Source organism: Lithobates pipiens, unplaced genomic scaffold, assembly GCF_037356315.1.
Source record: "Lithobates pipiens isolate NorthernLeopardFrog02 unplaced genomic scaffold, aLitPip1_a1.2 Scaffold_35, whole genome shotgun sequence".
Taxonomy (NCBI): domain Eukaryota; kingdom Metazoa; phylum Chordata; class Amphibia; order Anura; family Ranidae; genus Lithobates; species Lithobates pipiens.
Window position 1 is genome coordinate 27,802,105 of NW_027507811.1, and position 144,179 is coordinate 27,946,283.

At 47.3% G+C, this 144,179-nt stretch overlaps 11 protein-coding genes across 11 annotated transcripts; 6 read left to right on the forward strand and 5 right to left on the reverse strand.

Moving 5' to 3' along the window:
• Positions 1-37,793: 37,793 nt before the first annotated feature.
• Positions 37,794-38,275, reverse strand: LOC143955268 (histone H2A.J). The gene has a single exon (XM_077465347.1). It carries the CDS (start codon positions 38,258-38,260, stop codon positions 37,865-37,867), a length of 396 nt encoding a protein of 131 aa, XP_077321473.1. The 5' UTR covers positions 38,261-38,275; the 3' UTR covers positions 37,794-37,864.
• A 251-nt stretch (positions 38,276-38,526) lies between these two features.
• Positions 38,527-39,742, forward strand: LOC143955269 (histone H2B 1.1). The gene has a single exon (XM_077465348.1). The coding sequence runs from the start codon at positions 38,582-38,584 to the stop codon at positions 38,960-38,962; it is 381 nt and encodes a 126-aa protein (XP_077321474.1). The 5' UTR covers positions 38,527-38,581; the 3' UTR covers positions 38,963-39,742.
• Positions 39,743-40,966: 1,224 nt separating this feature from the next.
• Positions 40,967-41,761, forward strand: LOC143955267 (histone H3). Its single transcript, XM_077465346.1, has one exon. The coding sequence runs from the start codon at positions 41,017-41,019 to the stop codon at positions 41,425-41,427; it is 411 nt and encodes a 136-aa protein (XP_077321472.1). The 5' UTR covers positions 40,967-41,016; the 3' UTR covers positions 41,428-41,761.
• An 18,192-nt stretch (positions 41,762-59,953) lies between these two features.
• Positions 59,954-61,457, reverse strand: LOC143955272 (histone H2A.J). The gene has a single exon (XM_077465352.1). It carries the CDS (start codon positions 61,344-61,346, stop codon positions 60,951-60,953), a length of 396 nt encoding a protein of 131 aa, XP_077321478.1. The 5' UTR covers positions 61,347-61,457; the 3' UTR covers positions 59,954-60,950.
• Positions 61,458-61,612: 155 nt separating this feature from the next.
• Positions 61,613-62,494, forward strand: LOC143955273 (histone H2B 1.1). Its single transcript, XM_077465353.1, has one exon. The coding sequence runs from the start codon at positions 61,668-61,670 to the stop codon at positions 62,046-62,048; it is 381 nt and encodes a 126-aa protein (XP_077321479.1). The 5' UTR covers positions 61,613-61,667; the 3' UTR covers positions 62,049-62,494.
• A 1,552-nt stretch (positions 62,495-64,046) lies between these two features.
• Positions 64,047-64,799, forward strand: LOC143955271 (histone H3). Its single transcript, XM_077465351.1, has one exon. The coding sequence runs from the start codon at positions 64,095-64,097 to the stop codon at positions 64,503-64,505; it is 411 nt and encodes a 136-aa protein (XP_077321477.1). The 5' UTR covers positions 64,047-64,094; the 3' UTR covers positions 64,506-64,799.
• A 470-nt stretch (positions 64,800-65,269) lies between these two features.
• Positions 65,270-66,332, reverse strand: LOC143955270 (uncharacterized). Its single transcript, XM_077465350.1, has one exon. The coding sequence runs from the start codon at positions 66,314-66,316 to the stop codon at positions 65,657-65,659; it is 660 nt and encodes a 219-aa protein (XP_077321476.1). The 5' UTR covers positions 66,317-66,332; the 3' UTR covers positions 65,270-65,656.
• Positions 66,333-129,110: 62,778 nt separating this feature from the next.
• LOC143955277 (histone H2A.J) lies at positions 129,111-130,608 on the reverse strand. The gene has a single exon (XM_077465356.1). The coding sequence runs from the start codon at positions 130,500-130,502 to the stop codon at positions 130,107-130,109; it is 396 nt and encodes a 131-aa protein (XP_077321482.1). The 5' UTR covers positions 130,503-130,608; the 3' UTR covers positions 129,111-130,106.
• A 187-nt stretch (positions 130,609-130,795) lies between these two features.
• Positions 130,796-131,266, forward strand: LOC143955278 (histone H2B 1.1). Its single transcript, XM_077465357.1, has one exon. It carries the CDS (start codon positions 130,824-130,826, stop codon positions 131,202-131,204), a length of 381 nt encoding a protein of 126 aa, XP_077321483.1. The 5' UTR covers positions 130,796-130,823; the 3' UTR covers positions 131,205-131,266.
• A 1,965-nt stretch (positions 131,267-133,231) lies between these two features.
• LOC143955276 (histone H3) lies at positions 133,232-133,754 on the forward strand. The gene has a single exon (XM_077465355.1). It carries the CDS (start codon positions 133,278-133,280, stop codon positions 133,686-133,688), a length of 411 nt encoding a protein of 136 aa, XP_077321481.1. The 5' UTR covers positions 133,232-133,277; the 3' UTR covers positions 133,689-133,754.
• A 1,281-nt stretch (positions 133,755-135,035) lies between these two features.
• Positions 135,036-135,761, reverse strand: LOC143955275 (uncharacterized). The gene has a single exon (XM_077465354.1). The coding sequence runs from the start codon at positions 135,743-135,745 to the stop codon at positions 135,086-135,088; it is 660 nt and encodes a 219-aa protein (XP_077321480.1). The 5' UTR covers positions 135,746-135,761; the 3' UTR covers positions 135,036-135,085.
• Positions 135,762-144,179: the final 8,418 nt, after the last annotated feature.

A 144,179-nucleotide genomic window follows, 5' to 3' on the forward strand; every position in this document is an offset into this window, starting at 1 on the left:
CTGCTCCATACTGTGCTGGGGATTGATATCCCTTTGGATCCTAGGCATTATTTATTGGGCTTGCCGGTGGCAACACTATCTAAAAGCGCTAAGAAGCTGACAGCATATGTCCTTCTAGCTGCCAAGAGAGTGATTCCTGCGCTTTGGCTGTCCTCCTCCCCACCCAATCACTCGCAATTGATATCCGCGGTGGCAAACCTACGCAGAATGGAACATATGACTGCCTTGGCACAGGACTCCCTACCTAAATTTTTTTAAATATGGGATAGATGGGACAACTCCATACTGAACCCTGAGGCAACACCCTACTGTATGGATGTGAGCCCCCGAGTCAGCCTCCCTGAGGCTTCCCCCCGGGATCCTATCCCTGCATCACCTATATAGTTTACGGCATTTGGTTTACTTATGCATCTTTATTTGCAGACCTGTGGTGTATCCTTTTTCCTTTCCCCCCAATGTTTTATATCAAGATACCAACATTTGATATCCCGCCTGCGGCGGTTTTTGCTGTTATATTTGCAATGTTAATTTTGTCTGTATGTATTGAAAGCAATCTTATTTTTGTTCTGTAAATGAAAATTTTTTCTCAATAAATATACATAAAAAAAAAAAAAAAAAAAAAAAATGATCAGTGGAAATGCACACAGACTTTCCTGGCCTGCTTCAGGACATCCTGTAAGCTGGGGTACCTGCCCAAGAACCGCTGCACCACCAGGTTAAGGATGTGAGCTACACAGGGCACATGGGTCAGTTGTCCCTGTCGGAGGGCGGAGAGGAGGTTGGTGCCATTGTCACAAACCACCATGACTGGCTTAAGCTGGCGTGGCGTCAACCACCTCTCGGCCTGCCCCTGCAGAGCTGACAAAACATCTGCCCCAGTGTGGCTTCTATCCCCCAAACAAACCAGTGCAAGCACGACATGGCATCGTTTTGCCTGCGTACTTGCGTAGCCCCTGGAACGCCTACGGAGCACCGCTGGTTCTGAGGACAGAGCACTGGAAGAGGCCATGGAGGAAGAAGACGAGGAGGGGGTGGAGGAGAGAGGTGTGTCACAACCAATAGTAGCATTTTGGAGGTGTGGTGGCGGAACAACCTCCAACACTACTACACCTTGTCCTGCATCCTTCCCAGCTGCCAGAAGAGTGACCCAATGGGCCGTGAAAGACAGGTAACGTCCCTGTCCATGCCTGCTGGACCATGAGTCAGCGGTAATATGCACCTTACCGCTGACCGTCCTGTCCAGCGAGGCAAGGACATTGCCTTCCACATGCCGGCGTTTGGGGACCTGCCACTGAGGAACCGCACATTGTACAAACTCACGGAAGGGGGCCGAGTCTACCAACTGAAAAGGCAGCAGTTGAAGTGCTAGCAATTTAGCCAAGCTAGCATTCAACCGCTGGGCATGTGGATGGCTGGGAGTGAACTTCTTTCGCCGGTCCAGCAGCTGGGGCAGGGACATTTGCCTGCTATAATCGGACGTAAGTGTACTGCTAGCAGAGTGCCCGGAAGCACTTGGCTGTGACACACCTAATTCTGCACCTTCATTCCTCTCAGAGCAGGTTTCAGAGAGGACTGAAGGTCTAGTGGGGTTGGAGATGCCAGCTGATGAGGAGCAAGGAGAGGTCCGCTTTGTTCTTTGGTGTGGGTCTTTGAGGTATGCTTGCCAACAAGCTGCATGGCAGGTCAACATATGTCTGGTCAAGCATGTGGTGCCCAAGCGGCTGATGTTTTGGCCACGTGAGATACGTTTGAGACATATTTTGCAAATAGCAGCGGTGCGATCTGATGCACTCATCTCAAAAAAGGCCCACACCAAAGAACTTTTAGAATAACGCGCAGAGACAGCGCCCTGCACAGGCGGAGCTCTGCGGTGTGATTCAGTCGGTGTGCTGCCCCTAAGCTGGCCCCCGGAGGGCATCCTGCCTCGTTAGACATGTGCCTCCTCCTCCTCCTCTCTCCTACCAGGCACCCACGTGGAGTCAGTGCCCTCATCATCCCCTCCCTCTTCAGCGCTGTAGCAAACCTGGCAGTATGCTGCAGCTTGTGGAACATGACTGCCAGATTGCTGTCCTTCTTGAGCATCCCCTCTCTCTGCGCTCACGCTACTGCCTTCCTCTAGCTGAGTGTCATCGTCAGAGCCTACAAAACACTGGGCATCCTCCTGGAGCATGTACCCAACACTGTGCTCAAAGAGTTCAGGAGACTCCTCAGGAGGACGTGGTGGGTCTAGGGAAGGAGTCACTGATGATGACATTGAGAGGAGGGAAGACGATGTGTTGGCAGCTGCTTTGCTAGTACCCTGAGACTGGGTGAGAGAGGATGAGGAGGATGAAGAGGGGTTGGTCATCCACTCTACCAAGTCGTTGGCATGTTGCGGTTCAACATGTCCAGCTGCCGAAAAGAAGGACAAGCGTGTCCCATGGCCACGAGCTGATGACAATGCACCGCGTCCACGACCAGCACTGTTGTCTCTAGACACAGAGCCTGCTTGCCCTCTTTCATCGGCTCGCGCCTGTCTGCCTCTCCTTGCTGGCCTTCCAGACATGGTAATGGCCTGAAGGGAGTTGGGTAAAACAGCAGTTGGGTAGTGTATATTGTGCTGGAGGCACACAACACCCACTAACTCCTGCAGATGCCTTTATTATAGAACACCAGAGATAAAGGGGTATACTGCAATGGAGTCACAAAACACCCACTAAGCCCTGCAGATGGCTCTATTAGAGAACAGCAATAAACGGTAGATACAGGTGTATATTGTGCTGGAGGCACACAACACCCACTAACTCCTGCAGATGCCTTTAATATAGAACACCAGAGATAAAGGGGTATACTGTAATGGAGTCATACAACACCCACTAAGCCCTGCAGATGGCTCTATTAGAGAACAGCAATAGAGGGTAGATACAGGTGTATATTGTGCTGGAGGCACAAAACACCCACTAACTCCTGCAGATGCCTTTTTTATAGAACACCAGAGATAAAGGGTTATATACAGATGTATACTGTGCTGTGCTGGAGGCACACACAACTTCCAATAACTCCTGCAGATGGCAAGTGGGCTCAAATAGAGAAGAGCTATGTAGGTGGATATAGTGGTGTGTACTGGGTACAGAGCACACAGACAGCACGCACAAGCTCCTAACACTACTGACTGCAAGCTCTATATTGGCCGCCGCGGCCCAGCAACACGCCTCGGGGAGAGAGACTCACCCAGAGCTACGGCAGATAATCCCTCCAGCCTCTCTCACCTATACCCCACCTCATCAAAGTGGATGTGTACAACACCACACTCCATCTCCAGCCTCCACTGAATCTCTGCTCGGCAGAAACTTTAGTGATCCTCTATACTCCCCAGCAGGTCCAAACCTTAACCCATCACCAGGGGGATCCTCTCCATCTTTCTCCCTCTCTGAATCTGGCACCCATACAGATGACCTCTTGAAGATGTCAGCTCTCTTGGAAAGGGGCTTAGCATCTACTGCAGCTAAAATAACAGGGGACATAAAAACAGATTTCCAAAACCTGGATGCCAGGATGGAAGCTATAGAACACAAACTCGACATGACAGTCTCCGTAACAATCAAAATTCAGAACACATCCAGACTTGGATACCGCCAAGTGGATACCGCCATACTCAGAATTGATGAACTTGAAAACAGATCCAGACGCTATAATTTCCGGATTAGAGGACTACCAGAATCTATTTCTGATGTGTCACAAGCTACCCAAGACATCAATAAATCCTTGATCCCAAACATACCACAATATCGCTTGGAACTAGATAGGGTCCACGGGGACCTAGGACCCCCTAGAAAAGACGGATCCCCCAGAGACATCATTGCCAAGCCACACTTTTACCTGGTCAAGGAGGAGATCATGAAACAGTCCAGAGTGACAAAACAACTCTCTTATCAAGGCCATCCTATCCAGGTCTTGGCTGACCTCTCTCCCTCCACGATTCAAAGAAGAAGAGCCCTAAAACCCCTTCTGCTGGTGCTCGCACAAAAAGAAATAAAATACTGGTGGGCATTCCCTTTTGCCGTCAAATTCCAACATAAGGGCAAACTTTATTCCTTCTCCAGTTTCCAAGATGGAGAAAAGATCCTTCTATCCCTGAGGCTCATCACAACGGAAGCGGACATGGACACATCAAACCCGAATTACAACCCAGCTAAGCGTCCACCCCCAACTAGCCCGCTTACACCCCTGTGGAACAAGCAACTGTCAAAGAGAACAAAGGACCACACCCAGACCTGAGACTCAGTCCCTCCTACATTTTCTTGCCACTCTAACCCAACTTCTACTCCAGGATGGAGTGTAACCGGGGAGCTCCCCCCCACCTGATGGGAGCTCTGGCTCCACTGACCTTCCTTGAAGGTTCTTTCCACGGACTGTGTGATCCATCTCTAGTCCCCCCTCTGGCTAACCTACTCACCCGATGGACATTTCATGCCTAAAGGCAGGGGGCACGGACTGGACTTCACCAAGTTCCTGGTCTTCACAAGGTTTTTGTTTTCACCAGGCCGCACAGAACCTTTCCACAAGCCACATCTGTTCCACGATGGATTTTTTTTCTATTACAGCTGCCTGATCTCCAGCCCCCTCCCACCAGATTGCTGTTCCTCCCTCCCCTCCCCCCCACTTTTTTTTTGGGAAGGAAACTCATCAAAGCCTTTCCTAAGCAGATCTGTAACAATCCATGATCTACCTAGAGGTCAGCAGTGGGGCACTGGTCTCTCTAAAGTTTTTTTTTTTTTTTTTTATGTTTTTCCACAGTCTTGTTCTTTTTTTAATTTTTGTTTATTCAGCTTAGAAGAGTGTTAGACTCTATAATTTGCTTCAACTGTATCCTTAATGCGCTTGGTGCTTGTTATATAAATGTAATTTGTTTTACAGAAGTGCCGGAGCGCTGAATTCGGTACATGCGCCTCCACCTATCCCACGGACCTCCAATGTTCAGTGGGCTAGGATGTCTGCCCTTAGAGGAGCAGGCGTTTCAAGTAGGGGTAACTTCCGGGGGACGGTATGGTCTCCGGGGAAATTGCCCCGAAACACCCGAGGATGTCTTCTAAGGCCTCCTCCACTTCTTCTGTCTCTTCTTTCTTCCTTTCCTCAACCTTTAATCTTTTCACTATCCCTCTTGCTCTAACTCAAAGGTTCTCAGTGGTCACTCTCTATTTTCTCTCCCCCCAGGTCCACAAAGTTGTTTCTTCTAGCACAATGTTCCCGCTTGACGGCTCCCATCACAGGACGACAGGCCCCTGGGACTCTCTAGAGGTATGTGAAGCGGGTCTGGAAAGCATCCCCTCTCTTTGTTATCATGGCTGACCACCCAGGCTCCACACTCAGAATAGCTTTGCATAACGCTCAAGGCCCAAACTCAACAAAAGGAGAAAGCTTTTTATCAGTTACAAATCCCTAAAATTGGACGTGGTCCTGATTCAAGAAACCCACTTTCCTAATCGGTACAGCCCTAATTTCTTGCATCACCACAAACCCAGACATTAAAGGGGTACTCTGTGGGCCTCACAGCGGATTGTTCGCTGACGATTTGATACTCTTTATCACCTCCCCCCTTATTTCCCTACCAAATTTATGTAATACCCTGACCTCATTTGCAAAAGTTTCTGGCCTGGAAGTCAATTTCTCCAAATCCCAAGCCCTCAACGTCTCCCTTCCACCAGCACTGGTGGACCTACTCAAATTAAATTTCAGTTTCGATTGGAACGATCATGCCATTAAATACCTAGGCATAAACCTCACTCCCAAATTCGATACTCTTTATGAGATCTCTCAGGGGTACTGATCGAGCTCTACCAACAATCTCTCATAGTCGATCTTGGATAATATGGGGGGGGGGGGGGGGGTGACCGGGAGCTTCCGCTCTATGTGCAGGGGGCCCGCTCCCTGTGCAGTGTGATCCCGAGAGGGGCGCAGGGATAGGAGCTCCTCCTGTAGACGGCCTAGGTTGGGCCCAACCTGGGAATTTGAGACTCTACAGCTATGTTAAAGTGCATTTACACCTCAGTCTTGGCGGATTTTCCGGGTCACATCCCCCTCCTTATGATGAAGGGATGCTAGCTCATTTTCTTTAGAGCTGTTTCATTTCACATTTTTTTTTTTTTTTTTTTACAAGTTATCTTCGCACTCCAGGTGACAAGAAGGTTGACATTACTTCTACCATGACTTTTACCATCATATTGTTATTACTCAAGTACTACTTGTCAAGCATGTTGTTTCGGTTTCTCTGTATTCTGTTTCATGAAAATAAAATACTTTGAAAGAATACCTAGGGGCAAGGTTAGACTTGGACACCTTTCCCACCAAAAATCCTCTGGCTTTCTGGGTCTTTAGGATGGATCACCGGCCAGAGCTTGCACAGTATGCAATTGAGCTACTGGCCTGTCCTGCATCCAGCATTCTTTCGGAACGCACCTTCAGTGCTGCTGGTGGCTTTTTAACCGATCACAGGGTGTGCCTGTCCACCGACTTGGTTGATCGACTGACCTTCATAAAGATGAATCAGTCTTGGATCACCACCAGCTACCAAGCACCGGAAGCTGACTGCCCTGTTATGTTGACTGTCTATCCTCTTCCTCCTCCGCTGATATCTTGGAAGGACATTTTTGGTTCTGGGTGATGCCACCAGCCCAATTGTTCAGCCCATGTTTGACAGGGGCGTGTAATTACAGTGCAATGCTTTGCAGCAGGGCTCATTCCTGCACTCCAACTAGAGTATATGGGAGAGGTTGCAGTGTCGTGGCACCAGCAAGCAGTGCCTAATGCCCAATTTTCAGCCCCTGTTTAACAGGGGCATGTAATTACAATTCTTGATATAATTTTTCACAGCAGGGCCCATTCCTGCACCTACCGAGAGTAACTGTGAGGACGTATAGTGTTGTGGCACCAGCACCACCACCACAACCACCAAAGGCCCATTTTTTCTACCACTGTTCAACAATGGCATATAATTACAATTCTTTTTTTTTTTTTTTTTAAGTATGTATTGAGAAAAAAAAAAAAAAAATACAATTGCAATAGATACAGGCACAATATCGTAGGACCATCATCACAGATGAGGTACATAGAAAAAGAGATTGTACAAATACAATAAGCAGGAATTGATTATACCAAAACAGGGTAAGCTGAATGTTCAAGTTGGATAGACAGCAGTACCGTTGACAGAAAGAAAACAGTGTGATGTGCACAACGGAGTAATATTCTAAAAAAATACTAACTGGGTGGATCATGTAATAGGAGTTAGTTGCAATAGCAATATTTACATGGATATCAATATTTCCCGGGATTTATTGGATAACATATTATTAGATAGCAATAGCTGAAGGTGAAAAAAGGGAGGGGGGGGAGTGAGTCCTTAGAAAACAGTCCCTGAGAGAGGAAGGTCCAAGAAGGCGGTCCTTATAACAAGTAGGTTGCTGGTGGCAGGTCAGTCCATAGATGGGGTGTTGGAGGCCCCTAGGTCCGATTGGTGCGCACCGTGGTATAGGAAGGTGAAATGACCAATATGGGTTATGTCTTCCGGAGGAAGAGTGGAAGACATGAAGGGAAGCCACATCGCATAAAAGCGAGATTTCGATCTTTCGTCACAAAAGTTTGCGTTGCAGCGGTCCTTGTATAAGAGAGATAGGAGCTCTCTTTGAATTTGGGCGACAGTGGGGCAAAGAGATGAAGTCCAATTCTTTAGGATGGTTCTCCTGGCAATAAGTAAGCAATAGCAAAGACCATTCCGAGTGTGTAGGTCAGGCTTTCGGGTAGTTAGTGGGCACAGGGCTCGTGTTATGGGACCACGGAAGCAGTAGAGGGTCCCAATATCCAAAAATAAGGAGGAGGGGGTCCTTTGGTAGTTTTAGCAAAGTTATTTTGAAAATGTAGGATAGGAAATGGTCCCAAAATGTGGAGATATAGGAGCATGACCAAAAACGGTGGGTCAAGGAGGGTCTGTGTTGGAGACAATGGGGGCATTTGGCACTGTCCTGATCGGTGTTGGATGGTAGGAAGGGTAGATATGCCCTGTGGGCGATATTCAATTGCGTTTCTCTCCATACCTCATTTGGGGTTAGGCGTTGCACCTTGTTGAGACCTTGCAGAATCTTGTCAACTATGTCCGCATCAGGAAAGTCTTTACCCCAGTTAGCGACTGATGAGGATGTTAGTGGGGGGGAGGTTTTCTGGAGCAGAGGCTTGTAAATGTCCGAAATTTTGTATGAGTCATCCTTGAGTAGTTGATCTAGGAAGTTTGGAGTGAAGTGTTTATGTTCATCTCTACAGATGTCCCTTAAGTAGCTGATGCATTGTCTGTGATGGAAAGCGTATGCTGGTGGAAGGGAGAACCTTTCTGCTATGATTGGGAAGGGCTGCAGGTGGCCTGATTCCAGATCGCAGATTGTGGCAAAACTTGTAATTCCTTTCCCTTTCCAGACAGAGAATGGCTTGTGGAGTAGGCCAGGAGGAAAGTTGGGGTTTCCTTGAATCGGGAGGTGTCTGGAGATGAAAGGGGAAAGCTTAAGGCATTTCCTAGTTTCCCTCCATGCAATGGCAGTATCCCTCAGTAGGAGGTTGTGTTGGTACAGAGGCGGGGTCGATTTCCATCTACAGTGGAGGAGTGCTACCAGTGATAGTGGGGAAACCATGGCGGCTTCCATAGAGTAGTTTGAGTATGTTGAGGATTGGGAAATCCAGTCTAGGCTGGTTCTCAATAAACATGACAGGTTATAGATTATAACATTAGGGAGACTGATACCCCCCTCGCGTCTGGGAAGATATCATTTCTTCAAGGCTATACGTGGGCGTTTGCCCTGCCATAGGAAGGATGAGTTGGCGGATTCCAGAATTTTAACATCCTTATGATGAAGGAGCAAGGGGATGGTTTGTAGGGGGTATAATAATCTGGCAAAAGCTAACCATTTTCACCAAGTGGCATCTTCCCAGGAGCGAGAGGGGCAGATCCATCCAGTTTACCTGGCCAATGTGGATGCCATGTAAAGGGGCTTTTTGGATTAGATATCTGGAAAGGGGTTCTAGGGTGATGTTGAAGAGAAGCGGGGAAAGTGGGCAGCCCTGGCGGGTACCTTTATGTAAGCGAAAGTCTTCTGAGAGAAAGCCTGCTGCTACTAATTTAGCTTCCGGGGATGTGTACATAGCGTTGATAAGATGACAGAAGTGCCCGGAGAAACCCATTTTGGACATAGTCATGGAAAGCCACTCGAAGCTGACATTATCAAAGGCTTTCTCCGCGTCTAATGTTATGATGGCAAAATCACCCTCCGGGTTGTTTTTAGCATGTTGCAAAGCAAGCATGACCTTGCAGATATTCAAGGTGGCAGTTCTGCCTTTCACAAAGCCAGATTGGGCAGGGTGAATTAGGCAGGGGATAATAGCAGCTAGCCTTGTGGCAATGATTTTAGACAAAATTTTGGGTTGAGCAGGGAAATGGGTCTATAGGAGCCTGGGTCAAGAGGGTCTTTCCCTTTCTTGGAAAGTAGCTTTATAATGGCCTGGTTGCCGGAAGGCAGATATGGGCCACCAGACCAGATGCCATTATATACCTTGTGGAGAGTGGGTTTTGTGATGGAAGAGAGGGTTTTGTAAAATTCGCTTGTGAAACCGTCTGGGCCTGGGGCTTTGGACGGGGTTAATTTGTGTATGGTGGTGGAGATTTAAATAAGAGAAATGGGAGCATTGAGGGCTTCTAATTGTTCGGGGGTGAATCTAGGCCTGACCACGTCAGCTAGAAATGAATGGGCAGATGCGTTATCTATGGGGTCCGGGGCATAAAGTGCTGTATAGTATTTAAGCATCACCTTGTTAATCGCTTGCGGGGTGTTATGCATTTTACCTTCCGTGTTCCTGAGGGAAGTGATGTGTGTCGGGTGGAAGGGACCTTTGCAGAGTCTTGCTAAAAGTTTGCCCGCCTTATTTCCAAACTTGTGAAGCGTTGTGTCGAAGTGGGATCTTTTAGTTAGTTCAAGTGTGTCCGCCCACATGTCAAATGCTTTCATTATCAGAGAGGGATCTTTGGGCTAGATGTAGCCGCGCACTGGCCCGTTTATAATGTGACAAGGTGTTTCTTTTAAAAGAGGTGGCATAGGAGATGATTTGTCCTCGGTGGAACGCTTTTCCAGTATCCCAGAAGAGGTTTGGTGGAATCAGAGTGGGGGGAATTTTCCTCAGAGTATTCTAGCCAGGATTCTCCCATAAAGTGTTGGAAGTCAGGGTTATTGTGGAGGTATGAAGGGAAGCACCACAGTTTAGGGTGGGGGGGGGGGGGGGGTTAGGTCAAGATTGTCAAGTCGTAATGATATCGGTGCATAGTCGGAAATGGCTATGTCTAGTATGTCTGCTTCAGACATCATGGGAATGAGGTTGTCAGAGCCAAAAAAGTTGTCGATTCTCAAAAACACATTGTAGGGATGAGAGTAAAAAGTGAATTCCCTGTCCGCAGGGTGTGTAAGGTGCCAGAGATCGCGGAGGTGGAGAGTATCCATGGTGGAGGCAAAGTGGGTGGGAGCGAGGGGAACGCATCCTGACCTGTTGCGCCGTGTGGAAGATCTGTCGTCTGTGTGGGGTGTAGGATGTCATTGAAATCACCGCCAACTAAATGAGGGGCCTGGGTATGTTGAAGTAGCCATGAGGTCAGGTCTCCATAGAAAGATTTGCTAGGGCTGTTAGGAGCATAAACGTTCGTGATCACTAATTCTTTGGAGCCCAAACGGACATGCACCGAGAGGAGCCGGCCCTGGGAGTCTGAGTGCATGGACATTCCCTCGCATGGGAGGTTCTTGTGGATCAGCAGGAGGACACCCGCTTTATGACCAATGGCGTCCGATCCTAATACTTTGCCAACCCATAGTGGTCAGATGAGTTTCCTGTAGAAGGGTGATATCTGTTTTTAGTCTTTTAAGATGCCGGATGACCTTCATTCTCTTGTTAGGAGACCTAAGGCCTTTTACATTCCATGAGATTATTCTCATGTTAGGGGGGTCGGTAAAAGGAAGCGGGCCGGTTTTATAAATTTGTCGCCATATGGTGGGCTATGTGAAAGGGACTGTAGATCGAGTTGTAAGGACCTGGTGGAGCTGCGGGACAAAGTTAGCATGGTAGCTAGTGAGGGGACAGTATCCCCGATAAGGAGAAGGGGGCGGGGGGGGCAGGGGGGAGGAGAGGGAACCTGAAACAAGAACAGGAACATAAACAATCGAGCAAACTTCACTTTTTCCCCATGGAGTCACTGTGTAGGCCAGCCCCCAGTACACGACCCTGTGATAAGATACATAGGCGCCCGGGCGGGAAGTATCAATATGGGTTCGCCTGAGTGGATCATGTGCCAGGGTATAGCTACAGTTGTACACAGTGAGTCTAGGGGGAGCAGAATAAAGTCAGATATGCAATATAATAACATAGGCAGATGTACAATGAAAACATTAAAAAAGAGACCCATTGAAGTAGAACATTTAACATAGCCGGAATACGACGAGTTGCTCCTAGCCGAGGCCAGGGGGAAGAGCAGGGGAATGGGAATAAACGAAAACAATAATGTGTCTGCCAGGGAGGAGCAGACTAGGAGTTCGACCGAGGCAAGGAATGCCTGGGTGATCAACAAATATAACCGAAAAGAATCAACATAGAGTAAAACTCACAGATCAGTGCCAGACTTGCAGCCCTGGTAGGAGAGGCGTGCGGTGGGCCCTTTCAACTGTGCAGGGACCTGGGAGGCCCAGAGCTTCTGGGATACGCACAGTACACAAGTCAGTCAACGCGGAGGTTTGTAGCAATTCGGGGATACCTACGAATCACAGGTTGCTCCGTCTTGCTCTATTTTCCAAATCGTCGAGTTTCTGTAAGATGTACTGATTTGTCCTATCTTGAGATTGCTCCGTGGCTCGAGCCTGATAGAGCTCTTCTTCCATATTTGATAAGCAGTGCTCCGAGTCATTCAGTCGGGTAGTATGTTCCCCTATTTGGGCCTTACGTTGTTTCATGCCTGCATTCACAGCCTTTTCCACAGATGCAGTTATCATAGGTGACAAGAGAGCAGCCACAGCCTGCGCTATACGTTCCGTAGTGTTGTCCCCAGCTGGCTGTGTGGAGGCAGTGCCCTGTGTTGATGAGGCATGGTGTGAGGCTAAGGGTAGGGTTGCCACCTGTCCGGGATTCACCCGGACAGTACGGTTTTTGAAACTTGTGCCCGGGTCTCTGACCACCTGAGACCCGGGCACATTATTCACTTCAGACCCGCCAGTGTCATTAGTGCAGTGGCGGCCGTGTCTCCTCGATTTCGGGTCCGCCCGGGTGCAGCACTGCTTGACTTCTGCTAGTGCTCAGCTGTCTGAGTGCGGGACAGGAGTCGGGGATGCAGAGTCGGAGCCTCCATGGTGCTCTCCTCCAATCCCCTGGCTGGCTGCAGAAGGGACAAGGAGGTGGGCGGAGCCTCCCTATTCCCTGCTGCTCTGAAATGTGTGAAGAGATCACGCTGGGACTGCAGACAAGCTTGTAAGGTACGTTTTTTCCATGTCAGAATTACAAAGTAATCTAACCACCCCCTCCTTCCACCATACACTATACACCCCCCTCCCCCACCATACACTGTACACCCCCCCTCCCCCACCATACACCTTCCTCCCCCCACCATACACTATACACCCCCCTCCCCCCACCATACACCCCCCTCCCCCACCATACACCTTCCTCCCCCCCACCATACACTATACACCCCCCATCCCCCCACCATACACTATACACCCCCCATCCCCCCACCATACACCCCCATACACTATATATACACCCCCCTCCCCCCACTATACACCCCCTCCCCCCCACCATACACTATACACCCCCCATCCTCCCACCATACACTGTACACCCCCCCTCCCCCACCATACACCTTCCTCCCCCCACCATACACTATACACCCCCCTCCCCCCACCATACACCCCCCTCCCCCACCATACACCTTCCTCCCCCCAACCATACACCTTCCTCCCCCCCACCATACACCCACCATACACTATATATACACCCCCCCATCCCCCCACCATACACTATACACCCCCCCATCCCCCCACCATACACCCCCATACACTATATATACACCCCCCCTCCCCCCACTATACACCCCTCCCCCCCCACCATACACCCCTCCCCCCCACCATACACTATACACCCCCCATCCTCCCACCATACACTATACACCCCCTCCCCCACCATACACCCCCATACACTATATATACACCCCCTCCTCCCACCATACACTATACACCCCCTCCCCCACCATACACCCCCATACACTATATATAAACCCCCTCCTTCCACCATACACTATACACCCCCCTCCCCCACCATACACCTTCCTCCCCCCACCATACACTATACACCCCCCCTCCCCCCCACCATACACCCCCCTCCCCCACCATACACCTTCCTCCCCCCCACCATACACTATACACCCTCCATCCCCCACCATACACTATACACCCCCATCCCCCCACCATACACCCCCATACACTATATATACACCCCCTCCCCCACTATACACCCCCTCCCCCCCACCATACACCCCCTCCCCCCCACCATACACTATACACCCCCTCCCCCACCATACACCCCCATTCACTATATATACACCCCCTCCTTCCACCATACACTATACACCCCCTCCCCACCATACACTGTACACCCCCCCTCCCCCACCATACACCTTCCTCCCCCCACCATACACTATACACCCCCCCTCCCCCCCACCATACACCCCCCTCCCCCACCATACACCTTCCTCCCCCCCACCATACACTATACACCCCCCATCCCCCCACCATACACTATACACCCCCCATCCCCCCACCATACACCCCCATACACTATATATACACCCCCTCCCCCACTATACACCCCCTCCCCCCACCATACACCCCCCCCCCCCACCATACACTATACACCCCCCATCCTCCCACCATACACTATACACCCCCTCCCCCACCATACACCCCCATACACTATATATACACCCCCTCCTCCCACCATACACTAAATATACACCCCCCTCCCCCCACCATACACTATACACCCTTGTCTCCATACACTATATATACACCCCCTTCCCCCACCATACACCCCCCTCCCCCCACCATACACTATACACCCCCATCCCCCCACCATACACCCCCATACACTATATATACACCCCCTCCACCACCATACACTATACATACACCCCCATACACTATATATACACCCCCATCCCCCCACCATACACTATACACCCCCCTCCCCACCATACACCCCCATACACTATATATACACCCCTCCCCCCACCATACACTATACATACACCCCCATACATTATATATACACCCCCCTCCCCCACCATACACTGTACACCCCTCCCCCACCCATACACCTTCCTCCCCCACCATACACCCCCCTCCCCCACCATACACCTTCCCCCCCCCCCACCATACACTATACACCCCCCATCCCCCCACCATACACTATACACCCCCATCCCCCCACCATACACCCCCATACACTATATATACACCCCCTCCCTCCACTATACACCCCCTCCCTCCCACCATACACCCCCCCCCCACCATACACTATACACCCCCCATCCACCACCATACACTATACACCCCCCTCCCCCACCATACACCCCCATACACTATATATACACCCCCTCCTCCCACCATACACTATATATACACCCCCCTCCCCCCACCATACACTATACACCCTCCATACACTATATATACACCCCCCTCCCCCACCATACACCCCCCCCCCCCCACCATACACTATACACCCCCATCCCCCCACCATACACCCCCATACACTATATATACACCCCCTCCACCACCATACACTATACATACACCCCCATACACTATATATACACCCCCCATCCCCCCACCATACACTATACACCCCCCTCCCCACCATTCACCCCCATACACTATATATACACCCCTCCCCCCACCATACACTATACATACACCCCCATACATTATACATACACCCCCCTCCCCCACCATACACCCACCATACACTATATATACACCCCCCTCCCCCACCATACACTATACACCCCCCATCCCCCCACCATACACCCCCATACACTATATATACACCCCCTCCTCCCACCATACACTATACATACACCCCCATACACTATATATACACCCCCCACCATACACTATACACCCTCCATACACTATATATACACCCCCCCCTCCCCCACCATACACCCCCTCCCCCCACCATACACCCCCATACACTATATATACACCCCCTCCACCACCATACACTATACATACACCCCCATACACTATATATACTAACCCCCCATCCCCCCACCATACACTATACACCCCCCTCCCCACCATACACCCCCATACACTATATATACACCCCCTCCCCCCACCATACACTATACATACACCCCCATACACTATATATACACCCCTCCCCCCACCATACACTATACATACACCCTCATACACTATATATACACCCCCCTCCCCCACCATACACCCACCATACACTATATATACACCCCCCCCCCACCATACACCCCCTCCCCCCCACCATACTCTATACACCCCCTCCCCCACCATACACCTAACACCCCCCCTCCCCCACCATACTCCACCCTCCCCCCACCATACACTATACACCCCCCTCCCCCACCATACACCCCCATACACTATATATACACCCCCTCCCCCACCATACACTATACACCCCCCATCCCCCCACCATACACTATACACCCCCCATCCCCCTACACCATCCATATGTACAGTTCTCACCGGGTGACACTGTACACTGCCCTACCGACACCGTCCACTGCTCTACTGACACCGTCCACTTCTCTACTGACACCGTCCACTGCTCTACTGAACCGTTTACTGCTCCACTGACACCATCCACTGCTCTACTGACACCGTCCACTGCCCTACTGACGCCGTCCACTGCCCTACTGACGCCGTCCACTGCTCTACTGACACCGTCCACTGCTCTACTGACACCGTCCACTACCCCACAGACACCGTCCACTACCCCACAGACACCGTCCACTACCCCACAGACACCGTCCACTGCCCCACAGACACGGTCCACTGCCCCACTGACACCGTCCCCTGCTCTACTGACACCGTCCCCTGCTCTACTGACACCGTCCCCTGCTCTACTGACACCGTCCCCTGCTCTACTGACACCGTCCCCTGCTCTACTGACACCGTCCCCTACTCTACTGACACCGTCCCCTGCTCTACCGACACCGTCCCCTGCTCTACCGACACCGTCCACTGCCCTACCGACACCGTCCACTGCCCTACCGACACCGTCCACTGCCCTACCGACACCGTCCACTGCTCTACTTGCACCGTCCACTACCCCACAGACACCATCCCCTGCTCTTCTGACACAGTCCCCTGCTCCACTGACACTGTCCCCTGCCCTACTGACACCATCATCTGCTCTACTGACACCATATACTGCCCTACTGACACCATCCACTGCTCTATTGACTCTGTTCACTGCTCCACTGACTCCATTTACTGCCCTACTGACACCATCCACTGCCCTACTAACATTTGCTGCTCTACTGACACCGTCTGCTGCCCTACTGACACCGTCTGCTGCCCTACTGACACCGTCTGCTGCCCTACTGACACCGTCTGCTGCCTTACTGACACCATCATCTGCCCTACTGACACCATCATCTGCCCTACTGACACCATCATCTGCCCTACTGACACCATCATCTGCCCTACTGACACCATCCACTTCTCTACTGACACCATATACTGCCCTACTGACACCATCATCTGCCCTGCTGACACCATCATCTGCCCTGCTGACACCATCATCTGCCCTGCTGACACCATCATCTGCCCTACTGACACTGTCCAATGCTCTACTGACACCACCATCTGCTCTACTGACACTGTCCACTTCTCTACTGACAGCATATACTGCCCTACTGACTCCATATACTGCCCTACTGACACCGTCCACTGCCCTACTGACACCGTCCTCTGCCCTACTGACACCGTCCACTGCCCTACTGACCCCGTCCACTGCCCTACTGACACCGTCCACTGTCCTACTGACACCGTCCACTGCTCTACTAACACCGTCCTCTGCTCTACTAGCCGACAGTGTCCACTTTTAAGGTAGGCTATTTTCACTGACAGTTCTTTTATTAATCAAATCATATTTTATGTATACGCTAATGCTTTTGTTTTTTACCATGTCCCTTTAAGTCTTCTCCCCCACTGTTAATGCAATTTGGCTACAGCCACTGTTCACCATAGCATACCTTCTTACTACTCCTTTTGGGTAACGCAAGATATTTTACAATCCTATAGTGCAGGGGTAATCAACCCCTGGTTCGCGGCCCACTACCGGGCCGTAGCGTCTATGTAGCCGGACTGCGGCAGGCTGTAAGGCATCGGTGGATCAGAGAGGAAAGCGGGCGGGCGAATAAGAGAAGCGGGCTGGTGAGCAGAGATGACATCTCTCTCCGCCCACCTAGCATCCCTGCTCTTCCGCCCTCACAGCATACAGAATGTCAGAGGTGCGGCTGGGAGCAGAGAGATGACATCATCTCTCACTGTCCACCCCGCATCTCTGCTCTCCTGCCCTCATTTAAGAAAGACCACTGAACCAGTGTCACCAATGCAGTGACAATCCCCATCTGGTGGCACTGGCGGGTGATGTGGCAAGTGGCATTCCTCAACTGGTGACAGGCAGCCTGACAAGTGGCATTTCTAATCCGGTAGCAGGCGACATGGAAAGTGACACACTCAGGGCTCCCACTGATTCTGCATTATGGTGAGTTGAACTATTTCATTCATATTACAATTTAATATAAGAAATAAGGCGCTTCAGTCATTCTGACACCATACCAACCATGGTGCCATGATGATGGAAGTACCAACAGCCGAACACCAGCTATTGTCCGATAAATTGCCAGCAAAATTCGCTTACCCCCCCCACGCGTGTGCGTACATCACCCCCAGTCCCTCGCTGGGCCTTGGCACAATATTCTTCCACGCAGCCGGTCCCCAGTGCCAAAAAGGTTGGGGACCACTGCTATAGTGTGTACTACAAAAAAATTGCTGTGCACCGCAAAAATGTTCGGGTTTGGCTTGAAGAAAAGGTGGCAACCCTAGCTAAGGGTTGTGGAGGGAGAGGGGAGGCAGAGTCACTGCTTACCGCCATAGCCTGCCGCATTCGGTTCTGAGAAGGGAGCCGAGTAGGCCGAAGCCGGGGCCTCAATTTGAGGCTGGGCCGCGGACGGAGCCGTGTGCGTAGGAGGTACGGTTTTCTCCACAAACCGGTCCATGGCCAGGGCGGATGTCTCCCAGAGGAGTTTGTTCAGTGGCCCGGCCGCTCAGCGGGATTTATAAGCCGATATGTGGTCGTGCTGCGGGAGCTGAAGTGCGGTGCAGTCACTCCATGCGGCGCCAGAACCGGAAGTGTAAATTACAATTCTTCATATAATCGTTCACAGCAGGGCGCTCCAGCAAGAGTCACTTTCAGGGCTTACAATGTTGTGGCAACATCAACACCTTAGGCCCCCATTTCTGCAGAGTATATAGGGCAGGCCCATGCTTTCAAACTTCCAACTTACAAATGTCTCCTACTTGCAAACGGAAGGAGACACCAGGAAGTGAGATGAAAAAAAGATGGACGGCAAATAAAAAAAAAAGGAAAGCCGTGGGGCCCCCAGGCCCTACATACTCAGAACAGCAGTATACAGGCGGTGCAAACAAGACAGGAACTGTTTAGGTTTGTTGTGTTAAATATAACCTGTTTGTAATTTTGAACTGGTACATTTTTAAAGTGTAGCTCCAGTCAAAAAATCTATTCTTAAGCTTTTTGGAAAACATAGGGAAGGGTTATCACCCCTGTATCATTTTTTTGTCTGTCCATCTTTTTCATCTCATTTCCTGTTGTCTCCTTCCGTTTGCAAGTAGGAGACATTTGTAAGTTGGATGTTTGAAAGTAGGGGCCTACTCTATATGCTCTGCAGAAATGTGGGTCTAAGGTGTTGGTGTTGCCACAACACTGTAAGCCCTCAAAGTGACTTTTGGTGGGCGCTAGAGTGCCCTGCTGTGAACGATTATATCAAGAATTGCAATTGTGGTGGACGGTCGCATCCAAGAAGAGCTCCGCGGCTACCTCACTCCACCTGCCGCCATCTGCGCTCTGGACTTCTCCCAAAAGCTCCTAACCGGCCCATCCTTGCTGCTGGAGTCGCCCGCTATCAGCTGCGGACTTTTTGGCTCAGCCTCGGCACACCTGCGAGCTCCGGTTTGTCTGGAGACCGCTGACATTGCGGGAGGCCCATCGCCGCCATCTTGCGGCCTACCTCCGCTCCGGTGCTCCCGGACACCGCTGTAGCGTACATCGGCTGGCCGTTCGCCCATCGCACACACCAGCGGACATCCCCGCCTGGGGCCAGGAGACTGAGGCTGGTAGACCGCGAGCGGCTCGGTAATCGAGGCCTAGGGACCCGGGGTGTTCGCCGGCGGCCATCTTGGTACACCCTGGGCAGGCCGCAACACTCCTTCCCCGGATCTGGAGCCTGGATCTGCCTCCCACACGGCCATCCTGCCCAGGACCACATCCACAGACGCAGTGCAGCATCCCCGGATGTTGCTGGAGCAGCCAGAGCCCTTCCCGCAGTAGCCCATCGCCACGAGGCTCGGACTGACGACAGGCGCCATCTTGGGGCCCACAGCTGGTCTCCCGACGCCGCATCTTACCACCATCTGTGCAGCATCACAGGAGATCACCTCCCGAACTTGAGGTGGGCAGAATCCCTGGCCTGCGGTGTCGCTACGCAACCTCCTAGGCTCACAGTGAGTACAGCACTGCCCCCCCCCCTGTTGTCAACTGCTGCCTGGCACTCTGACCCCCACTGGGACATTCATCCTGGGGAGTGCTCCCCTCCACCCGGCACATTGGGTCCTGTAGCATTTACAATTCGGAACTAGTCTGTGGGACACCACATCCCAGCAAACCCACAGATAGACAACCAGCAGCCCTCTTGCTACACCTACCTCAACTCACCCCCCTCCACTGAGGCCGCATACGCGGCTAGGTACAGGATGGACGTTTGAGTCTCCAGATTAGCTCCGTTCGGGACTTCAGCTTATCCCCGAGGGTCATTAATCACCTCTTAACCCGCAGAACCTTGGTGCATGCCCGCGAAGAAAAAAAAAGCACGGAGCATCGCTCAAAAGACCCTCACACAGTATCTTCTCCTTTCCCAGGAACAATCCAGCATGGAGGGGGCTATTGGAGGGGGTCTCTCCCCGGGTCCCGCCACCTCTCCGCGTTCACCAGGTCCATCCTCACCTGCTCCATCGTTGAATAATGCGTGCCCTAGCGCACTCTCTAAAGCAGACCTAGAGGACAGTCTGGAATCCATGTACAACAGATTGGCGTCCAAATTCCAATCGGAACTACAAAAGACTTCACATGCACTTTCACAAGAAATCTCTGCCCTGGGCGCGAGGACGGAGAGATTAGAGACTAAGCATGATGAGTTGGCGATAGCTCATAACGACCTTAGCAGAGAACATGAAGCACTGTCCTCCACGGTCCAGCTACTACAGACTCAGATAGAAGACCTTGATAACAGAAACAGGCGCAATAATCTGCGCATCCGTGGAATTCCTGAGTCCGAATCTGAGCTCATTCCGGTGGTGATTAGGTTGTTTAAATCCTTGCTCCCTGACCATGAGGCCAACATGTTCAAATGTGATCGTATTCATAGGGCCCTTCGTCCCAAACCCCCGGAAGACAAGCCGCCCAGGGATGTCATCCTTTGCATGAAAGATTTTCTGGTCAAGGAGGAAATATTGAGAGCAGCCCGCAACAAACAGAGGATAACCCTTGACGACAGATTAATCCAGATTTTTCCAGATATTGCTCCGGCGACTTTGGAGAGGAGGAGAAACCTGAAGGAGATAACCACTGTCTTGCAATCAGCCCGTATCAGATACCAGTGGGGATTCCCGTTTCGTCTGGTGATCCCTCATAACGGCACGACGTACTCCGCCACCTCTGTCCTGGAGGGTCAGGAAATCCTGGTGAAACTTGGCTTATTGGAGGCCTCTATGATTCGCAGACTGCCCTCCACTCCCAGAGCTACACCTACTTGGCAAACACCCCCTACCAGGAGGGACAGACGTAGGATCCGGTACAGTGTTGGGGATCGGGTGGAAGATAGCCCTCGCTGATGGTACTTTACTCTGATTCACCTTGAGGTTCTGACTGCGGTTAGCTTTGACTCCCAGAGGACATACACACTATGCTTTTGTTTGCTGTTTCGAGGGTAGAAATTTTTTTGTTTTTTTATTTTCCTCTTTTTTCCCTCTCTCTCTACCCCTCCATTTTTTTCGGGGGGGTGGGGAGAGAGGGAGGAGGAGCATATGTTTTTCACGGTATTCTACCCGGTCCTCTGGAATTTTACAAGTCCCTAGGAGCTGTATTATGGCTCCCCTTTCCAGTGGTTGGTTGCTTCTCTGGTGGGTGCTCCCTACCATTGCGCAACCCTACTGGCCGCGAGACCTAGTAGTCTCGGTATCCGATTTTTCCTTCGGTGTGGGAACTCTCTCCCACACGCTACCACATTTAGCATTAATGTTGTTTCTCAGACCTATGTTAGAGGCTGGGATTGTTTTTTCAAATGTTAATTTTCTTTCTCTATATTTTTTTGGTTTTCTCCCATATTGGTCGATCATTTTTCAAATCCTATGATCCTTCATCAGCATATGTTTCTTTTATACTCAGGTTCTGTGTTCTCATTTCACTCTTGGCGTTACTGTATTGTACCTTATTTCCGAGGAGTCTAGGAGACGCTGTGAGGGTTCCCCTGATACTCTTGGACTTGATGGACGAGTGTTCCTTGGTGACTTCCCCCTCCCCCCCCTCCACCAGATTTGATCCCCTAATTATCGATGTTTTTTCTCATACACCATGGCAATAACATGTATCTCACATAACGTTAAAGGATTTAACTCCCCTTCCAAACGGCGCAAAGCCTTTACCTTTTATAAATAACTTGGAGCTAAGATCCTTCTTCTCCAAGAAACACATTTCTCCCACTCCTCCCATCCCAAATTTTTCAATACAGATTTCCCTCAAGCCTTTTACTCGCTCCACTCGTCCAAGACCAGGGGTGCCGCCATACTCCTCCACTCTTCCCTCCCGATGGAGGTTAAGCAAATATTCAGGGACCCTGAAAGTCGTTATATGATTGTGAAGGGCATTGTCCACAACAGGGAACTTACCATTGCCAGTATTTATGCACCCAATGAAGGCTCAGCTGCCTTTTTTGGGTTATTTTTTGAGAAATTGGCACAACATCACTCCCCTCATATGATCATATGTGGCGATTTTAACTCAGTAGCCAACGCCACTCTAGACCGCTCGTCGACTACGGTCGCTTCTAGAGCTTTCCCGAAATCTCTCACTGGAGGCCTTCGGGATCTGCAACTCACTGACACCTGGAGGGCGCATAACATAGGCTGCAGAGAGTACACCTTTTTCTCCCATCCTCATAACAGTTATGCAAGATTAGACTACATATACACCTCCCCAATTATACTTGCTAACTCTTTAGAGGCCTCCATCCACCCCTGTGTATGGTCAGACCATCAGGTTACCTCCTTCACTACAGGATTTATTAGGCTCGCCCCCACACCCCATTCTTGGAGATTGAATGAGTCCCTTCTCTCTGACGCAGCGGTGGATTCCCAAGTGGCTCAGTCTCTGGAAGAATATTTTTCTCTGAATGCTCGCCCAGATATGCAGCCGTCATCAGAGGGAAACTTATCAGTATTTCTGCTGCCCGTAACAAATCCAACAGACTCAGAATAGTAGAGTTAACCAATGAACTAGATCAATTATATAAAAATTCATCTTTGTTACACTTGGACTCTACCAGGCGTTCCATTGACCAGAAGCGCCTGGAACTAGACTCCTTGTTGTCATCCAAGGTAGAAAAGACGCTACGTTGGACCAAGGCCCGCAGTTTGTTATTCAATAACTCAGCATCGACTATGTTTGCTAGGAGATTGTCTAACTCAATTCGCCCTCCTCATTTATACCGGCTGTCTAATAGAGACAGTTTTGTGTCTTCACATCCCAAGGAGGTTCTCAAAATCTTTGAGCAATTCTATACCAAGCTCTTAGAGCCCCCCCACACTCTCCCCTCCCCCGGAGACCTGTCCTGGCTACATGACATCCCCCTCCCGACACTTTCCACCTCACAACTGGAAGTACTCAATGCCCCTATCACAGTCCCGGAACTCTTAGGGGTCCTCAAGTCACTGAAAATGGGTTCTGCCCCGGGCCCGGATGGCTTTTCGGCTCTTTATTACAAAAAATACTCCATGATCTTGGCCCCTAGAATGGTACACCTTTTCAACTCAATTTTGCTTGGCAATTGCTTCCCAGAGGAAATGTTGTTAGCTAACATGTCACTGATCCCTAAACCCAATAAGAATCATAATTTACCCCAAAATTTTAGGCCTATCTCGGTTATAAATAACGATATCAAAATATTTAGTAGAATTTTAGCTGATAGACTGGCAAAGTTTATTCCCTCCTTGATTTCCCCCTTCCAATCTGGATTTATCCCACATCGCTTCATCACAGACAACATCCGCCTAGCAACAGACGTTATCCAAGACGCCAACCTGTTTTCCCGCAAACTCCTCCTGTTAAGCCTAGACATACAGAAGGCGTTTGACAGTGTTACATGGAACTACTTAGACACACTTCTGCCACTCATGGGCTTTCACGGCAGCTTCCTGGTGGGTTTTAAAGCCCTCTATGATAACCCTATGTCCCGCATTAAGTTGCCTGGCTGTTGCTCCGAATTCTTCCCAATAGGTAGACAGGGGTGTCCCCTTTCCCCTTTAATCTTCACTTTAGCCCTAGAACCCCTCGCGATTGCCCTCCTGAGACATCCTGACATTGCTGGTTACACTAAGGGTAATGAAATGTACAAATTTTGCATGTATGCTGATGATGTTTTGATGTTTATAACAAACCCTCATGTCTCCCTCCCCAACCTTTTTCTAACACTGTCACACTTTGCGAGGGTCTCTGGTCTTTCCATTAATGTCTCCAAATCTGTAGCCCTCCCTATAGGCTTTGCTCCCAATGATTTGGCCCTTATTAAACAAAACTACTCCTTTACTTGGGCCACTTCCCACATTCCCTACTTGGGAGTAGGACTGCCCGGGAATTTCCGTGTTCTCTTTAGGGTCAATTACCCCCCATTGATTAGTAAACTTAAAAATACTATAAAAGGCTGGCTATCTTTACATATCCCCTTTATAGGAAGAATCACAGCGCTCAAAATGGTCATCCTCCCCAGGCTGTTGTATCTGTTTCGCTCTCTACCGGTTAAGCTCTCCAAATCTTTTCTCCTCAACCTTCAATCCCATTTCAACAGATTTATTTGGAATAATAGATCTCCCAGGTTTGCTAGGGGGGTCCTGTACAGCTCTATGAAAAATGGAGGTCTGGGGGTTCCTCAAATTTGGTTGTATTATCTTACCTGCAGATTTACGCAACAGGCACAGTGGTCGATCCCTAATTCCAGAGTCCCTTGGGTGAGGTTTGAGATTGACTCGATAACGCCCTTTTATCTCCCTGGCCTTATGTGGTCGACTCATCGACCTCACTCGACTTTATACACGCTTAATACTATAGTTGCGGACAGTCTCCTACTGTGGCACCGCTACAAACACAAATACAACCTCACCTTGGGGGGCTCTATGGGCGCCTCTTTCCTGGGTGATCCTATTTTCCCCCCAGCCTATCTCCATACTGAATCTTTCGGAATGTTGGTTCAATGTAAACTTACTCAATTGAGGGACTTTGTAACGGGTTCTGACTTTGTTCCCTTTTCGATACTGCAGACCCAGCACCAACTCCCGGACGTTGAACGTTTCAGATACTTACAAATCCGCCACTTCTTTCTCTCCCACTACGGGCTCCGGTCCCAGACCCAACTCAGTATCTTTGAGGATTTATGTTTTAACTTCCCACGCCAAAAAGGCCTGATCTCCCTGATCTACAGGGCTCTGGAAGGACATACTGTGGTTCAGACTCTGCGGTATAGATCACAATGGGAAAAGGAGTTGGCGCTGGAGACCGGTGTGGTAGACTGGGAGGAAGGATGGAATAATATGCGCAAATGCACCAGATCCCTAACAATTAGAGAAACGGCCATTAAAGTAATCACCAGATGGTACTGCACTCCGGTACGTTTGCACCAGATCTATGCCCATACATCCCCTAACTGTTTTAGAGGCTGCAATCACCCGGGCACCTTTGTTCACATTTTTTGGGACTGTAGTTTAATTCGTCCAGTCTGGCAGGAGGTTTTAAGGCTGATGGACGGGCTCGCTGGCCGGGCATTGTCCCTCACTTATCACCACTGTCTTCTCTTCCAGACCCCGCCTGACACCCCAAAACACTTTGTACAGCTAGTTCACTCCATATGTGTCTCTATGCTATGGACTATAGCACTTCACTGGAAATCCCCGTCGATCCCTTTGTCTCAAGTTCTCTCACGCATTGACCAAGTAATGCTGACTGAAAAGATTTTCCATACTCTGCAAGATACGACTCACATATATGACCTGAAGTGGAACCCATGGTTCCTATTTCGTTTGCTAAAGTGATCGCACCTTGGGTTTTTCGTTTTCTTTTCTATCTGCAATTTTTTCTCTTTTTTTTTTTTTTTTCTCTCTGAACTTTCCCCCTCTCTTTCTCGGTATGATCTTTTCTTATGCATTTTAGATATGTAGGTCAGCACATTGAAGGTTTTATCTTCTCTCTTCTCGCCCAGCTTTATAAGGTCTTGAGACGGGAATGTGAAGCGGAGGTACCAACTTTCATTAAAAAATGGGAAGAAGAGATAGGAGCACGGGGTGAAAACCAAAATATAGAAAAAATATTGAAGATGGTACACAGATCCACGGAAAATAGTAAGATGATAGAAACAAATTATAAAATTTTAGTAAGATGGTATAGGACCCCAGATATAATGGCAAAGTACCAGGAGGGACAATCTGGGAAATGTTGGAGGAATTGTGGACAAACGGGAAGTTTGGCCCATATATGGTGGGATTGTCCCAAGATTAAAGAATATTGGAGAGAAATAATAAGATATATAGAAGTAATAGCTAAAATACAGTTACCTGAGAACCCATGGTTATGCCTATTCCATGCAGTAGATACCCCAATTAAGGAGTATAGGAATTCCCTCACAAGCTCATTAATAAATGTGGCAAAAAGCCTGATTCCGAAAAAATGGAAAGAAATAGAAGCACCCAAAGTAAAGGAATGGCTAGGAAAAGTTGAGGAAATGTATAGTATTGAAGGGCTGGGAATGGAGGAAGAAAGAGAAAGAAAGAGATTCCATGTGAAATGGAAATACTGGAAAATCTTTAGACAATCTATGATTTTTAATGAGGTAATGGGTCGGTAGGGGTGGGGAGAGGGGTGGGAGGGAGATATTTTAGAAGAACTCGAGAAGTAAAGAAAGAAAACCAGGATAATGTGAAAAATTTAAGGGCATGAATGTATTTTGGTCCTATGGTTTTCTTTTATAATAATTGATTATGTTTTGTACGCAACTTAAATGAAAAATTTAAATAAAGAATAAAAAAAAAAAAAAGGAGTTTGTAACCTCCCAGTCTCTGGGAATGCATCACACAGACCTTTCTGCAAGGCCTCATCTTCTACTCCCTCTGCGATGGCAATATAAGGTCTGCAACCTTACCCTTGTACCGTGGATCAAAGAGAGTGGCCAGCCAGTAATGGTCCCTCTCCTTGATCCAAAGAATATGGGGATCCTTCCGCAGGCTTTGCAGGATCAGGGAGCCAATACAGCGTAGGTTAGCTGAGGCACTAGGTCCGGAGTCCTCTGGGTCACTAAGGACAACATGATCCGCAGCCACCTCCTCCCAGCCACGTACAAGTCCACAGGTTTCTTGGGACTGTAAATCATCCCTGAAAGACTGCTGCTGCTACTGATGCTGAGTGCCAGTCTCCACCTCCATGCTGACACAAGCCTTCTCCACCTCCTCCTCCTCGTCCTTTTCCTGTGTGATGGGTGGGACAGCAGGAACACTGTCTGGATAAAGGGGGCCTTGAGAGGCAAGGAAGTCCTCCTCTTCCTGCCTCTGTTCTGCCTCAAGTGCCCTGTCCATTATTCCATGCAGTGTGTGCTCCAACAGGTGGACAAGAGGTACAGTGTCACTGATGCATGCACTGTGACTGCGCACCATCCTCATGACCTCCTCAAATGGTGACAGGACAGTGCATGCATCCCTGAAAAAAAAACAAAAAAACAAATGAGCTTCCCTGACCCTTTCCTGGTGCCGTAGTCTCACAGGTACTCATTGATAGCCATTTTGCAGCGGCAGCACATGCAGCAGAGTGCTATTGTTGAGTTCCACCTGGTTAGCATGGCACATATAAGGAGGTTCTTGGGCAGGTTCAACTCCTTTTGGAGCTCAGCCAGCCGAGAACTGGCATTAAATGATCGGCGGACACAGACTTTCCTGGCCTTCCTCAGGACATCCTGTAAGCCCGGTTACCTGCCCAAGAACTGCTGCACCACCAGATTAAGGATGTGAGCCACATAGGGCACATGGGTCAGTTGTCCCTGTCGGAGGGCGGAGAGGAGGTTGGTGCCATTGTCGCAAACCACCATTCCTAGCTTAAGCTGGCGTGGGGTCAACCACCTCTCGGCCTGCCCCTGCAGAGCTGACAAAATACCTGCCCCAATGTGGCTCCTGTCCCCCAAACAAACCAGCGCAAGCACAGCATGGCATATTTTTGCCTGCATACTTGTGTAGCCCCTTGAACGCTTACGGAGCACCGCTGGTTCAGAAGACAAAGCACTGGAAGAGGCCATGGAGGAAGAAGAAGAGGAGGGGGTGGAGGAGAGAGGTGTGTCACAACCAGTAGTAGCATTTTGGAGGCGTGGTGGCGGAACAACCTCCAACACTACTGCACCTTGTCCTGCATCCTTCCCAGCTGCCAGAAGAGTGACCCAATGGGCTGTGACAGATAAGTAACGTCCCTGTCTATGCCTGCTGGACCATGAGTCAGCGGTAATACGCACCTTACCACTGACTGCCCTGTCCAGCAAGGCATGGACATGGCCTTCTACATGCCGGTAGAGAGCCGGAATCACCACCTGTGAGAAAAAGTGGCGTTTGGGGACCTGCCACTGAGGAACCGCACATTGCACAAACTCACGGAAGGGGGCCGAGTCTACCAACTGAAAAGGCAGTAGTTGAAGTGCTAGCAATTTAGCCAAGCTAGCATTCAACCGCTGGGCATGGAGATGGCTGGGAGTGAACTTCTTTCTACGGTCCAGTATCTGGGGCAGGGCAATTTGCCTGCTACAATTGGACGTGGGTGTACTGCTAGCAGAGTGCCCGCAAGTACTGTGACTGTGACACACCTAATTCTAAACCTTCATTCCTCTCAGTGCAGGTTTCAAAGAGGACGGAAGGTCTAGTAGGGTTGGAGATCCCATCTGATGAAGAACTAGGAGAGGTCCACTTTGTTCTTTGGTGTGGGTCTGTAAGGTATGCTTGCCAACGAGCTGCATGGCAGGTCAATATATGTCTGGTCAAGCATGTGGTGCCCAAGCAGCTGATGTTTTGGCCAACGCGAGATACGTCTGAGACATATGTTGCAAATAGCAGCTCTGCGATTTGATGCACTGGTCTCATTGATGCACTGGTCTCAAAAAAGGCCCACACCAAAGAACTTTTGGAATAACGCACAGAGGCTGCTCCCTGCACAGGCTGAGCTCTGCAGTGTTATTCAGTCGGTGTGCTGCCCCTAAGCTGGCCCCCAGAGGTGCCTCATTGGAGATGTGCCTCCTCCTCCTTCTCCTCCTCCTCCTCTCTCCTATCAGGCACCCACATGGAGTCAGTGACCTCATCATCCCCTCCCTCTTCATCACTGGAGCAAACCTGGCAGTATGCTGCAGCTGGTGGAACATGACTGCCAGATTGTTCTCCTTCTTGAGCATCCCCTCTGTCTGCACTAACGCTACTGCCTTCCTCTAGCTGGGTATCATCATCAGAGCCTTCAAAACACTGGGCATCCTCCTGGAGCATGTACCCAACACTGTGCTCAAACAGTTTGGGGGACTACTAGGAGGACATGGTGGGTCTAGGGAAGGAGTGACTGATGACATTGAGACAAGGGAAGAGGACACATTGTCAGCTTCTTTGTTTGTACCCTGAGACTGGGTGAGAGAGGATGAGGAGGGCTTGGTCATCCACTCTACCAAGTCTTCAGCATGATGCGGCTCAACATGTCCAGCTGCCAAAAATAAGGACAAGCATGTCCCATGGCCACGTGCTGATGACGATGCACCGCGTCCACGCCCAGCACTGTTGTCTCTAGACACAGAGCCTGCTTGCCCTCTTTTATTGGCTCGTGTCTGTTTGCTTTTCTTTGTTGGCCTTCCAGACATAGTAATGGCCTGCAGGGAGATGGGAAAACCAGGAACTAGGTAGCTTTAGGTGCACACTGAGCAGATGACACAGTGCACCGACTGTAATTACTGATGCTGCCTGTCTGTGTTAGAGAAACAGAACAACACCAGCATTAAGGGGTAACTTCAGGTGTATACTGTGCAGGAGGCACACAACACCCACTGCAAATGCTGCAGATACCTGTATTACAGAACACCAGCAATAAGAGGTATCTTCAGGTGTATACTGTGCTGGAGGCACACAACACCCACTTAAAGAGGAAGTAAACCCTGCTGGGTTTACTTCCTCTTTCATTCCCTGCAAAGGTAAAGCATAATGGACTACTATGCATCGCATAGTAGTCCATTAGGTGTCACTTACCTGACATAGGAGCCAGCGAAGTCACTGCTGTCCCCTGTAGTCCAGCGCATCCATCTTCTCGGTGGGTCTTGCTGCTCCGCAGCTGTCATTCGGCGAAGCCGCAATGACATCACTCCCGCGCATGTGCACGGGAGCCGCCACTCGAAGCACATCGCCGTTGACCGCGGCGTGCTCCTGTCTTTCAGCAAATATCTCCTAAACCGTGTAGGTTTAGGAGATATTTCTTGGACCTACAGGTAAGCCTTAATCTAGGCTTACTTGTAGGACAAAGCGTGTTGTAAGGGTTTACAACCACTTTAACTCCTGCAGATGCCTGTACTAGAGAACACCAGCAATAAAGGGTAGCTACAGGTGTATACTGTGCTGGAGGCACACAACACCCACTTTAACTGCTGCAGATTTACAGGAAAAGAACACACTGTCCCTGCCTATGCTGCTCTCTCACTGCATGCCGGAACACACTACACAAGGCCACCACGCTGGCAGCCTTATATAGTGTGGGGCATGTCCCAAACCCCCTGAGCTATATTTGGCCACAGGCATCCTGCCTGGGGCCAATTATGGCTCTCCTCGCTGCCGGCGCTGTGATTGGCCAAACATGCGGGGTCATAGTGCATGCTTGGCCAATCATGAGACAGGAATGCACTGCAATGGTGTAGTGCATTGTGGGCCATTTGCGCCACACGAATATGGTGTGAATGGCCCACAATGTTCTGATTTTGCCGAACAGACGAACGGCCGTTGTTCAAGTCGAACATGCGTTCGACTCAAACACCGAGCTCATCCCTACTGAATAACATGTCTGGCCTGCCTGCCTGAAAGTTTATTTGAATGCGTACACCAGGAATGGCCTGCAGTCAGATCTAGCTAAACTGGATACAGTGTATATGTAATGCCACTCTCTCTCCGCAAAGAACACACTACACAAGGCTGACGCAGGTGCCCTTATATAGTGTGAGGCATGGACTTAACCCCCTGAGCCATAATTGGCAAAAGGCACTCGATGTTTGAGTCAAACTTATGTTTTACCCGAACATTAAGCTCATCCCTAGCGTGCATACATCAACCAATCTCGTCCCATCATCAAACTGTATCGACCCATATGTTATTCTTTAATAATACCCCCTGGATTAGAGATCCCGCCTACTCAGCAGTCAGATATTATAACCAGACTTGTATAGGTAGAGGTGTACCGCTGTATAGACTGATGGATCAGTCCTTACACAGTGATCGTACATCCACATAAGATGTCACTTTCTATATATGTGCAGATAGTTTTGAACATTTATATGAATTTGCTATGAAAGGTTTGGTAGCGGTCCACTTATTATGGGGAATAGATTGAAAGGGGAATGTAAATACAACAATAGGTGATAAGATTGAATGCTGATCCACATGGAAAATCTAGAAATAATGATCACACCACTTCCAGGTCTGCCCGAAGCAGGGAGTGCAATGATGGGGGGACACAAAGGCAATCAGACAGACCTCTGTGGATTCCTGCTTCAGAATCCAACAAACCCAACAGAAAATATTCCCCACCAATACCTCCCAACAATTATAGGGGGGCCACACTAGCCTGGTGAAAGTTCTTAGCCTACCATTTTAGGCAAACTCCCATAGTTCCACTAAACATACCCTTACCAGCCCATCGATTGTTGCTACCAGATGTATGTCTCTTTTGTCTTTTGTACTTATGTACAAAGGATGTTGGCCGTAAATGTGTATTGCATACACACAATCAGACTTTTTAGGCAACAAACACAAACGTAGTGACGTTTCAATGTACTGATGAGTGACGACACCTCAAAAGAGGACATTCAATTACTCAGGTGCCACCCTTTGGTCAACTTCTGTATTGTTGTCTGATGTTTTTCACAAAAGTCTGATGGTTTTGTGTACACTTGATCAGACTTTGCTACATCGTTCTTATGTTGTCAAAAAGTTTGTCTGTTCGCACAGCCAACAAAAGTCCAATGAAAACCAAAATAGTTTGTTCGATGGAACGTACACACAGTTGCATGCTGCCTTAAAACAGCTAATTTGCATGTTTGTTGTCAAAAAGTGTGATTGTGTGTACGAGATTTAAGAGTCAATGCTGTCTCTACCAGTAAAGCATACATCCACTCCCAAAAAAAAAACATGGGTCCCATGCAGGGGCGGACTAACCATTGGGCCACTTGGGCACTGCCCGAGGGGCCCTGAGTCACTAGTGGCCCCATCAGGTTTGCCAGCTTCAGTAAAACCAGGAACAGTATGTAAAAATCTGTTTTTTACATCTGTCTCTGAAATGTCCCTTACCGACATCCATTTGGTCTAAAAATCCTCAGATTATAGCTGCCCCACCTCTCCAGTACCTTCTCAGCCATTAAAAACATGACTGTGTATACTGTGTGCTTGTATACTGTGTGCTTGTATAGTGTGTGTGTGTGTGTATACTGTGTGGCCCCATAATCTCCTATTGCCTGGGGGCCCCATGAGTTGTCAGTCCACCCCTGGTCCCATGGGCAACCTGGTACACACACTAATGCCTTTCTCATACAATATTATTTTCCAAATGACTCCTCTTGGTGCAATTTTCCTCCTTGCTTGACTGTATCCCTTGTATTTCCTTTTTCTTGCAATACTGTTATTCTAAGTATTTTTCAAGGCAAATTCAAGGTTTTACTTCATAGTATGCTCAATGTTAATTGCATATTATATGCTGGTACCAAATGTTTTATGTTGTGTGCTGATTGCACTGTTATAACACCATTACTCTGTATCTGCCATGTCATGTTACTGTATGGTATATGTTTCTTTAAAAAAAATGCAATACAATGCATTGAACTTGGTATTAAAACAAAACAAACAAAAAAAACATTCAGACGCTGCTAAATGATGATGGAAATTAAATTGTTTTCAGGTTTGGAGATCATGTGTAAGTTCATTATGGTGATAAACATTTCCATGTTAGAAAACATTTTCTCACTTCTATAAAGGACTGTGTGCTTCCCGAGGTGATATTGTGATCAGATTTGTATGTAGATGATACTTTGTATATATTTATGATGTTTATTATTATTGCTAATTAGAACTATAAGTACACAGAATGAGGTCAACCCCCACCCTGTGTGTACATTGATCTGCTGTTGATTGAAATAGATTCAAATGGACAAAGATGTGTCTGGGCTGATTGAGTAGATACAATGTTTCGTTTTTCTTGCTTCTTTCCTCCATTGTGTTGTGGTTTAAGAACGCCGCGATCTTCTCTTCTTGTGATTTCAGATAAAGTAACAATGTAAGGCGGGAGATTGTGGAGGATCTTTTATTGTAACAATGTTTGAGTGCGGCATAAGTGTTTATTCAGCTCTGCCACCTTGTGGTCATTCCTGGTAGAACACTGGTGTGTGTGTGCAATACAAGGAGGTGAATAGGGAATGTATACAGCTAGAAAGTGGAGATGATCTCCGCAATAAATCTAGAATTAGGATGGGAATAGAAGGGAGGTTTATTCACCCCCTCCCACTCTGACCGATCAGTATTATTATTATTTCAGCATTGCCTCACAAACATGCTCTACATAGCGCCGGACATTCCTGGTTTCTATTCCTATTCTCCAATTAAGTTCTATATTATTAATACTGTCAGGTAAAGTTCCCTGTAAAGACAAAGCCTTTGTCTTCTTATCACACTCAGACTTGTAATAGAGGTGAGGAGTAATGACAGGAAATGTGATCACAGTACATCATTCTCTCATCTCTTTTCATTCCAATCTTTCTATGCTGATCGTCTACTCACCGCTAAACCCTCCAACCAAAACCATCCACCCCTCCATACCCGTCCGTCCTGACAGCAATTCAGAGCTTCTATGATTTGTATCATTTATTAGAACGTATTTCATGTGAAGGAACGATGTGATCTCCTTACAGGGACTGCTTTTTATTGTCCTCCATCCTTTAATTCTGCTGAATAAACCTCCCCCAGCTGAAAGGAACACAGATCTCAGATCCTCCTTCACACTCCTTGGAAGGAAAATACGTTTTATTATCTGAAGAAATCGTCCAGATCTGTGATTGGTGCAAATATGAAATTCATTCATACAAATTTCCCGCCGGAATTCTATGGAACGTTCCAATGATCTCAGATAGAGACATCCGACACTAAAATCGGATATCTCTTCCTCCGGGAACATCGATCAACGCTCCTCTGAATTGTCGGGCAGTTTATCCAACCAAGAATAATACATCCGTTAGAAATATGAATGTCACATTTCTTCTCGTCTTTTCATTTTCTCCACCATACAGAACCCGCCCTGCTAGAGAATGTTTTCTATAGAGATCAATGAAAAGTCTACAGAACAAATATATTCTGGACTGAAACGGAGAAAGATCTCAGAATATATTTATTTTAAAATTATGAAAAGAAAGACATTACTGGCTGATGAAGGAAACGCCCACAGCTCTGATTGGCTCCGATTTCAAATTGCTACTTTCATATTTGCCCGCCTGAATAGCGAAGCACGTTACAGAGAAATAATCAGCCCAATTATACTGCCAAATCCGACACTGAGATCATCAGATGAGACATTTATCCCAGAGATATCATCAATGCTTTATTTCCATCGATTAATCCGGAATAAATAGAAATGGATTCTGAAGATTACTGAATAAAAAAATGTAAAACATTTCCATATGTTCTCTTTTATTCCAAGTCGGAATGTAGCATCCCCCCTACAACATGATAGTGAGATGCGCTTCTGATGAATCACATCCGTTTCCATTCAGCAAAATATCTAAAAGCTTCTAAATGAATGAAATTCTCTGCAGTGTAATAAAAGACCCCGCCCCTTATCGGCATGTTTCCCATCAGGTCCGCACTGCCTTACACCCAGGAAGGTGAGATGTCATAAAACAATGTGTTTCTTTGTTTCCTTTTCAATATAATGTTTTATAAATATGAAATTACTATGAATAATTGAAACTGCTGTTTGTTTTTCTGTTATGAAGTATTAAAGATTCATATTCTCCGTGTAATCTCCAGGTATAAATAGAAAATAAATAATTGAGAAGAAGGAATAAATTAATCTTCTGGACATGTAATTGCTGTTGCATTAATGTATCTGACTACAGGAATTACATTCTCTATTATTTTGTAATGGATGGGTGTGACTCCGCCTCTTTCCCCGGAAGGTTTCAATCAGGTCCGCCCAGGCTGTATATAAGGAGGGCAGGCAGACAGCGGAGCTCAGTTTCTGTTTGGGCAGAAAATCCTTCGTCATGTCTGGTCGCGGTAAAGGAGGGAAGGGTCTGGGGAAAGGAGGCGCCAAGCGGCACAGGAAGGTGCTCCGGGACAACATCCAGGGCATCACCAAACCCGCCATCCGACGTTTGGCCCGCAGAGGGGGTGTCAAGCGCATCTCCGGACTCATCTATGAGGAGACCCGCGGAGTGCTGAAGGTTTTCCTGGAGAATGTCATCCGCGATGCCGTCACCTACACCGAGCACGCCAAGAGGAAGACCGTCACCGCCATGGATGTCGTCTATGCTCTCAAACGCCAGGGGCGCACTCTCTACGGATTCGGAGGCTAAACCCTCATAGACACCTACCTACTTCATCTACACAAAGGTCCTTCTCAGGGCCACCCACCTTCTCATACAAAGAACTACATACCGCTATTTGTTATCAGTAGAAGTAAACGTGGAAAATGAATGACGCGTTGTACACATTTCTGTAGCGGGGGGTTTGTTCTCGGGATTGGACACGTGACATTCACCCTATGTAGGCGATCTAAGTGTGATCACACTGTATGAGGGGCGATTGATTCTAAACTTTAATGGGCCAATTAAAAACAGTAGTTTGGGTTTGTCAGGAAACGTCCAGAACTGGGATCGGATCAGCTTTATTTGAACATTTCTCTACTAGGTCTAAAGCCCCATATAACCCACTTTTCGATTTTCTGCAGATTTTTCAAAAACCATGTAGTGTAAGGGTCTGCCTGATTGTATTCACTGAAACTCTTAAGGTCTGACCTCCTATTATACGGCTTTGGTAACAAAATCGAATCACGTGTATGGGATCTTATGAACATTCCATCCAGAGAAGCAGATCTAGTGTAGCGCCAAATCTCAGCAGGGAATGGATGGAGGATTTCCGTACAATTATCGGATTCCTTCATTTGTTACTGGTGGAAGAAGTCAAGTTTTTATATTTCATCCTCCTGAGTGCAGATTGTAAAATTTTATAGATCAACTCTCTACCCAATTAGATACAACATTGGAGAAATCATTTTGTTGTGTTCTTAAGTCGCTTTAGTAAAGCAGATCGAACAGTGTATGGTCAGTTAGATATCACAAAGAACACACTTCATAACACAAACATCAGTTTCAATTTTTCATATTTATAAAGATTATTTTGAAAAGGAAACAAAGAAATGCATTTTTTTCCTACATCTCACCTTCCTGTGTAAAGATGAGCGGACCTGATGAGAAGGGGCGGGGTCTATTCATGTATTACACTGCAGAAAATGTCATTTATTTAGAAACGTTTAAATATTTTGCTGAATGGAAACGGATGTAATTCGTCAGAATCGCAATATTTTCTTTATTGATTCATAGTACATATTTGTATCTTTTTTTTTTTCCAGTTAGTTACATAATTCTAGGCAGATCTGATTATGTGTTTTATTGTACACACCGTTATGTATCTGGCAGTGTCATGATTTCTACCAGTCCATTCACGTATTTATTTATTAATATTCTAGTTGTAATATGGAGGAAATCCGTAACTGATAGAGGCCAGTCCCAGGATCCTATACAGATCTGATGACAAACCTCTTCTTCCAGTTCTTTTTCGGAGATTACACAAATCACCAGTTACTATTGTTAATAACAATTCCATATTTATAAAAGATTACTAAAGAAGGGGAAAAAAAAAATCGCATTTATGTTTCTAAGATAAAACCATTTAATACTCCTTTCACTTTTTATACATCTAATAACAGAGAACATCTTTCACATTATTCAACAATCTTTTGAATCGATTTCTATTCCGGATGAATCCGTTTCAAAATAAATCGCTGATATCTCTCGGATAAATGTCTCAGTGTCGGATTTGGCGGTATAATAGGGCTGATAATTTCTCTGTAACGTTCTAAAGAATTCTGGCGGGCAAATTCGAAAGTAGCAATTTGAAATATGAGCCAATTAGACCTGTGGGCGTTCCCTTCATGAGCCAATAATGTTTTTGATGAGGAATCCAAAGAAATGTCTTCTGAGATCTTATTCCGTTTTCAGCCCAGTAAATACTCGTTCTGTACTTTCCATTGATCTCTATAGAAAACATTCTCTATGATTCTGTATACAAACCCCTTGATATAATATAATATTTTAGCGCGTTTATAAGGTGCCTGGAATGTTCCCCGGAAGAACTGAAACTTTGTATCATTACATTTCTGTCAGATTAGCCGATCTGAGGTGATTGGGAAGGTTCCATGATAAATGAAGCCAATCCGTTCCATACCCCGCCCGCCATAATAGGGACATTCTGAGATCTGTGCTGCTGATCAGTCGGGGGTGATTGTTTTATTATATAATGAATGATTTCTGATCTGTAATAAATTCAACAGAACTAAAGTCTGAAGGACAATGACGATCAGTCCCTGTAAGATGACCGGATCCCCCAATAATGATTTCCAGGCTCTTTATATGTAGTAATTGTCCTCCCTGTACAGATCTCCTGTACTAGAAGTGTGAATAAATAAGAATGTATTTCCCGTGTAAAGCTATGCAGACAATTGAGGGCTGATTGCATGCGATGTGGTAGACACAATGAGGGGTGTGTGGGGGGGCTCTTTGTAGAGAGATGTGGGTGGCTCTGAGAAGAGCCTTTGTGTTGTAGAAATGAAAGGATTTGGGAGTAGAAAGGAGTTGTCGGGATTACTTGGATTTGGCGGCGGCCTTGTGGCTCTCGGTCTTCTTGGGCAGCAGCACGGCCTGGATGTTGGGCAGGACTCCTCCCTGGGCGATGGTGACGCCGCCCAGCAGCTTGTTGAGCTCCTCGTCGTTGCGGACGGCCAGCTGGAGGTGTCGGGGGATGATGCGGGTCTTCTTGTTGTCGCGGGCGGCGTTGCCGGCCAGCTCGAGGATCTCAGCCGTGAGATACTCGAGGACGGCGGCCAGATAGACGGGAGCTCCGGCCCCGACCCGCTCCGCATAGTTGCCCTTCCTGAGCAGACGGTGAACACGGCCGACTGGGAACTGCAGACCAGCCCGGGATGATCGGGTCTTGGCCTTAGCCCGAACCTTGCCTCCTTGCTTTCCACGACCAGACATTTTGAGATTCCTGTGTCGTTACACTGACAAAGATAACCACCTTCTAGGGTCTCCTTATATTTATACAGTCAATGCTGTGACATCAAACACTTTGATTGGCTACTTTTCAAGCTAGCCAATAGTGTTCTGAATTGTTTCTACACCAATCAGTAAACGAAGAAGGAAAGCAAAACACTCCTCCCCATCACATGACTGAATCCTCCAATAGAAGAGTGAGGAGGGGAGGAGACTCATTTGCATAGGACGCCTATAAAAGCAGCACATGAGGGCGGCTCCAGCACACATTTGCTTCAAACAGCAGAGATCACATTAACCCTTATCATGCCTGAACCAGCCAAGTCCGCCCCGGCGCCCAAGAAGGGCTCCAAGAAAGCCGTGACCAAGAGCCAGAAGAAGGACGGCAAGAAGCGGAGGAAGAGCAGGAAGGAGAGTTATGCCATCTACGTGTACAAGGTGCTCAAGCAGGTCCACCCCGACACCGGCATCTCGTCCAAGGCCATGGGCATCATGAACTCCTTCGTCAATGACATCTTCGAGCGCATCGCCGGCGAAGCTTCCCGCCTGGCTCATTACAACAAGCGCCGCACCATCACCTCCCGGGAGATCCAGACCGCCGTCCGCCTCCTCCTGCCCGGAGAGCTGGCCAAGCACGCCGTCTCCGAGGGCACCAAGGCCGTCACCAAGTACACCAGCGCCAAGTAATCCCCCATCCCCCCATCATCATCCCAACACAAGACACAAAGGCTCTTCTAAGAGCCACCCACCATTTCCATCAATGAGCTCTCATCACATTTTGTCGCAATTAGAGATTCTAAATGCATTCAATGAAGAATTAACCGATTATAACAATTGTACAATCTGATGAAGTTGGACATGTGAAGCTGTATTATAGTAAGAAATCCCTCCCAATACAAGCTGGTGTTGCAGATTCCCTTTATTTCGAATTTCCTGACATTTTATTTCCATCCAATTACATTGTATATCTTTCCAAATCTCCGTATAGAAGACCTGGATTTCATAACCACTAGGTGTCAGTGTTGCTCCACCTTAGAGAACACATGGGACCTTATTTTCCCGTAAATTGAAAGCGGATAGTTATGTATATAAGGATAACACTTCTATAATATAGTATATATCGTTTTCACCTACACGTTTACTTTCTGCTTTATGGCTTATGTAAGACTAATGTCTGCAGAGACACATATACAAGGGGATTCTTAATTTTACTAAATCGTTTAGGGATCATCTGCTTCGAAATATTACTTACACATCACATTGTGTTTGATTCAAATGTGTCATATAGCATCTATTTTCTTCATGGGAATCCAACTATTATACATAATCATCTACTCACCTTAGATGGGGGATTTAGATCATCAGCTGGGCACACGTTGGCTTTCCTGGTCTGTATCCCTCTATATATAAGTGTGTGTGTCTTTTCTCTAATTAAAAACAAAACAATATATATATATTTGGTAAATATCAGATGCCTCCGATTGCAATACATAGATTGGAAAGTGGGGGTTACAGGGAACATTTAACCCTCTGCCATCTAATTTGCTGAGATATGGGAAACATAATCCAATCTCAATGTTTCTAATTCTTACACTGAGAAGGAGGATTTCTAATCCTTCATTATAAAAACATTTCTTTGCATTGTAAACTCCATTAGCAGGGTCCTCATATTGCTTGTGTATTGAAATGTATTGTGATTGTACTGTCGCCATTTTTATTGTAAAGAGTTGTGTAAACGGCACAATATATATATTCTGTATTTTATTAATGTTATAATAATTAGTATCAAAGTCGAACACGCCAGCGCCAAGTAAATCCCCGACACCCCCCATCATCCCAGCAGGACACAAAGGCTCTTGTAGAAGCCACTCACATACACCATATCAGAGCTGCGATTTCATTGTAAAGTAAACATGATGAAGATATCGTGAGAAATATGGTTCAAATAATGTTTTTAGTGAATTTTCTGACAAAACCTTAATGCAAATTCATCAGATTAATTATGCAATCTAGAAGTCGCCCTGTGTTCATTCCCAAAGATTACGTTGTAATCACCTATTTTTCTTAGAAATTAGATTCGGAAAGAAAACAATGAAATCTGATTGTAGCACGTCCTAGATCCCCGCACAGAAGTCATTTCTCTTGTCACCAGCAGGTGTCAGTGTTGCTCCTCCATAGAGGATACATTGTAGCAGTTTAGTTGAATTGTATCCACATGGATCTGATAGAAACCAATGAGAACACCGACCGATCCCAGATGTGGCCGGAGCAGGGAGGACAATGCTGGCTGGCTGGGACACGATTCATTGTCTGCTCAGCGATCTGTCCCTCCATGTTAGTACAGAATTGTGCTGGATGGAACAAGCTGTACAAGTCACCTTTCTACTTGTTATTCACTAAGAACGGAATAATCCGATCAGTGAGATCGGAGGAGGATTTTCTGTCATCTCATTTATTATGGAGACAAGCAGTCCAATGTGAGAGCTCCTAATCCTTACACATTGTGTGATGTGGAGGAACTCCCCTCCCCCACCCCACAAAGAAGAGAACTCTACTAACACAGAGAACGGGCAGATCTTGGCGGGCATTTTAAAAATGCCGCTTTTTTTAAGCAAACCAATCATGAAAAGGGGTGTGTTTTAGCTGTCCAATCAGAAGGCAGTGATGTGTATAAATAGACGCCGCACAGCCCGAGTTCTCACACTTGTATTCCTTGTGGAGATTGGAAGCATTGATCAGCCATGGCAAGAACCAAGCAGACCGCTCGTAAGTCCACCGGAGGGAAAGCTCCCCGCAAGCAGCTGGCCACCAAAGCCGCCCGCAAGAGCGCCCCGGCCACCGGCGGAGTGAAGAAGCCTCACCGCTACAGGCCCGGCACCGTGGCTCTCCGAGAGATCCGCCGCTACCAGAAATCCACCGAGCTGCTCATCCGCAAGCTGCCCTTCCAGCGCCTCGTCCGAGAGATCGCCCAGGACTTCAAGACCGACCTGCGCTTCCAGAGCTCCGCCGTCATGGCTCTGCAGGAAGCCTCCGAGGCTTATCTCGTAGGACTCTTCGAGGACACCAACCTCTGCGCCATCCATGCCAAGAGGGTCACCATCATGCCCAAAGACATCCAGCTGGCACGCCGCATCCGCGGAGAGAGGGCCTAAGAAACCCCCCACCGACCTCCTCATCGCCACCCCCCACAACAACAAAGGCTCTTCTCAGAGCCACCACATCCTCCTCAGAGAGCTCCATACTATCTCATCTCCACTACATCATACAAATCCTTCCCACCACATCACTTCTTTCTTCTCATCCTTCTCTGCACTCGGAAGCTCCGTCTGTAAGCAAATCTGATCTGTAACATCATTTCCAATACAATCCCAGAGTAACAACACCTGCTCTATGTACCCAACACAATACAATGGGACGTTATAGAGTAAAATGAACATTCCTGTCAACAGATTTTACAATCTTTGTCTATTTGGACTCTTCACATTCTCTCACACAAGACACATCATTGCATTTTCTAGAAACCCGACAATTTCTTATTCCAGGCAACAAGAGTATTTTTGTCAAGTCTTTAGAGATCTGAAGATAAATCCGATTAGAACATATAATGGGAGGGGGTAAACCTTACACAGCCCACGTGGAGATGTCACTATGGGGGGGTCAGGGGTGTCCTCTACTACCTCATCCCATACTACAACCCTCATCATCGGAGATCAAACATCTCTGCTGGGGCGGCACACATTACAGGGAGGAATACATCCGCAATGGAGATCAGAAAAACAAAACAAATCTGGAAATTCATTATTCATTCATTATCGCCCACCTGGGGATTTACTGTTGCTGCAAATATGTTATGTCGGCGGCCAATTTATAAATCCAAATGAGCCGCTTTATCGAAGAGCCTTTAGAGGATCACACTATTAGTTACTGAGCCGTTAATACAGGTTTATTTTTATACACATATGATGAATGTAACTTATGTTTAGAAAACACTCCATTCTCCTCATAACACAGGAGTCTTGTTGCCGATCATTCTAACATGAGCGGAGGATGATGTGTCTCCCGATCATTAGAATGATTCTCCGCATAAATGTCATTATAGAATGAAATATTAATCAGCCGTTCTGCAGCCAATCAGCGCTCATATGTGATTTGTGTCTCCTCTATTGGAAATGACATGCGGAGCACTGTGTGTGCTATTAGCGATGTGGGTGTAGGTAGGTATGTGTAGGTAGATAGGTGTAGCTCGGATAGGAGGAGGTGGGTGGCTCTGAGAAGAGCCTTTGGGGGGTGGAGATGAGGGAGGTATTCTTATTTCTTCTTCGGAGCGGCCTTCTTGGGCTTGGCTGCTGTCTTGGCTTTAGCCGCCTTCTTAGCCGGACTCTTGGCGGCTTTTTTCGGCTTGGCTGCAGCTTTGGGCTTCTTGGGGCTCTTTGTCGCCTTCTTGGCGGGAGCAGCTGCAGCCTTTGCCGGTTTCTTGGCGGCCTTCTTGGGGCTCTTGGCTGCTTTGCTGGGGGCTTTCTTCTTGGGGGACTTGGCTGGCTTCTTGGCGGCCGCAGGTTTCTTGGGCTTGGCCGCAGCCGATGGCTTCTTCTTGATGGTGACTTTCTTGGCCTTGTCGCCCTCTTGCTGCTTCTTGTTGATCTTGAAGGATCCGGAGGCTCCTTTGAGCGAGCGGAACAAGTACAATAGACGTGGTAGAAGTGTCATTTTCACCGCATTAATCCTACCCATCCAGGAGATGCCACAACCAGACCAACGTACTAAATCCTCTCTGCATTTTTGCGCCATGTAGGGATAATTAGAGAGAATAGAGTGTGTATATCTGAAGTGAGTTTTATTCCCAAGTATGGGAGCTGAGATTGTGCCCAGGAGAAGGTAAAATTATTCGAAAGTTGAGCTAGCACATCAGTAGGGAGCGTAACATTCAGGGCTAAAGATTTCTCCATATTGACCCGGAGTCCCGAGATCTTACTAAAATCTAATAAAATCCGATTAATGATGGGCATAGAGGTCAGAGGCGATGTAACAAAAAGAAGAAGGTCATCCGCATAGAGGGCGCATTTATGTTCGCCAGACCCACACCTGACCCCCCTAATGTCGGGGTTAGAACGTAAGGCAATGGCTAAAGTTTCTATGGCTATGGCAAAAAGAAGTGGAGATAATGGGCACCCCTGTCTTGTCCCCCTACCGATACCAAACTTGTTAGAATATCTGCCCAACAGACGCACCTGAGCCGACGGATTAGAATACAGAGCCGATATGAGGTTAAGAAAGTATTTACCGCACCCCCACCTCTCCAAAATATCCGTAAGGTACCGCCAATCAATAGAGTCAAAGGCTTTATGAAGGTCAATGGACAGCAGGAACCCCTGTTGCGGGGATCCTCCGTCCCATTGTGCCTGTAGGAGTGAAATAACATCTACTGCGCGTCTAATCTGGTCTGGTCCTTGTCTCCCAGGGATGAACCCCACCTGATCTTTGTGGATATACCGGGAGATAAAGCTTGAAAGCCTATTCGCCAGTATTTTCGTCATTATCTTAATATCATTATTGATAAGCGATATAGGCCTAAAATTGCCTACCACGCTGGCATCTTTACCAGGTTTTGGAATCACCGATATAAATGCAGAGTTCATGTCCAGAGGCATGGCGGTACCATCCCTGAGAGAGTTAAACATTTTCACCAGATAAGGAGCCAGAGAAGGGCCAAACTTCTTATAATAACCGTTGGAGAATCCGTCCGGACCCGGGGCAGAACCCCTTGAAAGCGTTTTAATAGTGTCAAGTACTTCTGCCTGAGTGAACGGATCCTCCATAAGGTCCCTGTGATCCTCCGAGAGCTTGGGCAGTGGGAGATCACTCAGGAGCCTCTCCCGAGCACCTTTGGAGGGACTAGACCCCTGCTTGTATAAGTCCGAGTAGAACTGCAAAAAGGCGTCCATGACTGTAACAGGATTCTGAGAGAGGTCCCCTGAGTGAATCCTGATCTTAGGGAAGGACTGAGATCGTGGCTTGGGAGTCAGTTTTACTGCTAGGCGTGAGCCTACCCTGTCTTTCTGTGCATAAAATTTAGCCCCCGTCCAGGAAAGATGTTGAGCAGCCGCTGTAGTTAAGGACATATTCAGTCGGGCCTTGACCTCGTCTAGTTTGGCTAATGAATCTGCCGTAGGACGCTGTTTGTGTGTTTTAGCTAGGGAACGGAACTCCTCCGTGAGTTTAAGGGTGTCAGCCCGATGTTGCGCTTTGAGATTAGAGGATAACTGGATTCATTTGCCTCTCAATACAGTTTTATGTGCAGCCCACAAAGTAACTGGCGATACCTCCCCGGTATCATTCAGCTCAAAGTATTCCCGAATAGCAGCCTCCAACACTGCGCTATGTGCAGGGTCACTCAGAATGGATTCCCGGAGACGCCAACATGGGCGGTTCCCGGAGCCCACAGGTCTTCTGGACACTACCACCACCATGGAGTGGTCCGATAAGGACGAGTCCAAAATCCTGGCATTAACTAGCAGAGGAACCGTCTGGGATTTCGTAAATATGTGATCTATTCTGGCATAGGTGCGGTGCGGCGCCGAAAAATGCGTATAGTCCTTCGCCCGAGGGTTCATCTCCCGCCAAGAGTCAATCAGACCATCCGCGTGGAGCATGCGAGCTATGCTATTGCTCTGTTTTGACGGACGCTTGGGTTTTGACCCCCCAGATCCCGATTTATCCAGAGAAAAGTCAAATGCAACATTTGAGTCACCTCCAATAAATACCGTGCCCTGAAGATGGATCTGAAGCTTCCTCAGCATGGATGCAAAAAAGGAGCTTTGGCCCTTATTGGGTGCATAGTAGGAAACAAATGTGTAGTGTTCTCCGTCTATGTATCCCGAAACCAGAATATATCGCCCCTGTGGGTCCTGAACAATCTCAGGTTGAGAGAGGTTTATATGTTTGGAGAAACACACTGCCACACCTCTAGTCTTGTTTTCCGCGGAGGCCAGAAAGAACTGAGGATAGTGCTGATGTAAAAATGTGGGTTTGAAAGAGGAAGGGAAGTGCGTCTCCTGTAGCAATAAAATGTCTGCATGTATGGATCGGTAATGTTCTAGAATCTTCCTGCGTTTTAGTGGAGAGTTAAGGCCCTGAGTGTTATGCGAAACTAGTTTAAGGGTGGGCACTTTAGCAGGTGTGTCAGCCATGGACCAGAGGGGGGGAACCCACGCAACTGAAAAATAACTCACCGCTCACATGAGGAGAGCCACGCTGTGTGCGAAGTAAGAACCACCAAGAGATCCTATAAATGTCCAGGAGTGCAGGCCGGATGTCGTATGTGAAGTTGTCTTGTCTGCAATAAACATGAGGAGAAAGGAGAAAGAAAGAGATGAAAAAGAAAAAGAATAAACCATCATAGAGAGAGAGAACATCAGCATGAGGAGAACCATGTTGTAACATCTTTGCGTTGACAGAAAAATACATACAGGGGACCCCCGTCCCCTTTCTCCCCCCTGAGCGATCGGAACCCCTCCAATCAACTCTCCTTCGTAAATGAACGGGACAACCCCAGAAAAGGTTACCCCGAAAATGGCCCAGAAGCGTAAACATTACCTCTGAGCCAGGGGGAGCGCACTAAATCCACCACCGCCCCGCCACCTTAAATATATAAACTGTGTAGCTGTCACCAGCTCCTATCTAGAATTTAAACCGAGCGCCCCTCAAAAATTATGACCATGGAGTAACACTCCTGTACCTATGGCAAAAATAATGGCCCAATCTCCTATTCAGACCCATCTTCCCCCACCCCCCCTCCCCCCAAATAGAGATGGTGGAGAAATGACCATACCCTTGTCATACCAGTATCTAATGGCCGAAGAGGACTTTTCAAAACAAGGATTGTGAAAATGAGCATATCCCCGAAAACATTCCCTGCTACCTTATACAGTTAAGTAACTTTCCCAATAATGCATATACTGTACAGGCCCGTCTGATATGAGAAGAGTTCGTTGTACCGGTCATTCGAGTCCGTAATAGCAAGGCCTGAGACCTCGACCTTAAACTAAAAAAAAAAAAAAAAAAAAAAAAAAAAAAAAAAAAAATGTTAACCCGGACCAAAGTTATTATGCAAAAAGAAATTTTATAACAAAAGTTATAAAAATACCAAAAATTAAAAAAAATGCAAAAAGTGCCAAAGCCCTCCTCCATACAGATACATGGCGAAAAAAGAGCAGAACATCAGGCAACTTAGGGAGGGGAAAAAGTCCCCCAAAAAGAACATTTCAGAACATGGGAAGACTTCCCAACCATAACCCTCTAGGTCGAGGAGGGGGCCAAGAGAGTCCCGTAAGACCCCCGAGTCCCGTGGACCGGGCCTCAACCATGGGAACCCCAAAAAAGTGTGAGTTCAGCCCCCATATGGGAAAACTAAAATAGTCTCAAGGTGGTAGATTTTCTTTGGATCGTTTGGAGCTTTGCGTCAGCCAGATCTGTTGCAGCGGGCTCGCTGGGGGAGGCCTCTTGGTTGAAGCTGGGGTGCCCCTGCTGGAAGTTTCCATTGCGGGTTCCAGTTGTATCAGACCTAGTCGAGTCAAAAGTTTTTCGCCTTCCTGGAATGAGGAGAATCCAAAGCTTTTGTTCTTGTAAGAAAAGTTCAGCCTCAAAGGGAACGACCATCTGTATGCGATTTCCTTGTCCATCAAAACTTGTAGTAAAGGTTTAAACGACCTTCTCCTCTGTATAGTGTATGGGGAGAGGTCAGTGAATAGCTGGATCTTGTGACCCTGGAACGATAGATTTTCTGCATATCTGGATTTTCGCATGACCTCCTCCTTCACCGAGTAATAGTGCGGCTTGACTATAATGTCCCTGGGTAAACCGTCAGAGCGGGGGGCCTGGAGAGCCCTGTGTGCTCTATCCAGTTCCAGATGGCGATCCGGGATGTCAGGGATCAAATTCTTAATGAGAGATCTCACCACCTTGTGAACCTCTTTTTCAGATTCTGGTATCCCCCGTACCCTAAAATTGTATCTTCTTGACCTGTTTTCGAGGTCATCGATTTTTGCAAACGCAGTCTCTAGTTGGTCCTGAACCTCCTCCAATCTAGCTGAATTTTGATTGATCCGTAATACAGCCTGGTCAGTTTTCCGTTCCACAGTGTCCAGTCTCAGACCTATTTGCTGCAGATCTGCATGTATGGAGGTAGTGATCTGAGTAGCCTGAATAGCAAGGCTTTTGGAAAGCATATGTGAAAAAGCTGTCATCATGGAAGGAAAGTCTGTGGGGGGAGGGAAATCTTCCTGTGCCTCACTGACTGTCAGCAGCATGCCTGTATGGGGATCCCTCATAGGTGTAGTGGGATATCCTGCACTCAATCCCCCTAGCAATGACTCAGTGGAGGAGGGAGAGTGAACTGAAGGTAGAGGGGCACAGTCTGTACCTTGAAAAGGCATCCGATCCTGGTCCTGGTCCGCTATGGATTCCTCCTGAGGAGCTGTGACTGGGAGGCAACGTGTAGCCGCCGCCATCTTGGCGTAACTGACAGGGCCGGTTTCGGCCTTCATACGGCCTGATAAGTCCTTTCTGGCGCTCGGGGACGCCATCCGCGGGTTCCCTGAGTGTTCCCCCACCAGGATTAGCTGTCCGGTATGGCGTGGGGGCGCTCGGAAGGCTCCGGTGGATAGATCAGGGCGGCGGTGGAGCGGAGCTCTAGATGCCGGCGGCCATCTTAGGAGACCCCGCGCATGCGCTCTCACAATCAGACTTTTTAGGCAACAAACACAAACGTAGTGACGTTTCAATGTACTGATGAGTGACGACACCTTAAAAGAGGACATTCAATTACTCAGGTGCCACCCTTTGGTCAACTTCTGTATTGTTGTCTGATGTTTTTCACAAAAGTCTGATGGTTTTGTGTACACTTGATCAGACTTTGCTACATCGTTCTTATGTTGTCAAAAAGTTTGTCTGTTCGCACAGCCAACAAAAGTCCAATGAAAACCAAAATAGTTTGTTCGATGGAACGTACACACAGTTGCATGCTGCCTTAAAACAGCTAATTTGCATGTTTGTTGTCAAAAAGTGTGATTGTGTGTACGAGCTTTAAGAGTCAATGCTGTCTCTACCAGTAAAGCATACATCCACTCCCAAAAAAAAAAACATGGGTCCCATGCAGGGGCGGACTAACCATTGGGCCACTTGGGCACTGCCCGAGGGGCCCTGAGTCACTAGTGGCCCCATCAGGTTTGCCAGCTTCAGTAAAACCAGGAACAGTATGTAAAAATCTGTTTTTTACATCTGTCTCTGAAATGTCCCTTACCGACATCCATTTGGTCTAAAAATCCTCAGATTATAGCTGCCCCACCTCTCCAGTACCTTCTCAGCCATTAAAAACATGACTGTGTATACTGTGTGCTTGTATACTGTGTGCTTGTATAGTGTGTGTGTGTGTGTGTGTATACTGTGTGGCCCCATAATCTCCTATTGCCTGGGGGCCCCATGAGTTGTCAGTCCACCCCTGGTCCCATGGGCAACCTGGTACACACACTAATGCCTTTCTCATACAATATTATTTTCCAAATGACTCCTCTTGGTGCAATTTTCCTCCTTGCTTGACTGTATCCCTTGTATTTCCTTTTTCTTGCAATACTGCTATTCTAAGTATTTTTCAAGGCAAATTCAAGGTTTTATTTCATAGTATGCTCAATGTTAATTGCATATTATATGCTGGTACCAAATGTTTTATGTTGTGTGCTGATTGCACTGTTATAACACCATTACTCTGTATCTGCCATGTCATGTTACTGTATGGTATATGTTTCTTTAAAAAAATGCAATACAATGCATTGAACTTGGTATAAAAACAAAACAAACAAAAAAACATGCAGACGCTGCTAAATGATGATGGAAATTAAATTGTTTTCAGGTTTGGAGATCATGTGTAAGTTCATTATGGTGATAAACATTTCCATGTTAGAAAACATTTTCTCACTTCTATAAAGGACTGTGTGCTTCCCGAGGTGATATTGTGATCAGATTTGTATGTAGATGATACTTTGTATATATTTATGATGTTTATTATTATTGCTAATTAGAACTATAAGTACACAGAATGAGGTCAACCCCCACCCTGTGTGTACATTGATCTGCTGTTGATTGAAATAGATTCAAATAGACAAAGATGTGTCAGGGCTGATTGAGTAGATACAATGTTTCGTTTTTCTTGCTTCTTTCCTCCATTGTGTTGTGGTTTAAGAACGCCGCGATCTTCTCTTCTTGTGATTTCAGATAAAGTAACAATGTAAGGCGCGAGATTGTGGAGGATCTTTTATTGTAACAATGTTTGAGTGCGGCATACGTGTTTATTCAGCTCTGCCACCTTGTGGTCATTCCTGGTAGAACACTGGTGTGTGTGTGTGCAATACAAGGAGGTGAATAGGGAATGTATACAGCTAGAAAGTGGAGATGATCTCCGCAATAAATCTAGAATTAGGATGGGAATAGAAGGGAGGTTTATTCACCCCCTCCCACTCTGACCGATCAGTATTATTATTATTTCAGCATTGCCTCACAAACATGCTCTACATAGCGCCGGACATTCCTGGTTTCTATTCCTATTCTCCAATTAAGTTCTATATTATTAATACTGTCAGGTAAAGTTCCCTGTAAAGACAAAGCCTTTGTCTTCTTATCACACTCAGACTTGTAATAGAGGTGAGGAGTAATGACAGGAAATGTGATCACAGTACATCATTCTCTCATCTCTTTTCATTCCAATCTTTCTATACTGATCGTCTACTCACCGCTAAACCCTCCAACCAAAACCATCCACCCCTCCATACCCGTCCGTCCTGACAGCAATTCAGAGCTTCTATGATTTGTATCATTTATTAGAACGTATTTCATGTGAAGGAACGATGTGATCTCCTTACAGGGACTGCTTTTTATTGTCCTCCATCCTTTAATTCTGCTGAATAAACCTCCCCCAGCTGAAAGGAACACAGATCTCAGATCCTCCTTCACACTCCTTGGAAGGAAAATACGTTTTATTATCTGAAGAAATCGCCCAGATCTGTGATTGGTGCAAATATGAAATTCATTCATACAAATTTCCCGCCGGAATTCTATGGAACGTTCCAATGATCTCAGATAGAGACATCCGACACTAAAATCTGATATCTCTTCCTCCGGGAACATCGATCAACGCTCCTCTGAATTGTCGGGCAGTTTATCCAACCAAGAATAATACATCCGTTAGAAATATGAATGTCACATTTCTTCTCGTCTTTTCATTTTCTCCACCATACAGAACCCGCCCTGCTAGAGAATGTTTTCTATAGAGATCAATGAAAAGTCTACAGAACAAATATATTCTGGACTGAAACGGAGAAAGATCTCAGAATATATTTCTTTTAAAATTATGAAAAGAAAGACATTACTGGCTGATGAAGGAAACGCCCACAGCTCTGATTGGCTCCGATTTCAAATTGCTACTTTCATATTTGCCCGCCTGAATAGCGAAGAACTTTACAGAGAAATAATCAGCCCAATTATACCGCCAAATCCGACACTGAGATCATCAGATGAGACATTTATCCCAGAGATATCATCAATGCTTTATTTCCATCGATTAATCCGGAATAAATAGAAATGGATTCTGAAGATTACTGAATAAAAAAATGTAAAACATTTCCATATGTTCTCTTTTATTCCAAGTCGGAATGTAGCATCCCCCCTACAACATGATAGTGAGATGCGCTTCTGATGAATCACATCCGTTTCCATTCAGCAAAATATCTAAAAGCTTCTAAATGAATGAAATTCTCTGCAGTGTAATAAAAGACCCCGCCCCTTATCGGCATGTTTCCCATCAGGTCCGCTCTGCCTTACACCCAGGAAGGTGAGATGTCATAAAACAATGTGTTTCTTTGTTTCCTTTTCAATATAATGTTTTATAAATATGAAATGACTATGAATAATTGAAACTGCTGTTTGTTCTTCTGTTATGAAGTATTAAAGATTCATATTCTCCGTGTAATCTCCAGGTATAAATAGAAAATAAATAATTGAGAAGAAGGAATAAATGAGTCTTCTGGACATGTAATTGCTGTTGCATTAATGTATCTGACTACAGGAATTACATTCTCTATTATTTTGTAATGGATGGGTGTGACTCCGCCTCTTTCCCCGGAAGGTTTCAATCAGGTCCGCCCAGGCTGTATATAAGGAGGGCAGGCGGACAGCGGAGCTCAGTTTCTGTTTGGGCAGAAAATCCTTCGTCATGTCTGGTCGCGGTAAAGGAGGGAAGGGTCTGGGGAAAGGAGGCGCCAAGCGGCACAGGAAGGTGCTCCGGGACAACATCCAGGGCATCACCAAACCCGCCATCCGACGTTTGGCCCGCAGAGGGGGTGTCAAGCGCATCTCCGGACTCATCTATGAGGAGACCCGCGGAGTGCTGAAGGTTTTCCTGGAGAATGTCATCCGCGATGCCGTCACCTACACCGAGCACGCCAAGAGGAAGACCGTCACCGCTATGGATGTCGTCTATGCTCTCAAACGCCAGGGGCGCACTCTCTACGGATTCGGAGGCTAAACCCTCATAGACACCTACCTACTTCATCTACACAAAGGCCCTTCTCAGGGCCACCCACCTTCTCATACAAAGAACTACATACCGCTATTTGTTATCAGTAGAAGTAAACGTGGAAAATGAATGACGCGTTGTACACATTTCTGTAGCGGGGGGTTTGTTCTCGGGATTGGACACGTGACATTCACCCTATGTAGGCGATCTAAGTGTGATCACACTGTATGAGGGGCGATTGATAGTGATGGCCGAACGGTTCGCCCGGCGGTCGTTTCGCGGCGAATTTCCGACATTCGCGGTCCGCACGTTCGAACGCCTTTTTCCGTCGTTCGCCGCGGCGGACTTACGTGTTTAATGTATACAAGAACTTTAACCTTTGGTGACACGTTTATCATGTGATACAGGACAGCCAATTGAGACATGACAGCACATGGACACTTGTACATTCCCCCTAACCTATAAATACACCCGATCCGGTGGCCATTTTACATTCTTTCTTCTGTTAAGATAGGGACAGGTTCCTGTGTGGAGTAGGGAGAGATAAACCACTAGCTATTTGGTACACAAAAGTTCTTTTCAGGACTGGTATAGGTGTTAGGTGTTGATAGGTTTGCTGTGCTGCTGATTCTTGCAGCAGCCTGAGTGTCTTTTGTTAGTTTAGAGAAAGGGAAAGGACGGTGTATGCTACAGGGACAGCCAGATTAGTCTTTCATCATCATCATCATCATCATCATCATTAGCTGTTACTATCAAGGTCCACAAAAGAGCTGTTCCAGTAACCACTAATCGTTCTCTTTTTTTGCCAATTTGTATAGGGACAGGAAGGAAGCAGTGTTGTCAGGCAGTGAGGGTAATTTTAAAGACTTGCTGTTATTATTAGTTCCACAAAGGTTCTTTTCAGGACTGGTATCAGTGGTACAGTAATAGGCTTGTACATGTATAATATTCTTTCTTCCAAATATAGAAAGGATATTATACTTGACTGCTGCCCTTCTGCTGCAGTCTGCTAAACATTCACAACTCACTTGTTCCACAAAAGTTCTTATAAGGACTGGTAACTTGGTATAGGGTGCTACGGTACATAGGCTTGAGTGCGGTACAGTCTGCTGTTCTGTAAGGACCGCTATCGGTCCACAATAGATAGGGTTGACGTGCACCACTGCTGACCGCTGCCCTATACTGCAGCAGTCCTTCAGCGGTATAGGGACTGACGTACAGTCTGCTAAACACTAATACACAACCTGCTTGGTCCACAAAAGTTCTTATAAGGACTGGTAACTTGGTATAGGGTGCTACGGTACATAGGCTTGAGTGCGGTACAGTCTGCTGTTCTGTAAGGACCGCTATCGGTCCACAATAGATAGGGTTGACGTGCACCACTGCTGACCGCTGCCCTATACTGCAGCAGTCCTTCAGCGGTATAGGGACTGACGTACAGTCTGCTAAACACTAATACACAACCTGCTTGGTCCACAAAAGTTCTTATAAGGACTGGTAACTTGGTATAGGGTGCTACGGTACATAGGCTTGAGTGCGGTACAGTCTGCTGTTCTGTAAGGACCGCTATCGGTCCACAATAGATAGGGTTGACGTGCACCACTGCTGACCGCTCACCTATACTGCAGCAGTCCTTCAGCGGTATAGGGACTGACGTACAGTCTGCTAATCACTAACACACAACCTGCTTGTTCCACAAAAGTTCTTATAAGGACTGGTAACTTGGTATAGGGTGCTACGGTACATAGGCTTGAGTGCGGTACAGTCTGCTGTTCTGTAAGGACCGCTATCGGTCCACAATAGATAGGGTTGACGTGCACCACTGCTGACCGCTGCCCTATACTGCAGCAGTCCTTCAGCGGTATAGGGACTGACGTACAGTCTGCTAAACACTAATACACAACCTGCTTGGTCCACAAAAGTTCTTATAAGGACTGGTAACTTGGTATAGGGTGCTACGGTACATAGGCTTGAGTGCGGTACAGTCTGCTGTTCTGTAAGGACCGCTATCGGTCCACAATAGATAGGGTTGACGTGCACCACTGCTGACCGCTCACCTATACTGCAGCAGTCCTTCAGCGGTATAGGGACTGACGTACAGTCTGCTAATCACTAACACACAACCTGCTTGTTCCACAAAAGTTCTTATAAGGACTGGTAACTTGGTATAGGGTGCTACGGTACATAGGCTTGAGTGCGGTACAGTCTGCTGTTCTGTAAGGACCGCTATCGGTCCACAATAGATAGGGTTGACGTGCACCACTGCTGACCGCTCACCTATACTGCAGCAGTCCTTCAGCGGTATAGGGACTGACGTACAGTCTGCTAATCACTAACACACAACCTGCTTGTTCCACAAAAGTTCTTATAAGGACTGGTAACTTGGTATAGGGTGCTACGGTACATAGGCTTGAGTGCGGTACAGTCTGCTGTTCTGTAAGGACCGCTATCGGTCCACAATAGATAGGGTTGACGTGCACCACTGCTGACCGCTGCCCTATACTGCAGCAGTCCTTCAGCGGTATAGGGACTGACGTACAGTCTGCTAAACACTAATACACAACCTGCTTGGTCCACAAAAGTTCTTATAAGGACTGGTAACTTGGTATAGGGTGCTACGGTACATAGGCTTGAGTGCGGTACAGTCTGCTGTTCTGTAAGGACCGCTATAGGTCCACAATAGATAGGGTTGACGTGCACCACTGCTGACCGCTCACCTATACTGCAGCAGTCCTTCAGCGGTATAGGGACTAAGAGTTTTGTCACAGGGTCATTTAAAAAATGACATGCAGAGGAAGAGGCAGGCCCTTCCGCAGGGGTGGTAGGGGTAGGGCAGGAGCAACAGGCTTGAGCCAAAGTGGGAAGTTGCAGAAGGTGCGTTCAATTACTTTAAAGGATGCACCAGACTTGGTTGAGTGGCTCGCTCAGCCTTACTCTTCTGCACCCTCCTCATCCTCTCGATCTGCACCCTCTTCTTCACTCTCTGCTATGTGCACCCCCAAAGACACTACCACCAACAACACGACCACCACCACCACCACCACATACCTTCCGCTTGAGTCACTGGAATTATTTTCCGATCCATATCAAGAGGACATTTCTGATGCGCAGCCACTCTTGGTATTGGATCAGGAAGAGGAGGTAGCAACAAGCGCTACTCAGCAGTCTGACGCCAGTACCCAGATCAGCCCAAGGAGGAGGTTGGTCCCCGGTGTTGCTGCCTACTCCAAGATCTCTACTTATAGCGGTGGGGAAGGTGACGTTGATGATGACGTGTCTAGTGATGTCACGTGGGTGCCCACAAGAGAGGAAGAGGAGGGGAGTTCAGAGGGAGATATGGACCAGCAGATAGGGAGGAGAAGCAGCAATGACTTACATTGCACAGCAGGGACAAAGCAGACTGCAAATGTATCAGGAGCGAGTCATCGACCATGTACGGTCACATCTGGCGCTCCCAGGACACCGGCACATGGCTCCGCAGTGTGGGCTTTTTTTAACGTGTCCGCTGCTGACAATAGCGTTGCCATCTGCAATCTTTGCAGTCAACGCGTTAGTCGCGGTAAGCCCAATACTCACCTAGGGACGACCGCCTTAAGAAGGCACATGAGCAGCCATCACCGAGCCCAGTGGGAGCAACGGAACACACAAAGCCACACTGCAGGCTCTCACCGTCCAGCCTCGTCTTCTACTTCTCCTTCTCCTCTCTCCTCACAATTGTCCTCCACTCCACCTTCCATCACGCCAAGCTCACATTTTTCTGCAAAAAGGCAGGCTTCCGTGGGCCTAATGTTTGAGCGTAAAAAAATGATGATGCCGGATAACCCTCTTGCCCAACGGTTGGCGGCTGGCTTGTCAGAACTCATAGCCCGCCAACTACTGCCATATAAACTGGTGGACTCGGAGGCCTTTCGCAAATTTGTGGCCATTGGAACACCACAATGGAAGGTCCCAGGAAGGAAGTATTTCTCAGAGAAGGGCATCCCAGAGCTATATGGCCATGTTCAGCGGCAAGTGAATGTATCTCTGGCACACAGTGTCGGTGCCAAGATACATCTGACCACAGACACGTGGTCTAGCAAACACGGGCAGGGAAGGTATATCAGTTTTACTGCCCACTGGGTGAACCTTCTGACGGCCGTCAAGCATGTAACCCGTGGCACCCGTGTAGATTTGGTTTTACCGCCACGGATTGCATGCAGGCCTGACTCTTCTTCTCCTCCTCCTACTCCATCCTCCTCCCTCTCCTCCTCAGCTGCCTCCTCCTTTTCCGCTGCTAGCGTCTCTTCCACTGCACCGCCCAAGCTCCCCAGAACCTATTCCACATGCCAGGTGAGACGTTGCCATGCCGTGCTGCGTCTGTTGTGCCTGGAAGCAAAGAGCCACACTGGCCCGGCACTCCTTTCAGCTTTGCGTTCACAGGCAGATGAGTGGCTAACACCGCTCAATTTGACAGTTGGTAAAGTGGTGTGTGACAACGGTGCCAATCTGCTTAGCGCATTGAAACAGGGCAAAATCACGCACGTGCCGTGCATGGCACACGTCTTAAACTTGGTCGTGCAGCGATTCCTTGTCAAATACCCTGGGGTCCAGGACATCTTGCGGCAGGCAAGGAAAATCTCGGCCCATTTCAGAAGATCTTACACGGCCATGGCTCGCCTTGCTGACATTCAGCGGCGACACCATCTGCCGGTCAGACGTCTTATTTGCGATTGCCCGACGCGATGGAACTCAACCTTCTATATGCTTGATAGGCTGCTCCAGCAGAAACGTGCAGTTAACGTCTACCTGTATGAACTCTGCGAAAGAAACGGTTCTGGGGAGCTGGGTTTTTTTTCACCGCGCCAGTGGCTGCTCATGCGCGACACATGCAGACTTCTGCGGCCATTTGAGGAGATCACCAAACTGGTCAGTCGCAGCCATGGCGCCATCAGTGACATGGTACCTTATGCCTTCTTTCTGGAGCGTGCATTGCGTCGTGTCATTGATCAGGCTGTGGAGGAGCAGGAGCGGGAAGATGAGGAAGTCGCAATGCTGGATGAATTCCCAGGGGGGGCTACTCTATCTGAGACAAGTCAACAACAGGAGTCTGATGAGGAGTCAGAGGAGGATGGTGCCGGGGCGGATGAGCAGGAGCAAGAAGAGCATGCTTTAAACCTTTCTGGGATCCCTGTTGTGCGAGGATGGGGAGAGGAGAATGAAGAGGACGACATTATCCTGGATGATGAGCAGGAGCCAGGCCACCACACCGCTTCCACTTTAGTGCAAATGGGGGCCTTCATGCTCCAGTGTTTTAATAGGGACCCCCGTATAAAAAGCATGAGGGTCAAGGACCAGTACTGGGTGGCAACGTACTTAGACCCCCGGTACAAACACAAAATGGCGGAAATGTTACCGCCGTCGCAGAGGGCTGTCAGAATGCAGCACTTCCAGGCCTTGCTTCGAGAAATGCTGCATTCTGCTTTTGCGTGCGCTGGCAGAGGAGCAATTCCCACTCCCAGAGAAGGATTTGCGGGTACCAATCCAACAGCGCCTGCAAGAAGAGGCCGGTTTGAAGATGTGTTGGTGACTTCGGATATGAGGTCATTCTTTCAGCCGACCCATCGACAGGTGTCATCCGGATCCAGCATCAGGGAACGCCTAGACCGTCAGGTGTCCGACTACATTGGGTTAACGGCCGATGTGGACGCTCTGAGGAGTGATGAACCCCTAGACTACTGGGTGGGCAGGCTTGACCTCTGGCCAGAGCTTGCCCAATTTGCAATCGAACTGTTGGCTTGCCCCTCATCCAGTGTCCTGTCCGAAAGGACGTTCAGCGCAGCAGGGGGGATTGTGACCGATAAGCGTACTCGCCTAGCTCACCACAGTGTTAACTACCTCACATTTCTAAAAATGAATGAGGCATGGATCTCGGAGGAATTCAACACATGTGACCAGTAGACCATGTATATGTCTATAAACTATTTTTTTAATCAAGCACACAGACCTTCTTAATTCATTTGGCTCACTTCCTTGACCCAAAAAAGCACACCGTACTATATGCCCCTACCCTCCTCTTTGAAGAGGTTGAGCGGTGTCATATTTCTACTGGGGCTGCTTATGATATCCCTGTGCTGTGCTGACTTCCTCCTGGGGGTTCTTATTATGAAGGGATCACACTATCCCTGTGCTGTGCTGACTTCCTCCTGGGGGTTCTTATTATGAGGGGATCACACCATCCCTGTGCTGTGCTGACTTCCTCCTGGGGCTGCTTACGGTGCTGCTGTCAGTGATGTATGTCACGGTGCTGCTGTCAGCGCTGTATGTCACGGTGCTGCTGTCAGCGCTGTATGTCACGGTGCTGCTGTCAGCGCTGTATGTCACGGTGCTGCTGTCAGCGCTGTATGTCACGGTGCTGCTGTCAGCGCTGTATGTCACGGTGCTGCTGTCAGCGCTGTATGTCACGGTGCTGCTGTCAGCGCTGTATGTCACGGTGCTGCTGTCAGCGCTGTATGTCACGGTGCTGCTGTCAGCGCTGTATGTCACGGTGCTGCTGTCAGTGCTCTGTATTACGGTGCTGCTGTCAGATGCCTCTATCACGGTGCATGTGTCATTCCGGTATGTCACGCTGCTGGTGATCATCTCCTGCACCCTCTTCTTTGCCTACCCTGGTCCCTGACCTTCCCTCTCCTCCATTGCCTTCATTAGCTCCATAGTCCTGAATTGTTAGAACAATTTCCCAAATAAAATAAAAATGCTTGTAGTTATCGATCCCAAATTCACCTCATACATGTATTATGTCATTGTCCAGATGGTGGGACTACGTTTTACCCCCTAATAATTACCACGTGGCCGCAAATTCGACATGAAGGTTTGCAAAGTTCGCCTCCCATTGAAGTCAATGGGGCCCGCGGCGAACGTTCGGTTTCGCGAACGTTTGGGTCCGTTCGCATTTCGCGTTCGCGAAACGTCCCGTCGGAAGTTCGTCCATCACTAGCGATTGATTCTAAACTTTAATGGGCCAATTAAAAACAGTAGTTTGGGTTTGTCAGGAAACGTCCAGAACTGGGATCGGATCAGCTTTATTTGAACATTTCTCTACTAGGTCTAAAGCCCCATATAACCCACTTTTCGATTTTCTGCAGATTTTTCAAAAATCATGTAGTGTAAGGGTCTGCCTGATTGTATACACTGAAACTCTTAAGGTCTGACCTCCTATTATACGGCTTTGGTAACAAAATCGAATCGCGTGTATGGGATCTTATGAACATTCCATCCAGAGAAGCAGATCTAGTGTAGCGCCAAATCTCAGCAGGGAATGGATGGAGGATTTCCGTACAATTATCGGATTCCTTCATTTGTTACTGGTGGAAGAAGTAAAGTTTTTATATTCCATCCTCCTGAGTGCAGATTGTAAAATTTTATAGATCAACTCTCTACCCAATTAGATACAACATTGGAGAAATCATTTTGTTGTGTTCTTAAGTCGCTTTAGTAAAGCAGATCGAACAGTGTATGGTCAGTTAGATATCACAAAGAACACACATCTTTAACACTTCATAACACAAACATCAGTTTCAATTTTTCATATTTATAAAGATTATTTTGAAAAGGAAACAAAGAAATGCATTTTTTTCCTACATCTCACCTTCCTGTGTAAAGATGAGCGGACCTGATGAGAAGGGGCGGGGTCTATTCATGTATTACACTGCAGAAAATGTCATTTATTTAGAAACGTTTAAATATTTTGCTGAATGGAAACGGATGTAATTCGTCAGAATCGCAATATTTTCTTTATTGATTCATAGTACATATTTGTATCTTTTTTTTTTTTTTCCAGTTAGTTACATAATTCTAGGCAGATCTGATTATGTGTTTTATTGTACACACCGTTATGTATCTGGCAGTGTCATGATTTCTACCAGTCCATTCACGTATTTATTTATTTATTAATATTCTAGTTGTAATATGGAGGAAATCCGTAACTGATAGAGGCCAGTCCCAGGATCCTATACACATCTGATGACAAACCTCTTCTTCCAGTTCTTTTTCGGAGATTACACAAATCACCAGTTACTATTGTTAATAACAATTCCATATTTATAAAAGATTACTAAAGAAGGGGAGAAAAAAAAATCGCATTTATGTTTCTAAGATAAAACCATTTAATACTCCTTTCACTTTTTATACATCTAATAACAGAGAACATATTTCACATTATTCAACAATCTTTTGAATCGATTTCTATTCCGGATGAATCCGTTTCAAAATAAATCGCTGATATCTCTCGGATAAATGTCTCAGTGTCGGATTTGGCGGTATAATAGGGCTGATAATTTCTCTGTAACGTTCTAAAGAATTCTGGCGGGCAAATTCGAAAGTAGCAATTTGAAATATGAGCCAATTAGACCTGTGGGCGTTCCCTTCATGAGCCAATAATGTTTTTGATGAGGAATCCAAAGAAATGTCTTCTGAGATCTTATTCCGTTTTCAGCCCAGTAAATACTCGTTCTGTAGACTTTCCATTGATCTCTATAGAAAACATTCTCTATGATTCTGTATACAAACCCCTTGATATAATATAATATTTTAGCGCGTTTATAAAGTGCCTGGAACGTTCCCCGGAAGAACTGAAACTTTGTGTCATTACATTTCTGTCAGATTAGCCGATCTGAGGTGATTGGGAAGGTTCCATGATAAATGAAGCCAATCCGTTCCATACCCCGCCCGCCATAATAGGGACATTCTGAGATCTGTGCTGCTGATCAGTCGGGGGTGATTGTTTTATTATATAATGAATGATTTCTGATCTGTAATAAATTCAACAGAACTAAAGTCTGAAGGACAATGACGATCAGTCCCTGTAAAATGACCGGATCCCCCAATAATGATTTCCAGGCTCTTTATATGTAGTCATTGTCCTCCCTGTACAGATCTCCTGTACTAGAAGTGTGAATAAATAAGAATGTATTTCCCGTGTAAAGCTATGCAGACAATTGAGGGCTGATTGCATGCGATGTGGTAGACACAATGAGGGGTGTGTGGGGGGGCTCTTTGTAGAGAGATGTGGGTGGCTCTGAGAAGAGCCTTTGTGTTGTAGAAATGAAAGGATTTGGGAGTAGAAAGGAGTTGTCGGGATTACTTGGATTTGGCGGCGGCCTTGTGGCTCTCGGTCTTCTTGGGCAGCAGCACGGCCTGGATGTTGGGCAGGACTCCTCCCTGGGCGATGGTGACGCCGCCCAGCAGCTTGTTGAGCTCCTCGTCGTTGCGGACGGCCAGCTGGAGGTGTCGGGGGATGATGCGGGTCTTCTTGTTGTCGCGGGCGGCGTTGCCGGCCAGCTCGAGGATCTCAGCCGTGAGATACTCGAGGACGGCGGCCAGATAGACGGGAGCTCCGGCCCCGACCCGCTCCGCATAGTTGCCCTTCCTGAGCAGACGGTGAACACGGCCGACTGGGAACTGCAGACCAGCCCGGGATGATCGGGTCTTGGCCTTAGCCCGAACCTTGCCTCCTTGCTTTCCACGGCCAGACATTTTGAGATTCCTGTGTCGTTACACTGACAAAGATAACCACCTTCTAGGGTCTCCTTATATTTATACAGTCAATGCTGTGACATCAAACACTTTGATTGGCTACTTTTCAAGCTAGCCAATAGTGTTCTGAATTGTTTCTACACCAATCAGTAAACGAAGAAGGAAAGCAAAACACTCCTCCCCATCACATGACTGAATCCTCCAATAGAAGAGTGAGGAGGGGAGGAGACTCATTTGCATAGGACGCCTATAAAAGCAGCACATGAGGGCGGCTCCAGCACACATTTGCTTCAAACAGCAGAGATCACATTAACCCTTATCATGCCTGAACCAGCCAAGTCCGCCCCGGCGCCCAAGAAGGGCTCCAAGAAAGCCGTGACCAAGAGCCAGAAGAAGGACGGCAAGAAGCGGAGGAAGAGCAGGAAGGAGAGTTATGCCATCTACGTGTACAAGGTGCTCAAGCAGGTCCACCCCGACACCGGCATCTCGTCCAAGGCCATGGGCATCATGAACTCCTTCGTCAATGACATCTTCGAGCGCATCGCCGGCGAAGCTTCCCGCCTGGCTCATTACAACAAGCGCCGCACCATCACCTCCCGGGAGATCCAGACCGCCGTCCGCCTCCTCCTGCCCGGAGAGCTGGCCAAGCACGCCGTCTCCGAGGGCACCAAGGCCGTCACCAAGTACACCAGCGCCAAGTAATCCCCCATCCCCCCATCATCATCCCAACACAAGACACAAAGGCTCTTCTAAGAGCCACCCACCATTTCCATCAATGAGCTCTCATCACATTTTGTCGCAATTAGAGATTCTAAATGCATTCAATGAAGAATTAACCGATTATAACAATTGTACAATCTGATGAAGTTGGACATGTGAAGCTGTATTATAGTAAGAAATCCCTCCCAATACAAGCTGGTGTTGCAGATTCCCTTTATTTCGAATTTCCTGACATTTTATTTCCATCCAATTACATTGTATATCTTTCCAAATCTCCGTATAGAAGACCTGGATTTCATAACCACTAGGTGTCAGTGTTGCTCCACCTTAGAGAACACATGGGACCTTATTTTCCCGTAAATTGAAAGCGGATAGTTATGTATATAAGGATAACACTTCTATAATATAGTATATATCGTTTTCACCTACACGTTTACTTTCTGCTTTATGGCTTATGTAAGACTAATGTCTGCAGAGACACATATACAAGGGGATTCTTAATTTTACTAAATCGTTTAGGGATCATCTGCTTAGAAATATTACTTACACATCACATTGTGTTTGATTCAAATGTGTCATATAGCATCTATTTTCTTCATGGGAATCCAACTATTATACATAATCATCTACTCACCTTAGATGGGGGATTTAGATCATCAGCTGGGCACACGTTGGCTTTCCTGGTCTGTATCCCTCTATATATAAGTGTGTGTGTCTTTTCTCTAATTAAAAACAAAACAATATATATATATATATTTGGTAAATATCAGATGCCTCCGATTGCAATACATAGATTGGAAAGTGGGGGTTACAACGAACATTTAACCCTCTGCCATCTAATTTGCTGAGATATGGGAAACATAATCCAATCTCAATGTTTCTAATTCTTACACTGAGAAGGAGGATTTCTAATCCTTCATTATAAAAACATTTCTTTGCATTGTAAACTCCATTAGCAGGGTCCTCATATTGCTTGTGTATTGAAATGTATTGTGATTGTACTGTCGCCATTTTTATTGTAAAGAGTTGTGTAAACGGCACAATATATATATTCTGTATTTTATTAATGTTATAATAATTAGTATCAAAGTCGAACACGCCAGCGCCAAGTAAATCCCCGACACCCCCCATCATCCCAGCAGGACACAAAGGCTCTTGTAGAAGCCACTCACATACACCATATCAGAGCTGCGATTTCATTGTAAAGTAAACATGATGAAGATATCGTGAGAAATATGGTTCAAATAATGTTTTTAGTGAATTTTCTGACAAAACCTTAATGCAAATTCATCTAGAAGTCGCCCTGTGTTCATTCCCAAAGATTACGTTGTAATCACCTATTTTTCTTAGAAATTAGATTCGGAAAGAAAACAATGAAATCTGATTGTAGCACGTCCTAGATCCCCGCACAGAAGTCATTTCTCTTGTCACCAGCAGGTGTCAGTGTTGCTCCTCCATAGAGGATACATTGTAGCAGTTTAGTTGAATTGTATCCACATGGATCTGATAGAAACCAATGAGAACACCGACCGATCCCAGATGTGGCCGGAGCAGGGAGGACAATGCTGGCTGGCTGGGACACGATTCATTGTCTGCTCAGCGATCTGTCCCTCCATGTTAGTACAGAATTGTGCTGGATGGAACAAGCTGTACAAGTCACCTTTCTACTTGTTATTCACTAAGAACGGAATAATCCGATCAGTGAGATCGGAGGAGGATTTTCTGTCATCTCATTTATTATGGAGACAAGCAGTCCAATGTGAGAGCTCCTAATCCTTACACATTGTGTGATGTGGAGGAACTCCCCTCCCCTCCCCCACCCCACAAAGAAGAGAACTCTACTAACACAGAGAACGGGCAGATCTTGGCGGGCATTTTAAAAATGCCGCTTTTTTTAAGCAAACCAATCATGAAAAGGGGTGTGTTTTAGCTGTCCAATCAGAAGGCAGTGATGTGTATAAATAGACGCCGCACAGCCCGAGTTCTCACAGTTGTATTCCTTGTGGAGATTGGAAGCATTGATCAGCCATGGCAAGAACCAAGCAGACCGCTCGTAAGTCCACCGGAGGGAAAGCTCCCCGCAAGCAGCTGGCCACCAAAGCCGCCCGCAAGAGCGCCCCGGCCACCGGCGGAGTGAAGAAGCCTCACCGCTACAGGCCCGGCACCGTGGCTCTCCGAGAGATCCGCCGCTACCAGAAATCCACCGAGCTGCTCATCCGCAAGCTGCCCTTCCAGCGCCTCGTCCGAGAGATCGCCCAGGACTTCAAGACCGACCTGCGCTTCCAGAGCTCCGCCGTCATGGCTCTGCAGGAAGCCTCCGAGGCTTATCTCGTAGGACTCTTCGAGGACACCAACCTCTGCGCCATCCATGCCAAGAGGGTCACCATCATGCCCAAAGACATCCAGCTGGCACGCCGCATCCGCGGAGAGAGGGCCTAATAACCCCCCCACCGACCTCCTCATCGCCACCCCCCACAACAACAAAGGCTCTTCTCAGAGCCACCACATCCTCCTCAGAGAGCTCCATACTATCTCATCTCCACTACATCATACAAATCCTTCCCACCACATCTCTTCTTTCTTCTCATCCTTCTCTGCACTCGGAAGCTCCGTCTGTAAGCAAATCTGATCTGTAACATCATTTCCAATACAATCCCAGAGTAACAACACCTGCTCTATGTACCCAACACAATACAATGGGACGTTATAGAGTAAAATGAACATTCCTGTCAACAGATTTTACAATCTTTGTCTGTTTGGACTCTTCACATTCTCTCACACAAGACACATCATTGCATTTTCTAGAAACCCGACAATTTCTTATTCCAGGCAACAAGAGTATTTTTGTCAAGTCTTTAGAGATCTGAAGATAAATCCGATTAGAACATATAATGGGAGGGGGTAAACCTTACACAGCCCACGTGGAGATGTCACTATGGGGGGGTCAGGGGTGTCCTCTACTACCTCATCCCATACTACAACCCTCATCATCGGAGATCAAACATCTCTGCTGGGGCGGCACACATTACAGGGAGGAATACATCCGCAATGGAGATCAGAAAAACAAATCTGGAAATTCATTATTCATTCATTATCGCCCACCTGGGGATTTACTGTTGCTGCAAATATGTTATGTTGGCGGCCAATTTATAAATCCAAATGAGCCGCTTTATCGAAGAGCCTTTAGAGGATCACACTATTAGTTACTGAGCCGTTAATACAGGTTTATTTTTATACACATATGATGAATGTAACTTATGTTTAGAAAACACTCCATTCTCCTCATAACACAGGAGTCTTGTTGCCGATCATTCTAACATGAGCGGAGGATGATGTGTCTCCCGATCATTAGAATGATTCTCCGCATAAATATCATTATAGAATGAAATATTAATCAGCCGTTCTGCAGCCAATCAGCGCTCATATGTGATTTGTGTCTCCTCTATTGGAGATGACATGCGGAGCACTGTGTGTGCTATTAGCGATGTGGGTGTAGGTAGGTATGTGTAGGTAGATAGGTGTAGCTCTGATAGGAGGAGGTGGGTGGCTCTGAGAAGAGCCTTTGGGGGGTGGAGATGAGGGAGGTATTCTTATTTCTTCTTCGGAGCGGCCTTCTTGGGCTTGGCTGCTGTCTTGGCTTTAGCCGCCTTCTTAGCCGGACTCTTGGCGGCTTTTTTCGGTTTGGCTGCAGCTTTGGGCTTCTTGGGGCTCTTTGTCGCCTTCTTGGCGGGAGCAGCTGCAGCCTTTGCCGGTTTCTTGGCGGCCTTCTTGGGGCTCTTGGCTGCTTTGCTGGGGGCTTTCTTCTTGGGGGACTTGGCTGGCTTCTTGGCGGCCGCAGGTTTCTTGGGCTTGGCCGCAGCCGATGGCTTCTTCTTGATGGTGACTTTCTTGGCCTTGTCGCCCTCTTGCTGCTTCTTGTTGATCTTGAAGGATCCGGAGGCTCCATGTCCTTTGACCTGGACGAGGCTCCCCTTAGTCACCAGCGCCCTGATGGCGATCTTCAGGCGGCTGTTGTTCTTGTCCACATCGTATCCTCCGGCGGCCAGGAGCTTCTTGAGGGCGGCCAGGGAGACCCCGCTGCGCTCCTTGGAAGCGGCCACGGCTGTGACGATGAGGTCGGACACGCTGGGACCGGACGGCTTCTTGCTGCCTTTCTTGGCTCCTCCGGCTGCCGCCTTCTTAGTCGCCTTCTTCTTGGCGGCGGGCTCCGCTGGAGGAGCGGCGGCTGGGGCGCTCTCAGTTTCAGTCATGATTCTCAACGAGGTTTGGAAACTATATCAATATCGTGTATGTGTGGTGCTCTGCCTTATATAGAGACGTTCTGCACTTCTATTGGTTGATATAGAACTTGCCTTCTGCACTGCTATTGGTTACACGCTAGACACGCCCACTCACTGTCACTCCAGTGTTGGGGAATCTTCTCTCTCTTGTTGTGTTTCCCTGGCAGAGAGAAAAACGATTATAATAAGAAATAGAAGGATGTCCAATCTTTATCGGGGACCCGATCTGCTCACTGGACTGTCACTTACCGATCTGTCACTTACCGCTCTCATGATCTGCTCAGGAGGCTGAACACAGAGGCTGCAAACACATCCATCCTCCTGAGCGTGTGTCCCATTCTTCCTCCTACCTGCTTTTCTACACACATTCTCATCAGAAAACAATCTTCTCACATCTCCCACTACAATCATCTTCACATTAGATGAGTGAAGAGTGAAGATCAGGAAACATTCCCCTCTAATACAGAACTCTGCTCATCTATAGCTGAGTAGAAGGAGCCGGGAACAAAAACATCAGCCGGTGCCATGAGATCCTTGTGTGATGTGATGGGGGAGATTGTGAAGCCTCATATAACACTCTATCAGATTTTCTGCTGATTTTTTGTCTTCAGCTTTACAAAAACAATGTAGTACAAGGGCCTGCCTGATTGTATACTAATTGAAACCCCTAAGGTTTGGCCTCCTATTATATGGTTTTGGTAAATCTCAAGGAAAAAAAACAGTAGAAAATCTGATAGTGTGTATGGGGTTTTAGAGATGCAAAGGTGTCAGCTGATGAGAACATGTCATATTTCATGTACTATGTATCATTCTTTGCTCATTATGACAACTGTAAGATTGTAGCCACTGCACACAGCAGACTAGTAAGTAGTTTATTCTGGTGGTAATGTATCATTATTTGCTAATCAATCATCATGATAAATATATTGTCATTCAAATATGCCAAGTAAGTTTATTGCCTTATTTTACTACACAGCTATATAGCCTACTTAGAAAATATACTGTATAAAGAAGAGAGAGAATAAATAAATAAATAAATAAATAAATAAATAATTAATATAAATAAGGTACTAATGCGCACAACCCCAACTAATCAAACCTAAACTAAACTAAACTAATATAAAAAAAAATATATATATATATTATTAAGGGAAGCTGCTAACATAAATAATGCTCTCCACGCTATCTAATAAGATGTAAAAAAAAAAAAAAGGTATGTACCACTGGCTTTTAAAATAGACCACCTATTAAGTGACACAAATCAATAACTCTACATATATATGTACATAAATGTGCAAATATAAAAACACTCAAACCCCCCTTTTTTTCTTCTCCCCCCTCCTCTTTCCCCTTTTCTCTCTCACTCCCCATCCCCTCGCCCCCCCCCCCCCCCCTCTCCCTTCTAATCATTCCCCATCCTGACCCCATCCCCCACTCTGTAGACTCACTCTATACAATTAAATATCAGCAGTACAGAACCCCGGAAACACAATCCACTGATGTGATCCACCGACTTTCAACATGGGCCCCCCAAAACAAAAACGGCCTGGTAGGCACAATCTCATGAACAAGCCTACAGAGGCTGCAGGCGCTCACCCAGGCTCAAATAGCCTTATCCTCAAATGAACCCCGCACATCTTCACCCCCAGACCGAATTGGCTTTAAGTTTGAGGACAGAGATCTTTTACAACCCCACAACATACCAATTTGTTTTGATCTTCTTTTTCTTTCTTTTCTGTTTTCGGCTCCCTCGCCTTCTACCTTGTGAGAGCTACTCCGAAATCACTTATCTCTGATAAGTTGTGACCCAAGGTAGTCAAGCTACCCTACGACAGTTTGTATGTTCAAATGATCAGTGCTTGATTTTGTTTCTGCCAAGAACTCTGATTGTGTTTAGGTAATGTTTTTTTTTTTTCCAGCATGGTGTAATTTTCTGTACATCTATGCATTTTCCTCAATAAAAACTATCTTAAAAAAATAAAATAAAAAAAATGTGCAAATATCGCAGAAAATATGTGGCTACATCACAATGCTAAAATAGCTTAAAAAAAAAAAAAAAAAAAAGGTCCATGTGCAATACAAGTGTTCAAAAAAGTTCCAGTGCTATTCAGTAGCTCAATATCCAAAAGTGACAGTTTATCTAATGGTCATGCAGTGTTGTCACATATGCAGACATGCTTCACAAAAAGATAGACGCTCCACCTTCAGTGCTCCACCAGTGCACCCCCTGTTTCCCCCAGCCTCTCACCTCAATACGAGACCCCTCAGGGTCAAACACACTTGTGGGGGAAATTGCTGGCTTAGCTTCTTATAGATGATTCGTTCAGCCTCACATTCAAATCACAATACCACCGATCATGGGGGAAAGAAAGGGGACTCTCATGTGTAGAATTGTAAATAGTGATGGACGAACTTCCGACGTGACATTTCGCAAACGCGAAACGCGAACGCGGCCGATAGTTCGCGGACCATAACGTTCGCGGCGGGCCCCATTGACATCAATGGGAGGTGAACTTTCCAAACCTACAGGTCATATTTGCAGCCACAAAATAATTACTAGCTAGTAGCTGTGCACACATAGTCCCACCACATGGCCAATGACATAGCACATGTATGAATGAATCTGGGATCGACAACTACAAGCTTTCTTTTTTTATATGTGAAATTCTGACAATTCAGGACTCATGAGGCAATGGAGGTAAGGAAAGGTCAGGGTAGGCAAAGACGAGGGTGCAGGAGATGACCCCCAGCACCGTGATATAGAGCACTGACACCTGCACCGTGATAGAGAGCACTGACATCAGCAGCGTGACATAAAGCACTGACATCAGCACCGTGATATACAGCACTGACACCAGCACCGTGATATACAGCACTGACACCTGCACCGTAAGCAGCCCCAGGAGGAAGTCAGCACAGCACAGGGATGGTGGGAGCCCCTCATAATATGCACAGCAGAGGTAAAGCCCCAGGAGGAAGTCAGCACAGCACAGGGATGGTGGGAGCCCCTCATAATGAGCATAGCACAGGGATGGTGGGAGCCCCTCATAATAAGCAGCCCCAGGAGGATGTCAGCATAGCACAGGGATGGTGGGGGCCCCTCATCATAAGCAGCCCCAGGAGGAAGTCAGCACAGCACAGCGATGGCAAACTTTACAAACCTACAGGTCATATTTGCAGCCACAAAATAATTACTAGCTGTGCACACATAGTCCCACCACATGGCCAATGACATAACACATGTATGAGGTGAATCTGGGATCGACAACTACAAGCATTCTTTTTTATATGTGAAATTCTGACAATTCAGGACTCATGAGGCAATGGAGGCGAGGGAAGGTCAGGGTAGGCAAAGAAAAGGGTGCAGGAGATGATCACCAGCACCGTGATATAGAACACTGACACCTGCACCGTGATAGAGTGATCTGACACCAGCACCGTGATAGAGAGCACTGACATCAGCAGCGTGACATAAAGCACTGACACCAGCACTGTGATATACAGCACTGACACCTGCACCGTAAGCAGCCCCAGGAGGAAGTCAACACAGCGCAGGGATGGTGGTAGCCCCTCATAATGAGCATAGCACAGGGATGGTGGGAGCCCCTCATAATAAGCAGCCCCAGGAGGATGTCAGCATAGCACAGGGATGGTGGGAGCCCCTCATCATAAGCAGCCCCAGGAGGATGTCAGCATAGCACAGGGATGGTGGGAGCCCCTCATAATAAGCAGCCCCAGGAGGATGTCAGCATAGCACAGGGATGGTGGGAGCCCCTCATAATAAGCAGCCCCAGGAGGATGTCAGCATAGCACAGGGATGGTGGGAGCCCCTCATGATAAGCAGCCCCAGGAGGAAGTCAGCACAGCACAGGGATGGCAAACTTTACAAACCTACAGGTCATATTTGCAGCCACAAAATAATTACTAGCTGTGCACACATAGTCCCACCACATGGCCAATGACATAACACATGTATGAGGTGAATCTGGGATCGACAACTACAAGCATTCTTTTTTTATATGTGAAATTCTGAAAATTCAGGACTCATGAGGCAATGGAGGCGAGGGAAGGTCAGGGTAGGCAAAGAAAAGGGTGCAGGAGATGATCACCAGCACCGTGATATAGAACACTGACACCTGCACCGTGATAGAGTGATCTGACACCAGCACCGTGATAGAGAGCACTGACATCAGCAGCGTGACATAAAGCACTGACACCAGCACTGTGATATACAGCACTGACACCTGCACCGTAAGCAGCCCCAGGAGGAAGTCAGCACAGCACAGGGATGGTGGGAGCCCCTCATAATGAGCATAGCACAGGGATGGTGGGAGCCCCACATTATAAGCAGCCCCAGGAGGATGTCAGCATAGCACAGGGATGGTGGGAGCCCCTCATCATAAGCAGCCCCAGGAGGAAGTCAGCACAGCACAGGGATGGCAAACTTTACAAACCTACAGGTCATATTTGCAGCCACAAAATAATTACTAGCTGTGCACACATAGTCCCACCACATGGCCAATGACATAACACATGTATGAGGTGAATCTGGGATCGACAACTACAAGCATTCTTTTTTTTTTTTTTTTTTTTTCCATTCAAGAATTTTATTTGACATAAATGAGTATACAAATCGTTGGGGTACAACCATACAAACAAAAGGGTATAACGAGGGAGGTACAAACAAGTCATACAGGTTCCAAAAATAAAGTCAATACAAAAAAGTACCTTAGCATGAATGACTGTGAGCTGCAGAAAACATAAGACAAGGTTTACATGAGAGGCTTATCTTGAACAACCTTAAATAATGGGTGTAAACACATAGCAAAAGGAGATTTTCGAATTCCGTACATATGGAATCGTGAGTGACACCAATGTTCCAATACAGAGTCTTGTTTAGAAGCAAGCATCACGAAAATCAGCAATGTGAGTTTCGAGAGTTAGGATGAGTAGATATTTGTCTGGAGATCATTCAATCGTCATGTGTGTCTTTTGATTCCTATGTGTGGTAAGGGTTACTAGGTAACCAGACCAGCTGGTGTCTTAAGGTGTACCCGCTAGAGGCGTAAATGGGAATGGGAGTTGAGAGGGGATTAGGGACAGGAAGGTGGTGTGTGGGGGGAGTCTATAACAGTAATCATATGAGTTTGTAATGGGATTCCCAGAAAAAAAAAAAAAAAAAAAAAAAAAAAAAATTGGGGGGTAGGAAAATTTAATCTTGGAGGGAGGAAGCAAATGAAGGAGGGGAAGGGGAGGAAGAGACCGGGCCCGTCCGCGGGGGGCACGAGCCGCCATTCTAGCCTCGGACTTTGACCAGTCTCCCCCACCCCCCCCACGTTACAGGTATGTGCACATATCATAGGGGATGAGGAATGCGTTTGCTCAAGTGGCATGAAGTTGCATGGTGCGTTTGTACTCTGGAGTCGTCTTAAAATGGGTCCAGCAGGCCCACCGTGCATTATGTTTCGTAATGGTCTCCTGGGAAATAGCTATGAGTTCTTCCATTTCAGCATTTCTATTAATCCTCATAAACCATTCCTTGATTGATGGAATCGTAGAAGTGCCCCAATGAACAGGGATGCACAACTTTGCTGCATTTAGCAGGTGCATTATTAAAGACCTAAAATAAGTGCGTCTAGATAAAGTGGTATGATGAAGTAATAATTGAGCTGGGGAGAATTCCAGAGAGTAAGAAGTTATTGTCGAAGTTAATTTGTGAACTTCCTGCCAGAATTTTTGGAGTGTGGGGCACGACCACCATATGTGGACGTGAGAGCCCGGTTCGGTTTTGCATCGCCAACATAGGTTAGATGTGGCCGGCGCGTATTTGTTGATAAGGGTTGGGACTCTATACCAGCGATTGAGAATTTTGTAACCGTTCTCTTGTGTGGATACGTTTATCGAGCCCTTGAGAGTGTATTCAAATATTTGTTCCCATTGGTCTTCTGAGATGGGGATTGCAAGCGCCTTCTCCCAATAGTGACAGTTTTTATGTTTCCTTGGGTGCTTACTAAAGAGGATCTGATATATGTATGATACCAAGTGTCTTTGTGGTGCAGATTCCGAGCATAGCGTTTCAAATGGAGTCAGCGCTCTGGTCCAATGTGATCTGTGTTGGGGGCTAGATAGGAAATGCTGAATTTGTAAGTAAGGCCATAGGGATAATTTCTTGTCCTTCATTTGTGTAGCTAGTCTTTCCCGAGACATGAGGGAGTTGCCCTGGAAAAAGTGCTTAACTCTCATGTGAATGTGTGGCCACCCAGAGGCCAGAAATTTCGGGGACATTCCCGGGGGGAAAGCCGGGTTGGCTCGGATTGGTGTCATAGGTCCTGGTATTGTGGCTAGGTGTGATGTGGAACATGCTTTGTGGAAGCAACGCAAAGCGGGGCCTACAAGGATATGTGTGGAGGCTGTGGGCGGGATATGATTGGCTGGTAGCCATGGGGCTGTCGCTAGGGGCATTCCCGCTAGTTGGTCTTCTAAGTCTACCCATTTTTTAGTAGATGCATGGATGTTCCAATCCACTATTCTAGTGAGCAGGCATGCCCTGTAGTAAGTTGGCAAGTCAGGAAGACCTATGCCCCCTCTAGACACTGGGGTTGCCAGGAGTTCGAATTTAATGCGGGGGCGTTTGTTGCGCCAGAGAAATTTGGAGCACAGGGCTTTCAATGTAGTAAAGAAGGCTGGTGGAATATGGATTGGAACTGCCTGCATGACGTATAAAAGTCTGGGCAAAATATTCATTTTAAGCACTGCAGCCCTACCGAACCAGGAAAAGGAAGGGTTGTCCCAGTTAAGTAAGTCTCTCTTAATTGTACGTAGCAATGGCAAAAAATTTAGAGAATACAGGTCAGTCAGTTGTGTCGGGAGTTGGATCCCAAGATAGGATATGGCCTTGGCTTTCCATGAGAAGGGAAAGTTAGCTTGGCACAAAGCTACCGTCTCCGTTGGTAAAGATACATTTAGGGCATGTGATTTATCAAAGTTTATTTTAAGATTGGAAATTGCTTGGAAGTCCCTAAAATCCATCAAGAGGTTGGGGAGGGAAATATGGGGTTCCGAGAGGGAAAGTAAGATGTCGTCCGCGAAAGCAGACACTTTGAATTCGCCTTTCGGGGTAACAATACCTTTAATGTCAGGGTTGCTACGGAGACGGTTGAGAAACGGCTCAAGTGTGAGTACATATATGAGTGGTGATAGGGGGCATCCTTGGCGCGTCCCATTCCTGACCGGGAAGGCATTCGACAGGTGGCCGTTGGCTTTCACTTGTGCTGTGGGATGAGCGTAGAGTGTGAGAATCATTTTGAGCATCTTTTCCCCTAGACCTATCGCTCTAAGGGTCTCAGACATGTAATCCCAGGCCACTCTGTCGAATGCCTTCTCCGCGTCTAGTGATAAGAAGAAGCCTTTCTGATTGGAAGATTGGAGGTAGGAATGGATATTAATGACTTTGATAGTGTTATCTCTGGCTTCCCGGCCAGGAATGAAGCCTACCTGATCAGGGGAGATGAGATGCGGGATCAGCGGGAGAAGGCGATTGGATAGAATTTTGGCCAGAATCTTTGTGTCCACATTAAGGAGCGAAATTGGGCGGTAGTTCGTAACTAAAGTATGGTCTTTCCCATCCTTCGGAAGCACAGTTATGTGTGCCTCTAAAAGACGATGTGAGGGAGTTTCTCCTAATGTAATTGAATTTAGTGTGGTTAATAGAGGGCCACTGAGGTTGTTCAGGAAGGTTTTGTAGTATATGGTGGTGAACCCGTCTGGGCCTGGGCTCTTGCCATTTTTCATTTGCTTAAGGGCTAGGATAAGTTCCTCCCCGGAAATTGGTTTTTCCAAAGAGGTGGCTGTTTCTTGGGACATTGGAGTGGGTGCGTACTGGGATAGGAAGTCCCTAATAGCAGATGTCCTTTGTTCCTGAGGAGACTGTTGGGGGTTCTGGTGGGCTATGTTGTAAAGGGTACGGTAATATCGTTCGAAGCACGCTGCTATATCTCTGTTATTGGTCGCTAGAGACCCATCAGGGTTCCTAATCTTTCGAATCGTTTGTGAAGCTCTCTTCCCCTGCAACGCCCTGGCTAAGAGTGTTCCATTTTTGTTACCATGTTCATAAAATAGTTTACGGGAAAGTGTAAGTTTTTTTCTTATTTTCAGATTCAATTCATCAAGCAGGAGAGCTCGTGCGTGTGTGAGATCTTGCAGTGCCAATGTAGCCTGTGTTTTTTTATGTGCTATCTCTAGCGATTTAATTTGCGCTAACAACTCTCGGACACGCGCCTGTTGCAGACGCTTACGTTTAGCTGAGAGCCTTAGGAATTCCCCCCTAACTGAACATTTGTGAGCTTCCCACTGCGTGATGGGGTGTGTGTCTGGTGTATTATTTATGCTGAAGAATGACTCTAGGAATGATTGTATGTGATCTAGATTGGCCTGGTCTGTCAGAAGTGAAGGGTCCAGGCGCCAAATTTTGGACCTGTCCAGTGATGCCGGTAGTGTCAGCGAAATGGAAATGGGGTGATGGTCTGAGATATACATAGGTTCAATGGTGGCTTTGGTTAGTAGGTGTAGATCCTGTTGGGAGATAAATAAGTAGTCGATTCTGGAATACCTCTGGTGAGGAGGAGAGAAAAATGTGTAATCTTTTCCATCAGGATTAAGAGTACGCCAAGAGTCGTGTAGGAGTAGGCTATGTATTTGTGCTTGGATCTGACGTAAGGCTCTATAAGGGATCGAAGAGGTCCCCGTTGAAGAATCGAGTACAGGATTAAGGGGAGCATTGAAGTCCCCGCCTAGAATAGTTAGACCAGATTGAAAAGAGGCTAGAAGAGAGGTAAGTTTGCGAAAGAAAGGGACGTGTTTCACATTGGGTGCGTATACGTTTACCAGGGTAACCGGCCTATTGTGTAAATGACCCTTGACAAAGAGGTATCGGCCTTCTGGATCTGACAATGAGTCCGTAACCTCCAAGGGGCAATTTTTCGCTAACAATATCGATACACCTTTCGACTTAGCTAGGGGGTTCGTTGCATGGAACGCCGTAGGATACTGATAATTCTCTAACTTTGGTATGTTATTAGATCTGAAGTGCGTTTCCTGTAGTAGAATTACGTCAGCCTTGTTGCTTTTCATCATCGTGAGGACCTGCGATCGTTTTTCTGGGGTGTTTAGCCCCTTTGCATTAAGGGATATTATTTTAAACGTGAGAGGATTCTGGGAGTTGATGGGGGACATGATGTCGAGTACGGTCAGATGTAGATAGGATAGATTATTGGTAAATACCGTGCCCGAGCGTCAAGAAAAAAAAAAAAAAAAAAAAAAAAAAAAAAAAAAAAAAAAAAGGGGGGGGAAAAAGGAGGGGGGGAACCCCACAGAAGAGGGAAACTCCCTGGGAGGGGAGGTGGGGACGAAGGGAGTGTTAAACCGGTGGAAGAAATAGGCCTGCTATTCTTCCCGAAACAGTCTAGGATTACCGGATGAATACAGCAGAGATACCGAGTCTGCTGTGTGGGGGTTGCTAGGATCGGTCGTGTCAAGCCTCGACCCGTCTCAGAGGACCAATGTGTGTATGTCGGAGGATGGTCTAAGTGTGATGCGGAGTGTGAGGAAGAGGAGTCATTCAGTATATCAGCGGGGCACCCTGATAGGGTATCAGAGCATGTCATAACCATTGTCGAGGTGAGGAACCATTTTATCGTGACTATCTATGTGCAAAAACACAAACATATGCGGCCCGGAATTGTTGATCATGAGAGCAGCCGCAACAAGTAACGGAAATCTCAACCAGAAATAAACAAATAAACCAAGAGAGAGAGAGCGCATACATGCAAATGAAACAAATTAAGCTATGGATCTGCACAGGTGATGTAAAATCCCACACGGGTCGCCACAATAGGGGAAGTGGGAGCACGACCCAGAAGTATCCCATTAGTGTGCCCTTCCTCGGAAATTGGGAAAGGTGATGCACAGGTAAATGCGAGGATGCGTGCAGGGGTCAGAAACCTTAAGTGACGTGTCCAAGGCGTGATTCTAAAATAAGGTTGGGACAGCCACTCTCTGCGATATAAGACAATATGTGCCCTAAGGGAATAGAATATGCATGCATGTGGTCTCTCAGCGGTCCGCCAATACACATATGCGGGTATACAAAGGTCTGCAGGACAAGAGGGGGTACAGCAACTAAGACTATCTGTAGTGACTGTTACAGAGGCAAGAAGAGGCTCTTGCTTATTGCTTGGGCATGGGAGCGGGTGGGGAACCCCCCTCCTTAGTTGGGATGTGGGAAGGCCCCGATGGGGACCAGAAAAGCCTCCGCTAGGACTCTCAACCCCCCCCAGTGGGTATTAGGAAGGGCATACGATGCAATGCTGGACCCCCCCCTGTCCTGCGCAATCAGGGAAATACACAAATAAGTATAAGCACATATATATTTAGTGAACTGAACAGGTCTCCACTTGAAGTATGTAGCAAAGCTAAGCAAATATTCTAGCGGCAAACTCAGTTATTGTCCCATACCCCATCTCGGTGCAGTTGAATCCGGTACCAACCAGAAGTGTTGACAGATTGGCGGAAGTCCTGCTGCTTTATATCTGTGGGGTGTGTTGAGATGCTGAGACGTACTTAGACCTTAGGGAAACATGTCCTTCTGTATGAATGGGGGAGAGATGAGACTCCACCGTTTCCAGAGATCTGGTGCACGGATGAGTATTTCCATACATGGAGTAGCTTACCCAAGAGGTCGAAGGTAAGAGAACATGTGGGCGGAGTCACCCCATCTCTAAGTCAGCTCAATATTAGGTATGATACCCCCTTTGTGGACAAGGTACTTTTCGGAAGAGAGCTAATGAATTGCCATCACAAGTAAATAGAGGAATAAACTAAAAAGCCAAATCGTAGAGTCTTGTGCGCCTAATACATAGATTCGAGAATGATTCCCAAACATCAGACAGTATCCTTGCTGGCTGGATGTGATATCAGTAAGGGACATGAGAGCCTGGATAAACAAATACTCCCGTGAGTGAAGGCCGTAAAGTGAAAGAATCACAGAGAGCGGAGGCAACCGAAGATATTCAAATATCCAGAAACTGATACGAAGTACGGGAAGAACACTTCTAACCGATAGCTATTTTACTATAGAGTGGTAAACTTACAGTTTGTGGCAACGCATAAAAGGGCGAAGGAAGTCTGTGGATCCATAGCTGTCATCAGTAAGAGTATGCCCCCTCAGGCCTCCTGCCGAGGCCGTCTGTGAGCTGGCGATGCTGACGGGCTACCGTTTGCCCGGGGAGGCCTCGCCTGAGGCGGAGGTGAGGACGGAGGCGACCTCTGGCGACGATGTCGCTGCGCGTTCCATTCCATGGCATCCTCTCCCTGGTCAGCGATCCGAGGGGTTGAGCTGCGATGTTCGTTGTGCCAATCAGGCAGATGTGGGATAGGCACATTCAATATGTTGCAAAATTGTCGCAGGTCCTCCGGGACCCGGAGGATGGCTGTGCGACCCATCACTGATGCAGATAGGCAAAAAGGGAACTTCCACCTGTAGGCGATATTTCTAGCTCTCAAAACATCTAATAAGGGACGGAGATCTTTCCGATGTTGAAGGGTAATTGGTGACAAGTCCTGAAAAAGCTTGATTTCAGAGCCTTCATGGAGCACCTGCCTTCTGTCCCTTGCGCGTCTGAGAATTTCTTCTTTCAGGGGAAAATTCACAAGACAGCAAATGACGTCGCGTGGTGGATCCGTTTCTCTACCCCTGGGACGCAGAGCCCTGTGTAAGCGTTCAAATTCTATTGGCGAGTCAGGAGGTCTATCTAGCAAACCATTAAAAATTGCTTGAACGCATTGTTGAAGGTTGCCGGGGTCGACATTTTCAGGCAGGTTTCTGATCCTTATATTGTGTCTTCGTCCTCTGTTCTCAAGGTCCTCTAAATGCCTACTCATCTCCCTTATTTGTATGGAGTGATGGTCTGCGGTTCGCGTCACTTGCGTGATGGCGGTTTCCTGCAGGTTGGTGATCTGTTCCATCCTGTCTAGCCGTGTGGCCATAGCTTGCACATCCAGCCTGAGGTCACCAATAGCTGCAGCCAGAGTGCTCTTTATGTCAGAGGCGATGGACTGCATATCATGTAGGAACAGTGGCTGGGCAGCGCTGGCTGTGTTGTGCACTGTATCGTGTGCTGGGCAGGACTGACTCATAGACGAGCGCTCTGGGCTGGCAGTACGAGAGCGCGCTGTCTGGGATGCGGCCTGTGTAAGTGGTGGCGTGTCCCGCTGTTGCGGCCGGAAGATCGCGGGAATCCCGCTGCTATGCTGGCTCTCTCCCCCCCGCGGGGACCGGGACCTCGGCGCTGAGGTGTTCCGGTCTCCCTTACCCATGTTTAGCTGGGGTATGTCCTCCGTGGAGCTCGGGTTTGTCCTCGATGAGCGGGAGCTCTCTCCTCAGGCGGCCATTCACGTCCGGCGCCAAGCCACGCCCCCATCTTGCATTCTTTTTTATATGTGAAATTCTGACAATTCAGGACTCATGAGGCAATGGAGGCGAGGGAAGGTCAGGGTAGGCAAAGAAAAGTGTGCAGGAGATGATCACCAGCACCGTGATATAGAACACTGACACCTGCACCGTGATAGAGTGATCTGACACCAGCACCGTGATAGAGAGCTCTGACATCAGCAGCGTGACATAAAGCACTGACACCAGCACTGTGATATACAGCACTGACACCTGCACCGTAAGCAGCCCCAGGAGGAAGTCAGCACAGCACAGGGATGGTGGGAGCCCCTCATAATGAGCATAGCACAGGGATGGTGGGAGCCCCTCATAATAAGCAGCCCCAGGAGGATGTCAGCATAGCACAGGGATGGTGGGAGCCCCTCATCATAAGCAGCCCCAGGAGGAAGTCAGCACAGCACAGGGATGGCAAACTTTACAAACCTACAGGTCATATTTGCAGCCACAAAATAATTACTAGCTGTGCACACATAGTCCCACCACATGGCCAATGTCATAACACATGTATGAGGTGAATCTGGGATCAACAACTACAAGCATTCTTTTTTATATGTGAAATTCTGACAATTCAGGACTCATGAGGCAATGGAGGCGAGGGAAGGTCAGGGTAGGCAAAGAAAAGGGTGCAGGAGATGATCACCAGCACCGTGATATAGAACACTGACACCTGCACCATGATAGAGTGATCTGACACCAGCACCGTGATAGAGAGCACTGACATCAGCAGCGTGACATAAAGCACTGACACCAGCACTGTGATATACAGCACTGACACCTGCACCGTAAGCAGCCCCAGGAGGAAGTCAGCACAGCACAGGGATGGTGGGAGCCCCTCATAATGAGCATAGCACAGGGATGGTGGGAGCCCCTCATAATAAGCAGCCCCAGGAGGATGTCAGCATAGCACAGGGATGGTGGGAGCCCCTCATCATAAGCAGCCCCAGGAGGAAGTCAGCACAGCACAGGGATGGCAAACTTTACAAACCTACAGGTCATATTTGCAGCCACAAAATAATTACTAGCTGTGCACACATAGTCCCACCACATGGCCAATGACATAACACATGTATGAGGTGAATCTGGGATCGACAACTACAAGCATTCTTTTTTATATGTGAAATTCTGACAATTCAGGACTCATGAGGCAATGGAGGCGAGGGAAGGTCAGGGTAGGCAAAGAAAAGTGTGCAGGAGATGATCACCAGCACCGTGATATAGAACACTGACACCTGCACCGTGATAGAGTGATCTGACACCAGCACCGTGATAGAGAGCTCTGACATCAGCAGCGTGAAATAAAGCACTGACACCAGCACTGTGATATACAGCACTGACACCTGCACCGTAAGCAGCCCCAGGAGGAAGTCAGCACAGCACAGGGATGGTGGGAGCCCCTCATAATGAGCATAGCACAGGGATGGTGGGAGCCCCTCATAATAAGCAGCCCCAGGAGGATGTCAGCATAGCACAGGGATGGTGGGAGCCCCTCATCATAAGCAGCCCCAGGAGGAAGTCAGCACAGCACAGGGATGGCAAACTTTACAAACCTACAGGTCATATTTGCAGCCACAAAATAATTACTAGCTGTGCACACATAGTCCCACCACATGGCCAATGTCATAACACATGTATGAGGTGAATCTGGGATCAACAACTACAAGCATTCTTTTTTATATGTGAAATTCTGACAATTCAGGACTCATGAGGCAATGGAGGCGAGGGAAGGTCAGGTTAGGCAAAGAAAAGGGTGCAGGAGATGATCACCAGCACCGTGATATAGAACACTGACACCTGCACCGTGATAGAGTGATCTGACACCAGCACCGTGATAGAGAGCACTGACATCAGCAGCGTGACATAAAGCACTGACACCAGCACTGTGATATACAGCACTGACACCTGCACCGTAAGCAGCCCCAGGAGGAAGTCAGCACAGCACAGGGATGGTGGGAGCCCCTCATAATGAGCATAGCACAGGGATGGTGGGAGCCCCTCATAATAAGCAGCCCAGGAGGATGTCAGCATAGCACAGGGATGGTGGGAGCCCCTCATCATAAGCAGCCCCAGGAGGAAGTCAGCACAGCACAGGGATGGCAAACTTTACAAACCTACAGGTCATATTTGCAGCCACAAAATAATTACTAGCTGTGCACACATAGTCCCACCACATGGCCAATGACATAACACATGTATGAGGTGAATCTGGGATCGACAACTACAAGCATTCTTTTTTTATATGTGAAATTCTGACAATTCAGGACTCATGAGGCAATGGAGGCGAGGGAAGGTCAGGGTAGGCAAAGAAAAGGGTGCAGGAGATGATCACCAGCACCGTGATATAGAACACTGACACCTGCACCGTGATAGAGTGATCTGACACCAGCACCGTGATAGAGAGCACTGACATCAGCAGCGTGACATAAAGCACTGACACCAGCACTGTGATATACAGCACTGACACCTGCACCGTAAGCAGCCCCAGGAGGAAGTCAGCACAGCACAGGGATGGTGGGAGCCCCTCATAATGAGCATAGCACAGGGATGGTGGGAGCCCCACATTATAAGCAGCCCCAGGAGGATGTCAGCATAGCACAGGGATGGTGGGAGCCCCTCATCATAAGCAGCCCCAGGAGGAAGTCAGCACAGCACAGGGATGGCAAACTTTACAAACCTACAGGTCATATTTGCAGCCACAAAATAATTACTAGCTGTGCACACATAGTCCCACCACATGGCCAATGACATAACACATGTATGAGGTGAATCTGGGATCGACAACTACAAGCATTCTTTTTTATATGTGAAATTCTGACAATTCAGGACTCATGAGGCAATGGAGGCGAGGGAAGGTCAGGGTAGGCAAAGAAAAGTGTGCAGGAGATGATCACCAGCACCGTGATATAGAACACTGACACCTGCACCGTGATAGAGTGATCTGACACCAGCACCGTGATAGAGAGCTCTGACATCAGCAGCGTGACATAAAGCACTGACACCAGCACTGTGATATACAGCACTGACACCTGCACCGTAAGCAGCCCCAGGAGGAAGTCAGCACAGCACAGGGATGGTGGGAGCCCCTCATAATGAGCATAGCACAGGGATGGTGGGAGCCCCTCATAATAAGCAGCCCCAGGAGGATGTCAGCATAGCACAGGGATGGTGGGAGCCCCTCATCATAAGCAGCCCCAGGAGGAAGTCAGCACAGCACAGGGATGGCAAACTTTACAAACCTACAGGTCATATTTGCAGCCACAAAATAATTACTAGCTGTGCACACATAGTCCCACCACATGGCCAATGACATAACACATGTATGAGGTGAATCTGGGATCGACAACTACAAGCATTCTTTTTTTATATGTGAAATTCTGACAATTCAGGACTCATGAGGCAATGGAGGCGAGGGAAGGTCAGGGTAGGCAAAGAAAAGGGTGCAGGAGATCATCACCAGCACCGTGATATAGAACACTGACACCTGCACCGTGATAGAGTGATCTGACACCAGCACCATGATAGAGAGCACTGACATCAGCAGCGTGACATAAAGCACTGACACCAGCAGCGTGACATAAAGCACTGACACCAGCACCGTGATATACAGCACTGACACCTGCACCGTAAGCAGCCCCAGGAGGAAGTCAGCACAGCACAGGGATGGTGGGAGCCCCTCATAATAAGCAGCTCCAGGAGGAAGTCAGCACAGCACAGGGATGGTGGGAGGTCCTCATAATATGCAGCCCCAGGAGGAAGTCAGCACAGCACAGGGATGTTGGGAGCCCCTCATAATGAGCATAGCACAGGGATGGTGGGAGCCCCTCATAATATGCACAGCAGAGGTACAGCCCCAGGAGAATCTGAGGTGAATCTGAGATCGACAACTACAAGTAGGGATCAGCCGAACACCCCCCGGTTCGGTTCGCACCAGAACTTTCGAACGGACCCCAAATTCATACGAACTTTAGAACCCCATTGAAGTCTATGGGACTCGAACATTCGAAATTAAAAGTGCTAATTTTAACGGCTAATATGCAAGATACTGTCCTAAAAAGGGTTTGGGGACCTGGCTCCTGCCCCAGGGGACATGGGTCAATGCCTAAAATGTTTTTAAAAATGTCCGTTTTGGCGGGAGCACTGATTTTAATGACGATTGAAGTGAAAAAAAAAAGTGAAATATTCCTTTAAATATGGTGCCTGGGGGGTGTCTGTAGTATGCCTGTGAAGTGCCACGTGTTTCCCGTGTTTAGAACAGTCCCTGCACAAAATGACATTAAACGGAAATAACATCATTGAAAACTGCTTGCGGTTTTAATGTTATATCTGGTTCCTGCAATATGGTTGAAAATTATTGAGAAAAATGGCATGGGTATCCCTCCCTGCCCATTACCAGCCCCTTTGGGTCTTGTACGCATATTAAGGGGAACCCCGTACCCATATTAAAAAAAGGAAATGCGTGTGGCCCCCAGGCCCTATATACTCAGAACCGCAGTATATAGGCGGTGAAAACAAGACAGGGACTGTGTAGGTTTGTTGTGTTAAGTTGAATCTGTTTGTAATTTTCAACTGGTACATTTTTAAAGTGTAGCTCCAGTCAAAAAAACTATTTTTAAGCTTTTTGGAAAACATAGGGAAGGGTTATCACCCCTGTATAATTTGTTTTGTCGTCCATCTTTTTTCATCTCACTTGCTGTTGTCTCCTTCCGTTTGCAAGTAGGAGATGTTTGTAAGTTGGATGTTTGAAAGTAGGGGCCTGCCCTATATGCTCTGCAGAAATGGCGGAACAAGGTGTTGGTTTTGCCACAACATTGTAAGCCCTCAAAGTGACTCTTGGTGGGCACTGGAGCGCCCTGCTGTGGACAGTTATATCAAGAATTGTAATTACATGCCATTGTTGAACAGTGGTAGAAAAATTTACCTTGGTGGTTGTGGTGCTGGTGCCACAACACTATAAGTCCTCACAGTTACTCTGGGTGGGCATAGGAACGGGCCCTCCTGTGAAATATTATATCAAGAATTGTAATTACATGTCCCTGTTAAACAGGGGCAGAAAAATTGGGCCTTAGGCACTGGTGCTGGTGCCACCACACTGCAACCTCTCCCATATACTCTAGTTTTATTGCAGGAATTCGCCCTGCTGCAAAGCATTGCATCAAAAATTGTAATTAAACGCCCCTGTTAAACAGGGGCAGAAAAATTGGGCTTTAGGCACTGGTGCTGGTGCCACCACACTGCAACCTCTCCCATATACTCTAGTTTTATTGCAGGAATTAGCCCTGCTGCAAAGCATTGCATCAAAAATTGTACTTAAACGCCCCTGTTAAACAGGGGCAGAAAAATTGGACCTTAGGCACTGGTGCTGGTGCCACAACACTGCAACCTCTCCCATATACTCTATTTTTTTTTTTTTTTTTTTTTATTATTTTTTTTTTTTTTTTTTTAATAATTTTTATTGAAGATTTGCATCAGAACAGAAAAGATAAACAATCCTCAATACAATTCAACAAGATAAATCCACCCATACATAGGCAGAGCCAAGCTAGACATACATGGATCTAGACCAAAATAGAACAAAACCAACCTATAAAGCCAACTAGAGATACATTGATAAAACATTGGTATTATTTAGAACCCATAACAATAAGTTCAGTCTCCTTGGTGGAGAATGACTAGTCAAAGCACACGAGCCATAGATCCCCTGGTGCCCCAAACGGGATCAAGCTGCAGACCAAGGGCTAGGCCCGCCCGCCAAGACCAGGACTCCCCCCACCCCTCCTTACCAAGTTTAGTTGCCTGAGATGCCCAAAGAAATTCTGGGCTAAAAACCATCCCAGAACATCGCTGCCATCTCTAATAGAACCCCTTGTGGGGCCCATCCCAAACCACCAAGGGAGGTGAAGAAGAAGAGAAGAGAAAAAACGTGTGAAAAGGAAAAAAAAAAGGGGAAAGGGGGAGAGGAGAAGAGGAGACAAAGTAAAATGCTGAATCAAATGTTACCTGCCCTAGAAGCCAAAGTACCGGGCCGCACTCCTGGAATAAGAGAAATATTACACAACGTCGCCCATGGTTCCCAGATCATCCGGAATCTCTCCGTTTTGTCGTGCCACTTAGCCACTACTTGTTCTTGCACCATAATCCATGTTACCTTAGATCTGAACATCCTATAGGAAATCGTGTGTTTCTTCCAGGCCTTAGCAATCGTAAGTTTAGCGCCAAGAAAAACAAAAAACACCAAGTGCTGTAAATGCTTAGATAGAGCTGGGATGAAAAGATTCAGTAAGGCTAAACTGGGGTGTGGTAGTAAGGCAGTCCCCGTAATGGAACTGACCGTACGAAACACTTTCCGCCAAAAGGAGCGGATGCGTGGGCAGGACCACCAGACATGAAACATATCTCCTCCCAGTTCACAACCTCTGAAGCACATTGGCGAGGAACCCGGAAAAATTTTTGCCAGCCTGGAAGGAACGTAGTACCATCTAAACAGGACCTTGATACCTGCCTCAAATAGAGAAACATTAAGTATACCTTTGTGAGCTCTTATCGAGGCCCCAAACCACTGTTTTGATTCCCAAGAGCAGCCCAAGTCTGCTTCCCATGCGAGAGCATAAGAGGGCTTGTTGTCCTTCCCCATCAGAGCCGTGTAAATCAGGGAGATACCCCCCCTCTGGTCCGTGGCCTGCGCACACCATTGCTCATATTGCGTTATAAAAGGAGGAAGAGGTTTGGAAGTCCAAATGGAATTCAAATAGTGTGAGATTTGTGTAAATCTGAATATTTCCGAATCGGGCATATCTAGTTTCTTTTTGCAATGTGATAAAGAAAGAGGGCCAGAAGGGGAAAAGAAGTGTCCAATTCTGTATAACCCCTTATTCGCCCACCATTTAAAGGCTTCTATATTTTCCCCCGGGGGAAAATCCCCATTATGAAAAATGTGTGTTAGCGGCTTCAGTGGGGAGATTAACGAGTCCCGTTTGAATAGGTTGGAGCTAAGCGCCAATGAATGCGAGAGGGTGGGAGCCAGAATCGCTGGTCTGCGTGTGGGGCTACAACCCATCAGGAAGTCTATTGTGTGGTGGGGAATAGATTGCCGTTCTATCGATAACCAGTCCGGTTTAACGGAACCCGAGAAAGCCATTGATATCTGGGCCAGTTGTGCCGCTTGATAATAACCCCACAAATTGGGAAGACCCAACCCCCCTTGAGATTTCAATCGGTAGAGTGTGGCTGAGGAGCACCTATAGCCTTTCTTCCCCCAGACAAACCTCACGATGTCCGTTTGTATTTTGTCAAGGAATGTTTTGGGGACTGGAATTGGGAGTGAACGGAACAAGTACAATAAACGCGGTAGAAGTGTCATTTTTACCGCATTAATCCTACCCAGCCAGGAGATGCCGCCCACAACCTGACCAGCGAACTAAATCCTCTTTGCATTTTTGCGCCATGTAGGGATAGTTAGCTTTGAATAATGTGTGTATATCGGAAGTGAGTTTGATTCCCAAATAAGGGAGCTGGGATTGTGCCCATGAGAAGGTAAAATTATTTGAGAGTTGTGATAGCATATCTGTGGATAACGTAATATTCAGGGCTAAAGATTTCTCCATATTGACCCGGAGTCCCGAAATCTTACTAAAATCTAATAAAGTCCGGTTAATGATGGGCATGGAGGTCAGGGGCGAGGTAACAAAAAGAAGGAGGTTGTCCGCATAAAGGGCGCATTTATGTTCGCAGGACCCGCACATGACCCCCCTAATGTCGGGGTTAGAACGCAAGGCAATGGCTAAAGTTTCTATGGCTATGGCAAAAAGAAGCGGAGATAGTGGGCACCCCTGTCTTGTCCCCCTACCAATACCGAACGTGTTAGAAAATCTGCCCGGGGGCGTGGCTTGGAGCCGGGACGAAATGGACGCTTGCTAGAGGAGCTCCGTCCGCGGGAGTCCTTTCTTTAGCCTCTAACACAGGAGCAACATCAGCCAGTCGATGGGGAAATCACGGGGACAGCGCTCGCAGTCCCGCTCGCGCTCCCCGAGGAGTTCCGAGGCTCAGACAGGGCGCGGAATACCGGAACTATTCCGTCCCCGCTCACGCGAGGCCGAGGCTTCATCTCGGGCCTACCCGGAGGCCGCATCTCCTTCCAGGAGTTCAACGCCGGCGGAGCTTTCCCCGCGAACGGAGGGATCGCTCAGCCCACATGCCAGACAGACTCTCACTGTAGCAGACCTCCGGGATGTGGCCACTGACATAAAGAATTCCCTCTCAGCAGCTATAGGGGAGCTCCGCAGAGATATACAGGCCATGCACACCAGAATCTCTGGTGTGGAAGAAGCGACAGCCCGCCATGACTCCGCCATTAGGCAGCTGCAGCACACCTCCTCCTCCTACAACATGCAACTGAGAGATGCCAACAGGTACATGGAGGACCTCGACAACAGGGGACACCGCCACAACTTGAGGGTAAGAGGCATCCCCGAAACTGTTGAACCCACATGCCTGACCCAGGCCACTACACAGATCTTTAATGATGTCCTAGGCAGACCCCCGGACACTTCCCTGGACTTTGAACGACTACACAGAGCCTTGAAACCCAGGGGCAGAGATACAGACCCCCCCAGAGACGTTGTCTGCTGTTTAGTTAATTTTAAAACCAAAGAGGAAATTCTGAGGAAGGCTAGAGACAGACGACAGTTGCTGTTCCAAGGCACAGAAGTGAAGATTTTCCAGGACCTGTCTCCCGTGACACTACAAAACAGGAGAGATCTGCGCCCCCTTTTGGAGGTTCTGCGCCGCAAAGGCATTCCCTACAAATGGAGATTCCCTTTTGGACTCTCAGCATCTGTTTCCGGTCGCACTGCCATTCTGAGAGTACCAGAAGAACTGAGCAGGTTCTGCGACGCACTTCAGTTGCCCCCGGTGGAGCTACCTGATTGGTACAAAGCTTTTCGGTCCACTCATCTCCGCAGATCTGACTCGATGGACACCATCCCTGAGAGAGATGATTTCCATATCAGAAGGCGCAGATCATCGTCACCGAACCCGCTTCAGCAGAGAGAACGCGGAGACAGGGCCTACAATAGCCCTACTGCCTCACCGGCTCACAGGCGAGCGCGACCAGATGACCCCTAAACTCAGCGCCATTTTCATTCTTCCAGTTTGCAGGATCATGCGCCTTGGTTTGTCCTGCTAGAGACTCTCATTTGACCCTGTCGCTTCTTAGTGGATCTTCCCTCACCCCCTCCCGAATTGTAGGGCCGAAGAGACACTGTCATTGATTTACTCACTCGTTTGCCCCCAATTTTTTTTTTTCTGTTTTTTGCCTTTCTCAGTGGGGTGTCCTTCCCCCCCCCCCCCCTCGAACCCATGTTTCCCACGAGACTACAGCTGCTTGCCAGTTTTTACCCAGCCAGACCTGTTGCCATGTTCAGTTGACGGTTGTTGAGCAAGTTATTCAGGTTGGGGAGTTCGCTGATCGATTAAGTCCGCATACGTCAAGGCTGGATATATCTAGCCAAGGGACCCCTTTTTTTTTTTTTCTTTCTCTTCCCCCTCTACCTCCCGCTCACACAGCGGGACCACTCGCAAGACTGTACCACCACCTCCCGCCAACATGTAGAGGACATCTCCTGCGAGTATGCATGCGATTTGATATCACGGATCATTATTTCTTGTTTGGGATAGGCAGCGGAGTACTTCCTGCCTATTTTAAACTGCTTTGATGACTATGCGGAGGCTGGAGGGGGGAGGCGGGAGGGGGGGGGGGGTGGGAAATTGGAACGCTATGTGTCCGGTTAAGTATAAGATAGCACATAGAGTTATCAGGATGAGGGGGACCGTTAGCTGCAGGTTAGCTATTGTATTTTGCATTTACCTCACGGCCTTATTTTTATTTTTTTTGGCATAAGAAGCAATGTTCCAAGGCGTTGTTCTGTTATTGGGCCCCCTAGTGTTGTTTTGTTTTATTTCTATTTTCCTCTTGTTGCTGTTTCACTGTTATGTTTTTCACAGGCTATGTAGTCATGGTGGTGTAACCTATCATCTTACCCCCTCTTGCTTAGTATAGCAGGCTCCTGCTACACCTACAGACGCCTTCCAAGGACTCCCGCTGGACTGAACCTGAAAGGACTTTTTCTCGGACGACCTTCCACGCACTCGCACAACGGACGGACTCTCCGACTGTTGACCCATTCCGGACTTACCACACTAGGTCAGGGTAAGGTAGCTGTGCTACACAACCCTCCGGCTTTCTTTCTTCTTTGTTCCCTTTTTCTCCTTCTTTCTCTCCTATTCTTCCTACCTTTGTCTTACCCTCTATCCCCCTCCCCACTCTCTCTCCTATACCCTTTTGCCTCTTCCCCCCCACATATTTCTCTCCGGCCTCCCCTGAGCCACACGCCACTCCGCAAGGGGAGGTTCTCCTTACTAGCGCTGGGCTTACACCTAACTATCCGCACTCCTTCCCACCTGACTTTGAGGAGCCCGAACTGCTGATCACAGGGCCTAGCCACATTTTCACAAGCGATCCCGCACAATTTACTTTACGCAAATATGTCTAACCCGACTCCTACACTAGGCCCCTCTACTCTAAAAATCTGGTCTCAAAATGTGAAGGGCCTTAACATCCCCGAAAAACGTAGCCAGGTCCTAAACCTTTTATCCAAGCAGAAAGTAGATATAGCATTCCTACAGGAAACGCACTTCCGTACTGGACAGGTCCCTAACCTTCTTAGCCGAAAATTTTCTACGGCTTACCAATCTACAAACCCCTCTGCAAAAACTAAGGGTGTCTCAATCCTCATCGCTAAGAATATCCCATGGCAGTGGGAGGATTCACTTATAGACCCAGATGGCAGATATGTCTTTTTGAAGGGAACCATATATAATAAACCAGTTACATTAGCGAGCATATACAGCCCTAATACGGCGCAGGTTAGTTTCTTCCGAAAGGTCGTTGACCTTCTTACGAACTTCCACGCGGGAATGACGATTCTGGGCGGTGACTTTAATGTGATACTCCAACCCCTCCTAGACTCCTCGTCGGGTACGTCCTCCCTTCCCTACAGCTCTCTACGGCAGATCAGGACTTTACTACAAGCTCTCACTTTACACGATGCTTGGCGCACTCTACACCCCACCACAAAAGATTACACCTTTTTTTTCCGCACCACACAATCGGTAGTCCAGGTTAGATTACCTATTCATTTCTCAAAGAGACCTCCCTCTGCTCCAATCGGCGAGGATCGAACCACTCCTTTTTGCAGACCACAACCCGATCTCCATGCTCCTTACATTCCCGGTTCAAAATAGGGCCACGAAAATCTGGCGCTTGGACGCCTCCCTCCTTTCCTCTGAGACAGATCTAAATGCTATTTCCTCCAGCCTAACTCATTATTTCCAAGAAAATACAACCCCCGGGATCTCCCCTATTACGATCTGGGAAGCCCATAAGTGCACTATAAGGGGGAAGTTTATAGAACTTGCTGCATTGCGGAAAAAAGCGAACCAAGCCCATATCTCTGAATTAGTCCACAAAATCCAACAGCTCGAACGAGCCCACAAACGCTCGTTAGCTCAGGCCACACTTCAAGACTTGACTGACACGAGAAAGCTCTTACAGGAAGCGTTGAACCGTAAAACCCACCGTAAGTTTATTCTCAGCCAGAAACTGTTCTATGAACAGGGCAATAAAAATGGCAGACTTCTGGCCCAAGCCATTCGCACTAAGCGCATGTCCACTACAGTTCACACCATTAAGGATCCAGGGGGCACGGCACACACATCATCGGAGGGTATAGCATCTCAATTCGAATCTTACTATAAAAGCCTTTACAACTTACACAACCCAACGTTTACTCCTTCGTCCCAAAAACACAGGGAAATGCTCCTTACAAACTTTTTGGAAAAATATAGCCCTGGAAAGATTTCTAGTGAACTAGCCTCTGAGTTGGACAATCCCATCTCAGATTTGGAGCTCAAACAGGCCATCAAGCAATTAAAACCGGGCAAAAGTCCGGGGCCGGATGGTCTGTCTGCCCCCTATTATAAAGCTTTCACTGAGATCCTCACTACACCCTTTCTGCGGGCCTTTAATTCCCTTAGTAACTCAGAAACCCCATTCCATCGGCTTCTAGATGCCCACATCACGGTCATCCCCAAACCAGGGAAGGACACTTCATCAGTCACCAGTTATAGACCCATTTCTCTACTCAATTCAGACATCAAGCTCTTCGCCAAAATACTAGCCAACCGCCTACTCCCAATCCTCCCCTCTCTAATTGGCAAATATCAGGTGGGCTTTGTCCCTGGCAGGGAGGCCAGGGATAATACTACCAAAGCCATTAACCTACACCACTGGCTTACGTCCCGTAATGAAAAGGGTTTTTTCCTGTCACTGGATGCTGAGAAGGCATTTGACAGGTTGGCCTGGGATTATTTAGCTTCGGTACTCCGACACCTAGGTCTACCCAACAGACTGCTGACCTTGATCCTGTCCCTTTATACCACCCCCACTGCATCCATAAGGGTCAATGGCCACCTGTCAAATGCCTTTGACATCCGAAATGGAACAAGACAGGGATGCCCTCTGTCCCCTATTCTATTTATCTTGACGCTTGAGCCTCTCCTTCGGCGCTTGCATTCCAATGAAGATATTAGGGGAATTCAGGTAGCAGGACACACTCATAAGTTAGCGGCATTCGCGGACGACATCCTTTTGTTCCTCAGCGAGCCGCTAACGTCTATCCCTAATTTGCTCAAGGACTTTGAAGCCTTTGGCAAACTATCCAACTTGAAAATCAATTTTTCAAAGTCCAACGCTTTAAACATCACTTTACCTACCGAAATAGTATCCCAATGTCAAACAGCGTTCCCTTTCTCCTGGAAACAGGACGCTATCACATATTTAGGAATCCAACTTCCCAAGCATTTGTCCAACTTATACTCTAATAATTTCCTCCCGCTGTCACGCTCCATTACTGAAGATCTACGACGATGGGACAAACCCCACTTCTCCTGGTTTGGCAGAGCAGCCATTCTCAAGATGAATGTGCTCCCCAGAGTCCTATATCTTCTACAGACAATTCCCATTCAACTCCCTGCCTCCTTTTTCGTGCTCCTCAAACGTGCGTTCACACACTTTTTATGGAAACATAAACGCCCGAGAATCAGTTATAATCAACTTACCAGCCCTAAAACCGCAGGAGGTATAGGTCTCACGGATCTTAAACTGTATTCCCTTGCCTGCCAAATGGTCAGAATCTTTGACTGGTCAGCTCATGGGTCAGATAAGGACTGGGTCTCCATAGAAAATGCTTTCTCGAACATTCCTGTCAAGCACACGCCCTGGATCCCCACTTCCTCTGTACCTAAGGCCCTGAAAGGCCATCCGCTAGTGCACGCTACCCTGCTTAACTTTAAGGAAGCATGCAACAAATGTAAGGTCTCATCCAATCCGGGGCCCCTCACGCCTATTTGGCTTAACCCCGCGTTCCCCCCAGGCATGTCTGTAACCTTCCTTAAAAATAACTGGCCACATGCAGAACTGTTGGCGCATCAGTTTTATCGAAATGGGGAGATGCTGGATTACTCGACACTTCCGACAGATAGGGATATTCCCCCTGTACCCAAATGGTCTTACTTTCAAATACGCCATTTTCTTAGAAAAGTTCACAGAGAGGCTGATCTCTCTAGACAGCTGACGCCTTTTGAGACTCTCTGTTCTCAAGCCTCGCCCAAGCGCCACCTAATTTCAGAGGTCCACTCGCTCCTCTCTCAGCCCACCTCTTCGAAACATTGGAAAGCATGCTTAGAAGAGTGTTAGACTCTATAATTCGCTTCAACTGTATCCTTATTGCGCTTGGTGCTTGTTATATAAATGTAATTTGTTTTACAGAAGTGCCGGAGCGCTGAATTCGGTACTTGCGCCTCCACCTATCCCACGGACCTCCAATGTTCAGTGGGCTAGGATGTCTGCCCTTAGAGGAGCAGGCGTTTCAAGTAGGGGTAACTTCCGGGGGACGGTATGGTCTCCGGGAAATTCCCCCGAAACACCCGAGGATGTCTTCTAAGGCCTCCTCCACTTCTTCTGTCTCTTCTTTCTTCCTTTCCTCAACCTTTAATCTTTTCACTATCCCTCTTGCTCTAACTCAAAGGTTCTCAGTGGTCACTCTCTATTTTCTCTCCCCCCAGGTCCACAAAGTTGTTTCTTCTAGCACAATGTTCCCGCTTGATGGCTCCCATCACAGGACGACAGGCCCCTGGGACTCTCTAGAGGTATGTGAAGCGGGTCTGGAAAGCATCCCCTCTCTTTGTTATCATGGCTGACCACCCAGGCTCCACACTCAGAATAGCTTTGCATAACGCTCAAGGCCCAAACTCAACAAAAGGAGAAAGCTTTTTATCAGTTACAAATCCCTAAAATTGGACGTGGTCCTGATTCAAGAAACCCACTTTCCTAATCGGTACAGCCCTAATTTCTTGCATCACCACAAACCCAGACATTAAAGGGGTACTCTGTGGGCCTCAGGAACACAAATGCGGATTGTTCGCTGACGATTTGATACTCTTTATCACCTCCCCCCTTATTTCCCTACCAAATTTATGTAATACCCTGACCTCATTTGCAAAAGTTTCTGGCCTGGAAGTCAATTTCTCCAAATCCCAAGCCACCAACGTCTCCCTTCCACCAGCACTGGTGGACCTACTCAAATTAAATTTCAGTTTCCATTGGAACGATCATGCCATTAAATACCTAGGCATAAACCTCACTCCCAAATTCGATACTCTTTATGAGATCTCTCAGGGGTACTGATCGAGCTCTACCAACAATCTCTCATAGTCGATCTTGGATAATATGGGGGGGGGGGGGGTGACCGGGAGCTTCCGCTCTATGTGCAGGGGGCCCGCTCCCTGTGCAGTGTGATCCCGAGAGGGGCGCAGGGATAGGAGCTCCTCCTGTAGACGGCCTAGGTTGGGCCCAACCTGGGAATTTGAGACTCTACAGCTATGTTAAAGTGCATTTACACCTCAGTCTTGGTGGATTTTCCGGGTCACACCCCCCTCCTTATGATGAAGGGATGCTAGCTCATTTCCTTTAGAGCTGTTTCATTTCACTTTTTTTTTTTTTTTTTACAAGTTCTCTTCGCACTCCAGGTGACAAGAAGGTTGACATTACTTCTACCATGACTTTTACCATCATATTGTTATTACTCAAGTACTACTTGTCAAGCATGTTGTTTCGGTTTCTCTGTATTCTGTTTCATGAAAATAAAATACTTTGAAAGAATACCTAGGGGCAAGGTTAGACTTGGACACCTTTCCCACCGAAAATCCTCTGGCTTTCTGGGTCTTTAGGATGGATCACCGGCCAGAGCTTGCACAGTATGCAATTGAGCTACTGGCCTGTCCTGCATCCAGCATTCTTTCGGAACGCACCTTAAGTGCTGCTGGTGGCTTTTTAACCGATCACAGGGTGTGCCTGTCCACCGACTTGGTTGATCGACTGACCTTCATAAACATGAATCAGTCTTGGATCACCACCAGCTACCAAGCACCGGAAGCTGACTGCCCTGTTATGTTGACTGTCTATCCTCTTCCTCCTCCGCTGATATCTTGGAAGAACATTTTTGGTTCTGGGTGATGCCACCAGCCCAATTGTTCAGCCCATGTTTGACAGGGGCGTGTAATTACAGTGCAATGCTTTGCAGCAGGGCTCATTCCTGCACTCCAACTAGAGTATATGGGAGAGGTTGCAGTGTCGTGGCACCAGCAAGCAGTGCCTAATGCCCAATTTTCAGCCCCTGTTTAACAGGGGCATGTAATTACAATTCTTGATATAATTTTTCACAGCAGGGCCCATTCCTGCACCTACCGAGAGTAACTGTGAGGACGCATAGTATTGTGGCACCAGCACCACCACCACAACCACCAAAGGCCCATTTTTTCTACCACTGTTCAACAATGGCATATAATTACAATTCTTTTTTTTTTTTTTTTTTTTTTTTTAAGTATGTATTGAGAAATAAAAAATAAATAAAATACAATTGCAATAGATACAGGCACGATATCGTAGGACCATCATCACAGATGAGGTACATAGAAGAAGAGATCGTACAAATACAATAAGCAGGAATTGATTATACCAAAACAGGGTAAGCTGAATGTTCAAGTTGGATAGACAGCAGTACCGTTGACAGAAAGAAAACAGTGTGATGTGCACAACGGAGTAATATTCTAAAAAATTACTAACTGGGTGGATCATGTAATAGGAGTTAGTTGCAATAGCAATATTTACATGGATATCAATATTTCCCGGGATTTATTGGATAACATATTATTAGATAGCAATAGCTGAAGGTGAAAAAAGGGAGGGGGGGGGAGTGAGTCCTTAGAAAACAGTCCCTGAGAGAGGAAGGTCCAAGAAGGCGGTCCTTATAACCAGTAGGTTGCTGTTGGCAGGTCAGTCCATAGATGGGGTGTTGGAGGCCCCTAGGTCCGATTGGTGCGCACCGTGGTATAGGAAGGTGAAATGACCAATATGGGTTATGTCTTCCGGAGGAAGAGTGGAAGACATGAAGGGAAGCCACATTGCATAAAAGCGAGATTTCGATCTTTCGTCACAAAAGTTTGCGTTGCAACGGTCCTTGTATAAGAGAGATAGGAGCTCTCTTTGAATTTGGGCGACAGTGGGGCAAAGAGATGAAGTCCAATTCTTTAGGATGGTTCTCCTGGCAATAAGTAAGCAATAGCAAAGACCATTCCGAGTGTGTAGGTCGGGCTTTCGGGTAGTTAGTGGGCACGGGGCTCGTGTTATGGGACCACGGAAGCAGTAGAGGGTCCCAATATCCAAAAATAAGGAGGAGGAGGGGGTCCTTTGGTAGTTTTAGCAAAGTTATTTTGAAAATGTAGGATAGGAAATGGTCCCAAAATGTGGAGATATAGGAGCATGACCAAAAACGGTGGGTCAAGGAGGGTCTGTGTTGGAGACAATGGGGGGATTTGGCACTGTCCTGATCGGTGTTGGATGGTAGGAAGGGTAGATATGCCCTGTGGGCGATATTCAATTGCGTTTCTCTCCATACCTCATTTGGGGTTAGGCATTGCACCTTGTTGAGACCTTGCAGAATCTTGTCAACTATGTCCGCATCAGGAAAGTCTTTACCCCAGTTAGCGACTGATGAGGATGTTAGTGGGGAGGAGGTTTTCTGGACCAGAGGCTTGTAAATGTCCGAAATGTTGTATGAATCATCCTTGAGTAGTTGATCTAGGAAGTTTGGAGTGAAGTGTTTATGTTCATCTCTACAGATGTCCCTTAAGTAGCTGATGCATTGTCTGTGATGGAAAGCGTGTGCTGGCGGAAGGGAGAACCTTTCTGCTATGATTGGGAAGGGCTGCAGGTGGCCTGATTCCAGATCGCAGATTGTGGCAAAACTTGTAATTCCTTTCCCTTTCCAGACAGAGAATGGCTTGTAGAGTAGGCCAGGAGGAAAGTTGGGGTTTCCTTGAATCGGGAGGTGTCTGGAGATGAAAGGGGGAAGCTTAAGGCATTTCCTAGTTTCCCTCCATGCAATGGCAGTATCCCTCAGTAGGAGGTTGTGTTGGTACAGAGGCGGGGTCGATTTCCATCTACAGTGGAGGAGTGCTACCAGTGATAGTGGGGAAACCATGGCGGCTTCCATAGAGTAGTTTTAAGTATGTTGAGGATTGGGAAATCCAGTCTAGGCTGGTTCTCAATAAACATGACAGGTTATAGATTATAACATTAGGGAGACTGATACCCCCCTCGCGTCTGGGAAAATATCATTTCTTCAAGGCTATACATGGGCATTTGCCCTGCCATAGGAAGGATGAGTTGGCGGATTCCAGAATTTTAACATCCTTATGATGAAGGAGCAAGGGGATGGTTTGTAGGGGGTATAATAATCTGGCAAAAGCTAACCATTTTCACCAAGTGGCATCTTCCCAGGAGCGAGAGGGGCAGATCCATCCAGTTTACCTGGCCAATGTGGATGCCATGTAAAGGGGCTTTTTGGATTAGATATCTGGAAAGGGGTTCTAGGGCGATGTTGAAGAGAAGCGGGGAAAGTGGGCAGCCCTGGCGGGTACCTTTATGTAAGCGAAAGTCTTCTGAGAGAAGGCCTGCTGCTACTAATTTAGCTTCCGGGGATGTGTACATAGCGTTGATAAGATGACAGAAGTGCCCCGAGAAACCCATTTTGGACATAGTCATGGAAAGCCACTCGAAGCTGACATTATCAAAGGCTTTCTCCGCGTCTAATGTTATGATGGCAAAATCACCCTCCGGGTTGTTTTTAGCATGTTCCAAAGCAAGCATGACCTTGCAGATATTCAAGGTGGCAGTTCTGCCTTTCACAAAGCCAGATTGGGCAGGGTGAATTAGGCAGGGGATAATAGCAGCTAGCCTTGTGGCAATGATTTTAGACAAAATTTTGGGTTGAGCAGGGAAATGGGTCTATAGGAGCCTGGGTCAAGAGGGTCTTTCCCTTTCTTGGAAAGTAGCTTTATAATGGCCTGGTTGCCGGAAGGCAGATATGGGCCACCAGACCAGATGCCATTATATACCTTGTGGAGAGTGGGTTTTGTGATGGAAGAGAGGGTTTTGTAAAATTTGCTTGTGAAACCATCTGGGCCTTGGGCTTTGGACGGGGTTAATTTGTGTATGGTGGTGGAGATTTAAATAAGAGAAATGGGAGCATTGAGGGCTTCTAATTGTTCGGGGGTGAATCTAGGCCTGACCACGTCAGCTAGAAATGAATGGGCAGATGCGTTATCTATGGGGTCCGGGGCATAAAGTGCTGTATAGTATTTAAGCATCACCTTGTTAATCGCTTGCGGGGTGTTATGCATTTTACCTTCCGTGTTCCTGAGGGAAGTGATGTGTGTCGGGTGGAAGGGACCTTTGCAGAGTCTTGCTAAAAGTTTGCCCGCCTTATTTCCAAACTTGTGAAGCGTTGCGTCGAAGTGAGATCTTTTAGTTAGTTCAAGTGTGTCCGCCCACATGTCAAATGCTTTCATTATCAGAGAGGGATCTTTGGGCTAGATTTAGCCGCGCACTGGCCCGTTTATAATGTGACAAGGCGTTTCTTTTAAAAGAGGTGGCATAGAAGATGATTTGTCATCTGTGGAACGCTTTTCCAGTATCCCAGAAGAGGTTTGGTGGAATCAGAGTGGGGGGAATTTGCCTCAGAGTATTCTAGCCAGGATTCTCCCATAAAGTGTTGGAAGTCAGGGTTATTGTGGAGGTATGAAGGGAAGCACCACAGTTTAGGGTGGGGGGGGGGGGGGGGGGGGTTAGGTCAAGATTGTCAAGTCGTAATGATATTGGTGCGTAGTCGGAAATGGCTATGTCTAGTATGTCTGCTTCAGACATCATGGGAATGAGGTTGTCAGAGCCAAAAAAGTTGTCGATTCTCAAAACACATTGTAGGGATGAGAGTAAAAAGTGAATTCCCTGTCCGCAGGGTGTGTAAGGTGCCAGAGATCGCGGAGGTGGAGAGTATCCATGGTGGAGGCAAAGTGGGTGGGAGCGAGGGGAACGCATCCTGACCTGTTGCGCCGTGTGGAAGATCTGTCGTCTGTGTGGGGTGTAGGATGTCATTGAAATCACCGCCAACTAAATGAGGGGCCTGGGTATGTTGAAGTAGCCATGAGGTCAGGTCTCCATAGAAAGATTTGCTAGGGCTGTTAGGAGCATAAACGTTCGTGATCACTAATTCTTTGGAGCCCAAACGGACATGCACCGAGAGGAGCCGGCCCTGGGAGTCTGAGTGCATGGACATTACCTCGCATGGGAGGTTCTTGTGGATCAGCAGGAGGACACCCGCTTTATGACCAATGGCATCCGATCCTAATACTTTGCCAACCCATAGTGGTCAGATGAGTTTCCTGTAGAAGGGTGATATCTGTTTTTAGTCTTTTAAGATGCCGGATGACCTTCATTCTCTTGTTAGGAGACCTAAGGCCTTTTACATTCCATGAGATTATTCTCATGTTAGGGGGGTCGGTAAAAGGAAGCGGGCCGGTTTTATAAATTTGTCGCCATATGGTGGGCTATGTGAAAGGGACTGTAGATCGAGTTGTAAGGACCTGGTGGAGCTGCGGGACAAAGTTAACATGGTAGCTAGTGAGGGGACAGTATCCCCGATAAGGGGAAGGGGGCGGGGGGGGCAGGGGGGAGGAGAGGGAACCTGAAACAAGAACAGGAACATAAACAATCGAGCAAACTTCACTTTTTTCCCCATGGAGTCACTGTGTAGGCCAGCCCCCAGTACACGACCCTGTGATAAGATACATAGGTGCCCGGGCGGGAAGTATCAATATGGGTTCGCCTGAGTGGATCATGTGCCAGGGTATAGCTACAGTTGTACACAGTGAGTCTACGGGGAGCAGAATAAAGTCAGATATGCAATATAATAACATAGGCAGATGTACAATGAAAACATTACAAAAGAGACCCATTGAAGTAGAACATTTAACATAGCCGGAATACGACGAGTTGCTCCTAGCCGAGGCCAGGGGGCAGAGCAGGGGAATGGGAATAAACGAAAACAATAATGTGTCTGCCAGGGAGGAGCAGACTAGGAGTTCGACCGAGGCAAAGAATGCCTGGGTGATCAACAAATATAACCGAAAAGAATCAACATAGAGTAAAACTCACAGATCAGTGCCAGACTTGCAGCCCTGGTAGGAGAGGCGTGCGGTGGGCCCTTTCAACTGTGCAGGGACCTGGGAGGCCCAGAGCTTCTGGGATATGCACAGTACACAAGTCAGTCAACGCGGAGGTTTGTAGCGATTCGGGGATACCTACGAATCACAGGTTGCTCCGTCTTGCTCTATTTTCCAAATCGTCGAGTTTCTGTAAGATGTACTGATTTGTCCTATCTTGAGATTGCTCCGTGGCTCGAGCCTGATAGAGCTCTTCTTCCATATTTGATAAGCAGTGCTCCGAATCATTCAGTCGGGTAGTATGTTCCCCTATTTGGGCCTTAAGTTGTTTCATGCCTGCATTCACAGCCTTTTCCACAGATGCAGTTATCATAGGTGACAAGAGAGCAGCCACAGCCTGCGCTATACGTTCCGTAGTGTTGTCCCCAGCTGGCTGTGTGGAGGCAGTGCCCTGTGTTGATGAGGCATGGTGTGAGGCTAAGGGTTGTGGAGGGAGAGGGGAGGCAGAGTCACTGCTTACCGCCATGGCCGCCGCATTCGGTTCTGAGAAGGGAGCCGAGTAGGCCGAAGCCGGGGCCGCAATTTGCGGCTGGGCCGCGGACGGAGCCGTGTGCGTACGAGGTACTGTTTTCTCCACAAACCGGTCCATGGCCAGGGCGGATGTCTCCCAGAGGAGTTTGTTCAGTGGCCCGGCCGCTCAGCGGGATTTATAAGTCGATATGTGGTCGTGCTGCGGGAGCTGAAGTGCGGTGCAGTCATTCCATGCGGCGCCAGAACCGGAAGTGTAAATTACAATTCTTCATATAATCGTTCAGAGCAGGGCGCTCCAGCAAGAGTCACTTTCAGGGCTTACAATGTTGTGGCAACATCAACACCTTAGGCCCCCATTTCTGCAGAGCATATAGGGCAGGCCCATGCTTTCAAACTTCCAACTTACAAATGTCTCCTACTTGCAAACGGAAGGAGACAACAGGAAGTGAGATGAAAAAAAGATGGACGGCAAATTTAAAAAAAAGGAAAGCCGTGGGGCCCCCAGGCCCTACATACTCAGAACAGCAGTATACAGGCGGTGCAAACAAGACAGGAACTGTTTAGGTTTGTTGTGTTAAATATAACCTGTTTGTAATTTTGAACTGGTACATTTTTAAAGTGTAGCTTCAGTCAAAAAATCTATTCTTAAGCTTTTTGGAAAACATAAGGAAGGGTTATCACCCCTGTATCATTTTTTTGTCTGTCCATCTTTTTCATCTCATTTCCTGTTGTCTCCTTCCGTTTGCAAGTAGGAGACATTTGTAAGTTGGATGTTTGAAAGTAGGGGCCTGCTCTATATGTTCTGCAGAAATGTGGGTCTAAGGTGTTGGTGTTGCCACAACACTGTAAGCCCTCAAAGTGACTTTTGGTGGGCGCTGGAGTGCCCTGCTGTGAACGATTATATCAAGAATTGTAATTGCATGCCATTGTTGAACAGTGGTAGAAAAACTGGGCCGTTGGTGGTTGTGGTGGTGGTGCTGGTGCCACAACAATATAAATCCTCACAGTTACTCTCGGTGGGCACAGGAACAGGCCCTGCTGTGAAATATTATATCAAGAATTGTAATTACATGCCCCTGTTAAACAGGGGCTGAAAAATTGGGCCTTAGGCACTGCTTGCTGGTGCCACGACACTGCAACCTCTCCCAGATACTCTAGTTGGAGTGCAGGAATGAGCCCTGCTGCAAAGCATTGCATCGGAAATTGTATTACATGCCCCTGTTGAACAGGGGCTGGAAAATTGGGCCTTAGGCACTGGTGCTTGGACACTGCAACCTCTCTCAGATACTCTAGTTGGAGTGCAGGAATGAGTCCTGCTGCAAAGCATTGCATCAAAAATTGTAATTGCATGCCCCTGTTAAACAGGGGCTGAAAAATTGGGCCTTAGGCACTGGTTCTGGTGCCACGACACTGCAACCTCTCCCATATACTCTAGTTAGAGTGCAGGAATGAGCCCTGCTGCAAAGCATTGCACTCTAATTACATGCCCCTGTTAAACAGGGGCTGACATATTGGGCTGGTGGCATCGCCCAGAACCAAAAATGTTCTTCCAAGATAACATTGCATAAAAAAAAAAAATTGTAATTACATGCTCCTGTTAAACAGGGGCTTAAAAATTGGGCTGGAGATGTCACCCAGAACCAAAAATGTTGTTCCAAGCTTTCAGCAGGATCATTGAGAAGGAAGAGGATAGTCAGTCAACATAACAGGACAGTCACTGGGCATAAACATTGCAGTCTTGAAGGGGTGTGACATTTTGACATAAAAAAAAAAAAAAAATCAGTTACATTAGCTTCAGGTGCTTGGTAGCTGGTGGTGATCCAAGAGTGATTCATCTTTATGAAGGTCAGTTGATCAACTGAGTCGTGGACAGGTGCACCCTGTGATCGGTTACAAATCCTCCAGCAGCACTGAAGGTGCGTTCCGAAAGAACGCTGGATGCAGGACAGGCCAGTATCTCAATTGCATACTGTGCAAGTTCTGGCCAGTGATCCATCCTCAAGACCCAGTAAGCCAGAGGATTTTCGGTAGGAAAGGTGTCCAAGTCTGACCTTGCCCCTAGGTATTCCTGCACCATGTAAATCAGACACTGGCGATGATTGCTGGAACCAATCATACCTTTGGGGTGCAAACTAAAAAATTGTCTGAACGCATCGGTCAGACGGCCACCTTCTCCACCGCTCCTTCTCTGACTGACCGAAGCCTCAGCAACACATTGTCCAGGACCAGGAGTTTGTAACCTCCCAGTCTCTGGGAATGCATCGCACAGACCTTTCTGCAAGGCCTCATCCTCTGCTCCCTCTGCGATGGCAATATAAGGTCTGCAACCTTACCCTTGTACCCTGGATCAAAGAGAGTGGCCAGCCAGTAATGGTCCCTCTCCTTGATCCGAAGAATATGGGGATCCTTCCGCAGGCTTTGCAGGATCAGGGAGCCAATACAGCGTAGGTTAGCTGAGGCATTCGGTCCGGAGTCCTCTGGGTCACTAAGGACAACATGATCCGCAGCCACCTCCTCCCAGCCACGTACAAGTCCACAGGTTTCTTGGGACTGTAAATCATCCATGAAAGACTGTTGCTGCTACTGATGCTGAGTGCCAGTCTCCACCTCCATGCTGACACAAGCCTCCTCCACCTCCTCCTCCTCGTCCTTTTCCTGTGTGATGGGTGGGACAGCAGGAACACTGTCTGGATAAAAGGGGCCTTGAGAGGCAAGGAAGTCCTCCTCTTCCTGCCTCTGTTCTGCCTCAAGTGCCCTGTCCATTATTCCATGCAGTGTGTGCTCCAACAGGTGGACAAGAGGTACAGTGTCACTGATGCATGCACTGTGACTGCCCACCATCCTCATGACCTCCTCAAATGGTGACAGGACAGTGCATGCATCCCTGAAAAAAAAACAAAAAAACAAATGAGCTTCCCTGACCCTTTCCTGGTGCCGTAGTCTCACAGGTACTCATTGATAGCCATTTTGCAGCGGCAGCACATGCAGCAGAGTGCTAACGTTGAGTTCCACCTGGTTAGCATGGCACATATAAGGAGGTTCTTGGGCAGGTTCAACTCCTTTTGGAGCTCAGCCAGCCGAGAACTGGCATTAAATGATCGGCGGACACAGACTTTCCTGGCCTTCCTCAGGACATCCTGTAAGCCCGGTTACCTGCCCAAGAACTGCTGCACCACCAGATTAAGGATGTGAGCCACATAGGGCACATGGGTCAGTTGTCCCTGTCGGAGGGCGGAGAGGAGGTTGGTGCCATTGTCGCAAACCACCATTCCTAGCTTAAGCTGGCGTGGGGTCAACCACCTCTCGGCCTGCCCCTGCAGAGCTGACAAAATACCTGCCCCAATGTGGCTCCTGTCCCCCAAACAAACCAGCGCAAGCACAGCATGGCATATTTTTCCCTGCATACTTTCGTAGCCCCTTGAACGCTTACGGAGCACCGCTGGTTCAGAAGACAAAGCACTGGAAGAGGCCATGGAGGAAGAAGAAGAGGAGGGGGTGGAGGAGAGAGGTGTGTCACAACCAGTAGTAGCATTTTGGAGGCGTGGTGGCGGAACAACCTCCAACACTACTGCACCTTGTCCTGCATCCTTCCCAGCTGCCAGAAGAGTGACCCAATGGGCCGTGACAGATAAGTAACGTCCCTGTCCATGCCTGCTGGACCATGTCCTGATCGGTGTTGGATGATAGGAAGGGTAGATATGCCCTGTGGGCAATTTTCAATTGCGTTTCTCTCCATACCTCGTTTGGGGTTAGGCGTTGCACCTTGTTGAGACCTTGCAGAATCTTGTCAACTATGTCCGCATCAGGAAAGTCTTTACCCCAGTTAGCGACTAATGAGGATGTTAGTGGGGAGGAGGTTTTCTGGAGCAGAGGCTTGTAAATGTCCGAAATTTTGTATGAGTCATCCTTGAGTAGTTGATCTAGGAAGTTTGGAAGGAAGTGTTTACGTTCATCTCTACAGATGTCCCTTAAGTAGCTGATGCATTGTCTGTGATGGAAAGCGTGTGCTGGCGGAAGGGAGAACCTTTTTGCTATGATTGGGAAGGGCTGCGGGTGGCCTGATTCCAGATTGCAGATTGTGGCAAAACTTGTAATTCCTTTCCCTTTCCAGACAGAGCATGGCTTGTGGAGTAGGCCAGGAGGAAAGTTGGGGTTTCCTTAAATCGGGAGGTGTCTGGAGATGAAAGGGGGAAGCTTAAGGCATTTCCTAGTTTCCCTCCATGCGATGGCAGTATTCCTCAGTAGGAGGTTGTGTTGGTACAGAGGCGGGGTCGATTTCCATCTACAGTAGAGGAGTGCTACCAGTGATAGCGGGGAAACCATGGCGGCTTCCATAGAGTAGTTTGAGTATGTTGAGGATTGGGAAATCCAGTCTAGGCTGGTTCTCAATAAACATGACAGGTTATAGATTATAACATTAGGGAGACTGATACCCCCCTCGCGTCTGGGAAGATATCATTTCTTCAAGGCTATACGTGGGCGTTTGCCCTGCCATAGGAAGGATGAGTTGGCGGATTCCAGAATTTTAACATCCTTATGATGAAGGAGCAAGGGGATGGTTTGTAGGGGGTATAATAATCTGGCAAAGCTAACCATTTTCACCAAGTGGCATCTTCCCAGGAGCGAGAGGGGCAGATCCATCCAGTTTACCTGGCCAATGTGGATAAAGGGCTTTTTGGATTAGATATCTGGAAAGGGGTTCTAGGGCGATGTTGAAGAGAAGCGGGGAAAGTGGGCAGCCCTGGCGGGTACCTTTATGTAAGCGAAAGTCTTCTGAGAGAAGGCCTGCTGCTACTAATTTAGCTTCCGGGGACGTGTACATAGCGTTGATAAGATGACAGAAGTGCCCCGAGAAAACCCATTTTGGACATAGTCATGGAAAGCCACTCAAAGCTGACATTATCAAAGGCTTTCTCCGCGTCTAATGTTATTATGGCAAAATCACCCTCCGGGTTGTTTTTAGCATGTTCCAAAGCAAGCATGACCTTGCGGATTATCAAGGTGGCAGTTCTGCCTTTCACAAAGCCAGATTGGGCAGGGTGAATTAGGGAGGGGATAATAGCAGCTAGCCTTGTGGCAATGATTTTAGACAAAATTTTGACGTCCAGGTTGAGCAGGGAAATGGGTCTATAGGAGCCTGGGTTAAGAGGGTCTTTCCCTTTCTTGGAAAGTAGCTTTATAATGGCCTGATTGCCGGAAGGCAGATATGGGCCACCAGACCAGATGCCATTATATACCTTGTGGAGAGTGAGTTTTGTGATGGAAGAGAGGGTTTTGTAAAATTTGCTTGTGAAACCGTCTGGGCCTGGGGCTTTGGGCGGGATTAATTTGCGTATGGTGGTGGAGATTTAAATAAGAGAAATGGGAGCATTGAGGGCTTCTAATTGTTCGGGGGTGACTCTAGGCCTGACCACGTCAGCTAGAAATGAATGGGCAGATGTGTTATCTATGTATGGGGTCCGGGACATAAAGTGCTGTATAGTATTTAAGCATAACCTTGTTAATCGATTGCGGGGTGTTATGCATTTTACCTTCCGTGTTCCTGAGGGAAGGGACCTTTGCAGAGTCTTGCTAAAAGTTTGCCCGCCTTATTTCCAAACTTGTGAAGCGTTGCGTCGAAGTGGGATCTTTTAGTTAGTTCAAGTGTGTCCGCCCACGTGTCAAATGCTTTCATTATCAGAGAGGGATCTTTGGGCTAGATGTAGCCGCGCACTGGCCCGTTTATAATGTGACAAGGCGTTTCTTTTAAAAGAGGTGGCATAGGAGATGATTTGTCCTCTGTGGAACGCTTTTCCAGTATCCCAGAAGAGGTTTGGGGAATCAGAGTGGGGGGAATTTGCCTCAGAGTATTCTAGCCAGGATTCTCCCATAAAGTGTTGGAAGTCAGGGTTATTGTGGAGGTATGAAGGGAAGCACCACAGTTTAGGGTGGGGGGGGGGGGGGTTAGGTCAAGATTGTCAAGTCGTAATGATATCGGGACGTAGTCGGAAATGGCTATGTCTAGTATGTCTGCTTCAGACATCATGGGAATGAGGTTGTCAGAGCCAAAAAAGTTGTTGATTCTCAAAAACACATTGTGGGGATAAGAGTAAAAAGTGAATTCCCTGTCCGCAGGGAGTGTAAGGTGCCAGAGATCGTGGAGGTGGAGAGTATCCATGGTGGAGGCAAAGTGGGTGGGAGCGAGGGGAATGCATCCTGACCTGTTGCACCGTGTGGAAGATCTGTCGTCTGTGGGGTGTAGGATGTCATTGAAATCACCGCCAACTAAACCTGAAACAAGAACAGGAACATAAACAATCGAGCGAACTTCACTCTTTTCCCCATGGAGTCACTGTGTAGGCCAGCCCCCAGTACACGACCCTGTGATAAGATACATAGGCGCCCGGGTGGGAAGTATCAATATGGGTTCGCCTGAGTGGATCATGTGCCAGGGTATAGCTACAGTTGTACACAGTGAGTCTAGGGGGAGAAGAATAAAGTCAGATATGCAATATAATAACACAGGCAGATGTACAATGAAAACATTAAAAAAGAGACCCATTGAAGTAGAACATTTAACATAGCCGGAATATGGTGAGTTGCTCCTAGCCGAGGCCAGGGGGCAGAGCAGGGGAATGGGAATAAACGAAAACAATAATGTGTCTGCCGGGAGGAGCAGACTAGGAGTTCGACCGAGGCAAGGAATGCCTGGATGATCAACAAATATAACCGAAAAGAATCAACATAGAGTAAAACTCACAGATCAGTGCCAGACTTGCAGCCCTGGTAGGAGAGGAACCCCAGGCCCTACATACTCAGAACAGCAGTATACAGGCGGTGCAACAAGACAGGAACTGTGTAGGTTTGTTGTGTTAAATATAAACTGTTTGTAAGTTTGAACTGGTACATTTTTAAAGTGTAGCTCCAGTCAAAAAATCTATTCTTAAGCTTTTTGGAAAACATAGGGAAGGGTTATCACCCCTGTATCATTTTTTTGTCTGTCCATCTTTTTTCATCTCATTTCCTGTTGTCTCCTTCCGTTTGCAAGTAGGAGACATTTGTAAGTTGGATGTTTGAAAGTAGGGGCCTGCTCTATATGCTCTGCAGAAATGTGGGTCTAAGGTGTTGGTGTTGCCACAACACTGTAAGCCCTCAAAGTGACTTTTGGTGGGCGCTGGAGTGCCCTGCTGTGAACGATTATATCAAGAATTGTAATTACATGCCATTGTTGAACAGTGGTAGAAAAACTGGGCCGTTGGTGGTTGTGGTGGTGGTGCTGGGGCCACAACACTATAAATCCTCACAGTTACTCTCGGTGGGCACAGGAACAGGCCCTGCTGTGAAATATTATATCAAGAATTGTAATTACATGTCCCTGTTAAACAGGGGCTGAAAAATTGGGCCTTAGGCACTGCTTGCTGGTGCCACAACACTGCAACCTCTCCCAGATACTCTAGTTGGAGTGCAGGAATGAGCCCTGCTGCAAAGCATTGCATCGGAAATTGTATTACATGCCCCTGTTGAACAGGGGCTCAAAAATTGGGCCTTAGGCACTGGTGCTGGTGCCAGGACACTGCAACTTCTCTCAGATACTCTAGTTCAGGGGTGTCCAAACTTTTTTCAAAGAGGGCCAGATTTGATGAAGTGAACATGCACGAGGGCCGACCATTTTGCCTGACATTCTTTGAACCATTAAAAATCGGTCTAAGTGTGTTTGTTCGAACACTAATACACGGCCCAACAAGAATTCTCTTGCCTTTGTGGCTGTGTGTGTTGAAGAGATGAGCTCAGGCGTGTTATTTAGATATACCGTATTTATTGGCGAATAAGAGGGAAGTTTCAGGAAAAAAAAACTTAAAATTTTAAATAAAAAACTCTGAAGCAAAATAAGGGTCAGTGCCCATCTGCGCTCCCACCATTGCCAGGAATGCATCCACCATTAGCCAGGAATGCAGCCACCATTAGCCAGGATTTCAGCCACCATTAGCCAGGAATGCAGCCACCATTAGCCAGGAATGCAGCCACCATTAGCCAGGAATGCAGCCACCATTAGCCAGGAATGCAGCCACCATTAGCCAGGATTTCACTCACTATTGCCAGGAATGCAGCCACCATTGCCAGGATTTCACTCACTATTGCCAGGAATGCAGCCACCATTAGCCAGGATTTCACTCACTATTGCCAGGAATGCAGCCACCATTAGCCAGGATTTCACTCACTATTGCCAGGAATGCAGCCACCATTGCCAGGATTTCACTGACTATTAGCCAGGAATGCAGCCACCATTGCCAAGATTTCACATACTATTGCCAGGAATGCAGCCACCATTGCCAGGATTTCACTCACTATTAGCCAGGAATGCAGCCACCATTGCCAGGATTTCACTCACTATTGCCAGGAATGCAGCCACCATTGCCAGGATTTCACTCACTATTGCCAGGAATGCAGCCACCATTGCCAGGATTTCACTCACTATTAGCCAGGAATGCAGCCACCATTGCCAGGATTTCACTTACTATTGCCAAGAATGCAGCCACCATTGCCAGGATTTCACATACTATTGCCAGGAATGCAGCCACCATTGCCAGGATTTCACTCACTATTGCCAGGAATGCAGCCACCATTGCCAGGATTTCACTCACTATTAGCCAGGAATGCAGCCACCATTGCCAGGATTTCACTCACTATTGCCAGGAATGCAGCCACCATTGCCAGGATTTCACTCACTGTTAGCCAGGAATGCAGCCACCATTGCCAAGATTTCACATACTATTGCCAGGAATGCAGCCACCATTGCCAGGATTTCACTCACTATTAGCCAGGAATGCAGCCACCATTGCCAGGATTTCACTCACTATTGCCAGGAATGCAGCCACCATTGCCAGAATTTCACTCACTATTAGCCAGGAATGCAGCCACCATTGCCAGGATTTCACTCACTATTGCCAGGAATGCAGCCACCATTGCCAGGATTTCACTCACTATTAGCCAGGAATGCAGCCACCATTGCCAGGATTTCACTTACTATTGCCAAGAATGCAGCCACCATTGCCAGGATTTCACATACTATTGCCAGGAATGCAGCCACCATTGCCAGGATTTCACTCACTATTGCCAGGAATGCAGCCACCATTGCCAGGATTTCACTCACTATTAGCCAGGAATGCAGCCACCATTGCCAGGATTTCACTCACTATTGCCAGGAATGCAGCCACCATTGCCAGGATTTCACTCACTGTTAGCCAGGAATGCAGCCACCATTGCCAGGATTTCACTCACTATTAGCCAGGAATGCAGCCACCATTGCCAAGATTTCACATACTATTGCCAGGAATGCAGCCACCATTGCCAGGATTTCACTCACTATTAGCCAGGAATGCAGCCACCATTGCCAGGATTTCACTCACTATTGCCAGGAATGCAGCCACCATTGCCAGAATTTCACTCATTATTAGCCAGGAATGCAGCCACCATTGCCAGGATTTCACTCACTATTGCCAGGAATGCAGCCACCATTGCCAGGATTTCACTCACTATTAGCCAGGAATGCAGCCACCATTGCCAGGATTTCACTTACTATTGCCAAGAATGCAGCCACCATTGCCAGGATTTCACATACTATTGCCAGGAATGCAGCCACCATTGCCAGGATTTCACTCACTATTGCCAGGAATGCAGCCACCATTGCCAGGATTTCACTCACTATTAGCCAGGAATGCAGCCACCATTGCCAGGATTTCACTCACTATTGCCAGGAATGCAGCCACCATTGCCAGGATTTCACTCACTGTTAGCCAGGAATGCAGCCACCATTGCCAAGATTTCACATACTATTGCCAGGAATGCAGCCACCATTGCCAGGATTTCACTCACTATTAGCCAGGAATGCAGCCACCATTGCCAGGATTTCACTCACTATTGCCAGGAATGCAGCCACCATTGCCAGAATTTCACTCACTATTAGCCAGGAATGCAGCCACCATTGCCAGGATTTCACTCACTATTGCCAGGAATGCAGCCACCATTGCCAGGATTTCACTCACTATTAGCCAGGAATGCAGCCACCATTGCCAGGATTTCACTTACTATTGCCAAGAATGCAGCCACCATTGCCAGGATTTCACATACTATTGCCAGGAATGCAGCCACCATTGCCAGGATTTCACTCACTATTAGCCAGGAATGCAGCCACCATTGCCAGGATTTCACTCACTATTGCCAGGAATGCAGCCACCATTGCCAGGATTTCACTCACTGTTAGCCAGGAATGCAGCCACCATTGCCAGGATTTCACTCACTATTGCCAGGAATGCAGCCACCATTGCCAGGATTTCACTCACTATTGCCAGAAATGCAGCCACCATTGCCAGGATTTCACATACTATTGCCAGGAATGCAGCCACCATTGCCAGGATTTCACTTACTATTGCCAGGAATGCACCCACCATTGCCAGGATTTCACATACTTTTGCCAGGAATGCAGCTACCATTGCCAGGATTTCACTCACTATTGCCAGGATTTCACATACTATTGCCAGAAATGCAGCCACCATTGCCAGGATTTCACTTACTATTGCCAGGAATGCAGCCACCATTGCCAGGAATGCAGCCACCATTGCCAGGATTTCACATACTATTGCCAGAAAAGCAGCCACCATTGCCAGGATTTCACTCACTATTGCCAGGAATGCAGCCACCATTGCCAGGATTTCACATACTATTGCCAGAAATGCAGCCACCATTGCCAGGATTTCACTTACTATTGCCAGGAATGCAGCCACCATTGCCAGGATTTCACTCACTATTAGTCAGGAATGTACTTACCATTGCCATCAGTGCAGCCTTGGAGGGGACATGGAGGGGGCTGGACGAGCGCCAAAGAACAGGAGAATCTCCTGTTTTCACAGTGGCCTCTTTAAGAGAAAGTCCCACCTCCTTTGATGGACAGAACAGTCGTCCAATGGCGGAGATGGGACTTCCTATTACAGAGGCTGCAGTGTAAACAGGAAATACTCCTGTGTGCACAGCGCTCGTACAGCCTCCTATCTCCAATGCAGCCAGACTATATATCTTTTGTGGCCCGGCGCTGGGAGATCGTCGGGGGCCACAAAAGATATATATGTTTAGATTACCAGGCGGGCCGTTCAAAACCGGACCGCGGGCCGCGATTGGCCCGCGGGCCGGACTTTGGACATGCCTGCTCTAGTTGGAGTGCAGGAATGAGTCCTGATGCAAATCATTGCAACAAAAATTATATTACTTGTGCCTGATAAACAGGGGCTGAAAAATTGGGCCTTAGGCACTGGTGCTGGTGCCAGGACACTGCAACCTCTCTCAGATACTCTAGTTGGAGTGCAGGAATGAGTCCTGCTGCAAAGCATTGCAACAAAAATTCTATTACTTGCGCCTGATAAACAGGGGCTGAAAAGTTGGGCCTTAGGCACTGGTGCTGGTGCCACGACACTGCAACCTCTCCCATATACTCTAGTTGGAGTGCAGGAATGAAACCTGCTGCAAAGCATTGCAACACAAATTGTATTACATGCCACTGTTAAACAGGGGCTGAAAAACTGGGCTTTAGGCACTGGTGCTGGTGCCACAACACTGCAACCTCTCCTATATACTCTAGTTGGAGTGCAGGAATGAGCCCTGCTGCAAAGCATTGCATCGGAAATTGTATTACATGCCCCTGTTAAACGGGGATGGAAAATTGGGCCTTAGGCACTGGTGCTAGGACACTGCAACCTCTCTCAGATACTCTAGTTGGAGTGCAGGAATGAGTCCTGCTGCAAAGCATTGCATCAAAAATTGTAATTGGGGGGGCGTGACCGGAAGTTGAAGTGGACGGACGACGTGCCTGTGCTGAGCTCCGCCGAGGCCTCTCAGCATCCCCGTCCATCCTCGTCCACCGGGCGTTTTTTCGCCCCGCCGGATCCTCCATCCAGCCGGGGGAACATCTAAGCTCCGGATGGAGCCGTTATTTTCGGCCGTTCCCACGCCGAAATCGAACCCGGGGCCGCGGGCGGCGAGACAGGCCGGTCTCCGCCGCCATCTTGCGGCCTACTCCGCACCTCGGGACCTACGGACGGCGGCTTTCGGGACGCATCCCGAGCCGGATCCAAGGACGCCACTCGCCACTGGGCCCACAGGACTCCCCCGCCTGGGACAGGGGGCTGATTATCGCCCGTCGGAGGCCTGGAGAGGAACCAGCGCTACAGCCTGAGAGGTGAGACCCGGCGGCCATCTTGGTACACCTGAGGCCTACTGCAGTATACCTGCACGCTTCCTCTGGCAGCTGACTCGCAAATTCCTTCAGCGAGGACATTGACCCCAGTCTCAGCACAGCCTGTCTCCCCCTGGATAGTTGCCCGCCCAGACAAAACGCCTCTCTAAGTCCTGCACATGCTCTAGGCCCCACCAGCGGCCATCTTGGTGCACCAGGTTCCTCCTTCCACCCTCCTGAGGCCCACATCTGCCCAATCTACACCCTGATTTGTGCCTGGACTCTCCCTGTAACACAGTGGTGCAGTGTTTCTTGGACTCCCTCCCCCCCTTGCTCTCTAACCTGCAACATCCTATTTCGGGGTCACACCCCAGGTCCCCCTGCTTGACAGACATGTGATCACTCTTTACGAGTCCTAGCCGCCTTCCAATGCTCCCCTACCGCTTACAGTCGCTACTTCCACATAGGGAGCTCCACGTGTAACTGAATATATGCCTAGTCCCAATGCCTCATGGTGAAATACGGACCGAAACACCTCCCTCAGTCTCTGTCTCCTGATCTGCGGCCCTCACAGACTCTAGATCGCTTTCTAAGCAGACCGGCCTCCCCTGTTCCAACTCCAGGTTCTTCCACATATGCACAAGTGGCCTCCCAATTGTCCGTACAAGATAACCCAAGCCCTTTGTCAAGGGGCCACTTAGACAAAATGTCCGCCCCTGTTACAGTTGAAGTACTTGATGATAAACTGCGAGTTCTCCTGCAAGACTTGACCAGCAATGTCTCTAAAGAAATGGGTAAACTCGCCCATGAATTGCGGGGGGAGCTTTCTCAGATTGGGGAACGGACTGACGTCCTGGAAACCAAATTTGACGATTTACTGCAATATGTACACGTCTTGGAAGAAGACAATGCCGGTCTGAAGCAATCCGTCTCGCAGCTCCAGTCCCAACAGGAGGACCTGGAGAACAGGGAATGCCGCCAAAACTTACGCATCAGAGGAGTCCCTGAGACCGTTAGTGAGGGGGAGATTAAACCATACCTACTCAGCTTCTTCAATGTTGTCGCCCCTAAAGTCCCGGACATAGATTGGAGATTGGATAGGGCCCACAGATCTTTAGCCCCAAAGCCCCCGGCTGGGGCTAACCCTAGAGACATTATTGTACGCTTCCACTACTACGACAGCAAAGAAGCTCTGACCATGGCCACCCGTAACAAGTCTCACCTGGAATTTAAAGGGGCCAAGATACAAATTTTCAGTGACTTATCCCCCATTACCTTGGCTAAACGTTGCAGCTTTCGCCCTGTAACTACCCATCTGCAGAATCACCAGTTCCCGTATCGCTGGGGCTTCCCCTTTCGTCTCTCGGCTACTAAAGATGGGACTCAATACTCCATGAGGGACCTTCAGGAAAGTGAAGCTTTCATACGCAATTTGGGTTTACCACCGCTGCCAGATGAAGACCCCGTCCCGCTTCCAACGACGCCCAGACCCACGTCCATCCCAGCACGGATTTGGACTCCAGCCCGCCAGAAATCGCAGAAGTCCTTCTCTACTCCCCAGCGTAATTTGCATCCCAGGCTGCCTCCTTGAAGAGAACTCTTAATTGCTGTGTTTGGTTGGACTCGGCCTCGGCCCCTATTTCACCATGTTTTTCCCCCCTTGACAGGGGGTGTTCGCACCCTTAGTTATGGGTTGTGACTTTTCTTCTCTCCCCATTTTTGGTTGATTGGGACTATAGTATATTGTTCTTACTGCCTGTAGCTTTTGCTGGAAGGTGGCGGGGTCCCTCCAGATGAGCTGGAACCCCTGATGTGCCTCCTTTTGTTCCGCGGCTGCGGCTGCGGACTCCTGGGTGGTCTTTACCCCCCAGGCCTTTTTTCTACTACTTATGGTTTATTTTTCAATTTTTTAGGCCTTTTTTTGGCCTTTTTATTCATTTTTTGCTCATTTTAGATGCTCTCTTTCTCACTCTTTAGATGCATTGTTGTTATTATATGTTTTCACCCGCTTTTCATTCCTAGGATACACCACGGTTCCCAGTATTTCCTTGGTTTGTACAGGTATATTTGTTTATTGTATGTTTATTATGGGTACTTTAAGCTCCAACTACTTGGTGCACAATGGCTTTGAGGGTACTTACTTACAATGTTAAGGGCCTGAACTCTATTCATAAGCATTGGTTGGCTCTGAAGGAGTTCAAGTCCTCCAACGGCGCCTCTACTGACGTCGGCAGTAGCCTCGGAGTTGAACCCCATGACATGGTCGGATCATGCCTCGGTCCAGCTCGACCTCACCCTCTCTTCCTCTACACCCAGGACCTGCCACTGGAGACTTAATGATTTCCTTCTCCGTGATCCGGTCACTGAGGCTCATTTATCCCAAAGTTTAACTGACTTTTTTCAACTTAACGTAGGATCTGTGCGGGATGTGTCCACCCTTTGGGAGGCTCACAAGGCCTTCTTCAGAGGAATATGTATTTCAGCCGGCTCCCGCCTTAAGCGGGACTCGGCTACGCAGAGGCTAGACATTCTTTCACAATTGCAAAAAGCTGAGGCTCTGCTCTTGTCCTCCCCTTCGGTGTCCCGTCTTCGCACAGTGACCTCCTTACGCGAAAGAGTAAAATCTTTAGATATGCATAAATGCTCTAAAGCCCTACTCTGGGCAAAACAGAAATTTTATGAGTTCGCCAACAAGCCTCATAGGATGTTGGTGAATAAGCTCAAACCCCGCCCATTTCACTCCTATCCTGATCTTCTTATTCAGTCAGATGGCACTCCGACTTACTGCCCCTTAACAATGACTAAAGTTTTTGGTGCTTTTTACAAAAAATTATATAACTGCCTAACTTCCGTTCCCAATCACGTTTTCTCTCAAGATAGCTTTAATGACTTCTGTACCTCTTTGAAATTGCCAGTGTTGTCCTCTTCTCAGGTGGATACCCTGAACGCTGTCGTCACGCCAGAGGAATTGGCAGCGGTAGTAAAAGCACTCCCATCCCATAAATCAATCCCCAGGCCCAGACGGACTTCCTTATATTTATTATAAATCTTTCCTCCCGACTCTGAGCCCCCATTTGCTAAATCTTTTTTCCTCTTTACAGAAAGGTACAGTGCCTCATTCCCAGTTCCTACATGCGCACATAACAGTTATCCCGAAGCCGGGTAAATCCCCTACCCTACCGGACAATTACAGACCCATAGCTTTACTTAACTCTGATTATAAGATCTTCACCAAAATTTTAGCTAATAGACTTTCCTTGATGATTCCCGCCCTGGTCCATAGTGATCAGGTGGGATTTGTCCTGGGTAGACGAGCCGGTGACAACACTAGACATACCATCGACCTCATAGACCTGCTCGACAAGACATCCCGCCCTGCCATTATTTTAAGTTTAGACGCACAAAAAGCTTTCGACAGGCTGGGATGGCCGTACATGTTTGCCACGCTCCAGCGTTTTGGTTTTTCTGGTTCTTTCCTGTCAGCCCTGCAGGCCTTGTACTCGCTTCCCACGTCCCAGGTCCAATTGGCATCTTATAGATCCCCACTCTTTACGCATAGTAATGGTACTAGACAGGGATGTCCCCTCTCCCCCCTGCTGTTTATATTATGCCTTGAGCCCTTGGCCGCAGCTATAAGGGAAGACCCGGATATAAGCGGAATCTCCCTCAGACTGAAGGAATACAAGTTGTCTCTGTTTGCCGATGACATCCTCCTCACCTTGACGAAACCTCATGTCTCCCTTCCCAAACTTCATACACTCCTGGATACATTCAGTAGACTCTCGGGATATAGGGTTAACACGACTAAAACTGAAGCGCTCCCCATTCACATTCCTCCCCCACTTCTAGCTTCTTTAAAAAATGAATTCCCCTACCATTGGTGCCCTGTCTCCCTCAAGTACCTTGGCATTAATTTAACCTCTACATATAATTCCTTATACGAAGCTAACTTTGTTTCTCTGATTGCGGAAACGCATAGCCTGCTCCGAGGCTGGTCAACATGCCCTTTATCCCTCATGGGTAGGATTAATGTATTAAAAATGGCCATACTCCCTAAGTTTTTGTATCTCTTTGAAACGTTACCAATTGCTATTTCCATGCCTCAGCTTTGGAATATTCAACGGGCCTTCACTAAATTTATATGCGGAAATAAAATGCACAGAATCGCCCAGACTGTGGTCTTTGCTCCACGGTCCCATGGGGGGTTGGGAGCTCCTGATATAGTGAAGTATTTTTATGCGACTCACCTTCTGCCGGCTATCTCCTGGTCGTAGTATTTCGCTACCAGTAGATGGTCGGAACTAGAGATGAGTGTTGTCAGTCCTGTTCACCCTTGCTCTATGCTGTGGTCAGATCTGCCCTCCTCTATGGCTCAGCTTCGGCACATACTCCTTGGGCCGATGCTATTTACTCTATCCATATGGAAACAATGTCATAGGAAGTTCTCTTTCTCTTCTCCATGCTCACCCCTGTTGAATGTCATTTTCAACCCAGACTTACCAGATAGCCTCTCCCTGAAGAATATGCTCCCTTGGTTCAGTTCGGGTATCTTACAACTTCGCCACCTGGTGCACCCGATATCTCGTAAATTCCTATCCTTTCTAGAGCTTCAGAATAAATATGATATCTCGAACCAACTCCTTTTTTCATACCTCCAATTTAAACACTATTTTCATTCCAGATCCCCTGACCCGGCTTTGGTCAACCCTAGTGCCTTTGAAACCTTATGCTCCCAGGGTCCTTGCCAGAAGGGCCTAATATCCTCTATATACAGCATACTTCATAATTCAACCGTCCCTACCGCAGAAGCTCACCTCTATATGAGGAGATGGGCCACTATTTTACAGACTCCCTTAACTCTCTCTCAATGGCAGGACGTCTGGATGTCTACCTCCAAAGTCTCTAGGTGTGTGGAGCAGAGAGAGACAGCTTATAAGATACTGATGTTTTGGTACAAAACTCCTGAAATGTTACACAAATATGACCCCTCCATATCTAAGCTGTGTTGGAGGTGCCTACGACATGAGGGCACTCATTTTCATATTTTTTGGAGTTGCCCTTTGATTGTACCTTTTTGGTCTATGGTCCAATCCCTACTCCACACTGTGTTGGGGATTGATATCCCTTTGGACCCTAGGCATTATTTACTGGGCCTGCCTGTTGCGACGCTATCTAAATGCGCTAAGAAGCTAACAGCATATATCCTCCTAGCTGCCAAGAGAGTGATCCCTGTTCTTTGGCTGTCCTCCTCCCCCCCCACTCACTCACAGTTAATTCCCGCTATTGCAAACATACGCAGGATGGAACATATGACTGCTTTGGTACAGGACTCCCTACCTAAATTCTCTAAAATATGGGACAGATGGGACAACTCCATATTTAACCCTGAGGCAACACTCTGATGTGTAGATATGAGCTCTCAGGAAAGTCTCCCCACGGCTTATTCCCGGGATCCTATCCCTACATTCCCCTTTATAAATTACGGCATTTGGTTTAACTATGCATCTTTGTTTGCGAATCTGTGGTGTATCCTTTTCCTTTCCCCCCAATGTGATATATCAAGATACCAACATTTAGTATCCCGCCTGCGGCAGTTTTTGCTGTTACATTTGCAATGTTAATTTTGATTGTATGTATCGGAAGCATAAATACTTTGTTCTGCAAAAGAAAACTTTTTCTCAATAAATATACATTTAAAAAAAAAAAAAAAAAAATTGTAATTGCATGCCCCTGTTAAACAGGGCTGAAAAATTGGGCCTTAGGCACTGGTTCTGGTACCACGACACTGCAACCTCTCCCATATACTCTAGTTGGAGTGCAGGAATGAGCCCTGCTGCAAAGCATTGCACTCTAATTACACGCCCCTGTTAAACAGGGGCTGACATATTGGGCTGGTGGCATCGCCCAGAATCCAAAAATTTTCTTCCAAGATAACATTGCATAAAAAAAAAATGTAATTACACGCTCCTGTTAAACAGGGGCTGAAAAATTGGGCTGGTGGTGTCACCCAGAACCAAAAATGTTGTTCCAAGCTTTCAGCAGGATCATTGAGAAGGAAGAGGATAGTCAGTCAACATAACAGGACAGTCACTGAGCATCAACATTGCAGTCTTGAAGGGGTGTGACATTTTGACATAAAAAAAAATAAAAAAAATAAAAAAATCAGTTACATCAGCTTCAGGTGCTTGGTAGCTGGTGGTGATCCAAGAGTGATTCATCTTTATGAAGGTCAGCTGATCAACTGAGTCGTGGACAGGGGCACCCTGTGATCGGTTACAAATCCTCCAGCAGCACTGAAGGTGCGTTCCGAAAGAACGCTGGATGCAGGACAGGCCAGTAGATCAATTGCATACTGTGCAAGCTCTGGCCAGTGATCCATCCTCAAGACCCAGTAAGCCAGAGGATTTTCGGTAGGAAAAGTGTCCAAGTCTGACCTTGCCCCTAGGTATTCCTGCACCATGTAAATCAGACACTGGCGATGGTTGCTGGAACCAATGATACCTTCGGGGTGCAAACTAAAAAATTGTCTGAACGCATCGGTCAGACGGCCACCTTCTCCACCGCTCCTTCTCTGACTGACCGAAGCCTCAGCAACACGTTGTCCAGGACCAGGAGTTTGTAACCTCCCAGTCTCTGGGAATGCATCGCACAGACCTTTCTGCAAGGCCTCATCTTCTACCCCCTCTGCGATGGCAATATAAGGTCTGCAACCTTACCCTTGTACCGTGGATCAAAGAGAGTGGCCAGCCAATAATGGTCCCTCTCCTTGATCCGAAGAATATGGGGATCCTTCCGCAGGCTTTGCAGGATCAGGGAGCCAATACAGCGTAGGTTAGCTGAGGCATTAGGTCCAGAGTCCTCTGGGTCACTAAGGACAACATGATCCGCAGCCACCTCCTCCCAGCCACGTACAAGTCCACAGGTTTCTTGGGACTGTAAATCATCCCTGAAAGACTGCTGCTGCTACTGATGCTGAGTGCCAGTCTCCACCTCCATGCTGACACAAGCCTTCTCCACCTCCTCCTCCTCGTCCTTTTCCTGTGTGATGGGTCGGACAGCAGGAACACTGTCTGGATAAAGGGGGCCTTGAGAGGCAAGGAAGTCCTCCTCTTCCTGCCTCTGTTCTGCCTCAAGTGCCCTGTCCATTATTCCATGCAGTGTGTGCTCCAACAGGTGGACAAGAGGTACAGTGTCACTGATGCATGCACTGTGACTGCGCACCATCCTCATGACCTCCTCAAATGGTGACAGGACAGTGCATGCATCCCTGAAAAAAAAACAAAAAAACAAATGAGCTTCCCTGACCCTTTCCTGGTGCCGTAGTCTCACAGGTACTCATTGATAGCCATTTTGCAGCGGCAGCACATGCAGCAGAGTGCTAACGTTGAGTTCCACCTGGTTAGCATGGCACATATAAGGAGGTTCTTGGGCAGGTTCAACTCCTTTTGGAGCTCAGCCAGCCGAGAACTGGCATTAAATGATCGGTGGAAACGCACACAGACTTTCCTGGCCTTCCTCAGGACATCCTGTAAGCCCAGTTACCTGCCCAAGAACAGGCTGCACCACCAGATTAAGGATGTGAGCCACATAGGGCACATGGGTCAGTTGTCCCTGTCGGAGGGCGGAGAGGAGGTTGGTGCCATTGTCGCAAACCACCATTCCTAGCTTAAGCTGGCGTGGGGTCAACCACCTCTCGGCCTGCCCCTGCAGAGCTGACAAAATACCTGCCCCAATGTGGCTCCTGTCCCCCAAACAAACCAGCGCAAGCACAGCATGGCATATTTTTGCCTGCATACTTGCGTAGCCCCTTGAACGCTTACGGAGCAACGCTGGTTTAGAAGACAAAGCACTGGAAGAGGCCATGGAGGAAGAAGAAGAGGAGGGGGTGGAGGAGAGAGGTGTGTCACAACCAGTAGTAGCATTTTGGAGGTGTGGTGGCGGAACAACCTCCAACACTACTGCACCTTGTCCTGCATCCTTCCCAGCTGCCAGAAGAGTGACCCAATGGGCTGTGACAGATAAGTAATGTCCCTGTCTATGCCTGCTGGACCATGAGTCAGCGGTAATACGCACCTTACCACTGACTGCCCTGTCCAGCAAGGCATGGACATTGCCTTCTACATGCCGGTAGAGAGCCGGAATCACCACCTGTGAGAAAAAGTGGCGTTTGGGGACCTGCCACTGAGGAACCGCACATTGCACAAACTCACGGAAGGGGGCCGAGTCTACCAACTGAAAAGGCAGTAGTTGAAGTGCTAGCAATTTAGCCAAGCTAGCATTCAACCGCTGGGCATGGAGATGGCTGGGAGTGAACTTCTTTCTACGGTCCAGTATCTGGGGCAGGGCAATTTGCCTGCTACAATTGGACGTGGGTGTACTGCTAGCAGAGTGCCCGCAAGTACTTGGCTGTGACGCACCTAATTCTAAACCTTCATTCCTCTCAGTGCAGGTTTCAAAGAGGACGGAAGGTCTAGTGGGGTTGGAGATCCCATCTGATGAAGAACTAGGAGAGGTCCACTTTGTTCTTTGGTGTGGGTCTGTAAGGTATGCTTGCCAACGAGCTGCATGGCAGGTCAATATATGTCTGGTCAAGCATGTGGTGCCCAAGCAGCTGATGTTTTGGCCAACGCGAGATACGTTTGAGACATATGTTGCAAATAGCATCTCTGCGATTTGATGCACTGGTCTCAAAAAAGGCCCACACCAAAGAACTTTTGGAATAACGCACAGAGGCTGCTCCCTGCACAGGCTGAGCTCTGCAGTGTTATTCAGTCGGTGTGCTGCCCCTAAGCTGGCCCCCAGAGGTGCCTCATTGGAGATGTGCCTCCTCCTCCTCCTTCTCCTCCTCCTCCTCTCTCCTATCAGGCACCCAAATGGAGTCAGTGACCTCATCATCCCCTCCCTCTTCATCACTGGAGCAAACCTGGCAGTATGCTGCAGCTGGTGGAACATGACTGCCAGATTGTTCTCCTTCTTGAGCATCCCCTCTGTCTGCACTAACGCTACTGCCTTCCTCTAGCTGGGTATCATCATCAGAGCCTTCAAAACACTGGGCATCCTCCTGGAGCATGTACCCAACACTGTGCTCAAACAGTTTGGGGGACTACTAGGAGGACATGGTGGGTCTAGGGAAGGAGTGACTGATGACATTGAGACAAGGGAAGAGGACACATTGTCAGCTTCTTTGTTTGTACCCTGAGACTGGGTGAGAGAGGATGAGGAGGGCTTGGTCATCCACTCTACCAAGTCTTAAGCATGATGCGGCTCAACATGTCCAGCTGCCAAAAATAAGGACAAGCATGTCCCATGGCCACGTGCTGATGACGATGCACCGCGTCCACGCCCAGCACTGTTGTCTCTAGACACAGAGCCTGCTTGCCCTCTTTTATTGGCTCGTGTCTGTTTGCTTCTCTTTGTTGGCCTTCCAGACATAGTAATGGCCTGCAGGGAGATGGGAAAACCAGCAACTGGGTAGCTTTAGGTGCACACTGAGCAGATGACACAGTGCACCGACTGTAATTACTGATGCTGCCTGTCTGTGTTAGAGAAACAGAACAACACCAGCATTAAGGGGTAACTTCAGGTGTATACTGTGCAGGAGGCACACAACACCCACTGCAAATGCTGCAGATACCTGTATTACAGAACACCAGCAATAAGAGGTATCTTCAGGTGTATACTGTGCTGGAGGCACACAACACCCACTTTAAAGAGGAAGTAAACCCTGCTGGGTTTACTTCCTCTTTCATTCCCTGCAAAGGTAAAGCATAATGGACTACTATGCATCGCATAGTAGTCCATTAGGTGTCACTTACCTGACATAGGAGCCAGCGAAGTCACTGCTGTCCCCTGTAGTCCAGCACATCCATCTTCTCGGTGGGTCTTGCTGCTCCGCAGCTGTCATTCGGCGAAGCCGCAATGACATCACTCCCGCGCATGTGCACAGGAGCCGCCACTCGCAGCACATCGCCATTGACCGCGGCGTGCTCCTGTCTTTCAGCAAATATCTCCTAAACCGTGTAGGTTTAGGAGATATTTCTTGGACCTACAGGTAAGCCTTAATCTAGGCTTACTTGTAGGACAAAGCATGTTGTAAGGGTTTACAACCACTTTAACTCCTGCAGATGCCTGTACTAGAGAACACCAGCAATAAAGGGTATCTACAGGTGTATACTGTGCTGGAGGCACACAACACCCACTTTAACTGCTGCAGATTTACAGGAAAAGAACACACTGTCCCTGCCTATGCTGCTCTCTCACTGCATGCCGGAACACACTACACAAGGCCACCACGCTGGCAGCCTTATATAGTGTGGGGCATGTCCCAAACCCCCTGAGCTATATTTGGCCACAGGCATCCTGCCTGGGGCCAATTATGGCTCTCCTCGCTGCCGGCGCTGTGATTGGCCAAGCATGCGGGGTCATAGTGCATGCTTGGCCAATCATGAGACAGGAATGCACTGCAATGGCGTAGTGCATTGTGGGCCATTTGCGCCACACGAATATGGTGTGAATGGCCCACAATGTTCTGATTTTGCCGAACAGACGAACGGCCGATGTTCGAGTCGAACATGCGTTCGACTCAAACACCGAGCTCATCCCTACTGAATAACATGTCTGGCCTGCCTGCCTGAAAGTTTATTTGAATGCGTACACCAGGAATGGCCTGCAGTCAGATCTAGCTAAACTGGATACAGTGTATATGTAATGCCACTCTCTCTCCGCAAAGAACACACTACACAAGGCTGACGCAGGTGCCCTTATATAGTGTGAGGCATGGACTTAACCCCCTGAGCCATAATTGGTAAAAGGCACTCGATGTTTGAGTCAAACTTATGTTTTACCCGAACATTAAGCTCATCCCTAGCGTGCATACATCAACCAATCTCATCCCATCATCAAACTGTATCGACCCATATGTTATTCTTTAATAATACCCCCTGGATTAGAGATCCCGCCTACTCAGCAGTCAGATATTATAACCAGACTTGTATAGGTAGAGGTGTACCGCTGTATAGACTGATGGATCAGTCCTTCCACAGTGATCGTACATCCACATAAGATGTCACTTTCTATATATGTGCAGATAGTTTTGAACATTTATATGAATTTGCTATGAAAGGTTTGGTAGCGGTCCACTTATTATGGGGAATAGATTGAAAGGGGAATGTAAATACAACAATAGGTGATAAGATTGAATGCTGATCCACATGGAAAATCTAGAAATAATGATCACACCAATTCCAGGTCTGCCCGAAGCAGGGAGTGCAATGATGGGGGGACACAAAGGCAATCAGACAGACCTCTGTGGATTCCTGCTTCAGAATCCAACAAACCCAACAGAAAATATTCTCCACCAATACCTCCCAACAATTATAGGGGGGCCACACTAGCCTGGTGAAAGTTCTTAGCCTACCATTTTAGGCAAACTCCCATAGTTCCACTAAACATACCCTTACCAGCCCATCGATTGTTGCTACCAGATGTATGTCTCTTTTGTCTTTTGTACTTATGTACAAAGGATGTTGGCCGTAAATGTGTATTGCATACACACAATCAGACTTTTTAGGCAACAAACACAAACGTAGTGACGTTTCAATGTACTGATGAGTGACGACACCTTCAAAAGAGGACATTCAATTACTCAGGTGCCACCCTTTGGTCAACTTCTGTATTGTTGTCTGATGTTTTTCACAAAAGTCTGATGGTTTTGTGTACACTTGATCAGACTTTGCTACATCGTTCTTATGTTGTTAAAAAGTTTGTCTGTTCGCACAGCCAACAAAAGTCCAATGAAAACCAAAATAGTTTGTTCGATGGAACGTACACACAGTTGCATGCTGCCTTAAAACAAATAATTTGCATGTTTGTTGTCAAAAAGTGTGATTGTGTGTACGAGCCTTAAGAGTCAATGCTGTCTCTACCAGTGAAGCATACATCCATTCCCCCAAAAAAAAACATGGGTCCCATGCAGGGGCGGACTAACCATTGGGCCACTTGGGCACTGCCCGAGGGGCCCTGAGTCACTAGTGGCCCCATCAGGTTTGCCAGCTTCAGTAAAACCAGGAACAGTATGTAAAAATCTGTTTTTTACATCTGTCTCTGAAATGTCCCTTACCGACATCCATTTGGTCTAAAAATCCTCAGATTATAGCTGCCCCACCTCTCCAGTACCTTCTTAGCCATTAAAAACATGACTGTGTATACTGTGTGCTTGTATACTGTGTGTTTGTATAGTGTGTGTGTGTGTGTGTGTGTGTGTGTGTGTGTGTGTGTGTGTGTGTGTGTGTGTGTGTGTGTGTGTGTGTGTGTGTGTGTGTGTGTGTGTGTGTGTGTGTCAGTGTGTGTATACTGTGTGGCCCCATAATCTCCTATTGCCTGGGGGCCCCATGAGTTGTCAGTCCACCCCTGGTCCCATGGGCAACCTGGTACACACACTAATGCCTTTCTCATACAATATTATTTTCCAAATGACTCCTCTTGGTGCAATTTTCCTCCTTGATTGACTGTATCCCTTGTATTTCCTTTTTCTTGCAATACTGTTATTCTAAGTATTTTTCAAGGCAAATTCAAGGTTTTACTTCATAGTATGCTCAATGTTAATTGTATATTATATGCTGGTACCAAATGTTTTATGTTGTGTGCTGATTGCACTGTTATAACACCATTACTCTGTATCTGCCATGTCATGTTACTGTATGGTATATGTTTCTTTAAAAAAATGCAATACAATGCATTGAACTTGGTATAAAAACAAAAACAAAAAAAAAACATTCATACGCTGCTAAATGATGATGGAAATTAAATTGTTTTCAGGTTTGGAGATCATGTGTAAGTTCATTATGGTGATAAACATTTCCATGTTAGAAAACATTTTCTCACTTCTATAAAGGACTGTGTGCTTCCCGAGGTGGTATTGTGATCAGATTTGTATGTAGATGATACTTTGTATATATTTATGATGTTTATTATTATTGCTAATTAGAACTATAAGTACACAGAATGAGGTCAACCCCCACCCTGTGTGTACATTGATCTGCTGTTGATTGAAATAGATTCAAATAGACAAAGATGTGTCTGGGCTGATTGAGTAGATACAATGTTTCGTTTTTCTTGCTTCTTTCCTCCATTGTGTTGTGGTTTAAGAACGCCGCGATCTTCTCTTCTTGTGATTTCAGATAAAGTAACAATGTAAGGCGGGAGATTGTGGAGGATCTTTTATTGTAACAATGTTTGAGTGCGGCATAAGTGTTTATTCAGCTCTGCCACCTTGTGGTCATTCCTGGTAGAACACTGGTGTGTGTGTGTGCAATACAAGGAGGTGAATAGGGAATGTATACAGCTAGAAAGTGGAGATGATCTCCGCAATAAATCTAGAATTAGGTTGGGAATAGAAGGGAGGTTTATTCACCCCCTCCCACTCTGACCGATCAGTATTATTATTATTTCAGCATTGCCTCACAAACATGCTCTACATAGCGCCGGACATTCCTGGTTTCTATTCCTATTCTCCAATTAAGTTCTATATTATTAATACTGTCAGGTAAAGTTCCCTGTAAAGACAAAGCCTTTGTCTTCTTATCACACTCAGACTTGTAATAGAGGTGAGGAGTAATGACAGGAAATGTGATCACAGTACATCATTCTCTCATCTCTTTTCATTCCAATCTTTCTATGCTGATCGTCTACTCACCGCTAAACCCTCCAACCAAAACCATCCACCCCTCCATACCCGTCCGTCCTGACAGCAATTCAGAGCTTCTATGATTTGTATCATTTATTAGAACGTATTTCATGTGAAGGAACGATGTGATCTCCTTACAGGGACTGCTTTTTATTGTCCTCCATCCTTTAATTCTGCTGAATAAACCTCCCCCAGCTGAAAGGAACACAGATCTCAGATCCTCCTTCACACTCCTTGGAAGGAAAATACGTTTTATTATCTGAAGAAATCGTCCAGATCTGTGATTGGTGCAAATATGAAATTCATTCATACAAATTTCCCGCCGGAATTCTATGGAACGTTCCAATGATCTCAGATAGAGACATCCGACACTAAAATCTGATATCTCTTCCTCCGGGAACATCGATCAACGCTCCTCTGAATTGTCGGGCAGTTTATCCAACCAAGAATAATACATCCGTTAGAAATATGAATGTCACATTTCTTCTCGTCTTTTCATTTTCTCCACCATACAGAACCCGCCCTGCTAGAGAATGTTTTCTATAGAGATCAATGAAAAGTCTACAGAACAAATATATTCTGGACTGAAACGGAGAAAGATCTCAGACTATATTTCTTTTAAAATTATGAAAAGAAAGACATTACTGGCTGATGAAGGAAACGCCCACAGCTCTGATTGGCTCCGATTTCAAATTGCTACTTTCATATTTGCCCGCCTGAATAGCGAAGCACGTTACAGAGAAATAATCAGCCCAATTATACCGCCAAATCCGACACTGAGATCATCAGATGAGACATTTATCCCAGAGATATCATCAATGCTTTATTTCCATCGATTAATCCGGAATAAATAGAAATGGATTCTGAAGATTACTGAATAAAAAAATGTAAAACATTTCCATATGTTCTCTTTTATTCCAAGTCGGAATGTAGCATCCCCCCTACAACATGATAGTGAGATGCGCTTCTGATGAATCACATCCGTTTCCATTCAGCAAAATATCTAAAAGCTTCTAAAAATGAATGAAATTCTCTGCAGTGTAATAAAAGACCCCGCCCCTTATCGGCATGTTTCCCATCAGGTCCGCTCTGCCTTACACCCAGGAAGGTGAGATGTCATAAAACAATGTGTTTCTTTGTTTCCTTTTCAATATAATGTTTTATAAATATGAAATGACTATGAATAATTGAAACTGCTGTTTGTTTTTCTGTTATGAAGTATTAAAGATTCATATTCTCCGTGTAATCTACAGGTATAAATAGAAAATAAATAATTGAGAAGAAGGAATAAATGAATCTTCTGGACATGTAATTGCTGTTGCATTAATGTATGTGACTACAGGAATTACATTCTCTATTATTTTGTAATGGATGGGTGTGACTCCGCCTCTTTCCCCGGAAGGTTTCAATCAGGTCCGCCCAGGCTGTATATAAGGAGGGCAGGCAGACAGCGGAGCTCAGTTTCTGTTTGAGCAGAAAATCCTTCGTCATGTCTGGTCGCGGTAAAGGAGGGAAGGGTCTGGGGAAAGGAGGCGCCAAGCGGCACAGGAAGGTGCTCCGGGACAACATCCAGGGCATCACCAAACCCGCCATCCGACGTTTGGCCCGCAGAGGGGGTGTCAAGCGCATCTCCGGACTCATCTATGAGGAGACCCGCGGAGTGCTGAAGGTTTTCCTGGAGAATGTCATCCGCGATGCCGTCACCTACACCGAGCACGCCAAGAGGAAGACCGTCACCGCCATGGATGTCGTCTATGCTCTCAAACGCCAGGGGCGCACTCTCTACGGATTCGGAGGCTAAACCCTCATAGACACCTACCTACTTCATCTACACAAAGGTCCTTCTCAGGGCCACCCACCTTCTCATACAAAGAACTACATACCGCTATTTGTTATCAGTAGAAGTAAACGTGGAAAATGAATGACGCGTTGTACACATTTCTGTAGCGGGGGGTTTGTTCTCGGGATTGGACACGTGACATTCACCCTATGTAGGCGATCTAAGTGTGATCACACTGTATGAGGGGCGATTGATTCTAATCTTTAATGGGCCAATTAAAAACAGTAGTTTGGGTTTGTCAGGAAACGTCCAGAACTGGGATCGGATCAGCTTTATTTGAACATTTCTCTACTAGGTCTAAAGCCCCATATAACCCACTTTTCGATTTTCTGCAGATTTTTCAAAAACCATGTAGTGTAAGGGTCTGCCTGATTGTATACACTGAAACTCTTAAGGTCTGACCTCCTATTATACGGCTTTGGTAACAAAATCGAATCACGTGTATGGGATCTTATGAACATTCCATCCAGAGAAGCAGATCTAGTGTAGCGCCAAATCTCAGCAGGGAATGGATGGAGGATTTCCGTACAATTATCGGATTCCTTCATTTGTTACTGGTGGAAGAAGTAAAGTTTTAATATTTCATCCTCCTGAGTGCAGATTGTAAAATTTTATAGATCAACTCTCTACCCAATTAGATACAACATTGGAGAAATCATTTTGTTGTGTTCTTAAGTCGCTTTAGTAAAGCAGATCGAACAGTGTATGGTCAGTTAGATATCACAAAGAACACACATCTTTAACACTTCATAACACAAACATCAGTTTCAATTTTTCATATTTATAAAGATTATTTTGAAAAGGAAACAAAGAAATGCATTTTTTTCCTACATCTCACCTTCCTGTGTAAAGATGAGCGGACCTGATGAGAAGGGGCGGGGTCTATTCATGTATTACACTGCAGAAAATGTCATTTATTTATAAACGTTTAAATATTTTGCTGAATGGAAACGGATGTAATTCGTCAGAATCGCAATATTTTCTTTATTGATTCATAGTACATATTTGTATCTTTTTTTTTTTTTTTTCCAGTTAGTTACATAATTCTAGGCAGATCTGATTATGTGTTTTATTGTACACACCGTTATGTATCTGGCAGTGTCATGATTTCTACCAGTCCATTCACGTATTTATTTATTTATTAATATTCTAGTTGTAATATTGAGGAAATCCGTAACTGATAGAGGCCAGTCCCAGGATCCTATACAGATCTGATGACAAACCTCTTCTTCCAGTTCTTTTTCGGAGATTACACAAATCACCAGTTACTATTGTTAATAACAATTCCATATTTATAAGAGATTACTAAAGAAGGGGAGAAAAAAAATCGCATTTATGTTTCTAAGATAAAACCATTTAATACTCCTTTCACTTTTTATAAATCTAATAACAGAGAACATATTTCACATTATTCAACAATCTTTTGAATCGATTTCTATTCCGGATGAATCCGTTTCAAAATAAATCGCTGATATCTCTCGGATAAATGTCTCAGTGTCGGATTTGGCGGTATAATAGGGCTGATAATTTCTCTGTAACGTTCTAAAGAATTCTGGCGGGCAAATTCGAAAGTAGCAATTTGAAATATGAGCCAATTAGACCTGTGGGCGTTCCCTTCATGAGCCAATAATGTTTTTGATGAGGAATCCAAAGAAATGTCTTCTGAGATCTTATTCCGTTTTCAGCCCAGTAAATACTCGTTCTGTAGACTTTCCATTGATCTCTATAGAAAACATTCTCTATGATTCTGTATACAAACCCCTTGATATAATATAATATTTTAGCGCGTTTATAAGGTGCCTGGAACGTTCCCCGGAAGAACTGAAACTTTGTATCATTACATTTCTGTCAGATTAGCCGATCTGAGGTGATTGGGAAGGTTCCATGATAAATGAAGCCAATCCGTTCCATACCCCGCCCGCCATAATAGGGACATTCTGAGATCTGTGCTGCTGATCAGTCGGGGGTGATTGTTTTATTATATAATGAATGATTTCTGATCTGTAATAAATTCAACAGAACTAAAGTCTGAAGGATAATGACGATCAATCCCTGTAAAATGACCGGATCCCCCAATAATGATTTCCAGGCTCTTTATATGTAGTCATTGTCCTCCCTGTACAGATCTCCTGTACTAGAAGTGTGAATAAATAAGAATGTATTTCCCGTGTAAAGCTATGCAGACAATTGAGGGCTGATTGCATGCGATGTGGTAGACACAATGAGGGGTGTGTGGGGGGCTCTTTGTAGAGAGATGTGGGTGGCTCTGAGAAGAGCCTTTGTGTTGTAGAAATGAAAGGATTTGGGAGTAGAAAGGAGTTGTCGGGATTACTTGGATTTGGCGGCGGCCTTGTGGCTCTCGGTCTTCTTGGGCAGCAGCACGGCCTGGATGTTGGGCAGGACTCCTCCCTGGGCGATGGTGACGCCGCCCAGCAGCTTGTTGAGCTCCTCGTCGTTGCGGACGGCCAGCTGGAGGTGTCGGGGGATGATGCGGGTCTTCTTGTTGTCGCGGGCGGCGTTGCCGGCCAGCTCGAGGATCTCAGCCGTGAGATACTCGAGGACGGCGGCCAGATAGACGGGAGCTCCGGCCCCGACCCGCTCCGCATAGTTGCCCTTCCTGAGCAGACGGTGAACACGGCCGACTGGGAACTGCAGACCAGCCCGGGATGATCGGGTCTTGGCCTTAGCCCGAACCTTGCCTCCTTGCTTTCCACGGCCAGACATTTTGAGATTCCTGTGTCGTTACACTGACAAAGATAACCACCTTCTAGGGTCTCCTTATATTTATACAGTCAATGCTGTGACATCAAACACTTTGATTGGCTACTTTTCAAGCTAGCCAATAGTGTTCTGAATTGTTTCTACACCAATCAGTAAACGAAGAAGGAAAGCAAAACACTCCTCCCCATCACATGACTGAATCCTCCAATAGAAGAGTGAGGAGGGGAGGAGACTCATTTGCATAGGACGCCTATAAAAGCAGCACATGAGGGCGGCTCCAGCACACATTTGCTTCAAACAGCAGGGATCACATTAACCCTTATCATGCCTGAACCAGCCAAGTCCGCCCCGGCGCCCAAGAAGGGCTCCAAGAAAGCCGTGACCAAGAGCCAGAAGAAGGACGGCAAGAAGCGGAGGAAGAGCAGGAAGGAGAGTTATGCCATCTACGTGTACAAGGTGCTCAAGCAGGTCCACCCCGACACCGGCATCTCGTCCAAGGCCATGGGCATCATGAACTCCTTCGTCAATGACATCTTCGAGCGCATCGCCGGCGAAGCTTCCCGCCTGGCTCATTACAACAAGCGCCGCACCATCACCTCCCGGGAGATCCAGACCGCCGTCCGCCTCCTCCTGCCCGGAGAGCTGGCCAAGCACGCCGTCTCCGAGGGCACCAAGGCCGTCACCAAGTACACCAGCGCCAAGTAATCCCCCATCCCCCCCATCATCATCCCAACACAAGACACAAAGGCTCTTCTAAGAGCCACCCACCATTTCCATCAATGAGCTCTCATCACATTTTGTCGCAATTAGAGATTCTAAATGCATTCAATGAAGAATTAACCGATTATAACAATTGTACAATCTGATGAAGTTGGACATGTGAAGCTGTATTATAGTAAGAAATCCCTCCCAATACAAGCTGGTGTTGCAGATTCCCTTTATTTCGAATTTCCTGACATTTTATTTCCATCCAATCACATTGTATATCTTTCCAAATCTCCGTATAGAAGACCTGGATTTCATAACCACTAGGTGTCAGTGTTGCTCCACCTTAGAGAACACATGGGACCTTATTTTCCCGTAAATTGAAAGCGGATATTTATGTATATAAGGATAACACTTCTATAATATAGTATATATCGTTTTCACCTACACGTTTACTTTCTGCTTTATGGCTTATGTAAGACTAATGTCTGCAGAGACACATATACAAGGGGATTCTTAATTTTACTAAATCGTTTAGGGATCATCTGCTTAGAAATATTACTTACACATCACATTGTGTTTGATTCAAATGTGTCATATAGCATCTATTTTCTTCATGGGAATCCAACTATTATACATAATCATCTACTCACCTTAGATGGGGGATTTAGATCATCAGCTGGGCACACGTTGGCTTTCCTGGTCTGTATCCCTCTATATATAAGTGTGTGTGTCTTTTCTCTAATTAAAAACAAAACAATATATATATATATATATATTTGGTAAATATCAGATGCCTCCGATTGCAATACATAGATTGGAAAGTGGGGGTTACAACGAACATTTAACCCTCTGCCATCTAATTTGCTGAGATATGGGAAACATAATCCAATCTCAATGTTTCTAATTCTTACACTGAGAAGGAGGATTTCTAATCCTTCATTATAAAAACATTTCTTTGCATTGTAAACTCCATTAGCAGGGTCCTCATATTGCTTGTGTATTGAAATATATTGTGATTGTACTGTCGCCATTTTTATTGTAAAGAGTTGTGTAAATGGCACAATATATATATTCTGTATTTTATTAATGTTATAATAATTAGTATCAAAGTCGAACACGCCAGCGCCAAGTAAATCCCCGACACCCCCCATCATCCCAGCAGGACACAAAGGCTCTTGTAGAAGCCACTCACATACACCATATCAGAGCTGCGATTTCATTGTAAAGTAAACATGATGAAGATATCGTGAGAAATATGGTTCAAATAATGTTTTTAGTGAATTTTCTGACAAAACCTTAATGCAAATTCATCAGATTAATTATGCAATCTAGAAGTCGCCCTGTGTTCATTCCCAAAGATTACGTTGTAATCACCTATTTTTCTTAGAAATTAGATTCGGAAAGAAAACAATGAAATCTGATTGTAGCACGTCCTAGATCCCCGCACAGAAGTCATTTCTCTTGTCACCAGCAGGTGTCAGTGTTGCTCCTCCATAGAGGATACATTGTAGCAGTTTAGTTGAATTGTATCCACATGGATCTGATAGAAACCAATGAGAACACCGACCGATCCCAGATGTGGCCGGAGCAGGGAGGACAATGCTGGCTGGCTGGGACACGATTCATTGTCTGCTCAGCGATCTGTCCCTCCATGTTAGTACAGAATTGTGCTGGATGGAACAAGCTGTACAAGTCACCTTTCTACTTGTTATTCACTAAGAACGGAATAATCCGATCAGTGAGATCGGAGGAGGATTTTCTGTCATCTCATTTATTATGGAGACAAGCAGTCCAATGTGAGAGCTCCTAATCCTTACACATTGTGTGATGTGGAGGAACTCCCCTCCCCTCCCCTCCCCCACCCCACAAAGAAGAGAACTCTACTAACACAGAGAACGGGCAGATCTTGGCGGGCATTTTAAAAATGCCGCTTTTTTTAAGCAAACCAATCATGAAAAGGGGTGTGTTTTAGCTGTCCAATCAGAAGGCAGTGATGTGTATAAATAGACGCCGCACTGCCCGAGTTCTCACACTTGTATTCCTTGTGGAGATTGGAAGCATTGATCAGCCATGGCAAGAACCAAGCAGACCGCTCGTAAGTCCACCGGAGGGAAAGCTCCCCGCAAGCAGCTGGCCACCAAAGCCGCCCGCAAGAGCGCCCCGGCCACCGGCGGAGTGAAGAAGCCTCACCGCTACAGGCCCGGCACCGTGGCTCTCCGAGAGATCCGCCGCTACCAGAAATCCACCGAGCTGCTCATCCGCAAGCTGCCCTTCCAGCGCCTCGTCCGAGAGATCGCCCAGGACTTCAAGACCGACCTGCGCTTCCAGAGCTCCGCCGTCATGGCTCTGCAGGAAGCCTCCGAGGCTTATCTCGTAGGACTCTTCGAGGACACCAACCTCTGCGCCATCCATGCCAAGAGGGTCACCATCATGCCCAAAGACATCCAGCTGGCACGCCGCATCCGCGGAGAGAGGGCCTAATAAACCCCCCACCGACCTCCTCATCGCCACCCCCCACAACAACAAAGGCTCTTCTCAGAGCCACCACATCCTCCTCAGAGAGCTCCATACTATCTCATCTCCACTACATCATACAAATCCTTCCCACCACATCTCTTCTTTCTTCTCATCCTTCTCTGCACTCGGATCTCTAACATTTCTAAGACGATTACAAAGTAACAATCCTCACTTCTCTAGGAAGAGCTTTTCTCCTGCCGATCTCTTCCCACCATAATACAATGTAATAATATATAGGAGAGGCAGACCAGTTCCTAGAAAGATTCTCTTCCTATCTCTGTGCTTCCCTCATTACAAGGAGATCGGGGAAAGGAAATGTGTTCAAGATGAGTAAGAACTCATCTCCCCTCCTGTACACAGATCCCGGGATCACCTCTTCCTCAGCTCCGGTGTATAAATAGTAAAACATCTCACACTCACTATTCATTCTTCTGTAGGAAGAAGACATTTCCTCTCCCCGATCTATCACAGGAATCTCTCCTCTGCTATTCTAAAACTTTCTCCAATCTCTCCCCCCTCACACACACACCGATCACATCGTTACACCTTCCCATCAGCACATCTTACACTCTCTTCTCATTCATTATCTACAGAAGACAATTATTGGCACCCTGCAGAGATTTGTACATTTCTCATTGCAAGCGTCAAATTATTGTATATGTCAGCCAATCAGCAGATAGTGGATGGTGTACCGTATAGATCCCTATCTGCTGAGACAAATTACATCTATTCCGATCAGCCAATAAGACCGTTTATATCCTCATACGGGGAACTTTCTAAAAGCGGAGCCGGGAGATCAATTTCTACACAAATGTCACACCGGAGCTGCTAATCCTCTTCATATTTTTGGGAGAAAAATGTGGAATTCTATGACAGTGGAGAGTCCATTCTCCGCATAATACAATGTTCTTGTTGCTGATCATTCCAACATTCCCGATCAGTACAATGATTTCCCTTCTACCGATCACATGACATATTGTAGTGTGAATGTTCCCCTCCCCCGGGGAGATCCCAGACAGTGTGCGGGAAAACCTCCAGGTCTCCTATCTTCACATGACAGATGTGGGTGGGATGGGGCCCCTGAAACGATCCTTTATAGCAGGAGGGATTTCCGATCTACAGGATCTCTAGTGATCATTTGTGGGATTTTCATAAAATGTAATCGGAGATTCCCTGCAAGGGACAAATGTACAATGTGTGATGGGAACATCTCATCTAGACGGTGTGTAAAGTCTATGAGGCCCCTGGTGCCTGTTAGGAGGTGGGTGTAGGTAGGTATGTGTAGGTAGGTGTAGCTCTGATAGGAGGAGGTGGGTGGCTCTGAGAAGAGCCTTTGGGGGGTGGAGATGAGGGAGGTATTCTTATTTCTTCTTCGGAGCGGCCTTCTTGGGCTTGGCTGCTGTCTTGGCTTTAGCCGCCTTCTTAGCCGGACTCTTGGCGGCTTTTTTCGGTTTGGCTGCAGCTTTGGGCTTCTTGGGGCTCTTTGTCGCCTTCTTGGCGGGAGCAGCTGCAGCCTTTGCCGGTTTCTTGGCGGCCTTCTTGGGGCTCTTGGCTGCTTTGCTGGGGGCTTTCTTCTTGGGGGACTTGGCTGGCTTCTTGGCGGCCGCAGGTTTCTTGGGCTTGGCCGCAGCCGATGGCTTCTTCTTGATGGTGACTTTCTTGGCCTTGTCGCCCTCTTGCTGCTTCTTGTTGATCTTGAAGGATCCGGAGGCTCCATGTCCTTTGACCTGGACGAGGCTCCCCTTAGTCACCAGCGCCCTGATGGCGATCTTCAGGCGGCTGTTGTTCTTGTCCACATCGTATCCTCCGGCGGCCAGGAGCTTCTTGAGGGCGGCCAGGGAGACCCCGCTGCGCTCCTTGGAAGCGGCCACGGCTGTGACGATGAGGTCGGACACGCTGGGACCGGACGGCTTCTTGCTGCCTTTCTTGGCTCCTCCGGCTGCCGCCTTCTTAGTCGCCTTCTTCTTGGCGGCGGGCTCCGCTGGAGGAGCGGCGGCTGGGGCGCTCTCAGTTTCAGTCATGATTCTCAACGAGGTTTGGAAACTAGATCAATATCGTGTATGTGTGGTGCTCTGCCTTATATAGAGACGTTCTGCACCTCTATTGGTTGATATAGAACTTGCCTTCTGCACTGCTATTGGTTACACGCTAGACACGCCCACTCACTGTCACTCCAGTGTTGGGGAATCTTCTCTCTCTTGTTGTGTTTCCCTGGCAGAGAGAAAAACGATTATAATAAGAAATAGAAGGATGTCCAATCTTTATCGGGGACCCGATCTGCTCACTGGACTGTCACTTACCGATCTGTCACTTACCGCTCTCATGATCTGCTCAGGAGGCTGAACACAGAGGCTGCAAACACATCCATCCTCCTGAGCGTGTGTCCCATTCTTCCTTCTACCTGCTTTTCTACACACATTCTCATCAGAAAACAATCTTCTCACATCTCCCACTACAATCATCTTCACATTAGATGAGTGAAGAGTGAAGATCAGGAAACATTCCCCTCTAATACAGAACTCTGCTCATCTATAGCTGAGTAGAAGGAGCCGGGAACAAAAACATCAGCCGGTGCCATGAGATCCTTGTGTGATGTGATGGGGGAGATTGTGAAGCCTCATATAACACTCTATCAGATTTTCTGCTGATTTTTTGTCTTCAGCTTTACAAAAACAATGTAGTACAAGGGCCTGCCTGATTGTATACTAATTGAAACCCCTAAGGTTTGGCCTCCTATTATATGGTTTTGGTAAATCTCAAGGAAAAAAAAACAGTAGAAAATCTGATAGTGTGTATGGGGTTTTAGAGATACAAAGGTGTCAGCTGATGAGAACATGTCATATTTCATGTACTATGTATCATTCTTTGCTCATTATGACAACTGTAAGATTGTAGCCACTGCACACAGCAGACTAGTAAGTAGTTTATTCTGGTGGTAATGTATCATTATTTGCTAATCAATCATCATGATAAATATATTGTCCTTCAAATATGCCAAGTAAGTTTATTGCCTTATTTTACTACACAGCTATATAGCCTACTTAGAAAATATACTGTATAAAGAAGAGAGAGAATAAATAAATAAATAAATAAATAATTAATATAAATAAGGTACTAATGCGCACAACCCCAACTAATCAAACCTAAACTAAACTAAACTAATATAAAAAAAAATATATATATATATATATATATATATATATATATATATTAAAAAAATATATATATTATTAAGGGAAGCTGCTAACATAAATAATGCTCTCCACGCTATCTAATAAGATGTAAAAAAAAAAAAAAAGGTATGTACCACTGGCTTTTAAAATAGACCACCTATTAAGTGACACAAATCAATAACTCTACATATATATGTACATAAATGTGCAAATATAAAAACACTCAAACCCCCCTTTTTTTCTTCTCCCCCCTCCTCTTTCCCCTTTTCTCTCTCACTCCCCATCCCCTCGCCCCCCCCCCCCTCTCCCTTCTAATCATTCCCCATCCTGACCCCATCCCCCACTCTGTAGACTCACTCTATACAATTAAATATCAGCAGTACAGAACCCCGGAAACACAATCCACTGATGTGATCCACCGACTTTCAACATGGGCCCCCCAAAACAAAAACGGCCTGGTAGGCACAATCTCATGAACAAGCCTACAGAGGCTGCAGGCGCTCACCCAGGCTCAAATAGCCTTATCCTCAAATGAACCCCGCACATCTTCACCCCCAGACCGAATTGGCTTTACGTTTGAGGACAGAGATCTTTTACAACCCCACAACATACCAATTTGTTTTGATCTTCTTTTTCTTTCTTTTCTGTTTTCGGATCCCTCGCCTTCTACCTTGTGAGAGCTACTCCGAAATCACTTATCTCTGATAAGTTGTGACCCAAGGTAGTCAAGCTACCCTACGACAGTTTGTATGTTCAAATGATCAGTGCTTGATTTTGTTTCTGCCAAGAACTCTGATTGTGTTTAGGTAATGTTTTTTTTTTTCCAGCATGGTGTAATTTTCTGTACATCTATGCATTTTCCTCAATAAAAACTATCTTAAAAAAATAAAATAAAAAAAATGTGCAAATATCGCAGAAAATATGTGGCTACATCACAATGCAAAAATAGCTTAAAAAAAAAAAAAAAAAAAAGAAAAGGTCCATGTGCAATACAAGTGTTCAAAAAAGTTCCAGTGCTATTCAGTAGCTCAATATCCAAAAGTGACAGTTTATCTAATGGTCATGCAGTGTTGTCACATATGCAGACATGCTTCACAAAAAGATAGACGCTCCACCTTCAGTGCTCCACCAGTGCACCCCCTGTTTCCCCCAGCCTCTCACCTCAATACGAGACCCCTGAGGGTCAAACACACTTGTGGGGGAAATTGCTGGCTTAGCTTCTTATAGATGATTCGTTCAGCCTCACATTCAAATCACAATACCACCGATCATGGGGGAAAGAAAGGGGACTCTCATGTGTAGAATTGTAAATAGTGATGGACGAACTTCCGACGTGACATTTCGCAAACGCGAAACGCGAACGCGGCCGATAGTTCGCGGACCATAACGTTCGCGGCGGGCCCCATTGACATCAATGGGAGGTGAACTTTCCAAACCTAGAGGTCATATTTGCAGCCACAAAATAATTACTAGCTAGTAGCTGTGCACACATAGTCCCACCACATGGCCAATGACATAGCACATGTATGAATGAATCTGGGATCGACAACTACAAGCTTTCTTTTTTTATATGTGAAATTCTGACAATTCAGGACTCATGAGGCAATGGAGGTAAGGAAAGGTCAGGGTAGGCAAAGACGAGGGTGCAGGAGATGACCCCCAGCACCGTGATATAGAGCACTGACACCTGCACCGTGATAGAGAGCACTGACATCAGCAGCGTGACATAAAGCACTGACATCAGCACCGTGATATACAGCACTGACACCAGCACCGTGATATACAGCACTGACACCTGCACCGTAAGCAGCCCCAGGAGGAAGTCAGCACAGCACAGGGATGGTGGGAGCCCCTCATAATATGCACAGCAGAGGTAAAGCCCCAGGAGGAAGTCAGCACAGCACAGGGATGGTGGGAGCCCCTCATAATAAGCAGTCCCAGGAGGAAGTCAGCATAGCACAGGAATGGTGGGAGCCCCTCATAATAAGCAGCCCCAGGAGGAAGTCAGCACAGCACAGGGATGGTGGGAGCCCCTCATAATAAGCAGCCCCAGGAGGAAGTCAGCACAGCACAGGGATGGCAAACTTTACAAACCTACAGGTCATATTTGCAGCCACAAAATAATTACTAGCTGTGCACACATAGTCCCACCACATGGCCAATGACATAACACATGTATGAGGTGAATCTGGGATCGACAACTACAAGCATTCTTTTTTTATATGTGAAATTCTGAAAATTCAGGACTCATGAGGCAATGGAGGCGAGGGAAGGTCAGGGTAGGCAAAGAAAAGGGTGCAGGAGATGATCACCAGCACCGTGATATAGAACACTGACACCTGCACCGTGATAGAGTGATCTGACACCAGCACCGTGATAGAGAGCACTGACATCAGCAGCGTGACATAAAGCACGGACACCAGCACTGTGATATACAGCACTGACACCTGCACCGTAAGCAGCCCCAGGAGGAAGTCAGCACAGCACAGGGATGGTGGGAGCCCCTCATAATGAGCATAGCACAGGGATGGTGGGAGCCCCTCATTATAAGCAGCCCCATGAGGATGTCAGCATAGCACAGGGATGGTGGGAGCCCCTCATCATAAGCAGCCCCAGGAGGAAGTCAGCACAGCACAGGGATGGCAAACTTTACAAACCTACAGGTCATATTTGCAGCCACAAAATAATTACTAGCTGTGCACACATAGTCCCACCACATGGCCAATGACATAACACATGTATGAGGTGAATCTCGGATCGACAACTACAAGCATTCTTTTTTATATGTGAAATTCTGACAATTCAGGACTCATGAGGCAATGGAGGCGAGGGAAGGTCAGGGTAGGCAAAGAAAAGGGTGCAGGAGATGATCACCAGCACCGTGATATAGAACACTGACACCTGCACCGTGATAGAGTGATCTGACACCAGCACCGTGATAGAGAGCACTGACATCAGCAGTGTGACATAAAGCACTGACACCAGCACTGTGATATACAGCACTGACACCTGCACCGTAAGCAGCCCCAGGAGGAAGTCAGCACAGCACAGGGATGGTGGGAGCCCCTCATAATGAGCATAGCACAGGGATGGTGGGAGCCCCTCATAATAAGCAGCCCCAGGAGGATGTCAGCATAGCACAGGGATGGTGGGAGCCCCTCATCATAAGCAGCCCCAGGAGGAAGTCAGCACAGCACAGGGATGGCAAACTTTACAAACCTACAGGTCATATTTGCAGCCACAAAATAATTACTAGCTGTGCACACATAGTCCCACCACATGGCCAATGACATAACACATGTATGAGGTGAATCTGGGATCGACAACTACAAGCATTCTTTTTTATATGTGAAATTCTGACAATTCAGGACTCATGAGGCAATGGAGGCGAGGGAAGGTCAGGGTAGGCAAAGAAAAGGGTGCAGGAGATGATCACCAGCACCGTGATATAGAACACTGACACCTGCACCGTGATAGAGTGATCTGACACCAGCACCGTGATAGAGAGCACTGACATCAGCAGCGTGACATAAAGCACTGACACCAGCACTGTGATATACAGCACTGACACCTGCACCGTAAGCAGCCCCAGGAGGAAGTCAGCACAGCGCAGGGATGGTGGTAGCCCCTCATAATGAGCATAGCACAGGGATGGTGGGAGCCCCTCATAATAAGCAGCCCCAGGAGGATGTCAGCATAGCACAGGGATGGTGGGAGCCCCTCATCATAAGCAGCCCCAGGAGGATGTCAGCATAGCACAGGGATGGTGGGAGCCCCTCATAATAAGCAGCCCCAGGAGGATGTCAGCATAGCACAGCGATGGTGGGAGCCCCTCATAATAAGCAGCCCCAGGAGGATGTCAGCATAGCACAGGGATGGTGGGAGCCCCTCATGATAAGCAGCCCCAGGAGGAAGTCAGCACAGCACAGGGATGGCAAACTTTACAAACCTACAGGTCATATTTGCAGCCACAAAATAATTACTAGCTGTGCACACATAGTCCCACCACATGGCCAATGACATAACACATGTATGAGGTGAATCTGGGATCGACAACTACAAGCATTCTTTTTTTATATGTGAAATTCTGAAAATTCAGGACTCATGAGGCAATGGAGGTGAGGGAAGGTCAGGGTAGGCAAAGAAAAGGGTGCAGGAGATGATCACCAGCACCGTGATATAGAACACTGACACCTGCACCGTGATAGAGTGATCTGACACCAGCACCGTGATAGAGAGCACTGACATCAGCAGCGTGACATAAAGCACTGACACCAGCACTGTGATATACAGCACTGACACCTGCACCGTAAGCAGCCCCAGGAGGAAGTCAGCACAGCACAGGGATGGTGGGAGCCCCTCATAATGAGCATAGCACAGGGATGGTGGGAGCCCCACATTATAAGCAGCCCCAGGAGGATGTCAGCATAGCACAGGGATGGTGGGAGCCCCTCATCATAAGCAGCCCCAGGAGGAAGTCAGCACAGCACAGGGATGGCAAACTTTACAAACCTACAGGTCATATTTGCAGCCACAAAATAATTACTAGCTGTGCACACATAGTCCCACCACATGGCCAATGACATAACACATGTATGAGGTGAATCTGGGATCGACAACTACAAGCATTCTTTTTTATATGTGAAATTCTGACAATTCAGGACTCATGAGGCAATGGAGGCGAGGGAAGGTCAGGGTAGGCAAAGAAAAGAGTGCAGGAGATGATCACCAGCACCGTGATATAGAACACTGACACCTGCACCGTGATAGAGTGATCTGACACCAGCACCGTGATAGAGAGCTCTGACATCAGCATCGTGACATAAAGCACTGACACCAGCACTGTGATATACAGCACTGACACCTGCACCGTAAGCAGCCCCAGGAGGAAGTCAGCACAGCACAGGGATGGTGGGAGCCCCTCATAATGAGCATAGCACAGGGATGGTGGGAGCCCCTCATAATAAGCAGCCCCAGGAGGATGTCAGCATAGCACAGGGATGGTGGGAGCCCCTCATCATAAGCAGCCCCAGGAGGAAGTCAGCACAGCACAGGGATGGCAAACTTTACAAACCTACAGGTCATATTTGCAGCCACAAAATAATTACTAGCTGTGCACACATAGTCCCACCACATGGCCAATGACATAACACATGTATGAGGTGAATCTGGGATCAACAACTACAAGCATTCTTTTTTATATGTGAAATTCTGACAATTCAGGACTCATGAGGCAATGGAGGCGAGGGAAGGTCAGGGTAGGCAAAGAAAAGGGTGCAGGAGATGATCACCAGCACCGTGATATAGAACACTGACACCTGCACCGTGATAGAGTGATCTGACACCAGCACCGTGATAGAGAGCACTGACATCAGCAGCGTGACATAAAGCACTGACACCAGCACTGTGATATACAGCACTGACACCTGCACCGTAAGCAGCCCCAGGAGGAAGTCAGCACAGCACAGGGATGGTGGGAGCCCCTCATAATGAGCATAGCACAGGGATGGTGGGAGCCCCTCATAATAAGCAGCCCAGGAGGATGTCAGCATAGCACAGGGATGGTGGGAGCCCCTCATCATAAGCAGCCCCAGGAGGAAGTCAGCACAGCACAGGGATGGCAAACTTTACAAACCTACAGGTCATATTTGCAGCCACAAAATAATTACTAGCTGTGCACACATAGTCCCACCACATGGCCAATGACATAACACATGTATGAGGTGAATCTGGGATCGACAACTACAAGCATTCTTTTTTATATGTGAAATTCTGACAATTCAGGACTCATGAGGCAATGGAGGCGAGGGAAGGTCAGGGTAGGCAAAGAAAAGGGTGCAGGAGATCATCACCAGCACCGTGATATAGAACACTGACACCTGCACCGTGATAGAGTGATCTGACACCAGCACCATGATAGAGAGCACTGACATCAGCAGCGTGACATAAAGCACTGACACCAGCAGCGTGACATAAAGCACTGACACCAGCACCGTGATATACAGCACTGACACCTGCACCGTAAGCAGCCCCAGGAGGAAGTCAGCACAGCACAGGGATGGTGGGAGCCCCTCATAATAAGCAGCCCCAGGAGGAAGTCAGCACAGCACAGGGATGGTGGGAGGTCCTCATAATATGCAGCCCCAGGAGGAAGTCAGCACAGCACAGGGATGTTGGGAGCCCCTCATAATAAGCAGCCCCAGGAGGAAGTCAGGACAGCACAAGGATGGTGGGAGCCCCTCATAATGAGCATAGCACAGGGATGGTGGGAGCCCCTCATAATATGCACAGCAGAGGTACAGCCCCAGGAGAATCTGAGGTGAATCTGAGATCGACAACTACAAGTAGGGATCAGCCGAACACCCCCCGGTTCGGTTCGCACCAGAACTTTCGAACGGACCCCAAATTCATACGAACTTTAGAACCCCATTGAAGTCTATGGGACTCGAACGTTCGAAATTAAAAGTGCTAATTTTAACGGCTAATATGCAAGATACTGTCCTAAAAAGGGTTTGGGGACCTGGCTCCTGCCCCAGGGGACATGGGTCAATGCCTAAAATGTTTTTAAAAATGTCCGTTTTGGCGGGAGCACTGATTTTAATGACGATTGAAGTGAAAAAAAAAAGTGAAATATTCCTTTAAATATGGTGCCTGGGGGGTGTCTGTAGTATGCCTGTGAAGTGCCACGTGTTTCCCGTGTTTAGAACAGTCCCTGCACAAAATGACATTAAACGGAAATAACATCATTGAAAACTGCTTGCGGTTTTAATGTTATATCTGGTTCCTGCAATATGGTTGAAAATTATTGAGAAAAATGGCATGGGTATCCCTCCCTGCCCATTACCAGCCCCTTTGGGTCTTGTACGCATATTAAGGGGAACCCCGTACCCATATTAAAAAAAGGAAATGCGTGTGGCCCCCAGGCCCTATATACTCAGTATATAGGCGGTGAAAACAAGACAGGGACTGTGTAGGTTTGTTGTGTTAAGTTGAATCTGTTTGTAATTTTCAACTGGTACATTTTTAAAGTGTAGCTCCAGTCAAAAAAACTATTTTTAAGCTTTTTGGAAAACATAGGGAAGGGTTATCACCCCTGTATAATTTGTTTTGTCGTCCATCTTTTTTCATCTCACTTGCTGTTGTCTCCTTCCGTTTGCAAGTAGGAGATGTTTGTAAGTTGGATGTTTGAAAGTAGGGGCCTGCCCTATATGCTCTGCAGAAATGGCGGAACAGGTGTTGGTTTTGCCACAACATTGTAAGCCCTCAAAGTGACTCTTGGTGG

Bases quoted from the DNA above. Each gene is read 5' to 3' on its own strand.
- LOC143955268 (XM_077465347.1), bottom strand. From the start codon at position 38,260: ATGTCTGGTCGTGGAAAGCAAGGAGGCAAGGTTCGGGCTAAGGCCAAG.
- LOC143955269 (XM_077465348.1), top strand. From the start codon at position 38,582: ATGCCTGAACCAGCCAAGTCCGCCCCGGCGCCCAAGAAGGGCTCCAAG.
- LOC143955267 (XM_077465346.1), top strand. From the start codon at position 41,017: ATGGCAAGAACCAAGCAGACCGCTCGTAAGTCCACCGGAGGGAAAGCT.
- LOC143955272 (XM_077465352.1), bottom strand. From the start codon at position 61,346: ATGTCTGGCCGTGGAAAGCAAGGAGGCAAGGTTCGGGCTAAGGCCAAG.
- LOC143955273 (XM_077465353.1), top strand. From the start codon at position 61,668: ATGCCTGAACCAGCCAAGTCCGCCCCGGCGCCCAAGAAGGGCTCCAAG.
- LOC143955271 (XM_077465351.1), top strand. From the start codon at position 64,095: ATGGCAAGAACCAAGCAGACCGCTCGTAAGTCCACCGGAGGGAAAGCT.
- LOC143955270 (XM_077465350.1), bottom strand. From the start codon at position 66,316: ATGACTGAAACTGAGAGCGCCCCAGCCGCCGCTCCTCCAGCGGAGCCC.
- LOC143955277 (XM_077465356.1), bottom strand. From the start codon at position 130,502: ATGTCTGGCCGTGGAAAGCAAGGAGGCAAGGTTCGGGCTAAGGCCAAG.
- LOC143955278 (XM_077465357.1), top strand. From the start codon at position 130,824: ATGCCTGAACCAGCCAAGTCCGCCCCGGCGCCCAAGAAGGGCTCCAAG.
- LOC143955276 (XM_077465355.1), top strand. From the start codon at position 133,278: ATGGCAAGAACCAAGCAGACCGCTCGTAAGTCCACCGGAGGGAAAGCT.
- LOC143955275 (XM_077465354.1), bottom strand. From the start codon at position 135,745: ATGACTGAAACTGAGAGCGCCCCAGCCGCCGCTCCTCCAGCGGAGCCC.